General features: G+C 38.6%; 6 protein-coding genes across 8 annotated transcripts; 4 read left to right on the top strand and 2 right to left on the bottom strand.

The window, feature by feature from the left end:
• The first annotated feature begins 8,035 nt into the window (after nt 1-8,035).
• Nucleotides 8,036-12,338, top strand: LOC113282967 (oleoyl-acyl carrier protein thioesterase 1, chloroplastic-like). Its single transcript, XM_026532075.1, has 7 exons — nt 8,036-8,567; nt 8,864-8,997; nt 9,077-9,190; nt 9,771-9,866; nt 11,025-11,112; nt 11,221-11,289; nt 11,816-12,338. Exons 1-7 carry the CDS (start codon nt 8,220-8,222, stop codon nt 12,083-12,085), a joined length of 1,119 nt encoding a protein of 372 aa, XP_026387860.1. The 5' UTR covers nt 8,036-8,219; the 3' UTR covers nt 12,086-12,338.
• Nucleotides 12,339-12,370: 32 nt separating this feature from the next.
• On the bottom strand, nt 12,371-13,489 carry LOC113282968 (NADPH-dependent aldehyde reductase-like protein, chloroplastic). Its single transcript, XM_026532076.1, has one exon. The coding sequence runs from the start codon at nt 13,409-13,411 to the stop codon at nt 12,602-12,604; it is 810 nt and encodes a 269-aa protein (XP_026387861.1). The 5' UTR covers nt 13,412-13,489; the 3' UTR covers nt 12,371-12,601.
• Nucleotides 13,490-39,766: 26,277 nt separating this feature from the next.
• LOC113282969 (E3 ubiquitin-protein ligase RNF4-like) lies at nt 39,767-44,276 on the bottom strand. Of its 2 annotated transcripts, none has more exons than XM_026532077.1 (6): nt 44,115-44,276; nt 43,520-43,772; nt 43,336-43,417; nt 42,224-42,348; nt 40,672-40,945; nt 39,767-40,127 (listed from the first exon to the last, which is right to left on the bottom strand). In XM_026532077.1, the coding sequence occupies exons 2-5, from the start codon at nt 43,769-43,771 to the stop codon at nt 40,691-40,693; spliced, it is 714 nt and encodes a 237-aa protein (XP_026387862.1). In that variant the 5' UTR covers nt 43,772; nt 44,115-44,276; the 3' UTR covers nt 39,767-40,127; nt 40,672-40,690. The 2 variants fall into 2 exon arrangements, with proteins under 2 accessions (XP_026387862.1, XP_026387863.1); XM_026532078.1 differs by having other exon boundaries at nt 39,767-40,134.
• Nucleotides 44,277-55,303: 11,027 nt separating this feature from the next.
• Nucleotides 55,304-66,349, top strand: LOC113282970 (beta-galactosidase 9-like). Of its 2 annotated transcripts, XM_026532079.1 has the most exons (19): nt 55,304-55,601; nt 56,399-56,494; nt 56,611-56,723; nt 57,185-57,251; nt 57,572-57,664; nt 57,875-58,018; nt 58,178-58,266; nt 59,097-59,202; nt 59,666-59,753; nt 59,835-59,959; nt 60,252-60,455; nt 60,792-61,024; nt 62,050-62,162; nt 62,915-63,012; nt 63,096-63,206; nt 63,513-63,623; nt 64,674-64,882; nt 65,233-65,572; nt 65,806-66,349. In XM_026532079.1, exons 1-19 carry the CDS (start codon nt 55,395-55,397, stop codon nt 65,944-65,946), a joined length of 2,688 nt encoding a protein of 895 aa, XP_026387864.1. In that variant the 5' UTR covers nt 55,304-55,394; the 3' UTR covers nt 65,947-66,349. The 2 variants fall into 2 exon arrangements, with proteins under 2 accessions (XP_026387864.1, XP_026387865.1); XM_026532080.1 differs by lacking the exons at nt 55,304-55,601; nt 57,185-57,251 and having other exon boundaries at nt 65,806-66,213.
• A 706-nt stretch (nt 66,350-67,055) lies between these two features.
• On the top strand, nt 67,056-67,638 carry LOC113277903 (S-norcoclaurine synthase 2-like). The gene is made up of 2 exons (XM_026526874.1): nt 67,056-67,239; nt 67,335-67,638. The coding sequence occupies exons 1-2, from the start codon at nt 67,056-67,058 to the stop codon at nt 67,622-67,624; spliced, it is 474 nt and encodes a 157-aa protein (XP_026382659.1). The 3' UTR covers nt 67,625-67,638.
• Nucleotides 67,639-75,735: 8,097 nt separating this feature from the next.
• On the top strand, nt 75,736-79,995 carry LOC113282971 (violaxanthin de-epoxidase, chloroplastic-like). Its single transcript, XM_026532081.1, has 6 exons — nt 75,736-75,896; nt 76,279-76,590; nt 76,691-76,860; nt 77,957-78,053; nt 78,159-78,550; nt 79,098-79,995. Exons 2-6 carry the CDS (start codon nt 76,309-76,311, stop codon nt 79,609-79,611), a joined length of 1,455 nt encoding a protein of 484 aa, XP_026387866.1. The 5' UTR covers nt 75,736-75,896; nt 76,279-76,308; the 3' UTR covers nt 79,612-79,995.
• The last annotated feature ends 64,184 nt before the right edge of the window (nt 79,996-144,179 follow it).

A 144,179-nucleotide genomic window follows, 5' to 3' on the forward strand; every position in this document is an offset into this window, starting at 1 on the left:
GAGAATCTTCTCTTCTGATATAAGATTCACTCAAACTAGTTCAGAGTTTCGATAGGGAACTTTAGACTGTTGTTAGTTCTAAAGACGATCTTTTAATAATTCATTGTTAACAGACTCAGTTCTATGTGTGATTGATCATAAGAGATTCAAGTGATTGTGTGCAGGTTTTTATTGAAGATTTAAGAAGATTTGAAGAAAAAGAAGATATTGAAGATCTGACTTGGGTTTTACAATCTTTGGTGTGCACAATACTTGTTTCGGTAAAAGAGGATCCAATTAATAATCGGTTTATCCTTGTGGTAGATTGGATTGATTAATTGAGTAGATCGGCATCAACACGGTTCTTCGGATTAAAGGTGTTGTTGGCTTAATCTTAATCGATTACTTTTGAGTGATTGAACATAAGATAGATCTAGACCTGGCGAAGGAGTTTATGTTGAGATAAACGGAAGAGCCTTTGTCCGACTCATATCACTTGGTTGAATAGAGTTGATACCAAACAAATTTCTTGTTCCTTTACTGTTTGGAATACGAACCAAAGGGATTGATCCAAGTACGTGACTTATTTATAAGTTGGAGGTGTGGGAATACAGACGGAACTAGATGAACTATAGGGTTAGTTACTTGCTCTCAACTATAAGAAGTTAGTGTAAATTTGTGTAGTGGTTTAATCCTGATAGTATTCAATTCTGGACTAGGTCCCGAGTTTTTTCTGCATTTGTAGTTTTCCTTGTCAACAAAATCTTGTTGTGTTATTTAATTTAATTTTCCGCATTATAATTGTTTTATTATAATTAAAGTAAATTACACAAACGTTAATTCATATTTACTTGATAAGAAATACTATTGTGTTTGGTTAAGTCTGAACCTTTGTATCAAGTAAACATACTTCGTTGTTGTATTGTCTCGATCTCGTATCCATAGACGATCACACGAAGTGTGAACCGATTAGTTGTATTGTCTCGACTCAGTCCATAGACAATCACTTTCGGAGAAATGACTTATAGGTAGGAAAAGTTTTAGCTTGAGGTATATTTGGGTACCCTCGCCTTTTCAATTGGTATCAGAGCAGGCAAACGCGAAAACATCTAACAATCTGTGTTTGGTGTGATCCAACCTATAAGAATGAATCCAAAGTCTGATTCAGTTAACATAATATCATGATTAGATGACTCAAAATTGTTTGAAGGGATGTCAAACACTGAAAATATTGAGTTGCTTCGTTCCAAGGAACTTTGGACATTTGACGAATGTCGCTTACATCTTGATCTCACTGAAGATGCTTCTAGAAAGATTAACAGAAAACTTTATGAATTTGCAGAAATGGAAAAACAACTCTCTGACTTAAAGAATGAGATTAAGATATATGAACAAAAGGAAGATGAGTCATTATCTAAAACACTCAAGATCCTTGAAGACTCTAGTAGAGTTCAAAATGAAGTTGATAAGTTCCTCAAAGAACTAGAATACTCAAAGAAAAACAATAATTCTAAAGGAAATCAACTCATTCATGAGTATTTAATGAATTATACTTCTGTAGAATCCGATAGCCTCCAAGAAGACTCTCTCTATAACAATTCAGAAGAATTCTCTCTTGAAGATTGTAATGACTCTGATACAGGTTGTGAGTCTATTGAAATCAGTCATGATACGTCCAATGAAACCTCATTAACTAAAAGTTTCATCACAACACCGAGTGTGTTAAATTTTTCAAAAACCAGTCAATTTAAGATTGGTCAAGAAACCGATTGTTGGCTATTCCCTATCAACTTCCGGTCTTTGAGTATTAGTGTTTTGATCCGGATCCACATCCGAATACAAGATAGAGGTGGTGATAAAAACAAAGAAAGATGGAACTATCTCTTTCTCCTCCTTCATCGATTTATAGAAACTCCAACAGTTCACGAAGGTTCGAAATTTCGCTCCTTATATTTTTTGCATGTTCGACTCAAGGGGAGAAACTTGTATCATTCGATTCTAGTCATCAAAAGAAACAAAGGGTTGTTATTATTTCACTCCAATTAGTCGCAAGCAAGGAGATTCACCTTTCAACAAGCTCTACCGATTGTAAGTGGTTCTTAACTTCTCTTGTTATTTCAATGGATAATCGTGCTAGGGGAAATATAAACTTTGTTAGAGGAGAAGGGTCAAATAGGAATTCGATGATTGACTCTACTATGGACATAAATTATGGCAAAATGCCTAGTCTTACCTATGATGTTAGTTCTCAAAATTACTTTATAAATAATGAATGTCTTATAAAATTCGGTTCAATGAAAGAGCTCATCATGGAAATGTTATTTGTGAATGTTTCGGATACAAAATATATGAACTTTGTGAAGGATCGTGAATGGGGTATAATTCATGAAAGCTCTTTCAAGGCAACTCCGGACCTAGTGAAGCTATTTTATGCCAACATGCATTAAATGAATTTTGAAGGATGTACTTTTCGTACTATGATCGGTACAAAGTCGTTTTGATGTCAACAAACAAGTAATTTCAGAACTGATACTCTATCCCTTCATGAATACCTTCTTTCCATGTTCAGATGAAAGATACAGGGTCGACAACAACACCATATCATCAAAAATTGGCGGTGCATGGTCAAGTAACTCTCTTCTTATCAACAATGTTGAATTTCATCTCAAAGTCTCTGGGAAACTGGCTTGTGCTAATCTGTATCCTAACAATATGCATAAGACAAAATGGAATAGAGATGTGGCTGAACTTGTTTACCATCTTGTCCGAGGAATCAATTTTTTTGACTTCTGTGGGTTAATGATCATACAAATGATCACAATCCGAAGAGGTAAAAGAGGAACTCCTGGTTTTGCTTGTTTGATTACAAGAATATGCAGTTATTTTGGAAAGACTCCAAAGAAATTAGGTGAAGGAATTCTCAACAGTATGAGAGGAAAAGTCTTCAATGCACCTCCACCTATAAGAGTTGAAGGGGATCCACATTCTCTCAGGAGAAAACTAGAGAGAAAGAAAAACTGCATCATTGACATAATTGATCGTGCAATAGAAATACATACAGATCTTACCTATGCTCTGAATGCTATCTCAGACAGTTACAAAGACACCTCTTCTGAGGAAGAAGAAGAAAACACTGATTTGGACATCTCTGACTAATATCCAAAACTGGATATGTAATATTATGTACATTATTGAGAATCATGTGTAAGACTCGTTTCTTTTTCTTGCATGTTTAGGTTTTTGTAGAACTTATGAATGTTTATGGGATGTTTGATTTCGGTTTTACTACCTTAATATTCGATTTCATATATTGTGAACCCTTATGGTTTAGGTGACTTTTTGATTTAGCGGGATTAAGTTCTAGCCCTAGTAGGTAGGCTTTATCAAAGGATCATGAGGGGTTCTAATAGAAACAGTATGTGAAAAAGTCACAATATGTTGAATCGGTTTTGGTTCAGCATAAAAGCATATGTGTTTCGACGGTTTTCAACTTTTGCTTGCAATTGTTAAAACCGGTTTTCAACCTTTCTCTTGTAAAGGTTGAGATGTGTTGTTATTCTTTTGTTTATGCATAAGGATGACAACGTGGTGATATTTCGATATCAATTCTCACTGGACGAAGATGCTATCATATTGGAGAAGTGGATGCGAAATTTGAGGTAACAATCTTGTTAGTTAATTGTTTTCCTATTTAAGAAAAGACTGAGTTTATATTATATATATTTATTGCTTTTGCTTAACCAAATTTAGGTTCAATTGATATTTATTCCATGATGTGTGTGTGGATGCGTGATTCAATTAGTTCCGGATAAGAAAAACTATTGTTATATTGATTTTGTATGGTATCAATTGTTTAGGCTTACAAAAATACGGTGCAATTGCGGTGCTTTTAATGTCTATGTTGTTTCAATTCCTTCCGATTGAGGTGAATAATTATGCAAGTTGATTTATTTTGGTTTGTATGAATTATTTATGGCTTTACGAAATAGTATGTGTACGGGATGAGTTGTTTAGTCCAATTCGATTACGGATAAGAAACTAAGTTAATTCTGATCTTAGTTTGTCTTATCAAAGTAAGGTTTCGGTTATTCAAGTCTAATCGAATGCCTAAACAAGGAAATGCTAGTTAACTAACCTAGTGTTTGGCTTGTTTAAAATTGAAAGATCTAAGTTTATGGATAATTATAACTTTATGAGAAAAATGAAGTTTATCATTATTTTGGTCTTATCGAATTAAGCGGTTGTTTTTTGAACAATCGGTTTAGCAAAGGGACTAATGTGATTAGTTGTTTTTGGTTTGCTAAACTAAATGGGAAAAATTGTTTCGGACAATTGTTTCCTTGGTAACATATCAAAATAAGACTACTTGTAGTTTCGGTTTTGATATCGGTTATCAGAACATGATGTGTGGGATGCTCGTGCCTAACTCTACAGGTTTGCAAGTTTATTCTGAGATTTGTAAGATTCTTTTCTTGTTGTCCTTTATTTTTTTTCGTTTCTTTGTCATTTTTGTGACAAAAGGGGGAAATATATGGAATAAATAGGTGATGCTGGTATTGATTTAATATTAATTGGCATCGCTAGGGAAAAGAACATTGGTACTTGAATGTTTTATTTAACGAAAGAGTAAAAGCATGGACTAAGGAGGAGTAACATGTCATATTGGTTGGTATAACAAAGACGTGCGGATTGAATATCTACCTATCTTCCTTAGGGGGAGTATTTGCTTTGTTATTATAATATCAACAACGGCATTTTCAATGATTGAATGTAAGCAGTTTTACTGTGTTGTTGAATCGGGAATCAAGCGGAGTGTAATGAATTCTTGTAATTTTTTTATCCATATGATGTAAGAGTTTTGTCACTAAAATTGATAGAGGTCGAGATTGTTAGAGCATTGCTCGGTTGAACCCACCAAGCGTTGGTATGTCAAGTTTGGTTGTCATATTTTAGTGAATCAAAACTCATGTTAAGAGTAGCTTGATTATGTACTAGAGTTAAACTTCGTACATGTTAGCTTGAAAGTATTAGGATATGAGACATTACAAGTATTGCGAAGTCTTGAAGATGTGAAGAAGCAAGGAGCTACAACGACAACAATCATCCTTCCACTTGAGGTTAGTGATATTTGACTTGAATTGTTTCATTCCCTAACGTATCTTTCAAGTCGTGCATATTGAAAACATAACTGCGAAGCATATATCAACTCTAGATAGACATAGTATTAAGTAATACAATACGAGGTTTATTGCTTAACCATTAAACTTTGTAGATTAGACATCGCCATAATCATTTGAATGTTATTGTGATTATGTATGGGTATGAGGTGAGGATTTCATCCTAGGGAACAATGTTTACATGTGTTCTAAGGAAGTAAGTTCATAAACTTGTTTGTGAACCGAAAAGGAAATTGCCAGGAGTTATTGGTTTTGTTATTCATTGCATATCTTATGAACAACCAATATGTGTGATAGAGAATAACCGCTCACAACTTGTTGTGTTCTTGGTAGAACTATTCACAAAGTCCTGACTTATGTATTGGTATGACTTTTATTAGTAAAACCAATCTTAAGTAATCACCTGTGGTATGATCGGATTATGTCTGACCTTGGGGAAAGGGAACCGATCCTAGTAAGGAAAACGGAACTGATCCTCGTAAGGGAAAGGGAACCGATCCTAGTAATGGGTGCAGTACATCAAGGGGAACCGATCCTTGTATGGGGTGCAACAAGGTTTATAGCAGAAAGGGGAACCGATCCTATGGACATGTGCAACACATATAAGTTAGATACCACATATATGTGGGGAACCGATCCTAGTACCTAGTCAATCTAATCTTTGGGAAGCTAGTGTGACTATGCGTAGTACTCACATGGAGGTAAAAACGAAACTTGTTTTGGTAGAACCGTTAAACTCATGATTGTGATTGAATGTTGGTTTGATCAATCACATAGTTCTTGAAAGTCAGATGAACCAATTCCAAACTTGTTTGGAAGTGTGGAAAATCGGTTTCAAGGTTGTAAGTCCGAAAGAGAACTTACAAAGTAAAGATGTCGACAAACTTTGAACACGTGCTGTGAATGTTTATTTCTATAATTGTTCAAAGATATTCCTTAACAGCCAAGGTAAGAGAATCCCAGGATCGAAACATAAGTAAGTTAAGAATCTTTTAATTAAGGTTATTAATTTTATTTTATAAGGAAATTACATAATTAGTAATATGCATTTACTAATTAGATTTTCCGAGAGTTTTCGATCGTTATTTTTGGACAGAGCATTTCCAGGAATTATGGAAGCCGAATCTGTGCTTTAATGAATATCTTGAGAATATTTTCGGTTTTGAAAATTCCTTGGTGTCCAAACTTCCTTGTCTATAAATACACGAAGTTTTCCTTTCTAGCAAACCAATCCTTCGTAACAATATATTTACTCTTTTTTTGTTGTTACTGGTGTAGCCGCCTATCAGAGAGAAGAGTAATCTAATTAGGTGAAATTCTTACGGACGCTCAGTTTATAAGTCTTCTTTGGGATTGAGAAGCTCTAGCGCGACCCGTTGGTGGGAAACTAGATAATTACGGTTTATTTTTGTTGTCGATTGATTTGATTGACTAACGGTAGTTGAAATCTGATTGCACCTAGTTTGTTTATTATTGAGAATCTTCTCTTATGATATAAGATTCACTCAAACTAGTTCAGAGTTTCGACCGGGATCTTTAGACTGTTGTTAGTTCTAAAGACGATCTTGTGATAATCTATTGTTAACAGACTCCGTTCTATGTGTGATTGATCACAAGAGATTCAAGTGATTGTGTGCAGGTTTTTATTGAAGATTTAAGAAGATTCGAAGACAAAGAAGATATTGAAGATATGACTTGGGTTTTACAATCTTTGGTGTGTACAATACTTGTTTCGGTAAAAGAGGATCCAATTACTAATCGGTTTATCCTTGTGGTAGATTGGATTGATTAAATGAGTAAATAGACATCAAGACGGTTCTTCGGATTAAAGGTGTTGTTGGCTTAATCTTAATCGATTACCTTCGGGTGATTGAACATAAGATAGATCTAGACCTGACGAAGGAGTTTATGTTGAGATAAACAGAAGAGCCTTTGTCCGACTCATATAACTTGGTTGAATAGAGTTGATACCTAACAGATTTCTTGTTCCTTTACTGTTTGGAATACGAACCAAAGGGATTGATCCAAGTACGCGACTTATTTATAAGTTGGAGGCGTGGGAATACAGACGGAACTAGGTGAACTATAGGGTTAGTTACTTGGTCTCAATTATACGAAGTTAGTGTAATTTTGTGTAGCGGCTTAATCCTTAGAGTATTCAATTCTGGACTAGGTCCCGTGGTTGTTCTGCATTTGCAGTTTTCCGCGTCAACAAAATCTTGCGGTGTCATTTACTTTTATTTTCCGCATTATAATTGTTTTAATATAATTAAAGTAAATAACACAAACGTTAATTCCTATTTACTTGACAAGCAATCCTATTGTGTTTGGTTAAGTCCGAACCTTTGTATCAAGTAAACATACTTCTTTGTTGTATTGTCTCGATCTCGTATCCATAGACGATCACGCGAAGTGTGAACCGATTAGTTGTATTGTCTCGACTCAGTCCATAGACAATCACTTTCGAAAAAAGGACTTATAAGTAGAAAAAGTTTTAGCTTGAGATATATTTGGGTACCCTCACCTTTTCACTTTCCTATCTAATATTGACTCGAAGATTTTTATCTTTGATCTATACATGAAAAAAGGTGCATCTAAATATGGGTTCAAAATCAGGGTTCAGAAATACATCTAAATAAGGGTATTTAACGTTTACATGCTTTTAATTTGTAGGAGCTTTGACATCATTGGTTGAGGTCCCATTCTTTAAGGTCCAACCTCTCCAACCTTGTGCGGCAACTTGAAGTCAAGGGAACATGGAAAAATAAAAATGTTTACAAAATGCAAAAAATAAATAAAAAATTGCAGAACTAAAGACAAGACAGTCACAGCAGGCAACATCAAACAGACTGTCAATTTGTAAGTGTTAAAATCAGTTCGGAACCAACCAGTGACATTTTCCCACTTCCCTCTTCTCCCTTCACCTCGTTCCCATCGCCACAACCTCCCCAAATATATCTCCACTATATAAAATACTATTATTTCTCCAGAGAGAAAAACAAACAAAAATAGATTCAATTTTGATTTTTGTGGTGAAGAAAACAGAGAAAGAAAGAAAAAAAAATGATGTTGAAAGGATGCAATGCAGATCTATTACAAACCCTAGCTCATTCTAGATTCTCACCTAAAACTAAAACCCTTTTCAGAGGAATTTCTGTTGTTTCATGTTCTTCTTCATCTAAAACATCAACAACAACAACTACAGCTTCTGATCTTGTTATTAACGATACTAAGAATTCTTCTTCTGCTGCTGTTTCTGGTTCTAATTCAGCATTTAGTTTAGCGGATAGGCTACGTTTAGGTAGTTTGCTTGAAGATGGTTTATCTTATAAAGAGAATTTCATTGTTAGATGTTATGAAGTTGGGATTAATAAAACTGCTACTGTTGAAACCATGGCTAATCTGTTACAGGTATTTATTGATTCTTATCTTCTTTTATTTAAAGTTTTGGTTTTTAATGCCTAATTTTGAAATCTATGGCTTAATTTATTCTGGGTCATTTTTCGTTTTTTTTTCTTCAAATTCTTTGTTTCTATGATTTCAATCCTGAATTACTTCAATGGGTTGCTTAAAGGATTGAGATTTCTGATTTTAAGCTGGTTGAATTTGGGTTGAATGCAGCAAGAGGGTCTTTTTTTTCTTCTTCTTGCGAGATTTGTTCTTGTGAAATGTTGTTTGATTGTGTGTGGGTGATGTATTCGATGCAGGAAGTTGCATGCAATCATGCACAGAGTGTTGGGTTTTCAACAGATGGATTTGCAACAACTCCTACCATGAGGAAAATGAATCTCATATGGGTCACTTCCCGCATGCACATTGAGATTTACAAATACCCAGCTTGGTGGGTTCTTTTTATCTTTTGCAATGTTGGTTTTGAGATGCCTGAGTTACTGAATCTGTTTTTTAATGTGTATGTATAGGGGTGATGTGGTTGAGATCGAAACATGGTGTCAAAGTGAAGGGAGAATTGGGACAAGGCGTGACTGGATTCTTAAAGATTTTGCTACTGGTGTAGTTATTGGGAGAGCTACCAGGTTGTTAATCATACACAATCTCTTCTTTTTAGTTTTTTTCCTCTCTTAGCTCAAATGGTATTGGATCTTGCTACTAGTCCAATTCTACGGTGTCTGTGAAGCACATTCTTTCTCAATATGATCAGAGTCAATTTTATTCGCAATTAGTTTATTTGCTAGAGTAGAGTACTTTTCTTATGGAATCCGAAATCAATCCAAATTGAATGTATGAAAAGCAACACTCTTCTTAATGGTAACTAGTGACTGAACATAACTACATTATGAGCTAGGTGGCGTAGCATGTGTCCTTGGCCAAGTGTTCATGCTAATTGAGTGGTTTTTAGTTGAAAGCCTATGAGAATGCGTCAAATTGGTTCCTTTGCTGCCCTGGAAATCTCTTATGATGTGCTTGTTTGTTTGGTATTCATCCCAATGTATGCATGCCATATTAAAGTTGAACAATACCGGTGTAGATGCTGTAAATGTGCCACAGGTTCTCCTCATTGTGGAGTTGCATACATTGTCTTGTCTTTGTTATCTTTTCCTAATTTAAAGAAACTACTTATTCTAAAACTTCATGTCTACCGATATTTGCCTGCAGCAAGTGGGTGATGATGAATCAGAACACAAGAAGACTTCAAAAAGTCAATGACGATGTGCGGGATGAATATTTGGTTTTCTGCCCACGGACACCTCGGTACATTTCCTTCTTTTGGATGTCCTGTTTATTGTCCTTAATTGTGCATGGATGATTTCTCATTCAAGCTCTTCCAAAATCACGAATTAGCTTCCCTTAAGTTCCCTAAATAAAGATTCCTCTCTTTTAGATACACAGTAGAACCTCTCTATAGTAATACTCACGATTTAATAATATAAAGCTTTGGTCCCAACTTGGCTTGGTCTTTGAGGTACAACCTCTCTATAGTAGTAGCCACTTTATATTAATGATTTTGGGTTTGCCCAAGAGTATTAATATGGGAAGTGATACACCTACCGTGGGATTATCCCGAGGATAATCCGGACTGAAACAAATTTCTGCACCAGGAGAAAACAGGGGGGGGGTGTTAAAGGGTGGAGCCCACACCCTTTTTTGTTTCAGTCGGGATTATTCTCGGGATAATCCAGGGGTAAATGTATCATTTTCCTATTAATGTAGAGAGGTTTGACTGTACTAGATTTTTCAAGTACTGACTCTAGCCAGGTTCAGTTACTTTCAGTGTATCCCCGTAAGGCCGTAACTCATTTTTAGTTGGTGCTAGTCAAACTGGTATAGCTCAAGTCCAAAGTCTTGAATAAAAGTTTCTCAATTGCTACTTATCAACAGGTGATCTCCCTTTATCACCATCAATTTATTATAATTGTGGCCTTTCACCAATTGAGTGGTAAACCAACAGTCAAAATTTATAGCTAACTGTTTTACAAATCATGGCCCTTGGCCTTATGTTCTCACTCTCTTAAGTGGTTCAAACTTTCAGATGTTTCATTCTGAATTTAGTCTTCAACGTATCATATAAACAGTGTATCATATGTTCAGTGAATTTCGGTATTTCAGATAATTTAATCAATTCAATTAAAACGCGATTCAAGCCCTGATATGTTTAACCTCTGTAATTTGGACGCTCACCACACACTACCTGAGAGTTTTGACTCAATAGCATTAATTTATAGCATTTTAAGCTTAACAAGAGGCTATTTAAGCACTTCTAAAGATGATACTACAGCTGCCTGAACTAAAGCAGCTAAACTATTGACTATGCTCCCCAAACTTGCAAGTTCCTTCCGTTGGTCCGACCTGTAATATTTCATTGTTTGGTAATATGAAGAAGTAATTTCAACTATTGTTTATGTTCTTTAGATTATCGTTTCCTGAGGAAAATAACAGTAGTTTGAAGAAAATTCCCAAGCTTGAAGATCCTGCACAATATTCCAAACTAGGGCTTGTGGTAAGTTCTCTAAGCTTGCTTGGTCTATATAGTGGACTCCACAACTTTATTTGATATGCTCCAGTTTTGTGTAAACGGCCTGCTTAAATACTATATTTTCTCTTGCAGCCAAGAAGAGCTGATCTGGACATGAACCAGCATGTCAACAATGTGACTTACATTGGTTGGGTTCTTGAGGTCAGTTAAATGCCTCTCTAACTCATGCTCTTGCTTAAAACCTCTGTTTCAGAACCCACATGTTAAACTTTTGTTTAGTCTTCTGCTTGTGACCTATACTAGGATTGTTGTTTTACCTTGCTTAACTAGAAGTTGAATTGAAGGGTGATTATGCCAGCTCCAAAAATTTGCAAGTTTGGTACAGTATCCTTTAGTATTTTACAGGCCTTGCTCTGATTACTATGATATCAGATGTAACTAGATCCGAGGTCTAAAGACCAGAACAAGGTTCCTGAACCCCTGATACTTCACCAATTTCTTATAAAATAAGTTTTGTTTCCAGCTAAGTTGAGTACCAGAATCAGAACTGACTTATAAAATAACATCCAACTCCCTTGGTAATTGGGTAACTGAGCAAGAGCCAATCTATCGACACCCATACACAATAGCATTAAGCTTTGAGTTGCTCTCCTTTAAAAGACATGTTTGATTGATGCTCTATCTTTATATGATTACTGTTTCATAGATTTGTGTTGTTATTGAACAGAGCATCCCCCAAGAGATCATTGACACTCACGAGTTGCAAAAGATCACATTAGATTATCGACGAGAGTGCCAGCACGACAACACTGTTGATTCTCTTACTAGCCCAGAGATGACAGAGGATGTACATAAGCTTCCAGAGACAAATGGATCTGTCACAGGGGGAAGGCACGAAATGGATACTTGTCAATTTTTACACTTCTTAAGACTATCAGGCGAAGGACTTGAATTAAACCGAGGAAGAACCGAATGGAGAAAGAAACTCGCAAGATGAAAAGGCGTCATTCAGTTTATTCTTTTTCGTTGTTTCAGTTTGTAAGCTTTTTTCTTTTCTTTTCTGGTTAATTAGCTAAGCCAAGTATCATTAGAGATTTAAAGAACCTTATGCTTTTCGAGTGCTTAGAGTGTATGATGTTGAAGTACCCAGTTTGAACTTCGTGAAACAAGACGGATATTTGTTCATCATGAGCTTGTAATTTTATGTTCGATGTTATTTGAATCGATGATGAATGCCAGTTTTGAACCAACTTTATGGACTCCTGTGATAATTTCTGATAGGTGAGTTGCAATAAAATTTCATTGAATCGCAATTGGACGTAAACACAAGATTTATTGTTGCACATTTTTGGCTCTGTCGGCACAATTGATGCCTTTCAGACACAGGATTTTATTGTGGCAGCTTCTGATGCCACTGTAAATACTTTAAACCATTGCATATAGTAGCCAAATAGCGAGGAGAAATCAAACAAAAGAAAACATAGAATGTAGAAAAAATTTCTTCCCGACTGATCTAAACATATCCGCCATTAACACGGATAACCTGTCCATTAACCCACTCACTAGCATCCCCAGCCAAAAACCCAACAACAGGAGCAACATCTTTAGTTTCACCGAGTCGACTCAACGGACATTCTGCAATCACATTCTTAATTTGCTCTTCTCCTTTCCCTGCATAAAACATGTCAGTTGCAATAGGTCCAGGCGCAACACAATTAGCTGTAATTCCAGTCCCTTTCAATTCTTTCGCAAGAATTCTCATCATGGTCTCCACCGCCGCCTTCGACGCAGCATAAGCACCGAACCCAGGTTTCAATCCGCCAACCATAGACGATGAAATCAATATAATCCGTCCACCACCACCGCGTACCAACCGGTTAGCAGCTTCTCTGGCGCATAAGAACGCTCCTTTTGCGTTTATGTTGAATATGTGATCAAAATCTTCGATCTTGGTGTTGGAGATTGTAGGGTATTTCGGATCTAATACTCCGGCAGAGTTAACTAAGATATGTGGTTGCGAGTTGAAAACCTTCTCGGCGTGATCGAATAACGATTTGACTTGGTCTGGATCTGAAACATTGGCTTTGATTGATATGGCTTTTGGCTGTGAGGATGATGATGAAGAGTTGTTGAGTTCAGTGGCAAGGAGATCAGTTTGGGTTGAGTTACTGGAGTAACTGAGGACTAATTTTGCACCGAGAGAGGCAAGGTGACGGGCGATTGCACCACCGATTCCACCTGATGCACCTGTGACTATCGCCACCCGGTTTTCCAGTAGGAGGGAGGAAGAAGAAGGGGTTGCGTTCGCATTATCCAGCGCCATGACGAAAGATAAAACCTAAGATAAAGTGGAAAAGTAAAGTAAAGCTTCGTTCCTGTATTTTTGTTCGGTTGTTTTTGTACTAGATATTTGGATTTACGGGATAAGGGCAGTTCCAACTTTGAGTTCACCGTGGACCCAACGAACTAGAAATGCCGATGAGCGGACCTTAGATTGTAGAAATTGACGTTTAATCCAATTTTTGTTGGGCTTTAAACAATCTAGTCCTGTCATCTAAAGCCTAATATTGAGAGGTCCAAATTTACATAATTTGAAATGAGTTAATCCTTATACGAACGATTTAGTCCAAAACACTTTTACTTCCATGCCAAAATGACCTCGTATAAAATTCGCATACTGATTTGTTCAAGAACCATTTTTTCATTTTGAATTATTCGGCACTGCTCTGCATCGACGATGATAATTTATGTTTTAATTGTTAACTTTGGTTTGCTCGATTACACCTTTCAAATTGCAAGGATTTTGTCTCCATCTCTTTTTCTTCTCGGTGTAGTTTGTATCTGAAACCATCGAAATATAAGCATTGATCAGTGGTATATGTACAGATCGGACATGAAGAAGGAGGTTCAAATCTTCTATATATGAGAATCGATGTCCATTCAATTAGTTTTCAGGTTAGTGTTTGAACTTTGATTACTTTTTATCCATTTATCTCTTGTTCCAGTTTGTTTTCTATTTGATTTTGTTGGTTTCGATATTTGTTTTTTTGATCAATCAAAAATCTCTTCAATCTTTTATCGCGATTTTCAATTTCAATTGAGAAAAAAGTTGATTGTTTTTATATCTTGATGATTCATCTATTTTCTGAATTATTTCGATTTGATTTTTTTATTTTAGGTTTTTGGTTATGATTTTAATTTTTTTTATATTATTTAAAACTGCTGACATCATCAAGAGTCACTTTGGACTAAACTGTAAATATTTGGACTAAATTGTAAATCAAGAAGGTTATTTGTGTACTTTCCATAAAAATGGACTAATTTGTACCTAGTTGAATGGGTTAGGACTAACTAGTATATTTGGATGGGATTTTGGACTAAACCGTATTTTTTCCTAGATTTTGAGGGTCTGCCCACTATGGCAAAAGAAGAGACGCGTGGTTCATCTGTAAGTGCCAACGACATAAGTTGTGTCGGGCGGTTGAAGTAAAGACATTGATGACTTATTTCGTGTCAGACAGTGTAATATTAATCGTCCAACGCTTACATAAAACGGCTCTATAAAAATTCTCTATAAGTAATAATTTATCACCTCATATCAAATTACACCTTTTAAGACCCCAAATATCTTCTAACTTTTTTTTTTTTGAAAGATGTCTCTATTCTTATTATTTCGTCGCGTGCGGTATGCTGGAGAATAAGATTTGTCCAGTTGAAGAAACTATGTGTTATAAACCCAGCTTACTGCAACCCAAACACCGAATGTGAATTTCTGCTAGAGCATCTACTTAAACGACCTGCAATTTTCTTTTTAATACTAAAACAACTTGCAATGGCATCCATAACCCGCATCGTCATGCTATATGTGACTTACAATTTCGTTTTGAGACGATTAACAAAAAAAATAATTGAATCTGTAGCTTTAACCATTCAAATTAACTAATTAAGAGAGAGGGATAAAACTGATGCTAAGTTGGTACGAAGATATGTAAAGGAATGACAAAGATGGAAAATGATAGTCTTCTGTTTAAAATGTTACTTCGAAATATTCAAGGTGTTAGAACAAATTCAACCACTCTCAATGAAGAAGTCAATTGAGTAGTAAATTAATGTTAATTAGTATATAATGGTTATTTAAATTGAATGGTTGTTTTTAATCAGAAGTAAACGTAATGCTTAACTTAACCATCTATAATTTGATATCAACATAAAAATTAATTTTCATTAATTAAAACTAGAAGGCGATGATTAAATACAACCCATACTAAAATTAAATGTAACCTTTTATAAATATTAAAAACCTTATTCATGTGGGTAAACAAAATGATAGGCTTTGAAAAGGTCCTAAAAATTATCCCCGGCCAAAAACTTGGTGGGCCCGGAGATATGTATAAAATTAAGCGCAATAAAAACGGGGGCCTACAGTAATACCGCAAGTGCACGGTCGTCGGTTGTAGCTCGTGCAAGTACGGGTCGATCCACAGAGATTGGGAGTGTTTTGTTGTTTCTAGCTAATTGGGTTCCTAAATTGCTATTGGGCTATGAAGCCTTTTGGCTTAAATTGGGCTTTGAGTACTAATGGGTTTGATAACAATAAAATGAACTGAGCTTGGGCTCAGTTAGTCTTTGAAGTGTAAATGGGCTTTGGCCTTAAACTTAAGCTTTTGATTAAGCCTGAATTGGATTGGGCCTTAATAATGAACTTGGGCTTTGGTATTAAACTTAGGCTTGGGCTCAGTTGTACAAACAATAGACAGTGGGCTTAGAACTGAGAACTAGGCCTTGAACTGGACTGATGGGCTTTTGCTTGGCAGCAGGCTTGGCAGCAACAACAGCAGCAGCAGCACAAGTGCTGCACAGCAGCAGCAGCAGCTTGGCAGAGGCAACACAGAGAGGGCACCAGCAGCAGCACAAGGCAAAGATGGAAACAGCAGCAGTACTGCAGGGCAGAGGCAAGTGGTAGCAGGAAAAGGCAACAGGAGAGTTGCAGGGCAGATGGGTTGCAGCAGCAGCTGCACAAGCAGTGCACAGCAGCACAAGGCCAAGAAGACAGCAACACAAGCAAGGAAGAAAAGCAATGCAGCAGTGCAAGGCAAGTGAGAAAGAAAGGATGGCAGTGAACAAAACAGTGATGACAATAAAGAAAACAAGCAGAGAACAATGCAAGAACTAAACAAAGCAAATACTAGACAACAAAGAAAGATAACAAAACAAACCAAGGCCTAAGGCCAAGGGCAGGGATGTGGAGAAGCTAACAGAGCAAAGCTAAGGCACTCTTCTAGAGTGGGAAGAGAACTAGCTTGCTCATTGTCACTAGTGAGCACTAGTTTCTCCCTACTACTCAATCAACACAATGCACCTAAGCATACAAAAGGAATGGCAAGATAATCAGCTTGCTATGAGCACTGATTTCTTCCATTACTCAATCAGTTCAATGCTTCAAAGGTAACTAGCCTAGCATTCCATCAACTAACAGCAAATTAAACATGGCACTAACAGTGACAAAACAATGAGGATTAACAGATACAACACATATTAACAGGACAAATGTAACAGGAATTAATTGGAAATTAAAACATGAAATTAAAACAAGCATATTAACAGGAGAATAACAATTTTAACAGGAGCACATTTAACAGGAGACAAACAATTTTAACATATGCAGTGAAATTGAACAGAACACATTAAAGAGAGAAACATTAACATTAACAGGACATGAAAGTCCTGGATGCCGGCTAATCCAAGCATAAGTTTTTACAACATCCCAAAGTTCCTATTTATACCCACAGACACAATTAGGGTTCTACCAAAAAAATTCCCAAATTAAAAACAGTAGACTAGGGTTTGATTTCTTTACCTAATTTGATGTAGCAACATCAAATTGAACTCGACCCATTCTTCTATTTGTCCTCCTCTACCTCTCCATGCCTTCAATTTCACTCTAACTTCACCTAATTCTCTACCATGTCTATCAATGCTTTTTCTCTATTTTCAAAACCCTAGACTAGGGGAAAACAGTGAAAAGAAGTGAGAGGCATGTTAGAGTGATAGGGGTTTCAATGTTGAGCAGGTGGGGAGTTGGTGGTAGCGGACATGGAGGTACGCGGTGGTGGCAGTGGAGTTGGTTCTGCAAACAGGGTGTGGTGGTGAAGGTGATGGTGAGGGTCGACTGTTTTGGGAAGAAGGGGGGTGTTTGGTTAGCTGGTATAGGGTTCGGGTGCTAGGGTGTTAGGCGGCTTCATCAAATTGGATGAACAGCGAGGATGAGCCGTGGGATGTGGAGCTGGTAGGTAGATCGGACGGTGATGCGGAGGCAAGCGAGGAGCGACCGTCGGATGAAGGGATACAACGAAACGAACGGTTCTAGATTAGGTTAGGTGCTGTAGTGTAAGGCGGGGATATCAAACTTTGATGAACAGCAAGGGAGCATCCGTTGGATTCAACTACCATCTAATCTGAAGGCTTGGAATTTCAGCGCTGTGGTGCTTGGCAGAGACTTCAGATTTTGATGCTCTATGAAGGAGCGACCATCGGATGCTTCTGAGAACTGATCTGATGGCTGAGAATGGAGGCGTTTTTGTGTGTAGAAAATGAGGTTGTGCGCACCATTCTTCGCGGCTTCCTTGCGTGATTTCTCCCGGCTTTTCACTACTTTTCTGCTCTTTTTGCTCCGCAAGTCATCCGAACTTTATTTATTACCTAAAAATGCAAAATTAGTTAATAAAAATATTTATTCTTGAAAACAAAGAAAATGCAGAATATGGGATAAAATGTAGAATTAATGCACAAAAGATGAGTTAAATGCCAACAAAAAGGGATAAATATATACAATATTTGGCACTCATCACAAAACATATTTTGATTCATCTTCTCTCCCTCATCCCCGCAGTCCCATCAATTTTCCTCGCAGTCGCACCATCAATTTTGACGGAGACACAAACTTCCATTGATCACTAAGCCCATCGACTTACCAGACTACAATAATTGCAGTGAGAAGTTTGGCCTGAAAAATAACATGGGATCATTAGGATTAATATGCAACCATATGTATTCTAGAAGACATGTATATTAATCATTGATCAATCACTTATCCCAAAATCATTAATCAGTCAATCGTTAATCTGATTCGATCTCTAAGGCGCATTTGCAAGAGTGAAGAAAAAAGAAAACGATCAACAATTCTTCACTTCTTCAAAATTAACAATCTTGTTGATCAAGGATAAATTAAATTCCACATTAATTTTTCTTTGACCCCCTACAAACTAACAAGTAACAGATGCTTATCCACCTACTCTTACCGAGAACTAATATGAAGAAATCACGAGTGCAAACATTGTTGGGGAATTAAGTTTATGATTTACTATTTAAGACAACTAGAGAGAATCAATTTTGAGGTTCTCAATATCTAGGGCAAGAAGAAAATGAAAATTAGGAAAATGATAAATGTGAGTTTTGTTTATCCATATTAATATGGTTAATAATTTTACTAAAGGGTTGTATTTAACTTTAATAAGGGTTTTATTTAATCACTGCTAATTAGAATAACATTAACTAGCAGAAATAAAAGGGACAAGTCTTTTAATTGTGTTGATCATTTTTTTTTTTAACGTTTTGATTTCAGGCCTCAAGACCTGGAATACTTCCACTAGCCAACAAATTTAAGAATGTTCCTACATATCCATACAGTTGAAAAACATAAGTGGTTGGTTGTAAATCAGATGGTAGAAACGTAGAATAAGTTAGTTGTGGTGCAGTAAGACAATAAGCTTCATTCTGGTTTCAGGTCAGAGATGATGCATAAATCATCTCGGATTTGGTTGAATTACTTAACATTGTGTCGCAACAACAGTTTGTACTTTAGTATACGTCACTCGTGTGTCTTTTAAATTCTCGTGCCATGACACATTGTGACTAGAAATACTACCAGAATCTTCATGGCCATCAAGATTTAAAATTGAACTCAATCCAAATAGGAGGATATCCACATGCCATTTCCGAACTTCGTCCAAGTGGAAAGCAATCATTTGTTGATTTATCCACCTCAAATTATTACACTTTATCCTCAATTGATCTTCGGTGGTATTTACATCGTAATAAGGATAATTATGTTTCACAACTGTTGGAACTATTGCGATCGTGGTTGGCTCCTCTTGTGAAGTTATACTTGGAAACCCCCAATTTACTAGTATTTTATGAAGATGATCCATCTGTAGAATCTGTCATTATTGGTTCTTTTGGAGATGGATAAGTTAGACCGATTGACCTATCACGGCCCATGTGATCTAACGCCGGCATATCAAACCCATAGTTATGCATGTTGTTAACACCATTTACTTGCTTTGTGATTTTCTAGTATCATTTGAGATACTTTGTTTCAATTATATTCGTTTGTACATTTTCACATATCGTTCACATGGTCTTTGTTGCAACCTATCAACATTTTATGTAGAGACATGAGTCTGTCTCGAAGGGGTTAATGGCCCCTGCAAAAAATACTTTGTAAATGGAAAAGAAAATTTTCCCCAAAATACCGAATACCGCAGTTCGACACTGAACTGAATATAACAACTCTACTTAGTGAATAATCCAGTATAGTTTTCACCTCATGATCTGCAAACTCATCAAAACCATTAGAGGGATGAACCAAATTTGCTGAGAATTTGAACAAAAAAGGAAGCATTTCACCATCACAATATTTCTTATCCCAGTTGCTCTTGAAGTATATGTTTATAATTTGAACTATTTGGGTGTTTTCAATAAGAGTTGGCTTACCGATATAGAAGTGGGTATACCTCCAATACAAATGGATTACAAAAAAGTTGAAAGAAAGTGGAATGCATTGTTCAGAATTGAAGCTTTTCAGACAATCCAAGGAGAAATAGATATTTGAGAAATAGAGATGTTGGCAAAACTTGTTCATCCGCCTGCAAAACAAATTCAACCGTCAGCGACTCTTGGTATGCCATTCATCCAGACCTGCGCCCCACGTCGCTTCTACCATAAAGGATTAAGTTATCCCATATTGGTCGAACGTGTTTGTTCATCCACGTGGCCAGGATTTTTTTTTTTTTTTTTCAAATTCCCATTGCAACTGTCGTAATATCATTTACTTTCTTTAGTAATATGTAAAAAAGAAAAAGACATTTCTTATATAAGTTACTTTCTCTCCTAATAATGATAATAAAAAAAAGTTAGTCGTTTGTCAAAATGATAAAAAGCTATGATGCCTGATGATGATGTCATAATCATGATTTAGGATGTTGAAAGGGGTTAAATGGAAAGTAAATACTTGCTTAGATTTACCGCCTGTTCTAGATTGCTTTGGATTTTTAGTTGTCCTATAAGGTCTTGGGTCTTCTAGCATTATTGCTTCATTGCTCCTCCGTGTGTTGAGAGCCTAACTCCAAACCTCCAACTTCATACACCTTCCCGTTTGCGAAAAGTGTAGATGTCTGCATCAGAATGAGTTTTCAAGGGATTTTTCTTTGGAACCCACTTGGTCTTCCATTTTGGTGCATTGCTAGAGATGCACTTAGCACTTGAATAACCAAAACTTTTACAATGAGAGCATGTCATAGGATTCCATATATATTTTTCTTTCACTTCAAACCTCTTAGTGTCAATTTGATAAGGAAGAAAAACAGGAAAAAAACAATTTGCATCCAATGCCACACACACTCTAGCATACAATATCCTGGATTCCAAAGCAGTTGTGGATCAATCATTATAGGGTTACCCACTAGGTTGTCTAATCTTTCTAACTATGTCTAAGCAGTTGTGGAACGGAACTATGGTTCTTTTCCACGCATGTTGGTAGATTTCATTGTGAAGTATTACAATGCCTCTTTTTTTAGTAGATTTCAGTTAGAAGGACCGGAATGGTCACCCAATACATGTTGTTACTGATGTTTCTTAATAAAAATCTTCCCATTAATATATGAATGTTATAAACGTCAGCTTATCATGTAGATGCCCACTTTAGTGGGACCCTATAACTTGGTATGACGTGCCAGGAAAGTGGCATGCAATGATTGTGCGTTATAGTGTTGTAGGCCAAGTTAGTGTGCAGCCAGGATGGCACGACACTGCGTAGATTTTCAAGTGCTAAAAATGGCATAACCCTGCAGCGCCAGTGAAGCTGTGACTATTAATTAATTTTTCCATAGTCTACGTAATATGAACAGCTCAGAGAATACGATACTGAGAAGTATGGATACCTCAGTTGAACTGATACTGTTGAGTAAATAAAAGGTATGTTCGAAATAAGATCTACTCAGAAGATCTTATACTAAGTAAGTAAAGATACTTCGCAAGAGAAGATGCTAAGAAATCAAAGGTATCTCTGTAATACAGAGGCGAGTAAGAAAATAAGCTAAATAAAGAGATATCTCGGATGGACAGATAACTCAGAAAACAGAGATAGTCAGAATACAGAGATAACTCAGAAAACAGAGGTAACTCAGTAAGTAAATCTCTAAAAGAGAAGATAATGTAAGTGCATCTAAGTTATCAACACACAAGAGATTACGTGGTTCGGTTAATCTTAACCTACGTCCACGGGTAAATATGATATGTTTATTGATCTTGTTACATTTGGGTGGAAGAACTCCATTGAAGAAAGTATGAAGCTCTAGAAAATAAGAGAGAAAGTAGAGAGAGAAAGTGAATCTATTCCCTAATCCTAGCTAAGTCCTCCTTTCTCTTGAGATGAGGGTGGGTATTTATAGATCCACATGCATCATGGATATATTTGATGTCTCATGTTCCATCGAGATCTGATGGTCCTTGATCAACCTAGTACCTTCATTGGCCTCCCACAATCTCCAATCGACAATGCCACCTTAGCTTCCTTCACGTGCCATCGTGAACTGTGAAACCTCCGTAGAAGTTGTACCTTCGTTGGTCGCGTATCTTCGCCAGTCAGAGGATGCCACGTACTCTGAGACCACGTGGTTGATGACTGCGCCTTCGTACTAAAAACTGTGCAGACTGCTCGGCTATCTCTGACAGACAGACAAACCCATGTGCCTATACACCTATTGCTTAATAACTAAGCAATCTTGGTAGTGATTTGGTGTACTCCGTTGTAGCGTACTTTGATACTCCAACCTTTAATATTGCGCCACACGTTGATAGATATAACTCCATAACTTAGCATCCTAAGGAGAGATGTAGTTTGTGTTGTCGTAACATAATAAGTTACTTCACCTTTAAGCTAAATAAAGGTTTTTTGGTACTCACAGTTTTCCCCTTTTCTTTAGGGTTGTTCGAAGAATGACCCTTAAAAAAAATATTGATCCACCTTCGTTTATTTCGCTGAAGATTTTCATCGGAGTACCAAATAAGTTTGCTGAGATACCTTCGAAGCAGCTTGCTGGCTTATCCTTGAAGTAAATTTTCCGAGGTACCATTGAAGTAAATTCGTTGAGGTACGGTTGAAGTATTGAAGTAAATTGATGAGGTAACCTCGAAGTATAGAAGTATCGAAGTAATTTGTTGTGGTACCCTCAAGGTATAGAAGTATCGAAGTAATTTTCTGAGGTACCCTCGAAGTATCGAAATATATTTCCGACGAAGTACCATAGAAGTATCGAAGTATATTACTGAGGTACATTCGAAGTATAGAAGTACCGAAGTATATTACTAAGGTACCTTCAAAGTATTGAAGTAGTGAATTAATTTGCTTAGGTACCCTCGAAGTATAGAAGTATCGAAGTAATTTAATGAGCTAACCTCGAAGTATAGAAGTATCGAAGTAATTTACTGAGGAAACCTTGAAGTATTGAAGTATTTTGCCGATGTAGAGAAGTATCGAAGTAGTTTACTGAGGTACCTTCGAAATTTAGAAGTATCGAAGTAATTTACTGAGATACCCTTGAAATATAGAAGTATAATATTCTAATGCTAATATTATCACACAAATATGTGTATGCTTGTGTATATGTATGCATGTATGTATATATGCATGTATATACGTATGTATGCATGTACGTACATATGCATGGATGTATGTATTTGTTTACGAGGGTCACACCTTCGTAAATGACAGTCTAGACTGGGATAGTGGTTTTAACCCTTTTTTAAAGAGGAGCCTTCGCTCGCTGCTTAGGTATTTTTTCTACCTTTTGGACCATTCGTCGCCTGAGCAAGATATAATGAGGCTAGAAGCTACCCCCTCATAGCATGCAGCTAAGTTTTAGCTGAGTTAGAGATTATTGCTTAGGCGTATATTATTTACCTTTTAGTTTTTCTTTCGGCTAAGGTGACTCTAAGATGTCTCTTTACTTGCCTGGTATGGAGTTGTCTCCTGGTGTACCTTCGTTGTTGTAGCTTCGCTCCTTTGCAATGGAAGTATACCTTTTGGAACCTTTATCTTTGGTTAAGATTTTCATCGTACTGTTTGTACCTGCGTAAATATAATATGTACATATACCGCTCCGTATTTTTTACCTTTTGGTAATGTGTGTTATATCATTTTGCTTGCTTTGTTGCACGATATTTAGGACATAGTGTGTCCAGCTTGTTGCACAATCAAGCCATCGCTCGGTGCTAAGGTGTGATTAACCTTGGTAGAACATTAAACGTCCTACCAAGATATCCTTTGGCCAGAAGGTACCGTGGTGGCGAGGGTCCCTACGTGAGCAATAATTTTCCTGTAATCCAATGCGTTCAGCGCGAAGGATGCTTTACTTCGACAAGGTATCTCTATTTGTGGGATATATTGTTTATTATTTGCCTCTTAGTGGGATTCATTTGCCTCGAGGATCCGAGATTGACATATGCGCAGTTATGCCGTGCCTTGCCTCATCGTCAATTCTGACGGTGGGTGTCATTTATAACCTTTTGTTTTTGTCGTCAATTCTGACAGTAGGTGTCAGTTCTAACCCTTTGTTTTTCCATGTTTGTTTCATTTCATACGCATTAAAATCTATATTCCAAATCCAAGCTTTATATTGATTGCTACGTATATAAGCATACCTTACAATGTATTTGTTGTTTTTAACTGATGTTGTAGAGGCGCCATGATTGATGTATGTTTCCCCCTTTTGCTTTTTGAAAGCTGGTTCTTGCAGCATTTGAAAGGAAAAGTATTTGCATTTATGGATCCTTCGTCCATGTAATTTAAGGCTTCCTCCTTGTCTTTGTCAGCTAAATGTTTGTCTTGGGTTCCACAGGGTACTTTGCTTGTAGTGAGATGCCCCTTGTAGGCTTCGTTATGGTTGCAGTGAGTTGCAATTGTAGGGTTCCATAGAAATACAAATTCCTTTGACATCCTGTGTACTCGAAGGGTACCCTCTAGGATTGAATTATTGCTTCTTCTTAGTATTGAAAAATTTCTTCTTGCAACGAACTTCCCCTTGCATTAGTATTTGGCACTTCGTATGTTCTTCAGGTTGGAGAGTTGGGGTATACATATGTATACAGACTTCATTCTTCGTTGCATTTGAGTTGTGCACTTGTGGGTATACAATGTATACAAGTTTCGTGCATTTCTAGACTGAGAGCATCGCAATAGTGGTGGTTGATAGGTTATGTCTGCTTATGCGTCGTCGTGTGACTCCTCGTAGCTGAGCATGGTTTGTAGCCTCCTTGAGTATGCATACACCTATGCACACGGGTTTTCTTGACTTATACATTCGTAGCTTTGGATTGAATAACCCATTCTTCGCAATGGTGAGTCTGCATTTAACAGGCTTCGCTCACATGCATACTTGGTAGTGGTGAATCTTCCTTTAACGGACTTCATTCACATGTATGGTTTCAGGTGGTGAGTATGCCTTTAACGGGATTCGCTACCCTGCATACCTTCGGATTCAGATTTAAGTTGTAACATACAACCATTGCTGATGTCTTTGGCTCCAATTAGTATGACCTCCACCTTCGTCTATAGGTCTGGGGAGGATTGACCTTCGTTGATGATGTTGATGCTACACACTTAAAGTAGATCACAAAGCTGTTGCTTGATGAACTCCGTCTGATTGAGTATACAAAGCTATAACATTTGAGCAGGTGATGTCTTTCGATGACATTCCTTTTCCCTCAGAAATTCGCAAAGCGATAAGCTTAAGAATTCTAGAGGAGCAAAGCTCTGTCCTTCCATGCGAGTTGTATTTTGAACCTTTGTCCTTACGCTTCATCTTCGTCCCTAATTGCTCATACTCAGATACGTCCGATCCAAGGACAGTCTTCGTAATTGTCTTTGATTGTTGAGAATGTCTATAGATACATTCGAGCCAAAGATAAGCTCCATCTTTGCCTCCGCCTGCTCGTACTTAGATACGTACGAGCTAAGGGAAGCCTTCGTAATAGTCTTTGACTGCTGAGAACGTGTATGGACACGTTCGATCCAAAGATAACCTTCGTATTTTCTATTGGATTTGCATACTTAGATACGTACGAGCCAAGGACACTCTTCGTAATTGTCTTTGGATGTTAAGAATGTGTATGAATACACACGAGCCAAAGATAAGCTCCATCTTTTCCCCTGTATACTCGTACTTAGATATGTAGGAGCCAAGGGAAGCCTTCGTAATTGTCTTTGGCTGTTGAGAATCTATATAAATACATTCAAGCCAAAGATAAGCTTCATCTTTTCCTTTGGATGTTTGTAGTTAGATACATACGATCCAAGGACAATCTTCATAATTGTCTTTGGTTGTTGAGAATGTATTTAAATACATTCAAACCAAAGATAAGCTTTATTTTCGCTCCAAGGATTCGTAATTTTAACCTTCGTATTTCCGTTTCCTGAGAGTAAAGATAAAAAGAGGTAGGGTACGTTCCTAGTAGCGCCCCATTACGGAAATAAAAAAAATTAAAAGTTTAGTATATAACTTAACAGAGATATGTTTGGTGAGTTCGTATTTAATAGAACAGTCCAATGTTAGGGACTTAGTTCCTAAATAAACCTCGGATTCAAAAACAGCAGAGAGTACTGCAAGCTGAGTAAAAGAAGGTGTATGCGAAAGAAAACGACCCTCATCTCATAAATAACCTTAGGGATTTTACTCCAAAACGTTTTACTGAGATTCCTCCAGAAACGGAGGTATCCAGATCCATAGAAGGTTTGCTCAGATATGAAAAAATGACAGAGAATACCGCAAGCTGAGTAAAAGAAGGCGTATGTGAAGGAAAACGACCCTAAGCTCATAAATAACCTTACGGATTTTACTACAAAACTTTTACTAAGGTTCCGTCGAAGACAAAGCTACTCAGATCCAGAAAGGGTTTGCTCATGAGAAAGCAAATAATAATAAAATAATATCTTTTTAAGCTTCGAAAAATGTTTTTAATGGTGTTTCATAAGCACTTTTTGTAGATCCGTAAGATTTCAAGCATCTTTCAAGGTTTGATACTTGAAAAACTTGTCAAAGAATGAGAAATCCTAACTAGAGAGTAAGATTATCTTAGAGCAATAAGCATGCAGGGTCAAGATGGCTGAGCATTGGATCAAGGCAAAATTCAGTAAAGCACAACAGTGTGAAATACGACCCAAGTGACAGTTAGGATTTGGTTACAAGATTCACAAGCATGCCAATGACGCGAGACAAAGTATAACGGCTATAAAGGGAGTTTATAAACGTGAGAGAAGGTTCCTAACTACTAGAGAACAAGTGTTGGACGTTGGTGCAAGTTTAGAGAGAAACTGGTCAGTTAGCAAAGTTATAAGCGGTTATGGAACTGCTTGAAGGGACAGATGACTTTCTGATGCCTGTGCAACGGTTGTGCACGGTTTTGGACAAGTAAATCTGTTGTATAAATAGTCATAAGGCATGGGAAATTCGGAAGGATTACACAAGAGAGTGTGAGACTCAAAATAGGAGAGTTTTTGTAAGGCTATGGCTTAGTTCAAGGTGAACAAGTCTGTGTAAGTCCCTAAGTGAGAAAGCTTTGTATTTCTTCCCTTTGATGCAATAAAAAGAGTTGATTGTTTCATGTTCTAAGTGTTCTTGGTTGACTGATTGTGGTTGGAAATGTATGGTATTGTTTGAGTGCATTATGGGGTGCATTTGAGAAGTTCAGAAAAGTGAAAGAAGGTTAGACTTCCGCTGAAGAACTATTGAGTTGGCTCTTTGCACTGGTGCAAACTTATAAAGCTGAGGTGCAGGTGGGTGAAGCTTGATTCAAAGAACCATTGTGCTGCCGGGTTACACTCTCGTAAAAAATTGTAAGAAACATTTGATAGTGTGACACTTGGGCACCAAATATATAACTCTATAAATAAAGTTCTAAATGTTTGTATTCTATACATAAATTAATAAAAATCTGTCTCTCCCTCTACTTTGTGCCTCATTTTCTCTTTCTTAATTTCACAAGAAATTATCAGCTAGCTCTGATCACGGAGTGATTCTTCACGATCAATTAACTTAGTTTTTCATATTTTTTTCATTCTCCTCGAATAAATAAATTCTATTTTTTTTTTCAATTAGATTTATTTTGTTTTATTTATATCTAGTCTAATGGGTTCAATCAGGAACGTAAACCATCGTTTATTAGTTTGGTATACGCATTCGTTTCTTTATTATGAATCTCTGCTTTTGACTAGACGATTGTAGTCAAAATCATAAATATATAACTCACGATCCCACTGGTTTCTTTTGTTGATTTTTTTTGTTGATGGATAAGTCAAAATCATAGATATATAACTCAATATCTTTTGTTGATGTACGAGTACTTGTGTATTTTTTTTGGTCTACATTTTCCGATAAAGAAAAGAAAAGAAAAGCTGATATTGGATGAGCACCTATGTACTTGTCAAACGGTTCATGCATAGGAAGTGATCGTGATTAACATATTATGTTATGATATTATTATGTTTCACTGATGAATTTTTTCTTTTCTATGCAGTTAATCACGGATTGGACTACAACCAATCGTCTAGCAAATACTAAAATCCTCGTTGTATCGTCATACAATAAAGTTGATTGTTTTCTTTTTCTCCCCGTCGTATATTTTTTTACTAATTATATGATGATGTCTTTTATATTTTTTTAAGATGGATTTCATATATTTTTGCCATGCCGATTACGAGAATATCATTACAGTTACTCAACTTATTTTTGAAGTCTTTTCTCTGTGCTATTGAAATCTATTGACTAATCCTAAGAAGGCATGGTCTATTTTTAAATGATATAGGTGTTGATGGTGGTTTTTGGTTTAGGCTTAAAATCGTAAAACCTTGTATCTGATGTGACGTCATTCTGCAAGGAAACAGAGCCACGTGTGCTAACCTCTCCACTAGCAAATTTATTTAGTCGCTCAATATACTTAAATGAAATTTATCCAGACCGGCGAACCCTAGATGTTCTGTAAATTTCGGCGCCTCACGCATATTCACTTAATATAAGTTCCTCTGAATGCCTTCTATGCTATGTTCCCCGGCTGAACTCTTAATGTTGATATGGCATGACGATTTGTGTTCACTCACAGCAGAGTAGCACGAATCTCCAAGTATCAAGAATAAGATCTTTGCATAAGGTATTCAATCAGAAAAGCATGATGCTCTCTTGTAACGAACTTAAAAGAACTCTAAGTTGACAGATATAATTCAGTCAATCGTCCTGACTAACTTGTAGAACTTAGAGCTTTGCGCCTAGCGCAATACACCAGACCTTGCTTGTCAAAATTAATTAAATCCGCCGCAGCACACTGGAAGTGCGGCCAAGCCCTAGCTTGTCGGCCTCACTTCCCATTAACCAATCAGGTCGCCCTAAAGGCGCCACACTCTCACCATAAGTGTGGTCGCGCCTTATGTTTGGACGATCCCCCTTTTGTGGCCAATCAGGTTGCTATAAACTTGCCACCATACATTAAAGGCCAAACGCACCCTACCGCGGCAACTTCGCAACAGGCTACCTCGCAAACATGCCACTTCGTGGAATTCTTACCAATAAACTATAGCCACCACATGACAATTCCTACTCCTGTGGTCGTTTCCACACTATGGCCTTGCCATGGTTCCTTTGGCTTAGCCATGGCGCCATTTGCACAGCCGCACGCCACGTTCACTAATTAGGGTATTCGACAAACCCTAATTTGAGCAAATTGCTACCTAAGCCAAATAACGTTCCCAGAGCAACGGGATTGGTGTAGCAACAGGGCCAACGTTTCCACGCCACATGTGGGTCCGACTCCACGACGCCTTGGCCACGCCAAGCCCTAATTCTTCCACGAATAATTCTTTCAACGGCGCCAAGACTTGGCCACGCCCAAGTCCTTCCAACGGCGCCAAGACTTGGCCACGCCAAATCCTTCCAACGGCGCCAAGACTTGGCCACACCAAATCCTTCCACGACGCCAAACACTAACTTTGGATGCGGAGCCAATTTTTAGCTTTGGCCATGCCACAACATCACTGGCATACCACTATGCCGCGGCTACTAGCATGACGCCATGCCATGGCTACGCCGCTGGCATGCCATTAGCATGTGGCTGACGCCACTTCACTATACAACAAGATGTGGCCATAATCAACGGCCATCCTTCTTTATGAGATGCAATCTCAGTCATCCAAGTTCGTCACCGAACTGATGAGCTCGCGACAAGTTTTAGGAGACTAGCCAAGACGAGCCTAGCATTACATGCTATTTATCTGCGGAAAACCTCTCAATTTTAACTTGCCACACGTAGCAAAGTGCTACATGTTTTCCATGAAAACACTCGACACATCAAAATATGTCACAAACTGGGGGATGCTCATCAGGGTATTGGTCTGGCGGTTTACAGTGTGCGGCGTGCAATGCGCTCGTTACAAGAAAGAGTCATGAAGTAGGATAATTAGTGGTGGTGAAAAGTAACAGTGTAAACAATTCATTTCCTTCATCATGGAAGAGTAATGACCAACGGTTACACGAATTCACTTTCTTCATCATGGAAACATAACGTCTGGCAGTTACACATTACTCTTTTCTTCCACCACTCAATCGTTTCCAATTCCTACGAGACCAGGGTACGTTTCACTATGACTTGTATAAATAGGCCTCATCTATTTCCACCAAAGCAGATGTTTTTGGTCGGCAACACACAATATCTAGAAATCACCTGGTAGCTTTCCATCCGGCTCACCAGTTCTACTTTCTGATACAAGTCACGAAACACCCACACTTCCAGAATCAAGTATTCTGGTCTCAACACTTTCTTTGCTTCCCTTTCTAAGACCAACCCTTCTCCTTCAATTTGTGACTGAAGCAAGCTTGGAACGGCCATTTCTTGGTTTAGGCCATGATTGTATAGATTGATCTCTCGAATCAAAAGTACTCCCGTGTAGTATATTGTTTAGGGTTTAGATTTGTTTCTCACCCACACACCTGAAATTATCGAAATCAGCAGAAACGGTTTTCACCCCCAAACAATTGGCGACCACAGTGGGAGATTAAACTCTCGGTTACAATATCAATTTCTCAACTCTCGATCTTATCCTTCAACCCCGATATCAAGATGGTAGAACTCAGGTCCGGATCAACGACAAACCCTGAGAACACTGGCGCCGAAATTATTCTCGGTGATAACGTTCCTTCCAGTGGTGCTAATATGCCACTTGTCAACAACAACAACATGGAGAATGTTCCATCAGGCGTTACACCTTCGGTTACCAAAGCCAGAGCCTCTGCCGTGGAAAATGCTCCTTCAGGTGTTACACCTCCAATCACCAGAGCCATAGCCGCTGCCGCCGCTCCCAATATTTCGTCAAGTGTGACACCTCCAACCGTCACCAGAGCCGCAGCTACTCCGTCATCAGGACAAGAAAATGGAGGACCCATATGGAGACGATCCTATATTACTATTGTTGATTTGATGGAAAAACAGGAAGTTCTCGCTAAAGCCCAAATGGATCCTCGACTCAGAAGGAGGTACTTGTTTTTCTCAAGACACTAACAGAGCGGCTACCACAAGAATCACGCCAGCCAGAGCCCATGAGGAACACCTCCAATACCCCTGGCGCCAGCACCTCAACATGGCGCACCTTTGTAGATGAAGAGACTCGCCATGAACTCCAGCGCAGAGAAGTCAACCGTCCAATTTTGTCACACGAGAAGATTTGGAGCAACTTCTCCGAAATCGATACAAAAGCGATTCCATGGACATACATCAGCATCAACCCCCGTATCCTCCGGAAGTACAAAGAATTCCTCTTCCAAGAGGGTACTCTTCCCCTAAATTCTCTTTGTATGATGGCACCGGTAATGCGCGTGAACATGTCTCTCGATTCCTGGAGTCCCTGGGGGAGCACGAATACAATCACGTTCTCCGTTTGAGGGAATTTTCGAAATCACTTACTGGAAGAGCATACACGTAGGATAACAACATTACGCCGGGAAGCATCCTCAACTGGTCTGACATGGTTGCGGATTTTTACAAGAAGTACTTCTTTGTGTCTGAGCAAATTACCTTCTCATATCTAGGAAGGATGTTCCAATGAAACAACGAAGATCCGAATGATTTTGTCAAAAGATTCAGAATTCAAGCACTGGATTTGATGACCCAAACGTGACCAAACAACAATTGGTGGATTATTGCATCAATGTCATGATTCCCATCTACCGGGCCTTAGTAGAGAATCTGCGATTTCATACATTCTCTGAACTTCACGAAGCTGCAAAACGATCGTCCACAACAACACCATCGTTGTTGGAAAGAACCAGTCCAACTAGAGGCGAGGACGCACGCGAAACTCGAGGGAACAGATGCCTCATCAATAAGCAATACAATACCAGTCCCTCCTCTGTGAGCGTGGTAGACGAAGGAGGAAAAAGGAAGGCTCCAGCGACAGAACATCAATCCAAGCGCCCAACGCCGGCATGACAGGCAGCTCCGCCTCGGAAGACTACCGCTAAAGCTCTCATGCGACGTCAAGAAGCTGAAGAAAACGTCTGGGATTTCCCGTTCCCAATTGAGGAAGTGATTGAACTCTTGTAAGCATGGATCCAAGACGACGCCATCAGACTACCTCCTACCAGACGCCCACCAATCGAAGCGGAAATGGCAAACCCCAAATATTGCCGCTACCACAGATTTGTCCACCACCCGACCAGTGAATGCAACAAGCTAAAGCATATCTTCAAAGAAAAGATAGAAGCGGGGGAACTTCAATTGCGCAATGAAAGAGTTCACAGAGATCCAATCCGAATCAGAAATTGCATGGTCTCTTGGGACTCTGTACACGAGACTGTGCAATCCATGATGCAGTGTGTGTGCGAAATTATCTATCTCTCCAAGACACAACGTCAAGATATCTTCATAGCCTTTAATTGTGTTGTATCAGGCAAGCGACTCTTTCCTACCGAAGAAACCACGTCAGAACCCCAAACTCTCTCGGGAAGTGGTGATGGAAAATGCAACTGGGGACTGCTGACCACGGTTCATATGAGGGACGCCGAGCTCGACAACACATTAATTGACGTGGCCTCTGACTTCAACATCATTACCATCAAAACCCTGAGAGCTGCGGGAATTTCGAAACATGAGGCTACCCGTTCCCCAACCGTGGTCAAAAACTTGGAAGGTGAGGCGATGGACGCGTATGGCTACATCACCCTTGAAATCAAGGTGGGAGACACTCTAACACATGGAAAATTCCACATTGTCAAAGAACTTTCAAATTACGACATGATTCTGGGGCGCGCATGGGTACACGGCAACAAAGCAACGTTAGGAGTATCCCCTCTGCTGATATCGATACCCGAAAGGATTTCCAACAAGCTGTCCAACTTTGAAGATTACATGTTGCCGTATCAACAACTTACCAATGTAACTCAATTACCTGTAGAAAGCCCGTCGATGTTCATCCGCAGACTCTGAACACAAGTAAGTCTGGTTAAACAACCCTTTCTGCACCCAGTCACATCTCCTCTCGGCCAGGCGTGGGGACTCTCTCCGATTATCAACCCGGGCGCCATTAGGAGACGTGAATGGGACGTTAGGCCTTTCAAGTGCTTTGCCAAAGATCTGGAAGCTGTCATAACCAAAGATGACGAGTTCAAAAACCAAGTGGTTGCACAACGCCCAAACCCGTTTCAAATTGGAGATATGGTAGTCAAGACAACCTCGTTTCAAGTTGGAAATATAACAGTGAAGATATCTGCTCGACTCCGTCCACCCAAAGAAAAGGAAGACGAGCCATATCTGGTGGCAGATGTTATCTTGGGTGATTACTGCAAACTCATCAACACTGAAAAATTGGAAGGTATGACTATTCACTCGCAATGGCTCAAACCCTTCAATACCTAAAAAAGTTGTGCTACCTTCACCTCCAGCGTCCTCCTTTCGACATTTCCTTATGCATTTTCCCTTTTTCATGCAATGTTTGTAACTTCTACAAAATGATTGCACTGCTTGCATTCATAAGTAGAGTTTTCAATTTCAATTAAAAAGAGCATCTTTCCTTAAAAAGTCTTTCCAAGCCACCTTAAAGTAAAAATACCAAGCAAACCCAAACTCTCACAGAATCATTGCCTGTCGATTGAAAACCAGAGAAACCGAACCACTACAAAAAAAAGGGGATATATCTATTCAAAATACCGAAAAAGGGAATATGCAAGGAAGGTTGGTCGAACCCTTAACTATTATCGTTATTTTATCCTGTCTCGAGTTACTATGGGTGATGTAGGCGTTCAGAGGCATTGGCGGCGCAGCAGGCCGGCCAGTACCAGCGACAAATTCCATCCACACTATTTGTGTATGGCGTCCGTCCATCTACCGGATGACTAGGAGGGGCGAGCAACTTATTTTCGCATAAAGGGTTTTTGGATCTTTTCAGTACGAAGGTTTTATTGATTCATTCAGAGATGTGAAACCATAAAACTGAATAACGGAATGTTACTTGGCGAAGCCCTAACTCCGCCATGAAAACAAGAAAGTGAAAGTATACTTTTGGAATACCAAAAGATGCTACACGCCGAGAAGAAATATCAAAAGTGGAAAAAATTGGGCGTTAATGGCAGACGCATGGATCAATAGCGCCTTCATCAGAGCTTTTTCAATCACTTTCCCCAACACACTTTCTGGCAGCAAACGTTCCATCCAAATGCCGCCTCGGCAGCAGCAACTCCGGCGTTCCATCCAAAAGACGCCTCAGCAGCAGCGACCACAACATCCCATCCAGAAGCCACCTCAGCATCAGCTTCCACTTCCTGTCCGACGTTTGTTTCAACAGCAGTCCCAGCGTATGTTTCCGTAGCTTCTCCAATGTATCCAACATACGTTGCATCCGTCTCCTCGTCCACCTTGACGGCATCCTCAGAGGTTGCGTCAACGTCCCTGACAAAAGTTTCGGCGTCCACTCCGGAAGATGCTTCAGCCTCGTGAATCGTGTCGACATCTTCCTCATGAGCTTTTCCAGCAGCTTCTTGAGGACGTCCCGATTCTTCCGCATCAAAGTCAAGGATTACGATACCATCGTGGACAAGGTAATTAAACTGGTTATCATCTATAAGTTTCGTGGACTCAGTCTTCCGCCGCTTCAACCGAGAGGCGAATCGTTCAGCCTTAGCACTTGGTTGTAGAGAAGCTTTATTGCTCTGAGATCTCCCGACGAGCTGGGATGCTTCATCGTGCCTCCACTTTTCCTCCATATCTACTGAAGCAAAGAGAGTCTGAACACACATCCACACTCTGCGTAAATGGGCGAGAGACATGCCACGCATAATCTCGTCATCCTTACGGAACAGAGAATCAATTCTGTCTAATACCCCCTCATGAGAAGAAAACTGGTTTTCGTCGAGCTCAGAATTTCTTTCCGAAGAGGTACGATCATCACTGGAAGATCTCATTATATGCTACACAATTTTTTTTTACCATGTTTGCATCGATAATCTACATGATGAGAAAGACAAAATGGGACTAGGAGAAGAAACACGAGACAATACCTGTGAAGAAGGTGGATGCGATTTTATGATGATCTGTATGAGCGAAGGATTCAAGATCACCTCTTATATTCAACAGAAAATCTTTTACCAGCCATGATTTAAGGCTTCACACGCCTGATACCAGCTGGATTAAATATTTGTTTATACGGAATAATTAGGGCTTTGGTATCCAAGTCATTCTGCGACTTAGCCAGCGTCATATTTCCACTCCAAGCCAGTAGCGCCAACGACCCCACGTCCTAGCCGACACCAACATATCGCATTCTTCCAGCGCTAGCTTCTCTGCTCGATAGCCGATGCACCAACAACGCCATCCGCTACTCCAAGCTAGCCGCACCCATCCGCTACTCCAAGTCAGCCGCACCAAGTCTGTGCCAGAAGTCCGCGTCCAAGCTAATAGCGTTGTTCTAAAACTAGTCGCCCCATCTCCGCACATCCAAGATCAAAGCAGCGCAATTTTCGCCATTCAAAGCGGCGCCATGTTGGCCATTCAAGGCAGCGCAATCTTCGCGTCTTAGGCCAATGCTCCATGGCTCCATCTCTAACGCTCCATGGCCCCTCTTAGCCACGTCATCGGCCCTTCCGAGCCAGCCACGCCATTGGCCTTTCCAAGCTAGTAATGCTATCGGCCCTTCCAAGCTAGCCGCGCTACTCGCCATTCCGCATAATCATCTTAGCTCGGCCAAGATTGAAGCACCATCTTCTCCGTTCAAAGCAACACAATCTCCACCGTTCAAAGTTGCGCCGTCCGCCATTCCCAAGCCGGAAGCGCCATCTTCACCACCCCATGGCCCAAATTGGCACCAACGTTCCGGGAAGTAAAACTCTACGCCAACACCCCCTGGTCAAGCCAGAAATGCGCCAAGTCGTCAATACAAGGATCACGGATTCCTCATGCTTTCTGCTAAAGGTTAGTTGAATTTCCCTGGAAAACTCTTCATGTCTCGCCCTCTTCTATTTTTCTCTTGTCCGTCACCATCTCATGCTTACCCCGCAACAACGACATTGTTACGTGCTAAGCAGGGGACTTAATGTTGATGGTGATTTTTAGCTTAGGGTTAAAATCGTAAAACCTTGCATCTGATGTGACGTCACTCTGCAAGGAAACAGAGCCACGTGTGCTAACCTCTCCATTGGAAAATTTATTGAGTCGCTCAATATACTTACATGAAATTTATCCAGACTGGCGAATCCCAGATATTCTGTAAATTTCGGCGCCTCGCGCATGTTCACTTAATATAAGTTCCTCTGAATGCCTTCTATGCTATGTTCCCCGGCTGAATCTTAATGTTTATATGGCATGACGATTTGTGTTCACTCGCAATAGAGTAGCACGAATCTCCAAGTATCAAGAATAAGATCTTTGCATAAGGTATTCAATCAGAAAAGCATGCTGCTCTCTTGTAACGAACTTAAAAGAACTCTGTGTAGACACATAGAATTCAGTCAATCGTCCTGACTAACTTGCAGAAGTTAGAGTTTCGCGCCTCGCGCAATACACCAGACTAGAGCTGTCAAACGGGCGGGCTTGCCCGTTGCGGGTTCCACGGGTTCGGGTTAATACGGGTTGAAACCTGCGGGTTGAAATTTTACACGGGATATCATTTCTTCAACCCGTGCCCGTAACGGGTTTAACTTGCGGGTTCACGGGTTAGCCCGCCCGTTTGCCAGCCATTTTCATCCTAGCTGCCAGTTTCACCATTACTGCAACATCTCTATTCACTTTCTCATACTCCACCATCATTCATCACTGCTAGTCGAGCTCTCTTCTCTGATTTCTTGTTTCATTCGAACTCTCTCTATCATCATCTACCATAGCTTGATTCATAAAATCACCGAGAACATCAACTGTCAGCAATCATCCGAGACTCAATAACACACTTCCATGCATGGCAGCGAGCATGTATTCTTAGTTGAACTCGGGCTGAAGTTATCCTTGCATCATCATCCTGTCGAGATATACTGGCAACAACCCAAACTCGATACAAATTCATTCTCATCTCCATCCACATCTCATCATCTCTGCCAACCGTCACAGCTATGTACGATCATCAACAGCATCACAGAGACGTCCATCCTTCAGTTCAATGGAAGCAACAACCAACTTCCGTCATACACTACAGCCATTAGTTCCTTCTCGTGACTACTGCCAACACTACTCTCATCTTCATTGATGTTGATCGACGGCAGTAACTCCAATCCAGTCTTCCAACTCCGACAGAAACCCAATGTTCTTCCCAAACTCCCATACAAAACCGAGCATACCAATAAATATCAGTAGCTTCTCCTTCCATAGAGAACAAGAAGAGAGCTATTGTTACTCGAGCTGAAGACAACAATGGCGTAAGATAGAGTCAGTGCATCGATGGGTTATGGAGTTGTGCTGCTGCCATCATCAAAAGGTGATGGAGTTTGCTTTGAAGAAGATGCTCGTGATAGTGAATTAGTGATGATGGAGTAGTTGTTTCTCGAGTATGGACTGCTGTGAATGACTCGAGATGGATCATTGAGCTGATCAGAAGAATCATGGCAGGAAGGAGTTCGAGTAAAAGAAGAACAAGGTATGTTATTAGTGTTATATGACTTATTAATAAGGTAGACGGGTTTACGGGTTGTACCCGCGGGTTCACGGGACGGGACGGGTTAACTCGTTTACTCACAAGCCGATATTTCTCCAACCCGAACCCGACTTGTTTTGAAACAAGCCGAGCCGGGTTCGGGTTTTCACGGGTCGGGCACGAGCTAACCCGCGGGTTTTGGCTTGTTTGCCAGCTCTACACCAGACCTTGCTTGTCAAAATTAATTAAATCTGCCGCAGTGCACTGGAAGTGCGGCCACGCCTTAGCTTGACAGCCCCACTTCCCATTGACCATCAGGTCGCCCTAAAGGCGCCACACTCTCACCATAAGTGTGGTCGCGCCTTATGTTTGGTCGGCCCCCTTTTGTGGCCAATCAGGTTGCTCTAAACTTGCCACCATACATTAAAGGCCAAACGCACCCTATCGCGGAAACTTCGCAACATGCCAACTTCGCAACATGCTACCTCGCAAACATGCCACTTCGTGGAATTAGCTAGCAAGCCAGTCGGTTATATTGAGAAAGGATGTCGCCTTATCAATACTAGTCAAGGAGACTCATCAATATTTGGTGCCTCTCAACAGGTACCGCCTTCTTTGAATCTGCATAAAACCAAAAGTTTTAACTAAAACCCAAGGAGACTCATCAATATTTGGTAACCTACCAATACATCTGTTAATGACAGTTCCAAATAATGTAAAGGCTAATGAAGCGTCTAGAATTAGATTTTGAAAATAGGGTATTACGGAGTAATAATGGTTTTGAATAGGGTAGGCATGGCACTGAAAAGGCTGATTAGCCAAGCGACATGACATTTAACCAAGATCCATAAATGACTATTAATGGTATTACTAGACTCTCTATAAGAGGAGTTAATTTATTTTTTTTGCAAAAAAAGAAAGAGATTAAACTAGTAGAGGAAAAAATTAGAGGGAGATAAGTAAAAAATGGCAAATCCTGGCGATAATCTTCCCATAAACCCTCCCACTTATGCATCTTACAATTTAGCCAAAAGTATTACAGTAACTTGAAGTGATCAAGAGATAGAGAGGTTGAAGAATGATTTGCAGTATGAGATGGATCGTCGAGTTCGTGAGTTGGCCAGACAGAAAGATAAGGAAGATCATGCCATAGAATATGCTGCTTGGCGAGAGAAGAGACATGCAAGAGATAGGAAGTTTGAAGAGAGATCTGAGAGAAAAGGATGGAAGAGATGTGGGAGTGCCACAGAAAGTGATTCATATCAGTTTGATGAGGGTTTTGAGTATCATGTTGAGGTGGTTGATAGAAGTGAAGAAGATTCTGATGATGTAGAGGGGAAGAGAAGAATGATGGCATATCATGAGGATAGGCCTTATAGACGATATCATCATGAGAGGGAAATCCAGAGATCTTTGTCATGGCCATGCAAGAGAGAGAATCAACTGATGAAAGTGAAGATAGTGATGGCAGTGCTTCATCTGATGAAGGTAGTGTTTCTCCTACATCTTCAGGGAGTGATTAGCGAGCAATACGAGGAAGAAGAAAATTGGAGTTACGATGGGGAGGACTATTAAGAGTCGCCCTTGGGGTATCAAGAACAACCAAAATTTTAGGCTTTCGAAAAAGTTTGAAGATAGTTAATAAGTTTTTTGCAAATAGGCGTTTTTGGTGCTTGCTTCTATTCTTTATTATCTTGTTGTTGTTGATAGGGTTGTTATGATGATTCTTCATACCGCGGACGGTGTCTTTATGATGTGTGTTAGAGTCTAGTTGTTGAAAAGTGGTGATAATTATGGACTGTTTATATCTAATACTGTCTTTAGGTTTTTTTTTTTGGTGAGCGCTATGAAATTCAGTGATACCTGTGAACTGTTGTTCCCGTTGATAGTGAGTCTTATCTTTTGGTTTGTTTGAAAGGAAAAAATGTTAGGATTATGCCAGGTACTTTCTTGATAACTATGAATGCAAATGTTGGCATGTTTTCTTCTTTTAATCTCTTTAGTGATGGATATTGTAGAGTAAATGCATAAACTAATGATGAACTTGGTGAAGAAAATTAGTAATCCAATGATTGATTGTTAGAAAACAGTAGTAACACAAAGACCTTCCTGCGTCATGATGAAGCAGAGCCTCAAGAGAGAGGTTAGTGGTTGCTTGTTTCGATTTAGAACTCTATTATTTGTGTCTCCTTCTCTCTTTCTTAATTTCACAAGAATGAATAATTTGTGTAAAGCTGACTAACAAATTTATAGGGCTTCGACAAAATCTCAACTTACCAAATTATATGTCATCAATTGTTATGATGTTGCATTAATATTAATAGAATTGACATTACAACTACTCTTACATGTACCAACATAGAAAAAAAATCAAAGAAAGAAGAGAAAAACTGACCCTTTACCATCCTAGGAGAGTTAGGATTTTAGTCAACTAAAGGTTACAACTTACAACAAAGAAAGCACTGCACTGACTAAAAGATCAACTGTCTATATTAGGATACAATCATCTAATACATAAATATGCCACACTACAGATTACCTTATCCTCGCCCTGTTTCAGGAATGCTGTTCCATCCACAATCAGATACATCGCCGCCCATCAAACGGTTGAAGCCACCTAAAAACTGAATAACATCAGAACGGTAATAGAGAGTTCACAAAAATTCCAGAAGGGAACATCTGACGATGAAGCAAATCCAGTTAGCCTACATGGGAAACTTTCACTCTAAGGTTTTGTCTAATCACCGTACCTAGTCTTGCACATTCTTCACAAATCACACCTGAGGTCTATGTGGAGGTATATGTAGGTCTATGGTGTAACATGCAGAGAAAGGTATGTGGTTCTAAAATACTAACCCCATCAATAAGATTGAAATTTAAATAGTAAAATGGAACTTAAAATTTCGACTACCAATAGGGTTAAATATTTAAACTGTTCGAATCTATTTAGGATGGCATAACAAAATGAGAACATTCTCAGTCACAGACAAAAAATGTCCCTCAGATTTTTTTCACATGGGTTCCAAGGGAAGCTATACAGGAATGTAACGACAACATGGGGTTACACAAATAAGGGTGAAACTGAGGTTTCCCATGCGAAAGTATATACCATGGCTAAAAAACCTCCTTTTGTCTTCCGAATAAGAAAGAAAGTGACTCACATAGCATGCATGATTAGACTCAGCTCATTTCGGTGGCAGGAAGGTAGACCCTGATAGTATCTTTCATTGTGAGCTTTTTTCTGCATGTTGGACACTTATTCTGAGCTGATAAGGCGGACTTGATGCACTGTTTGCAGAAAATGTGGCCACACTTCGTTGATGTCGCCTCCACAAGTGAACTCATGCAAACTGGACAGCTAAATGCAGCCTCCTTTGGCGGTGGTTTTGGTGGCGCAGCCTGGGGTGTTATCGCAGGCTTCACAGCACACTTTTTCTGCAAGATGAGATGTTTTGAGTCAGTTCTTTTTTCTTTTTCTTTTCTACATTAATGTGCACTCAACCATGTACATCATTCTATGCTATATAGATATATATATACAGGTAAAAAGGGAAATGAAACTACTAGATTTGTTTCCGACAACATGGCATGCCACAATCTAAACTGAAATCCAGTGTGCCAGGTTAGCCCGATACTTTGTGGTTTCCCTCGATGATCTACCCCCACCAAAAGCAACCAACTACCAGCAGAAAAGGGCCCAACACAAAGGAATTTCAAGCTATATTTTAAAGAGACGTGGTATCGAATACAAATTTTGCATCCAGGTAAGAGGAAATGGAGGAAGACAAAAAATTTAAGAAACTGATCCTAAGAAAAGGAATGTAATATGAAAGAACCAGTGCAACACCGAGAACTACTGCATGTTTAGACTGAAACATTTCGAGCAAAACAGGTGAAAAGCACATCAATCAATCAACACCTGTTATACAAAAACTACTCTTGGTTTAGTATGTAATATTGGCGACCATCCATAGCTTGCAAATGATATGATGCTGCCCAGAATCGCACAGCCTATTTAAAGTCAGTTAACCAAAAAAGTCCAGGAAACTGAACACAAAGCATCTCCTCATCATTAGCAAATTTACGAAGGGGAAAAAAAACAAGATGACAAATTAAATATATCCGAAGTAAAGTATTATACTATGATGATCTCATGTAGTATATGTATATATTTGGCATTTTAATATGCCAAGAACCCTAACAACCTTTAAACCATGCCGATAATGTGACATTTTTTTTTAATAAATTTCTAATGAGGTTACACTCATACAAAGGAAACAAATAAGTGGCCAGAAATTTATAGCAATCATATGTACTCCATGAATGTATGGTTAACATTGGGAAAGAACACTGAACCACTATTCTAATAATAAATGTCATCTTGAAAAAGGTCAGTTAATAATGAAGAAACCAATGAATGAAAATCCAGGGAAATCAAATTTAAGGATCCATATGATTAAATTAATGAAAGCACTCTTGCAATGACCAACCAATTAAAAAACTGCACAGCAACAGGTTAACAACAATGTACAAAGCATAACTCGAGTCATCTAGACTAGCATTGGACTCGTAAAACGGACACATGACGAGATGTTAACCCATCGGGAGTCAATGAAAGACAAAGAGTGAAAGCATGACCAATTCACAGGCAACTAAAGGAGGGAAAAAATAATTGAATATACTTCATATGAAGATAAGAAAATACTGCATTACCTTGGAATTGCTTCTGCCATCCAGGTTTATGTAATGATCACAATTAATAACTGCATTGCTTGCTGCTGGTCTTTTGCGCATGTTGTAGCTGCTATTCAGAGTCGACCCAGTTTCGTCTACACGACCTAAATAGTAAGAAAAACAAAAACAAAAGAAAAACTATCACACAAGTACACAGTGATCAACATAAAAGCAATATAAATGATCAGCAAAGAAAAATGGGAACCCTAATTAAGTCGCATAAGTAACAGGATAATACTTAACTGTCCAAGGTCCACCCTGCATCTTCCCCCCTATGCTTCATCCAATTAATATCTATGACTACTCCAACATGAAAGCATAATATGATACGGTTAATTTCTATCTAGGGTTTCTGTCTATTGTTATTCTTGCACACAACTAGTTTCTGATGAATGACTCTTTACATCTATGTGGAATGTCTTAACGCATTGTCAATATGTTCCCTGTTCCATAAACATTTGAACCTATCACCAGTACACACCACACAAGGAGATGCCTCTGCTCTAACTGCTATCTGATGGCATACTTTATTTCTCCACTTGATGCTGTATGGATAGTCATGACAGAGGTAGCTAGGTAGGCTTTTTTTACTCGTTAATGTGCAAATTCAGTTGCATATGATTCTACTTGTGCAATCTCTAAAATAAAATGACCAAATTTATCAACCAAATCATTCGCCTAGGTAATTATAAAGAAAGAAATGGAGACACATGTTCTTAAAAAGAACATAGCTGAGACACATGCTTTACGAAGATCCTTAGTAGATAATGAAATTTGATTATCTCTTATGCAAGTCATGCCTTCTTGAGTATCTTTTATTCTTAAACAGGCAGTCATATTAAACGTGAAGTGTTTGGTTGGTCTAAAGGCGAAACAATTTTTTACATCTGTGACAAGTAGAAAGGCTGGAATGCTGGAGAATCATCAACGTGAAAATGCAGATTTGGGATACTAAGCCTTTCCTAATATGAACATTACAAAGGCAAGCACAAACAAACATCAAGGCCCTGTTGTCAAATCAACAATCAAGAAGTGATAGCCTAATATTCAATATGAGCTACTTATACAACACAGTGACAAACAATGCTTACTTTCACGGGGTGGGGGTGGAGGTGCTGGTCTCTCGGCAGTAATTAAAATTTCCAGGTTCCTAAATGCCTTGTTTCTTTTCGCCTGACAACAAACAAACCATACTAAACAATTAGTCAAAATCAAAAAACCTCAAAACCAAAAAATAAAAGTAAAGTAAAAGCCCAAAGTTCAAACACATCACACTTCAGCAAAGCTCCTTGGAGATGAAATGACAACTTCATCATCAATAGCTTCAAGATCAATTGTCAACGGTGGTTGTGGTTGCAGCAGAATCCGTTCTCTTCCCCCTCCTTGTTGGCTACACTCAACCAAAGCAGCAGCTGCCCTAATTTCAGCAGGAGGTGTATCATTAAGGTCAATTTGTAAGGCATTTTTCCTTCTCCTAGTCTCCTTAGCATGACCTCTCAGTGTCCTCCTCGGATCGCGAGTATCCATACTGTAATAAAAATTCAACCTTTAAAACAAAGACATACAAATTGCAGAAATTAAACAAAACCCTAGAAATGAAAACCTAAATAGCACTTGAAAATTCCCTAAATTTCGAGAAAACCCTAGAAATAAAAGTACCAAAAATCACTTAATATTACCAACAAATGAAAAAACCCTAGAAAATTCAGAACTAATCGTACTTGAAAATTCCCAATTCCAGAAACCCAAGAAATAAAACTACCAAATTCACTTTAAAATTACCAAAATTGAAAAGAAACCCTAGAAATGAAATAAAATGAAAAAAAAGAATAACCAACTTGATGATCGAAGAAGAAGATAGAGATCAAACCTTGAGAATGAGAAAGTTGACTAATTTTCGTGCAAATCTCTAAGTGACAGTGATTCAGTATAAGAGAGAATGAGATGTTTTTCAAATTATTACAGAGAACTCATTTCCCTTGTCTCTGCGTCTGAACATAAATGGAGAGTCGGTGTGAATCATTTAATGTGGGGAAGTCGAGATTTAACACCGAAATGTTGTTTGCGCGTGGTAATTTTGGCTCGTAACGTTATTTAAGAGAGGGAGGTTTTTGAAAAAGACGGAATTCTTTTTTTAACCGCAAAAGAATGCCCGGGAGCCGTAGGAATAATGGTAGCACCATTGGCCAACACAAGATCAACAATGGCGGAAACATGGTGTAGATGGTGTTCAAAAAAGGTCAAAACCGTAAAATCATGATACATGTTTCTGACACGGTTTTTAGGCATGTGACGATTCATATTTTACGAAGCCATGATGATTATGCATTTCGGAAGGCCTCCACTAGCTGAGCGTTTGATACCTCGCGTTTCATCATGCCCTCTATGTAGAATAACATAATTGGGCGGTTCTCCGTAAGATTGAGAGCAATAACGCCTTCAGGACGTCGGTGACACTCACTGTTCCCTGACTACATGAGAGAGACCCCCCTCTACATAGAAGAACGATTGGGCGGTTCTCCGTAAGATTGAGAGCAATAACGCCTTCAGGACGTCGGTGACACTCATTGTTCCCTGACTATGTAGAGAGACCGTGTATAGACCCATGCGGTTCTCCGTAAGACTGGGAGCAATAACGTCTTCGGGACTTCGGCAAACGTCTGTTGTTTCCTGACTATGCACCTCAGAATGGGTATGCCGCTTTAACTGGCTAATATCCCTTCTGCAATAGATTAATTCTACCGTGACATTCACCACTAGATTCCTAGAAAATAATCTATCTTATCTTATTGCTCCAATTCCATGGTCAAACTCACGACTGGTTCTATGGAATGGTAATAGATAAATGTATTGCTCCGATTTCATGATCGAATCCACGGCTTGATCTCATAAAATGGTAATAGATGTTACTCCTATTTCATGGTCGAATCCACGGCTGATCTCATGAAATGGTAATATCACCACCTATCTTATTACCGCGATTCTGGGGTTGGATCCACGATCCCATGGAATGGTAATACCTATTTTATTATTATTCCGAATTCATGGTCGAATTCACGACTGAAGCTATGAATTGACAATAATAAACTACTCACTTTTATTGCTCAATTTCATGAATCATTCTCCACTGAATTTCATAAATTAGTAATAAATACTTAGTAATCGGGCATCTGGACTACCAATGAGTAAGCCCCATAAAATGGTGCAAGTGTACTCGACAATGATGCACAAACGAGCACCCAAATGCGCGAACGCGCATCCAAAATATGGACAAATGAGGAATCCCGCACAAAACAAGAGAGAGAAAATAATAATATTAAAATAATGGAGAAGCGCCCATGGGCCGGGCCCACCGGCCAGCCGGCCGTGCCCTAATCGTGGCCGGTCCCATGCTTCCTCCATTATTTTTCCTTATTTTTGTTGTTTTCATAAACTCATGAAGACTTCTCCATTCCAACAACTTTCCTTGTTTGAGCAAAACTCGTGGTTTCTCCATATTTTTATGGTTTCCTCAATTTTGTGTAGTTTCACAAAAAAATAATAATAAAAAATAGGGAAGGGTATTGCGGGACCGGGCAACTTAGCCGGTCGGCCATTCCCTAGCCGTGGCCGGTCCCCCTCCTTGCAATCCCTAATCTTTCATAAATTGTTATTTTTCTCATCTTGTGAAACTCCCCAGTTTTAGCAAAAATCATGGTTTCTCCATATTTTCTCAAATATTGTGAAAATCATGAAAAAGCCAAGAGTCAACATGGTCACATGACCAACTAGGCTACTCACGAAAAATATATTAAAATATTATTATTTTAATATTTACAAAATATTGATCAAACGAGCATACTTGCTCATTCGAGCAAAAACGAGGATTTCAGTCAAAGATCAAACTCTTCTGCAAACCTGAAATATTGCTCAAACGCACATCAGAAAATGCTGAAGCTCTCATAACTGAGACACGGGCATTATGGAGACACGAGCATGCTCCCTTGACCGACCAAGGGCGGCCCCAAGGCTTGCAATAAGACGGTCCCACACATTTTCACACTTTTGACCTAATTTGCGCAATCGCTCATATTGAGTCCAAACTCTTCACAATTAACTCAGAGTTTGTGCAAACACCCATCAGCGGTCCCACGACCACTAATGGCCGGTATCATGCCACCTTGGTCGGTCCCTCACTTTTCTATAATTAGGTTTTATCACCTAATGCTCAATCGAGCACTATTTCAGTAAATGATGAAACCACATTTAATCGTCATTCCTTCACCAACCGGTCGACTCAGAACCCAGATGTACGCTCACTCGAGCAATTGCGCATCACATGGACGTCCATAATCTCATGTGGTCGGTCCCTCCTTCGCTCATGACCTATTTTCAGCAATTCGTTAATTAATGAGCAATCAATCAAAAATTAGGGTTTTGAGCAAACGCTCAACAAATCATCATTCTGGGCAGTTCAAACACTAAATAAAGTCATATTGATCCAGCAAACAACACGCGGATTAATTACATAATATTTGGTAATCTACCAATATTTTGATTAATATTTTATTGGGTCACGACACCAATAAATAATCCGTCGAATTGAGCAATCACTCAATTGCTCGAATATTGACCCAACTATCAATATTCAGTAATTCGTCGAATTGAGCAATACTTGCTCAATTGCCCAACTATCAATATTCAGTGATTTATTTATCAGTAATCCGTCGAATTGAGCAATCACTCAATTGCTCGAATGTTGATCCAACTAACAATATTCAGTAATTCGTCTAATTGAGCAATACTTGCTCAATGGCCCAGCCATCAATATTCAGTAATTCACAATACTTGCTCAATTGCTCAAATATTGATCCAACCATCAACACCCAGTAATTCGTCGAGCAATACTTGCTCAGTTACTCGAATGTTCCATTGAGAAATTCGTCATTCATGCTCAATTCAACAAAACCTAGACGCATTGTCTAAATCATTCAGTGTGACTAATTAAATGCACGTATGTCATGCAGATTCCACGATTTGTGAGACATCAATCACGTCACAAATGGGGGATATCACTTAGGATTTTGGTCAGGCGGCCTACAACACGTGGATTCATCCACAACGAGAAATGTGAGTAAATCGTGTCAACGGTTGAAGGAGTTAGCAAAGTAGTGGGTGATTAATCAACCAAGTCTCTGCACGACCTGGAACTGGTTTCACCACGATCTCCCACTTTCCCACTCTTTCACTCAAGAAACCGTCACGCTTACAGGGATCAGGGTGTTCATCATTCTTGCAATATAAATAAGTCCAAAATCGAGGACAACATGCAACATTATCATCATCGATATTCGTCTACAAAAAACTCGATTAAAAACTTATTCACATAACTCAACTTCAGCAGTTCACCAAAAATTGCAGAAACCTTCAACACATCCACAATCCTTGTTCACCACTGATCCACACAATTCTCAGCTTCCCTCCTACAGATCAACTCATCTCCCTCTTTGCGACCGAATTGACTATGAAACGGCCATTTACTTGGTTTAGGCAGGAGTCCTACAGATTGATCTCTCGAATCTAAGCACTCCCTTTGCAGTGCATATGTGTGAGGTTGAGAAGTTTGGCCGGTTCGAGGAATCCCCATCGCACGACGATTCCCTCATTCCCTAAAAAACCAACGAACCGTTTTCCCCCATCCACAGATTCGCAAAGATGGTTGGTCTCAAAACTAATTCAACTACTTCAAACTCGATCCCAAATCTTTCAAATGGTGATATTCCGCCTTCCAACACTACATACAGCAGCGTGGCCGGTGAAAGAACCATGACTCTAGCCAAATTGGCACGGGTCCAAGAGATTCACACCAGGAACATGGATCTGATGAAAGACACGATGAACCACATACTCGATTTCCTCATCAAGCTGACATCGGAGTTAAGCGGTACCTCCGCTCCAGAGATTCTAGCACTGGGGACTGATTCGTCATCCAGCGATCCTCAAACCAACAGTTTCATCACTAACGAGAAACCGGTGGATCAAGAAGTTACGCATCTGATAGACGCATTTATGTGTCTAATTTGTCCCAATTGTTTATATTGTTAGTGCTCGATTTTGTACTTATTTGGTTATTTTATGTCTTTGTAGGTGTTTTTGGAGAAATAAGCTTTTGCGGCGAAATTGGCTAAAAAGTGGTTTTTGCGCTCGTGGGAGAAAATTACTATACGGACTCTCACTTTGGATAAGGGGTAACCTAATTACTAAGGGGCACCCCATTTCAGGGCATGTACTAAAGGGACACCGGAACTGGATAGGGGGAGGTCATCTTCAAAGTTTCAAAACTGGATTTTGGCGGAAAAAAAGGCAGCAGCGTCAACAGTTTTGGATCAAGGATTTGAGCGACCTAGGAGGCGATTCAATGGGCAAATTTGGTACCCACGGACTCTACAAGACATAAGGGACCTGTTAGAAGCGATTAGACCCATCTAATTGGGCTGGATAAGTCAGAAAATCCACACAAAGTCAAGACAGTGCACACGGTTTCTGTTTAGGGTTTGAGATTAGTTTGAGAGATTTATGGGATATCTTGCGTGGGATATACATAAAAACAGTTGGGTAAAAGTCCTAGAAGATATTTGAGAGGAGAGAATAGCTAGAAACAACCTGTAACGCAACAAGAAGAAGATTATTCTTCAAACAACCCGTAAAGAATAATGGAGATTTCCAAGGGGTTTGATCGAGTTTCAAGGGGATTTAAAGCCTATAAATAGTTGGTTTTATGTCAGAGAAGGGGGATCAAGAGTTAGGGTCGATTGGGAGGCCAGCAGAGAGGCGCAGGAGGAGTTGCAGGAATTGTACCTGCTGCTGCTGCTGCCATTAACAAAGCTCGAAGAACACGAAGAACACACCTGCAAAGACAGTCGTTTATCAACAGTGACAACGACTAGCATCCGAGGGTCTTAAAACAACAGCGTCAACAGCAGCAGTGAGGTACCGTTATTTACAGCAGTGGTATTTTATCGTTCTTCTCTGGACGCTTAAAGAGGGTCGTAGTTTCACTGTATTATATTTTTCACTCTTTTAATCATATTTTGAGCATCAAGTATGTATTTTGAGAACATGATTATTATGAGTAGCTAAACCCCAATACTGGGATGATGGAGGAAGCTGTTTTTCAGCCATGTGGTTATTTAAATAATTCTTAATTCACTTTTTGCACCGATTTTAATTGATTTATGATTTCAATTAATTACTTGTGATTTTGTTTGATGGAACATGCTTAGTCCTAGGGATTCTTGATGTGCCATGCTTATCATATACAAGTAATATTTTATGGAATCTAATTTGGCAAAGATAGAGTTAATACTTGTTTTATTTTGAGCTATAATCGCCTAGGATTATTTTCTAAGCCACTTGAATATGAAACACATTGGAATCCTGAGTCCTGGTTCCTCTTGATCTTGTGACATATTGTGTATATATTTTTGTTTTAAAAATCTTTTCAAGTCCGAGTAACGAACTCTTATTTACCGCAATCGAAGTACTACAACAACATCTAATTGAAAATCTGTGTGAAATCCTCCATTTCTCTAGAGACCAACGAACCAACACGTTTGTCGCACTCAACTAAATATCATATGACGTGAAGATAGCTCCACCATCAGTCGAGCAGGGGTCCATGGTTTCTGAACATCCGATCAACAACATCACTTTCACTGAGGAAGACCGCATTGCAGAAGAAGGGCACAACGAGCCCTGTTTGTAACTTCCTCTATCAAAGATTCTGAATTCAGAAGAGTTCTCGTCGATACAGGCGCTTCTACAAATCTCACAACTATGAAGACTCTAAAGGAAGCCAAAATTCTACAAAGCAAGGTCATCTATCATCCTATACTGATGACGAGTTTTAAATGAAGCCAGAGTCACACATATGGATATGTTTATGTGGATCTTAAGGTAGGACCGATTCAATCTACTGTCAAATTCCACGTGATTGAGAAAGATCCAGATTATCACATAATACTCGGAAGACCATGGCTCCATGACTACAAGGTCGTTCCCTCGACGTACCACCAATGTGTGAAAGCTTTGCTCAACAACAAAATCGTCCGCATTGAAGCTTTGGTATCTCCTTATGCTCCAGTTTATGATGTTGAGTTCCTGGCACCCCCAAGCATTCCTAGGCCTCCAGCTACTTACAAAGAGATGTACGACTGGGGACTGCTTACCACAATCAATCTTCAAGGAAATGAATTTGAGAGGATTTTGATCGATGCTGTCACTTCTATCAACACTATTCCACTGAAATCTCTCAAAGTCACAGGCATCACTCGACAAGCAGCTACTCATGATCCTATCTCAACCATAGACCATGAAGGAACGCTCAAAGATGCTTATGGGTACATCACTCTCAAGGTGAAAATAATTCCAACCTGGGAAAAAAACCAAGTTTCACATATTCAGGAAGATCCAAGATATGACATGTTCTCCAGACGACCGTGGATCCACGCTGAAAAGATGGCTACTGATAAAGCGCCTTTAGTTGTACATCTCTCCAATAAAGAAAGTTCTGATACAGAAGATTTGGCGAACATCCATCATCAGAGCACTTGGAGGAACTTCAAACTTTGACGAAGTTGAAGCAAGAACCTGCAAAAGAAGCATAAACATTCATCAAGAGGTTACGCACTCAGGCAAGTCTCATTCCATGTCTATGTCATTTGCTTCCTCACATGCTATCCTAGCATGGGGACTCAATTCTGATAGCAACTCTGCAAGACGTTATGAATGGTAAATTCACCGCATTAGTATTTTACCAAGTGGTTGAATCTGACACCGCTTCGGATCGAGCATCTCACCGAGACATTCACTACTGAGAGATGACGGAAGCATGACAAGAACACTTTAGGCATTTCTCCACTTTTAGGAATGTCCATGAGTATCAGAAATCTCTGATGTCTGCACAAGCGTTGAATCCCACTATCGAAGCGGAATGCTGAATCAACAGAATATACACGGGCCGAGACGATCAAGCCTAAGACATTCGACGCTTCAACGCTCAAGCATATAAGAAGCCTTCGAATTGTACTCCCAATCAAAGAGTACACCCTCAATAATAGCGCCTCTAGCTTCAGCACAATATCTCGACGGTGACACACTGGTTCAACACCGACACGATCAAAGTGCAGCTGAATTACAATCGATAAGTCTTCACTATCCAATGATAAGTCTTCTGAAGTATATGCAACATCATTCGTCAATGGATGGTACAAACTCCTTCAACTCTGCTAAGTGAATGAGGGATGCACTGGGGACTTGATTTTATTGGAAATATCAATTCAATATATTTCAATAAATGTTATCCACATAACAAGTCATTGCAACCTGATGTGATTCCATGAAACGTCATCAAAAGAAACCTATCTATATCACAAGCCCCTACACGACTGAGGAACTTCATCTCTTCACCAATCACATCCAGAATGAATACTGTCGCTGTTATCTGCCACGACAACATCGATTCCCTGACGAAGCCACTTCACAGCTCAGTGGATGGAGGAGCAAAGACTATCCTTTTCGGTCTCTGAAGCAACTCCAAACCATAGCATCGACAAGGATATGTGGAGGAACCCCATTCATGGTCTCAGCATCAACAAGAATTTCTGGAGAAAATTCAATTGTGATCTCAAGCATCAGTCTCAGACGCAACATCCGACTTCATCAACTATTCATTCTCTGAAGCGTTACTCTATGGATCATACTTCTTCAAGCCCTAATGATTCATATCAAGATGTGTAAACATGAAAACATGCTAACATAAACGTCTTCCCAAAGATTGCACGGCAGACGAACACAAACCAAAATCTTCTACAAGATGTTCTCATCGCCTCTACAAGTGAGATACGACATGCTCAAGGCCATGGGTTTACAAAAACGTACCAATGGGTGAGGAATGGGACAATACTTCCCCAACAAAATATGTTCGTCTATGTCTCTTCTACAACATACCAAAAGGGTGCATCAATCGGGCATACGAGCTGAAAGATATGGCCTTTACCGTCAGGCCTACGACATCTGAAAAATTTGTACGGGATTACAAATTACAAATGTGCACGCTTCGTTGGCTGACCTCTGCAACTCCAAATTGAGTGATTCTTTGCTCATGTGATAACTCAGTCTCTTAGATTCAAAAGTTAGGGTCAAGCATCGAATTCTGACGTCGTATGAGGTTCCTCCAGATTCCAGAGCATACAACATGCAAGCAGGAATTCTTAGACGGGATTCATAACCTCCACAGTCGATCGATGTCCACCAGGTCCTTCCGCTAAATCCTTCATCAAGGTACATCAAACTTCAACCACCTAGGTCTCACATTTTTAAAACAAGTTGTTACTGATAATAAGAAATGTGAGTAAGTCGTGTCAACTAATACAATGAGTTAAGATAAACTCCCCAATTTTATGAAAACAACAAAAATAAGGAAAAATAATGGAGGAAGCATGGGACCGGCCACAGCTAGGGCACGTCCGGCTGGCCTATGGGACCTTCCCATGGGTGCTTCTCCATTATTTTAATATTATTATTTTCTCTCTCCTGTTTTGTGCGGGATTCCTCATTTGTCCATATTTTAGATGCTCGTTCGTGCATCATTGTCGAGTACACTTGCACAATTTTATGGGGCTTAATCAGTGATAGTCCAGATGCCCAATTACTGAGTATCTATTACTAATTTATGAAATTTAGTGGAGAATGATTCATGAAATTGAGCAATAAAAGTGAGTAGTTTATTATTATCAATTCATAGGATCAGTCGTGGATTCGACCATGAATTCAGAATAATAATAAAATAGGTATTACCATTCCATGGGATCCTGGATTCGACCCCAGAATCGGAGTAATAAGATAGGTGGTGATATTACCATTTCATGAGATCACCCGTGGATTCGACCATGAAATAGGAGTGATATCTATTACCATTTCATGAGATCAAGCCGTGGATTCGATCATGAAATTGGAGCAATACATTTATCTATTACCATTCCATAGAACCAGTCGTGAGTTTGACCATGGAATATGAGCAATAAGATAAGATAGATTATTTTCTAGGAATCCAGTGGTGAATGTCACGGTAGAATTAATCTATTGCAGAATGGATATTAGCCAGTTAAAGCGTCATACCCATTCTGAGGTGCATAGTCAGGAAACAGTGGATGTTTGCTGAAGTCCCGAAGACGTTATTGCTCTCAATCTTACGGAGAACCGCCTGGGTCTATAGACGGTCTCTCTACATAGTCAGGGAACAGTGAGTGTCACCGACGTCCTGAAGGCGTTATTGCTCTCAATCTTACGGAGAACCTCCCAATCGTTCTTCTATGTAGAGTGGGGTCGCTCCCATGTAGTCAGGGAACAGTGAGTGTCACCGACGTCCTGAAGGCGTTATTGCTCTCAATCTTACGGAGAACCGCTCAATTATATTATTCTACATAAAGGGCATGATGAAATGCGAGGTATCGAACGCTCAGATAGTGGAGGCCTTCCGAAATGCATAATCATCATGGATTCGTAAAATATGAATCGTCACATGCCTGAAAGCCGTGTCAGAAACATGTATCATGATTTTACGGTTTTGACCATTGTTGAAAACCCACCATCTACATTAAGTCCCCTGCTTAGTGGGGGACAGTCATGTTAAATCCTAGCCATTGATAGTAGGGGTTATACCCTTTCTCTATTGTATTCTCCATCCCGGAATCTTCTCACTTTTGCGAAGTAAACCAATTTCAGCTCTTCCATACAACCACCATTTAAAAATCAATCCGAATCAATTCAGTTGAACAACAACCTCATACAAACCCAATTTCGGTCCATGTTTAGAAATCCATACATCTGCCGATTTTGGTTTCGGAACAAATGTTCAAATCCATTAGAGATAACAGCACCTGACAACCCCAATTCCATTTTTAAGCAAACCCATTGCAGGTACTAGGCAATAAACACCACTGCCTTACTGATTACAGCCATTAGCTCACCGAAATTCATTCCTCAGCCGGTCCATCTTAATTCAATTCACGATTAGACGATACCAATTTCTTAGATTAAAATTAACCCCACCACTGCCACGAGCTATGCCAACAAACTAATTCTTCTTCGAGACCAACACTCGTTACCAGAACAAATCTCTCATGACCTGTTGTTGCCGTAAGATACTTAGTGCTCGGAAGAAATTTGATTCGATTATTATCCTGGTCAGACTTCAAAAATGATAAGAAGGAAAAGAATCTAATGTACTCCCTGTACACATACTCCACCAGTCCAAGCGTTTCTCAAACGGGTGAAACCGTCAAAGAGTGGTAATCCTCTTCTTCTTTTTTTGTTACATATGATATAGGTAAAGAACCGGTCCCGTCCCTTACCGAGTTAAACAGGTACACGTCCCGTCCCATTCCATACTGCACAGGTATAAGTACCGGTCATAGGAAGGTACAAGTACTAAGCTAGGCAAAAACCCGTACCGTCCCGTCCCATGCGCAGCCATACCACTATAATTACCATTTTCTTCTCTTAATTTATCATTTTTTCCTCAAAATAAAATAAAATTAGTAAATACCGTGTTTTAAACTTCTATTCAAATGCTCTATATTCCAATAGACGTAGTCAGGAATTAACTTTTAACTTTTGAAAACAAAAAAAGTGAAAAGTTAGTTTGGATACACAGTTTCAGAATGATTTCTAGAAGAAAAAATATTAGCTTTTAGTGAAGTAAAATATTTTTGTTTCCGACTTCTAATTCCCGTTTTTGAATTATGTTTTTAGAAAAATACTTCAATTTGTGGTATCCGAACACGCTACTCGGAAGTTGTTTTTACGAGAGAATGATCACGCCAAAATCGATGAGTAAAAAAACAAAAAACTAATTTTTACCCCACGATATGATTTTTAACTCTTGTACTGTACCTAAAAATACACGAGGTGTTTACTTGTATCTATTCACACGCGGCATTATCCGAATATGTGGGTTTTGATGCCTAACTATTATATTATCCACCTACTAAAAGGGCCCCTCAATTGAGACATCAGCCCACCTCCCTAACTGAGCTTCCTTCCTGGTAATAATCTCAACTCCTGGTTTCATTTTTTCCGATGGTAAACTAAAAGCTCCGGGCTCTGAAAAATGGTTGGAATTCGATTAAGGTGGTTTGAGTATTCAATAGTGTGTATTCTCGTGTTGAATCGTGTTCTTCAACTCACAGCAGCAGTATCTGCAGAGTTATTCTTTAAACCTTTCAATGTAAGTTATGATCACAGAGCTTTGATTATCGATGGAAAACGACGAATGCTTATCTCTGCTGGAATTCATTACCCTCGTGCCACTCCTCAGGTCTATTTCTTTAACTTCATCCAGCAAATTTATTACTTGATTCAACAGAAATGAGTTTATTTATTTCAATTTTAAGATTAATTCTAATCATTTTTTTAGTAGAATTTCAAGAGAATCAGTGATTGTTTTTACTAAATTAGGGTGCATAACAAGATTAGGAAACTAGTGGAAAGCATTAATTAGTTCTTGGACTGGTAATTTCCCAAACATTTGTGTTTTGATGAAAGGGATTTCTATGTCCTCAACATGTAAATAAGTTCAAAGTAAGAACCCAACAAAATTTATTATGACCCCATAAAAAATTAGGAGAATTGATGGTAGCATAGTTGGTTAGTTATGGCTCATCAGATTTAAATGACATTAACAATCACATGATCAATCTCTTTTACTATTTTAGTATTCGGTTCATACCACTCTCTCTATTTCTCTAATGAGTGTATTGTTTGAGGGCATTTGTATTATATCTTTGATGGAATTTGTCGCTGTCAAAATGCTTAAGTGAGCGTACGTGAAGGAATGCACGTTCAGGTTCTTGATGGTTTCCATAAAATGTCTCTTTATAAGCGTCACTGCTTATTGATTGTTGTTCTAAACTTCAAGCAAATCAATCATTCTTTGGATGCCAACCTTCTCATAAAAGGAAACCCTTTGTGGATTATATATAAATGTGTAAATTAAGCATCACTTTAGTGCATGTCTTTCGTTTTCGTAACTACTTACAGAATGTATCGTATGCATTATTGTTTCATTCAGTTGCTTTGGTAATGTCTCGTACTGATTTGTGTAGGATGATGTAGATGTGGCCTGATATAATTGATAAAGCCAAGGAAGGTGGGGCAGATGTTGTCCAAAGTTACACATTTTGGGATTTGCATGAGCCAGTTAAAGGTCAGGTATAACATTTTTTTGTCTCACATGTGGTTTTATGAGGGTAAATGTGAATGTCCTTGACAATATCATTTACTTTTTATTTTAAGATACTGATTCTTACTCTGTTGCTTTTGTCAAGTATAATTTCGAGGGAAGAAATGATATAGTCAAGTTTGTAAAGTTAGTTGGATCAAGAGGACTTTATTTCCATCTCCGTATAGGCCCTTATGTGTGTGCAGAATGGAATTTCGGGTATCTCGCCCCTCTCTCTCTATCTTTGGTTTTCAGTTACACTTTGACTTTTGCAAAATGTTAGTTTTTTCTTTTAATGATACGATCATAGCATAATGACGTTGGTATGTGGTATCCGTTTGACCTATATGAGGTGAATGTCGTGATTTGGGAAAATAGAGTGTTGAAGGTACCCCAAAAGGCTCTGATGGAGATTGATAGGGTGATTTAAATGATAGAACGTTAATGCCTTCTTGTTTAGGACTTAAAAGTTCTTTATATTCATAGAAAGCAGATAATTCTTTCCATTCTATTCCGCTCTCTGTTCACTCGCAAACCATGTTCTCGTCTTCCATTCCACACTCGCCTTTGTTTATATTTGTGCAAGTTGTTAAGTATTAAGTTCAATTGAAGATTCGAACAATTATTATTACAGCACAGTTCTCCAAGGTCTTTCTCTTACTTTGCTGATAATCTTGCAGGGGTTTCCCAGTGTGGCTCCGTGATGTACCCGGTATTGAATTCCGAACTGACAATGAACCATTCAAGGTATTTCATGCTTAGTAGCAAGTGGTGCCTACTTGCACATCTACGTTACATGCGATTAATTGGAACTATTCGCTGGATTACCAGTTTAACACTTCTCACTCTTACTATTTCCGTTGCATACACATTAAGGGTGTAATAATGTTTTTCTTTTAGAAGTATTTCCCTACAGGAAAGCTATTTTTTCACAAGTTATTAGGTTTCACCTGTTGTCCTTCAAGATGCTGTGTACTGAGTGCATGATGCTAAGTGACCCCAATTATGATTATTGCTTTCACTGTTGGTTCCGATTGGGGAATATTCCTTACTTCACTTCTTTCCAGGAAGAGATGCAGAGATACGTTAAAAAGATGGTGGATCTGATGAAACAAGAGATGCTTTTTTCTTGGCAAGGTGGTCCCATCATATTGTTGCAGGTTTTAACAGAACTTCTGTTATTTAAACATGAATTATATTGTTTTGCTTCATTCAATTTTGATGGTATGTTATCTTTATGTCACCTTCAGTAGTTATATTAGTAGTTTAATGGATAATTTGATGATTTTTTTTGAACATCGCATGTCTATCTAGTTTAGCTTATACTTTTACTTGATTTTACATGAGAATAATGTGAAACAGTTTAACAGGTCGAAAATGAGTATGGGAACTTTGAAAGCCAATATGGTCAGAAGGGGAAGGATTATGTCAAATGGGCTGCCAGAATGGCTTTGGGACTTGGTGCTGGCGTACCGTGGGTTATGTGTAGACAGACTGATGCTCCGGAAAATATTGTAAATCCTTATCTTGCAAAGCTGAAACGTGTGTTTGGCTTTGATGATGCCATCTGTTTTCTTATGCTTTTATGCTAGAGCGGGTTGTTTTTGTCGAAATACGTGTTTTTTTTTTTCCTTCAGTGTCGGGATAGTTATTTGTATTTTTTTCATCGGCAGATAGACACCTGCAATGGATTTTACTGTGATGGTTTCCGGCCAAATTCTTATAAGAAACCAGCATTTTGGACAGAGGATTGGAATGGATGGTATGCTGGTTGATTCCGTATTTGGTTAACTTTACTCTTGCTTTTAGCTTTTTTTTCCTTTTCACTTTGTTCTTAATTCATTGGAAGGGAAGATGTTTGAGGCATCTATTAGTTAAAGTAATCACTACAGTGCTGTTTCCAGGTGTAGTAGTGCAGTGAGTTTGTAGCCTCCTTTTAGAGATGATTTCAGCAAGTTTTACTTTAAGTATCAAAATCACTGTATTACCAATAACTTCAAGAATGGTATAAATACCATGTGCCTGGCATGTATCTTCTAGTTTCCGTCTGAATAGCAATTTTGGATGATTAGCTCCTTCTAGTTTGCCTGGATTTGAGACAACTAAAAGTCTTAATAAATAATTCTCGATATAGCTGGTTCTGTTGAATACACTTTTTCTTGAAACAGATGTGGTCCTGCCTAACTATGAAGTTTTTGTCCGAAATACACATCCTTAAGTAAAATAATGTATAGAGTCTGAGAGGCTTTAATCTTGAATGCAACGAACAAAAGCTGCCTCCACTTCGTATTTCTTGTTATAGATGTGAGTCAAATGAATTATCATCTATATTTCTTATAAGGTAGATCCCTTAGTTGAACTATTCGATGAGCACTTAATCACTCATCCTTCTAAGTGGAACATGATCTGCTTACTTATGTTTATTGTCATTCTCCACATAATCTTTAGTGGTAAGATCATGTCCCTAATGATGCCGTAAACTTCTCTTTCCGTTTTTTTTTTAACTTTCTTTTTTTCTGGCGATTTTTCGCTCATGTATATTGCCACAAGTTTCACCAAATTACCTTTATCTCTAACTTTCATCATGTTCAGGTATACAACTTGGGGTGAAACAATACCTCATAGGCCAGTTGAAGACAATGCATTTGCTGTCGCTCGGTTTTTCCAACGGGGAGGAAGCTTTCACAACTATTATATGGTATACCTGTATTATCTCTACTATTTCAATAAGGCTTCAATCATCTAATTAATGAGCTGAATAAGCTATATTGTCCAAACGTAAAATTAGAAACATAAAAAAGCGTTATATGAGTATCCTAATTTTGTTTGCCACTGTCAATTATTTTTATTAAAAATGACCATACCTAGTTCCTTATTTACGGCATAGCACATAATTGCTTTTATGTAATATTTTGCAATATATCATTTTGGCTTGTGAGTATCTCAAAATTACGACCAAATTAAACCTTTTCCTTGCAATATGTTAATTGAATTTGCATACAGCAAAAGGATTATGGTTTTATCCTCTATAAAGATAAATTAGATAACAAACTATTTTAAGCAACCAATAAGTTTTTTGAAGTAACTAGAAAATGAGTTTTTAATAGTAGCATGAACAGATGCACATTTACCTACTAATTCACTCCTTTTGATGACTGCAGTACTTTGGTGGAACAAACTTTGGCCGGACAAGCGGTGGTCCGTTTATCATAACTAGTTATGATTATGATGCTCCAATTGATGAATATGGTAAATGAATCTTTTCTGCTTAAAATAACAAAGTGAAGATTCGGTTACTGGTTTGCTTATGTGATGTATTTCTCCTTTTAGGCCTTCTGAGTCAACCAAAATGGGGCCATTTGAAGGATCTTCATGCAGCTATAAAGCTTTGTGAACCTGCTCTAGTAGCCGTAGATACCTCACCTAAGTACTTAAAATTAGGGCCAAAGCAGGAGGTTTGCTTCTACTTTTAGACGTTTCTTGAATTTTAATCCTTTATGTACATGTGCACAATATTACCCCCTTCGGATACTGACTAGCCAATATAAAGATGACGTTTCATTTTCTTCTTCTGATTTGTTTTTATATCTTCAGAATCAAACCAGATTCTTAATGCTGCCAAATTGTTTCAGAATGTTCTGTAATATATTTGGAAACTTCACAAAATTGATTTCATTTCTTAAGTTTTTAGCTTATTATATATAGTTCTTCTTTTGGTTCAGCATTTGTTGTTTTGACCTTTTTCAGGCACATATTTATAGTAAAGTAGTTCGAACTGAGCATCTGAATTCCAGACAGTCAGGAAATGAGATCATTTGTGCAGCATTTCTCGCAAATATTGATGATCATAATGACGCTACCGTTACATTCCGCGGTAGAGTATATACTTTACCAGCATGGTCGGTGAGCATATTACCAGATTGTAAGAACGTGGCTTTCAACACAGCCAACGTAGGTCCTTTCCTTCTTGGTCTAGCTTGTTTTCTACTGCACATTTATGAGCTACCATTGAAATTTAAGGTGTTGTTGGTGTCTCTATAATTTTTCTCTATTAGTTTAGCTTTAATGTGGCAGGGTCTGGTAAACAGGCAGAACGAGAAAACTCTTAATGGGATAACCTGGGATGTAAATGATTGATTGTTATGGGATATCTTGCTGTCTGAGATTCTGATACCGTTTCTTTTTTGTTTTCGGCATCGCTAGCATGCATGTATTCAGTTCTGAGCTATGCACCATCTTCTATGGATGTTATACATGAGCTTTACTTTCTCTCACATTTATTACCAGGTTGGAGCTCAGATCTCCATGAAAACCCCAGACTCTGGTTTACCATATTTTTCAAATACGACAGGAACTGCACACCTGTCACTTCACAAAGAAGTTTCATATCTTTCGAAGTCCTGGATGACCTTGAATGAACCAATTGGTGCATGGGGTGTGAACAATTTCACCGTACAAGGTATACTGGAGCACTTAAATGTGACAAAGGACACCTCTGATTATCTTTGGTATATCACCAGGTATTTACTATTTAGATTTTAAATCTGGCTTCCTTTCATCGTAGAACCTGAATATACCAAAAAACACTCCGCATCTATGTTAATAAGTAAGAGTATCTTTACGAACTGTATGAACGCTGCTCCCTTTGTTACTTGAATGTCTTGAAGCTAGTTAACCAAAGCGTGTCTAGTGTAAGTAACCTCTGATAAAAGTTTATTCAACTGAAATTCTTGAACTAGCAAGGAAAGGTGATCGTAACTTAATCTATTCCACCTGCCTTGTGAAGAACTGAATTACTCGCTTAAAGTGTTTATTATTTGTTGCTATTTAGAACATGACTCTTAAGCTGATGAACTCGAGATTTTTCCTGTCCCGAGATTACATATCTGGCCAGGTGTCTTATAGTGTGGCTTCTTCACATTATACATCGATATGTTTCTAAAATAGATAGCTCCAGAATACCAATGAAGGTTGTAATTCTATAGATAGCTCCAGAATACCAATGAAGGTTGTAATTCTATAGTTTTATCTTAGTGAAAGAATTGATAGTATACTGCCGACCCAAATTTAGCCAATTATATACGTAGCAGAATACCAAACATCCCTTGTTGCTTCTGCTGCCGCTATAAGATGGGTTAAAAGTCCCCTGCTACATTCTCTAGGAGTTCCAATTATACCTCTCCAATGTTGGTTTTGTAAAATCCAGGGTGTGAAATGTTTATTGGAACGATATGTAATATGTAAGTGTAGAAAAAGGCCCCCTAGGTATAGTTGGGGAGAAGGTTATATAAGAAGAATCATATTATCGACTCCCATTTAACTTGTCACTTGATCTGCCACATGTAAGTTAATCTTGCCTGTCTCGCTATGTAAATAAATGCGCTTAAGTATCTATGTCCACCATGTTTTCAGTAATTTCTTATTCACGAGTTCTTGGGTTAACCGGATGTATTGTTATCATCTTAATCTTATTCGTGAGCTTATTATATATCTGTGCTACTTTGCTTAAGTAGTTACTAATCTAGGTTCTGCATTTTGTGTTTAGAGTACATATTTCGGAGGAGGATATGGCATATCTGGAGGCAAATCCTATGCCAGTTCTTTTTATTGATAAGATGCGTGACGTGGCTCGCATTTTTGTAAATGGCCAACTTGCTGGTATGTGACTAATTTTGACGGTCCTGAATCATTATTTTGTAGTTATGTTTATTCATGTGGTGGATGTGGATGGGGATGAAAGCCGAGAACCGAGAACCGAAACCCATTTTCCAGTAGCAAGTAACGGGTTTGGGTAGGAGACAATGTTAGCTCCCAAATATAGGACATAGTTTTTACGCCGGCCTGACCAAGCCTTGCACAACCCGTAGGCAAAAAAGAGTTGGTCTACATTTCTGTGCTGGATTCAGAAAAGCATGAAATGTCAAAGTCCACTTGCTTAATCATGTGATCAAAGTTTCGGTGAGCCTTAAAAGGCGTCCTGGCCGGTCTTGTTACTTTTAGTTTAAGTTCTTGACATATCCGAGTATGCGTTAGTCCTTTTGTGCAGTTCCATTGAAGCTCGTGTCATGATATGATGATAATCTAATAGCTGATTAGTTGAGGAGATAGCATAATTTTTTGATGTAAATAAGATTTTATCCTAGTGTATCAGTATGTGATCCCCAAACGCTTAAGTAATATGTGCAACCACGCATGTACGTACCTAATTGTTTCTTGATTTCTTCTTTTTATCACTTATCAGGTAGCTTGTTTGTGGAAATAGCTAATTAAAACTTTACAATTGGGAACTTGCTGCTGATTTAACTTATATACTTATAAGCATCCGTTAACATCAGTGCATGCATCTCTTTCTCACACCTGATGCTAAAATGTGCCCTTTTTGTGTGCTAACATTAATGGGAAATGTGAAGGCAGTAAAGTTGGAAAATGGGTTGGGGTGGCACAGCCAGTGCATTTGGTGAAAGGATCCAATGAGATAGCAATATTATCCGAAACGGTGGGCTTGCAGGTAATATATATTGAACATCAGCTTTGAAATAGAGAGTAGTGTATCGGTAGTTCTTTTGAACATCCTCACATTTTGCGCTGCAGAATTATGCTGCTTTTATGGAGAAGGATGGGGCAGGATTTAAAGGAAAAATTAAGCTAACTGGTTTGAAGAGTGGAGAAATTGACCTCTCAAAGTTATTATGGACTTATCAGGTATCTAATAATATATGCGGTCATCGTTTAATAAAGAAAACTCAACTGATCATTGATATAAGGTTTTTGGTTTAGTTGCCAATACAAACCCTTACTCTACGAGTCTACAGTTCTATAATTTTTTCTTATTTTTCTTTCGCATAGATAAAATTGGTAAGGTGATAGCTTGATATCTCGAGATTCTTAGCCTCAACTGTAACAAAACTGAATTTAAATAGGGATCCACATTACTCCCCTTTTTTCGCTAGGGTGCATGCATATATTTGTAAATACTGAGTTTTTCCTTTTCCTTTTCTGGTTATATAGGTTGGTTTGAAAGGAGAGTTCATGAAGTTTTATGATCCGGACAGACTTGAAATGGCGGATTGGCTTGATTTGTCTCCCAATGCAGCTCCATCAGTGTTTACCTGGTACAAGGTGAGTCATATATGTTTTTAGGAAGGTTCTCATGATCAACGTTCACGTTCAAAAACCTGTACTGAATAAAATGAGTTGTTCTCTTTGCTAGTTAATCTAGTAGGTGATAGTGTAAATTTAGGATATCTGAGGACTGAGGTTACCATTGTACTTCTTGGTGCATAAAGTTCCCTAGATTTATGAAGGGTTATTGATCGGGAATTGGTTTTCTATGCTATTTTTAATTTGCTGATAGAGAGTAGAGGACTGTTCTGGAAGGCTTCCATTCAAATCCAATTGGCCATGGATTGTTAAATAGTAATGCTGCTGACTCTCATATCATGAAAAGGTAGGTGTTGCATTAAAGCTTGCTATAGCGAACTCATAAGACTCAAGTGCTTCACCTTACCATACAGGTAAGGAGGGTGAAGGTTACACCTATAACTTGTTTAGGACAATGTCTATTCATGGTACTAATCCACTCACTGGGTAGAAGTGTATAAATAGAAGCTAGAACTTTTAAAGTGGCTTTACTTCAAGCTCTCGATATTGTTTTGAGTATCTTGAGTGTGAATCTAGAGTTTTCTCTTTGGTTTGGACTTTCATTCCCTTTTCTAGAGTCAACAAGATCCTACAATGTTGCATGATGATGTCTGTTGCGGTACCTTATCCGTCTCCTAGAGTCTGACTTCCAGAGTTCAGGTTACTAATAAGTTAGTTTAGGTTCCTTTTACTTGAATAGTTGAATTCTACTATAATATTTTCAAGATCCTTCTCTAGCAAAACAAATGATTGTCCGACAGAAGATATTTTGTAGAGTGTAACTATTTCAGTGAAACCAAATATAATGGACATTGATCGCTCAAAATCTACTTTTAGAATCCATATTTATAATAATTCAAATGTCATCTACGGATGCCAAAATTTCCGAACACCGTCTTGTTTATCTTTGTTTACTCTGAACATGTTTAAGCTTACACAAAATCATGGCAAGGACTCTCAATCACTTACCACAGTAGAACTCTATTCTAACTTTCCTCTCCTTTTGTCTGTATTTTTTTTGATGAGCAGACATACTTCGATACCCCCAGTGGAACCGAACCGCTAGCAGTCAATCTAGGATGCATGGGAAAGGGGCAGGCATGGGTTAATGGCCATAACATTGGGAGATACTGGTCTTTAGTGGCCCCAGAAAGGGGATGTCAGGAAACGTGCGACTATCGTGGGGCCTATGATCATGACAGATGTGCAACAAACTGTGGAAAACCTACTCAAAGCTGGTATAGTATGAGAATATCCTATACTGTGTAAAATTTATACTTATATTAGATCTTAGATGCACAAATACTGTTTCAGTGTTTTATGGGTTTTCTGCCGCTAACTAGATATAGCGTAGATCAATTTTTTAGAATAGTACTTTCAGTCCTTCAAAGAGAGGTACATTCACTATTTGCACACATTTTAAGAAAGCAACAGAGAGTTATTTTTTGTAATTAATACCCTCAACCGGAGCCCTTTGAGGTCATTAAGCACCATGTGCATATGCATGTGGATTCTGTAGTACTTGGATACAAAACTGGCGACTAAGGTCATTAAGCACCATTTTGAATACTAATTGTATGACTTCCAGGTACCATATCCCAAGGTCTTGGCTAAAGACATCCGGAAATTTGCTTGTTTTGTTTGAGGAAACGGGAGGAAATCCTCTTGAAATATCAATCAAGTTGCATCGTACAACAACACTTTGCGGCCAAGTGTCAGAGTCTCACCATCCACCTCTTAGTACTTGGTCACATCCTCAAGGAAAAAGATCAATCCATCACGAGGCACCAGAAATGCATTTGAAGTGTGATAATAACCACATCATCTCTGATATAACATTTGCTAGTTATGGGACTCCACATGGTAGCTGCCAAAAGTTCTCTCAAGGGCATTGCCATGCACATAACTCCTTTGCCGTGGTTTCTGAGGTAGGCGTTAATTTACTATGTTTCTAGTAAAGATGCATACCTACATTTCATTTCTGCCTTTATATGCTCTTAATTGTTCAGATCCAATGATTATTTCAGTTCATAGCCTGTGAAAACCTACTTGAATAGTAACAAGCGATTTCAAACGACTAATTGAGTTAAATTTCAGATATCCTACTTGGTCCGCGTGTCCCATGCATTCTGTATTTATATATGAAACTCATGTTTTACAGGCATGCCAAGGAAAAAATAGCTGCACCATCAGTGTTTCAAATTCTGCATTTGGGTCTGACCCTTGTAGAGGTGTCACTAAAGCCTTAGCTGTTGAAGCAAGATGTGTTGCATCCTCAAATGCCGGGTTCTCTGACTTATGATGCAGCCAAAGTAAGTACCTCTAGCAACAGATGACAAAGCAACATGAAGAACATAATGTAACAATTGTGGATGTCCCATTCATGCTCGACTCCGATACCATAAGAAACTTTTGGGGTCGAAGGTCTGGACGTGTCAAATTATTGCTGCTTGTAATACAAATATATTTTAATAAATATGTATAGATTCGTCCCTCCGTTGAATAAAGTTTGATGTATACTGGTTGAAATGATCTAGCATTCTCATCTATCTGTATTGCGTACAAAAAGATAAAAAAAAAAGCCCTTAGACCTTAAGGGAGCCCTAAACACTTGACCGGGCCCTATTTTACGCCTGATATTATGTTCACCATTTAGTGCTTGTATACTTGGAGTATCTAAGATGTAATAAAATAATTTTTCTAGTTAATTTTTATTTACAGTATTTTGTTGCGTAATTCCAAGGGTAAAAAATTTCTTTTACTAAGTTAACCCTGTGATAAATTAGGCCAAGACTAGAACCAGGTGAATATTTTGGTCCAAGTTCCCCACATGCCTCGGAGGGTCGTGTCTATTGACAACTATTTTATTTGCTTCTTAGAAGAAATGCTTCTGAACATTTTGTTCATCTAATTATGTCAGATTGGAATATAGGCCAAAAAAGAGCAACTGCTAGCGTCGTGTAAAAATTGTTTGACTAACTCATCATTTCATTTTCCTTTTGATCTGGTTGAATTACCAGAAAATGTTTAACTTGCGATTGCATTATTGGTGTTTGGATTACCCATACTGCAACAACTAACCTTAACGAAATACAAAAATTAAATCCCATGTTATCCATGACTAAACTGTATGTATCACAACTGCACTGATAACAAGCAATCGTAATTGACTAATGATCAATCACTGATTGGGCTAACGATTGAGATGTTTGTCCAGGGGCTTGCGAAAGAAATATTCAAAGGTGTACTTTGAACTTGTTCTATATAAATACCAAGTTCATCAAAAGCACCTGGTTCAGTAGTACAAGATTTTTTTTCATTCAGTTTATATCAGCTTTTGCAAAAATGAAGTACTGTAAGGTTCTTTTAATGTTTTGTAGCTTCTTATTTGTGATGGGTAAGGGAAATTCAATGAGGTATGAACTTACAAATGAGATGGAGGTTGCTGCGTCCGCTGAAGATATATGGGCAGTCTACAGCTCCCCAAATCTTCCTAAGCTCATTGTCGAGTTACTTCCAGATGTATTCGAAAGGATCGATTATGTCAAAGGAACTGGTGGTGTTGGTACCATTATTCAAGTCATATATTCTCCTGGTACGTACATATATGCTCCGGTATATGTTTCTAGTAATTTGTTGGATAATTTTCGGTTAAAACTTTTTCAACATGCTAGATGCACTTTATTCCAGGCATTGTCCCGAGGATGTTGAAGGAGAAATTTGTAACTATCGATGACCATAGGCGTTTGAAAGAAGTACATCAGATTGAAGGAGGACATATAGCCATGGGTGTAAAATTTCACATGATCAGTTTCAAAATCATAAAGAAAGGATCTGATTCATGCATTATCAGATCAAAAATTGAATACATAGTTCCTGATGATTTTGCTGCTAAAATTGCCCCGCTCATCAATGTTGAAGGACTTGTTGGTATGGCTCGTGCGATCACAAAATATGTTCTTGATAATAAGAGAAATTAATAAAGTATCTGATGATATTTATGTTGGGATTTTAAACGTTGATTAAGTACTACTCGTGAAAAAATAAGAAATGTGAGTTGCAAGGCCTTTAATAAGAAACCTATTATAGGGGTTCCAAATATTGGGTTTTGAGGTTCACAAAATGACAAAAGAGTTATGAAATAGTAATCAACAAAAGCCTATGTCCAACTTTTTTTTAATGACTAAAATATCCTCCATGAATTATAAAATTAAATTTATTATCTTCTTATTCTCTTTTCATTCATAAATCATGATGAAGATAATTATCATATACAAAAAACTAAATCTATTATCTTCTCCTTCTCTTTTCATTCATAAATCATGATGAAGACGATGATCATATACAAAAAACTAAATCTATTATCTTCTCCTTCTCTTTTCATTCATAAATCATGATGAAGATGATGATCATGAAAAAAACCCTATTCTTTTTCTTTCTCTCTTCCTTTTCTCCATCGCGGTGAAGATGACGATCACAAAAAGAAAAAACTAAGAAAATCCATCACTTATTTTTTCTTTTGAAAACCCCCAAAAAACAGTTTCAGAACTATCTACGATTTGGAAGTATGAATTTTCCAACCGTAGATGACTTACGGTAGGGAAACCAAACCGTGGGGTAGGGTAGGGAAACCAAACCGTAGGCACTGTCTACGGTTGGGAAAATTCATACTTCCAAACCGTAGACAGTTCTGAAACTGTTTTTTCAAAAACCTAATTCGATCGATTCGGCCTATCCATGCATTAAAACCAATGAAATAAGATGGGTATTTTTATTTTTACCTTACTAAAATCATTGCATGTGGATTAAGTGGTGTTAATCGATAATGAATTATTTTGAGAATTGACGATTAATCGAAGAAATAGGCGATGGAGGTGATGGCGAAGAAGATAATGAAAGAGTTAAAAGGAGAGGAATGAAAACAAATTAGTTTTAGGTTTCAATATTTAATAGGTTAAGGGTATTTTAGTAGTTTTCTTATGAAAGTCCTCTTATCTTCATTGTAAGATATTTGAATCCTTAGGAGCCCTCAAAATTCTTTTCTTGGAACCCCTATAATAGGTTTCTTTAATAATTAAATATAAAATTTATTAAGGAATTTGAGTCAAGAAATCCGTTATACGAAGACTATTTGAATGTATCCCCTAAATCTTTCTCCCACTTACTCCTCCAATAAGAGGTATTATCTCCCACCATTGATTTAACAAGTGCCCCCAGCTTATGGAGAAAATAGGGGACCATTATTATGTGAATGTGAGTGTGGGGGAAGTTGGGGGAGGGATTTTGGGGTATCTAGCATTTTCAATTTAAATGAGAAGGTCTTTAAAATAACATATCCGCTATACAAAGATTATTTAAATGCAAAAATGCTACGTATCTTCTGAATCTCCCCCACCCCCAAAAATGGAATCATCACCAATTATTAAGTGCCCCCACTCTATAGAGAAAGTAGGGGGCCATTATGACGTAAATGTGAGTGTGGGGAAAAGTTCGGGGAGGGATTTTAGGGGTATCTAGCATTATTGTTCGATCTCTAACCCGGAAACAAAAGCTTCTCCTAAGACACCTGCAACAACAAAAACACTAAAGACACCAACAACACAGAGATTCAAAAGACCGAGTTCGATGAAGCTTCATACCGATCCAGTCCGATTCAGCCCTAGGATAGTAGATTTTGGTTATTTGTATTGCATATACAATTGTATGTTTAGAATAGAGGTTTATTATTGGTCAGATTTATGGATCCTGTTACTCCATTATCAACTGTGTTACTATAGCTTTGAAGAAAACCTTGAGAAATGGTTGGATCTTTTGATCCTAACATCTCTACTATATGTAGATTTGTATAATGATTTGGATGTGATATTTTTAATCCAAATCAGGCCATTTAAACTAGTCTTGTTACTTATGAATCGAAACGGAATTGTTAGATGCTATCTTGAAAACAATTTATGTATCATTGTAAAGTGTGTTAGTTGTCTGCTTAATGAATCTAGGTATGTTTTTGATCTACTGGCCAGTCCTGTAAACGAGTTGACTCAGTGTGTCAGTATTATTATTAATGTACGAGGCTCTGCCTCTTTTCCTAAAAAAAGAAAGAACTTAAATGAGAAAGTCTTTGAAATGAGATAAGACAAAAAAGAATCCCCACAAAATAAGTTGGATAGAAGCTTCTCGCAGAAAAACTTAGATCGTGTAAAATTACCACCACCAACCAATGACCATTTGATAATTATGGAAATACACTTTCATATTCACCACTATCAAATTCTTACACAATATCTAAACTAAACGAAACAATTTATGATTAGAATTTGATTAGCACAACCAGTGACCATTTGATAACGATTTGAAAACCCATTCTAAACCAACAATATACCTTTAAGCAGTGACGAAGCCAAGACGTCTTTTTGGTGGGGTCAAATAAAAGTCTACTTTTTTAATCCTATGTCAGGGAAGATATCAATTGTGCCATCGTATGAACCCTCATAAGAGAACAAAATTTCTAAAAACCCAAGCTAGCTAGGACTAAGATGGAAAACAAGTCGGGTTTAGGAACCCTACTTGTCCCTATGTGTCTCCATCGCCGTCTGAAAGGAATAACTTTATTCTCGAAAATGAAGTCAATTATGCCCATCTTTTGTTCTTTCTTTTATAAAGGATCATCCTAGTTACTGACATTTTCGCCGAAGGCACCCTAGTTTAGGCCATTCTCTTTCTAATTAATAAGTTTAGTTATATGCATTTTAATTTTGATCACAAGTGTACTATCCGCCCTATGACTTTTTTTTTTATGGAAATGAATAAACAATATCGTTTGACACTTATTAGTTATAGCATTTCTCTATTTAAATAATGCACTGTGATACTTGGAACGTTTACAGTTCTTTGGTTGAATGGCAATCGTTATACTTCGACCAATATCTTCTTCTTCATCTACTCCAACCTACCCACATGGATTTGAACCTTCAAATATAGAGTTTTTGAATGAGGCTTGATCTCATACATATATTAAACTTGCACTTCAGAAAGCATACATGCTGAATGTAGAAGACTTGATATCTCAATTATAGAAATTTGTAAACCCGATTTCAAAACTAGAAGAACAAACAAGAAAAAAGGTTTTGAAGTTGTTAAATGAATCTCCAAATCCTTACTTGGAATGTAATAGGCTTATGATATCCTAATACAAGATGATACAACTCATGAAGGCTCCTATTATCATCTTACATGAGACTAAGATGATGACATGTTCTTCTTATGACATTATACGAATTTGTGGGAATTCAGATTATGATTGGACATTTCAATAGTCTATGGGTAATTCTGGAGGAATGTTGATTCTTTGGAATAAGGATTTCTTGGACGTCATTGATTCTTTGGTTGGTGACTATACACTTTCAATTTCTTGTATCAACAAAAGTGATGGTTTTGAATGGGTACTCACTAATGTGTATGGTCCTAACAAAACCTCATGAAATTAAGAGCTAATTTTTCGGATGAGTTAAATAACGTTTGCAGATACTGGCATTTCCCCCGGTGCCTAGGTGGAGAATTTCAATGTTATCACTAAATGCTTCGAGAAGAAAGCTTGCTCAAATCTCACTAAAAGCATGAAGAACTTTGTTGATATCTTCTCCAACCATGACCTTATTCAGCTACCTCTAAAAAGAGATAGATATACTCGGTCTAATGGTTAATCTAACCCTGTTATGAGCAGGCTTGATAGATTCCTCATTTCACCTTCTTTTGGGACCAAATTTCCTTATGTTTCACATATAGCCAAATCCAGGCCTACTTTAGATAATAACCCCATCCTTTAGGACATCTTTGACCCTTTATGGTAACCTAGCCCTTTTAGGTTTGAATTGTTGAAAGAGTGATGGTCATCTCTCTGTTTTACAAATAGTCACAGTACAATTCTATGATGCAAGATGAATGCTCTTAAAATTTTTTCTCAAAGAACGAAACAGAGAGGTTTTTGGTAATACTTCTACTAGATTGAATAACATTTCATCTGAGATTCAATCTCTTTATATTTTGTCTAAGGATACATTGTTAACCGAAGCATAACAAAAAGAAAAACAGGTATTCAAAACTGAGTTTGACAAAGTTACACATATGTAGGAAATCTCTTGGAGGATTAAATCCAATTTTAAATGGCTAAGAGAAGGTGATAGCAACACTTCATTCTTTATTAACCAAGCAACTGCTAGAATATAATCAGACAACTATATATGTTAATGGTACTCTTATTTTTGACAAAGCTGAACTTGAAGAACACATTGTAAGTTTTTAAGAAAATCTTTTTAAAGAAGAAGAAATCATAAGACATGTCCTAGAAGTACTAAATTTGATAGTATTAACTCCATTGGATCTCATATTCTTGATGCTAATATTTTTGAAGCCGAGGTGTTGCAGGCCATAAATGATATAGCACAAGACAAGACACCTGGGTCTGATGGATTTCCTAAAATGTTCTTTAAGAGATGTTGGAGTTTTATAAAGTTTGACATAATGAGTACCTTCTCTAAATTTTGTGATGAAGGTTGTATCGATGTGAAATATAACACCACATTCATCACTTTAGTTCCCAAAAAAGATAAGACTCCATTAAAGATTACAGACCTATATGTTTACTTACAGGTGTTTATAAAATACTTGTAAAAGTGTTAACATCCAGTTTGAAGTTAGTTATGTCAAAACTTATCTTTCCAGTACAACTATTGCTAATGAATTGGTAGATTCAAGATTAAAATCTGACAAGCCTGATGTTATTTGTAAGATTGAGCTTGAAAAATCTTTTGACAAGATATATAAACTGGAGTTATTTGGAGTTTATTCTGCAGAAAATAGGCTTTAGTAGTAAGTGGTCCAGGTGGATGAGATTTTTGTTATTCTACAACTTCTTTCTCGGTCCTTATAAATGGTTCGACACTTGATTATTTCAATAGTTCTAGGGGTATCAGACATGGTTGTCTCATTTCTCCTTTGCTTTTCGACATTGCAATTGAAATATTTTTTAGATATGTTTTCAGAGATGCAAATTCTCATCTCCTTAATGAGTTTTATGTTGGAAAATTAGGCATAAATAGGAGGATTTAAAAAAAATACTGACATAAATTGTTTACTCTGCTCTAAAAAGAATTGTTGCACTTCCGACTTCAACACTCGATTACGATTCTTTTAGACAGATATTTCGTCCCTCCCAATAAATTGGCGATTACAAACGAGTATATGAAATATTGCCGCCAGGATACAATGAATACATATGGATTCAATGTTCGTACCCCTTGATCCAACCAAGAATACACATTAACAAGGTACTGATGATGCTTATAAGAGAGAGAATACAAAACTTATGTTCTTCATACTTGAATAAAAATAAATCATCAGTATTTATAGGGGACTCAAGCTTATTGGAGATGCCTCTTCATTTCTAATGGACATCAATAGTGTCTATTGGGAATGACCATCACACCCTTTGGAGATGCTTATTCATCTCCAACAAACATCCATTACGTCTATTCGGCATATGACGCTCCCGGATCGTAGTGGAAAAACCAAAAACGAAAATCATTTTATGTTCTATAAAATTGAAAATATCCAATATTTTCAATGGATGAGAATGGTCTAGTTGTGAATTAGCTAAATTATGCTGATGATACAATATTCTTTGTAGACAACAAGAAAGAGGTCATCAACTTGTTTTCCATCCTTAAATGTTTTGAGTACATTGCAGGTCTTAAATTTAATACTTCAAAAACAAGACTTATTTCTATAAGCAATAATATTCTGGACATCAATACATATGATGCAAAGTTAGGTTGTGGAATTGACACTTTACCTTTCATGTATCTTGGTATGCCTCTTAGATGAAAAATCTCTTCAAAGGCAATTTAGGACCTAATTCCGTAAAAATTTGATGCTAGGTTTTCTTTGTGGAATCAATTTTCTCTTTCAAAAGGAGGTAAAGTGGCTTTGCTGAAGTTCATTCTTACTTCTATATTTCTCACTTTTCAGAGCTCATAGTTCCAAAGAAAAGATGAAGAACTTCTTATGGGAATATAATAATGGCAGTAATAGTTGATCACATTTGATTAATTAAATTCAAGTTTGTGCCACCAAAGAAATGAGAGGTCTTGATATTCTTAATTTTAAATTTATGAATCGAGTTGTACTTGCCAAATGGTGTTGGAGGTTTGGTGTTGAGAAGACTCATCTATGGTACAAGCTAATTGCATAAAAGTACGGTTGCAGCTATTCTAATTGGGTACCTGGAAAAACCAGTTCACCACATGGTGTTTTTTGCTGGAAAACTATTGCTTCAAACTCAACTCTTGGTTTACATTTCAACACTTTGATTTCTTTTCGGCATGATATTTGGATTGGAAACAACTGTCTGACAGAATCTTTTAGTTTATTGTACAAGTTAGATAACCTAAAACCAATCAGTATTGATGAGCATATTGCAGACGGCGGCTCTTGGAAATTTGAATTCAAAAGGTTTTTTTTTTATCAAATACTGAAACAAACACGTTGGTTACTCTATTCTTAATCGTTGGTTCTCCTACTCCAATAAGAGACCATTCTCAAGAGAGTATAAGATGTATAATATATTCCTCCGGTGTTTTTTCTTTCAAATATCTATATTCTTCTCTGATTGCAAATGTTGGTACAAGGGATTTCGCACACAAGTTCATCTTGAAGAAAGGAGTTCCTCCAAAAATCAATTTTCTCATCTGGTGTGTAGTCCATGGTTGTCTTAATTCTCAAGACATACTCTAACACAAAGGAATAAACATCTACAACTCTTGTATTATTTGTGATAACCATGCAGAGTCGCGATATCATATTATTCTTCACTGTAAGGTAGCTTAAATATTATGGTCTGACATAACACCTAAGAATTAGGCTTGGGTCTTCCTAGAAACGATAGTTGCTTTCACAAATTCTTAGTCTAATAATCATCTACCAAACTCTGGCAAAGTGGCTTGGAATCTTATCCCAGATGTCGTCATTTGGGTCTTCTGGAGAGAACAAAATTGTCTCATATTTGAAAAGAAGTATAGTTTCAAGACAGATTTGGACTTAGATCTCTATGGAAGCTCTTTGGTGCTAACTTGGCAGGTGTTTTAGAAAAGATGATTCATATCAACTTCACAAAGTCTCTGTATAATCGAGATTCTGTATTTTTTTTATTTTTCTTTTATTTAGTCCACTTTTAGTAGACTCTTGTATATCCTTTCTTCTTCAAAAATATACTCTCTTCCAATAAAAGAAAAATGGTAATCGTTATATTTTAACTGTTGCGGATGAATATTCCCATGAATTTGGGTTTTCTTGATGAAATTTAAATCTGAGACATTAAAATATTCGTTTTGCTTCTTTAATCAACTTGTTACCCAGTATAAGCATCGTTATCATATTCAAAAAATCTGTTTTATTTTTTGATTCTTTTATTAGTTCTTAGACTTTCAAAAATTTCGATCCGGTGGTAATATATTCACTTCAACCCATTAATAAAGCATCTTCAGTTCTGCTTCCATACTCATTTGTATTTATTACAAAATACAAAAATTCGGATACAAAGATTCGGATCATGACAACGTCTAATTCTAGTTCTAGATGTTATTTTTCCATTATGATGTGATTCAACTATTGGGTCGAAGACAATAATAAAATAATGATAGAAAGAAATTAAAATTATTGGTAATGATATTCAATTTCCTTTTTTCTATCTCCTATTCACCTCCTTATAATCTAAATTTTATATTTGGGGATTGTTGAACCCCACCTGTACTTTAATGTGAATCTAAATCCAGATGTGTCGTTAAGATTGTAGGGGGTGAATAGGGAGGTGGAAAAGAGGAAGTTGAATAGTATTTTCCAAAAACTATGTTTGGCCAGGTACGTATGATTATCCTCAGCTCACCAGGCTGGACTAATTTTGACTGAAACTTTGACTTGACAAACAGTCTCTTTGTGGTCATTTTGGCTTTGCTGAACACCGTGGGGTTGATGAGAGAAATAGTGAGTCATGGGATGGGGTTACTTCTAACCCATTACGTTTCAGTCTCTTGTCTCCACACGATAATCTAATATCTTATCGAGTTTCAATGGCTTCCCTTCCCCGTACTCCCAACCATTTCTCTTCTTCTTCTATTACATTTACACATGCAAAATATGTCTCCTTCGACTCCTCCGCTTCTTCTTCTTATTCTTATCTCCTCCTAGATTCTTCCCTCCCAGGTTTGATTTCAAACACCATATTTGTCTTAACTATTTTACAATTCAGTTTTAGATGTTTACTTAACTGGGATTGAAATGATAAACATTTGATTTTAGAGATTGATCTCAACAATTCCCCTCATTTCTATAGCATGCAGTCTCAACACTATCCCCCATTTCTTTATTTTTGGTAATTTTGCTCTTATCAGTAATTCCGATATTTTGTTTGGGATAACTCATATGTATTCCCTGTGATTGCCTACATTATTTGATTTTTTGGAGTCACACAATCAGTTACTATTGGTATATCTTTGGATGCACATGATTTTGATTCATACTAATGGTGTATATTTAGTGTATGCTTCCCTAAACGCCTCCTAACACAGCTTCAAATTGATTCCAGGTAACAAGTTTTGCACCCACCCATACTAATATGGCATCTGCTGCATATTCAATCTACTTATCCTATGACAAGAAAGTTCTTGATCGTATTGAGTCCTTACCTAAAACCGATGGAAGGTTTCTACAAAAGGGGACCTGGAACCAGCACAGGTTATTTAAGATGAAATATAGGCCTAATAGATTAGTTTCTAGAGTCCCGAAGCAAGCAAGATTGTTCAAAACCTATTTCCAGTGCAAGACTAGAGATTTGCATCTCTCCTTGGATGGAGAAGAAGATACTGCTTCGGCTTCTATTGGTAAACAATGTTCTGAGGTACACAATAAATTGTATTTCTATTGGTATATCGAGCTAAAGATGTTATAGGTTTAACAAAATTTAGGAGCACTCACTTCTTTTTTTGTTGAAAATGTAGGTGAACGGAGTTGATATTCGGGGTTCAGTGCTGTTACATCTTACCAAGCATTTGAAGCAAACACAGGTCACGGTAGCAGTTGGTGTACTTGCATGCATATTCTTACTTGTTCCAAATGCTGATGCTGTTGACGCACTAAAGACATGTGGTTGTTTACTGAAAGAGTGCAGGTAATTCGTCCGAACTTATCATAGAAGGAATTGAGTACCATGCGTCAATAGTAATCTAACTTTAGTATTTTACCCTCACAGCATGTTCGTTTCAAGGGAATGCACCCAATTCTTTGAACCGAACGGCGCAAATGAACTCTTTGTAACTAAGAATTTTAATTCCTAGGAATCCAGTTCTCTCCGAAATAGTAGATTTCCATTGCATTGATCCAATAGTGCAATTGGATTCCGGGGTAAAAACAAAAATAATTGAATACCTCAACCGAACATGAATTTTTAGGATTTAAATCGAATTCCTTGGAATCCAATTCCAAGAATTTGATTATCCCATAATTGAATGCTTAGAGCAACTGCAGTGGTGCGAGTATAACCAAAGATCAAAGACCAAAAAAAACGACTAAATTTGAGTTTAGTCTGGTGTGTGACGCTACGGGTGGAAGACTAAATTTGATCGAGCGTAACACTGTGCATCCGCCCGTTGTTTTATAAAAAAAAAAAAAAAAAAAAATTGGGGCGGACGATTAAATCTCCGCCCGTCCCACTAAAAAATCAAAGTCATCTTATGGGGCGGAGGTGTAAACGTCCGCCCCATACAAAATTGAAAAACAAAAAAATGGCGCGGAGATTAAAAACACGCCTGATGTGGGGCGTAAACTAAATGTACGCCTGGTGTGGGGCGTAGCCTTCAGGTCCCGCGCGATCAAATTTGGGTTTAGTCTTGGTCCCAGACCAAATATAGTCTGAAATATAGTCGATGGTCAGGATTTAATCGATAGTCCGTCCCACTACGTCTCGTTAATAAACCAAATATTTGGGTTTAGTCGCCCACTGTGGATGCTCTTAGGTGACCGAACGAGCTGTCAATTTCTTAAACAGCAAGTTTGAGGCATGTTTCTGAGATTAGTTGGAACAGTATCACTAGCATTATATTTTTTTTCGCCTGCATCCATGAGGGTAATTTCCACAAACCAACCAGAGTTTTCACGTGATTGAAATATAGAGTTTATTTGCATAGAGTGTTATGTGCAATTCCATGTCTAAGAAGAAACATTGCTTCATCTTTTCTGGAAGGTCATCTTTACTCTGTTTGTTTCAGGGTGGAACTAGCCAAGTGTATAGCAAACCCATCTTGTGCAGCCAATGTTGCATGTCTGCAGACATGTAATAATCGGCCCGATGAGACCGAATGCCAGGTTATTTGAGTTTATTTTCTGAAGTCATTCAAGTGACTACTTAATGTTCAAGTATTTAGGAGACTAATTTGTGGTTTGACTGTCTAAGCCCTTGTATTATTGCAGATCAAATGTGGTGATTTGTTTGAGAACAGAGTTGTAGATGAGTTCAATGAATGTGCTGTCTCTCGTAAGAAATGTGTTCCACAAAAGTCAGATGTTGGTGAATTCCCAGTACCAGATCCTTCAGCACTTGTCAAAAAATTTAACATTGAAGATTTCACTGGGAAATGGTACATCACCAGTGGGTTGAATCCCACTTTTGATGCTTTTGATTGCCAATTACACGATTTCCACATGGAGGCCAACAAACTTGTAGGCAATTTATCATGGAGGATACGAACTCCTGATGGTGGCTTCTTTACTCGAACAGCTGTACAAAAATTTGTGCAAGATCCTGCACAGCCTGGGATACTTTACAATCATGACAACGAGTTCCTACACTACCAAGATGACTGGTTTGTTTATTTTGCTCTTAAAAACCTCCCGTTTCTTTTTTCTTTTCATGCCTGATACATACGGATAGATTAGATATAGAGTTCATATCCGTAGTCTTAGATCATTTTATCGTTCTCTGCACATGTTTAAAATTATATGCGGAGACCGCATGGAAATGATTCTTCTAAGTCATCCTCCTTAGAGAAGGACATTGTTTTACTAGTTTTAAGGTTTAACCCTTCGCAAATGATTTCTCACCTTACTAAGTGTAGGTAATCTTCCTCGAATGCTATACATCATAATCTTAACCATGCATTTTGTTGTTGTTGAAGCAGCATTCGTATCCCAAACTTTTGGAACAACTTCGCTCCTACAAGGATGGGTTGATTTTAAAATTTTTAAAAATAGTCCAAAGTCATTTTCTTGTGGATTCTATGAGCTAATGTAAGAGTCAGAAAACAAGATATACTGTCTTACCACCTATTACATTTCAGCAACTCTCTTACAATTCCGCCGGACGCTTAGGATGCATTAACCTTATTGACCTCATTGGGTTGCTTTCTGCAGGTACATTTTGTCATCCAAGATAGAGAATAATGCAGATGACTACGTATTTGTATACTATCGTGGTAGGAATGATGCATGGGATGGATATGGAGGTGCATTCTTGTACACGAGAAGCTCGGTTTTACCTGATAGCATAGTCCCCGAAATAGAAAGAGCAACAAAAAGTGTAGGGCGGGATTTTAGCACATTCATTAAAACAGATAACACTTGTGGGCCTGAACCTCCTCTAGTCGAAAGAATAGAAAAGACTGTAGAAGAAGGAGAAAGGACTATTGTAAGAGAGGTAGAGGAGATTGAAGGAGAGATTGTAAATGAAGTAGAGAAGGTTGAAAGAACCGAAAGGACACTATTGGAGAGACTATTTGAAGGGTTCAAAGAACTCAAACAAGACGAAGAGAACCTCCTGAGAGGACTTAGTGAAGAAGAGATGGCAATTTTAAATGATTTGAAGATGGAGGCAAATGAGGTTGAGAAACTCTTTGGACAGGCACTACCTCTGAGGAAGTTAAGGTAAATAGCTATTACAATCAAAATATGCTTATTCGATCTCAGTCAGAAAGAGTTTTCAAAGCTTCCGAGGCTGAAAATAACGTAGCAGTTCCGACAAAAACTATGAGAAAGTGCAGTGAAATTTTGCATTCTGTATGGAATAATACATATCTGTGCAAGAATATTGGAGCCTTCCATCTGTAGAACCTCGGTGCTCCTGTTTTTACCATACTAGCTACTCAATATATGGATTATACGGTGAATACTTAATTACCAATAGTTCCTCCAGGCCTATATTCTGACCTGAAAAGATTTGCGTAAAATGTCAAATGGAAATTAATTTGCGAAATTATTTCTTATGGTATAAATTCCATTTGTTCTGAGTTTTGTATTTTCTTTTTTTATGATCTCTGTTGTTCCAAAAGTGTACAAGCATATCACATACTTTGCAAAGATTTTACATTTGCATTCTGGTGTTTATTTTGTTTCCCTATAATCTAGTTTGTGGAGATGATTTGACTTGGGTTGAGTTGACTTGACTTGGTAACTAAAATTTGGATAATTTTAGCGGTTTTAATGGCAATCAACAAACTCATTGTTTTGTTGAGCCACATGGATGAACAAACTGCATTCTCCACTATGGGTAACAAGGTAAAATGAGCAAATATGATGTTTTATGGTCCCACTAGTGATTTTATTAATATGAATTGGGTCCCACTAATGATTTTATTTATATAAACTAATAAGAGTTGGGTCCCACGGATAAGTGTTGGGTCCCACGGATTATTTATATAATAATAAAAATAAACCCTAAATATAATAACTGGGTTTGGGAGAGAAAAAAGCACTGGCCGATCTTCCTTCCAACTCCAGCGATCTTCCCTCCAACTCCAGCGATCTTCCCTACAACTCCGCGTCTGTTGCACGATCACCCGACCTATCATTAAGCGCGCGCTACATCATCCAACTCAATGAACAAACCAACAAATTTATTGGTTTGAACATCCATTTTTCATGTTTATTGAGTCCATATTGGGGGCAAAATGAACAAACTTGATAGTTTGTTCGTTCCATGAGAACTGCTCTTACCTTTTACTATTGTTCCTCCTAACGTATAAATGAGCCATAATACAATACTCGACAGTCAACCCTTCTACTTCCTTCTCATTAGTACTGACCTAATATCACAACAATTACCAAAACGTCCCAATATCGATGATTTCAAAAGTATCTACATTGGTTTTTAAACTATCCGGTGGTGGGGAAGTCCAATGATGATCATGCTCTATATAATGACTATGACGAAATGTATGAACAATATCAGCCAGATAACAAAAAAGTGGATGTAAGAGGGCTTTAGGATTGATTGTTTCTTTTTTGAAAATGAACTTTATATCTGTACTTCCAAATATACCAAATGGTTGCAATAATTCTATTTAAAAAAGGAGTATCCGAATTAAAATTAGTGATGGAATCAATTGTCCAACAAGTAATCCAGTCCTGAAGATGAGTAAGATGATTTTGCAATAATTCTATGTAAAGAAGGAGTATCCAAATTAAAATTAGTGATGAAATCAATTGTCCAACAAGTAATTTAGTCCTGAAGATGAGTATGATGATACGATAATCTGGCTTTCCATATAATTGTAGCAAAAGGAAAAGTGAGGAATAAATGGTTCATATCTTATATCTCGTGAGTATTGCAGAGCGTACAAGTAATATTATTGATAATTGTATGATGTAAATTTTCCTTAACAGGTAGAGCATTATGTATAACTTCCACGTAAAAATCTGCAACTTAAAAGATATTTTTAACTTCCAAATTTCAACCAAAAAGAAAGAAGGTGTCGATAGAGAGCTAATGCTGCATAGGTGATGATAAATTGAAGATGTTGTGAGATGACCGGTTATAGTGAATGGCCATTTTGAAATATCTTTAGAATGCATATTTAAAGTGAAAACGCGGAGGTATAACAACCACACCCAATGTTTCGTTCGGTAATCTGTATGAACTATACTCTAATATGATTCCGAGAGTACCAACTTAAAAGTGAGACTCAATCAAGAAAGATATCAAAGAGCTTTATACCTTTATCAATAAAATCATTAAATCAACTAGATAGAAATCCATGAGACTGATTGATATCAGAATAACTCGGATGGTACCAAAGACCAATATCCGGGTGTCAATCAAGTTTTATCCAACAAGCAAGGTCGGATTTATCAAATGTGATTGAACTACGCACAACCTGTGATATTTCAATTATATAAACAAATATAACGCGAAAAAGAAATAACATAGACACCAGAAATTTTGTTAACGAGGAAACCGTAAATGCAGAAAAACCTCGGGACCTAATCCATATTTGAACACTACTGTATTAATCCGCTACAGTCTCTAGCCTGCTACAAGTTAACTTCGGACTGGAATGTAGTTGATCCCTAACCAAGTCTCACACCGATTAAGGTACAATCGCATTCCTTATGCCTCTTGAATCCCAGCAGGACTCTGCCCATGTAATTTCCTTAGCTGATCTCACCCACAACTAAGAGTTGCTGCGACCCAAAGTCGAAGACTTATAAACAAATCTGTCTCTCACAAATATGTTTATTTTTGTTTTGTTTCCGTTTTAAAATAAATCAAGATGAATAGGAAACTCAACTAAAAATCCGGTATTATACTCCCGAAGAGCAGCCTAGAAATATTAGTCACCTCACAATAACCCAACTGATCGATAAAAAAAATTTATTGCAGAATCACAAGAGTCTAAGACGAAGAACTGTTGCGATTACTTTTTATATCTTACCTATTGGAGATAAATCTCGAGTAAATTTTAGAGAAGATAAAACTCAATATGATAGAAAAAGTAAGATCAGAATATGCAACTACAGAAAAAATATTTGGATCTGGTTTCACGAATCCCAAATCAAGTCTTCAAGTCGTTAACCTAATAATGGTTTTGGAAAACCCTAGGTTAATGGACAATCGACTCTAGTTTGTAACTAGGACACATGAAAGTGTCAGGATTAGGTTTCCTAGAGGCTAGAGCTCTCCCTTATATAGTCTTTCAAATCAGGGTTGCTTACAATCAAAGTTAAGATAGCTTATTAACTAAGCAAATGATATTCACCGTTAGATAAACTCCTGATTTAAGATTCAAGGTAAGTCTGCATAGAAATTAAGCAATCAATCTCGACCGTTAGATGGTGTTAGCTTGATACACACAAATTAAATATACCTATATTTAGATATGGATGAACCGTACCCAAACGTGTATACCTTGTCGGCTCAATAATAGTTAACCGAAGTTAGCCACATAAGCACTTATAGTTTAGCCACATTCATCTAATACTTCTACATCAAATATGATGATCAACCAATCATGATAGATAATCAAATAAATATAAATGTGCTTTAACAAAGTTGTTCAAATGTTCATCATTTCATAGAAATATATATGAACCATTTGAAACGAAATCGGTTTGGTTTTTAATTGTAAAAAGTACTTATACAAGAACCAATATTCATGAACATAATGCCACGGTTTGAAAAACAAGTTCGCATACCTTATTTCATTAAATTTCCAGGGACTTTAGTTCGCAAACGAACATGAGTTCATGAGTATGAAAAACATACTTACCGGTTTTAAAACCTAACCACTGAGTTCGCAAACTGAGTATGCAAACTACAGTTCCGGACTTTGTCTTAGTCATGCCGTTCGTAAACAGAGTACGCGAACCACAATTCACGACTTAGCTTTGTCTAGCCATTCACAAACAGAGTACGCGAACATCTCCGGACTTTGACAGTTAAACCCGTTTGTAAACATAGTTCGCATACCATGTACATATACTGTGATATATCCAGACATGGTAGTAGTTCTAAAACTCTCATTTAATCATTGAAACATCCTTAGAAGACAACAATGGTAATCTTACACATACCACTAGCTTCAAGTAATTTTCAAGTGATTAATCGATCAATACGAAACTTTCCAAGTTGATATCAAATGATTGTCTCACACAAATCATGTATGTTCAAGGTAATTTTCACATGATCATCTCAACCTAATATTTGGTTTCCAACAAATAAATTGTCTACAACTAAACTCGTCAAGTAGTTGATGAAGTTTAAACTAAAGTTAAAAGCTTTCAATACGTTTTCGAGAAATATATAAACGAGATAAATTCGGCTCGAAATTTCAAATGTGTATAATGTAAAAGTCTATATATCTACACGACTTAGTCTCTTTTGAAGATAGAATATAACAGACTTCTGAGTGATAGATAAGTTTTAGTCTCCATATACCTTTTGTTGATGAAGTTCCTCCAAGATATTCGGTAGACCTTCTTCTTCAATTGGTGAATGCCGTGAAGTCTAAAGCTCAACTACTCACTTCTATCCTAATTGGAGACATAGCTATAAGTAGACTAGAAATCAAGTATATAGTTTTGATCAATTAAAGTTGACAAACAAGCTTGAGATAGCAACGGTTGCGAGTTCGACCGAGCAGTACTCTAACAATCTTCCCCTTTTTCAATTTTAGTGACAAAACTATCAATGCATATGGATTACAAAATAAATAAACTTTGTAGCTTCTGATCCATCATGCTTGATTTCCTTGGCTCTTCAACTTCCTTGAATTCTTCGTTACTTCAAGTTCTCTATCGATTATGAATGTGTTCAACTCAGCATCTTTGTTGTTGAAGATCCATAGAAATAACAATACGAAATCGAAATTTCTCAATCATTGTTATTTAGTGCCGTAGTATTATTATATAGAATCAAAGTCCAATTGCATCACAACTTTGAAGTAATACTACGGTGATATGTATCGCTCTCCCTTAATCAATACTTCCATCTTAGAATGAAAACCACCCCCCTTATATAATGATTCGTAAACCATATGTATGTAGTGTGAACTACAAAATAATTCTCCCCCTTTTTGTCAATAAAAATTGGCAAAGGTACGAAAACTATGGGATCAAAATGAAATTCTCAAAAGATAATTCATGAATACAGAGAAACATATCAACTTTGTTTCGATGATTTCATATAGTCGAAACTTAGTGTATTCATCAAGGAGTTTATTAATAAACAAGTTAACCCCTACAAAATTCCACAACCGCTCTCCCCATAAAGATATGGCAATTAAGCACAAGTTCATTTAATAATTCTCCCCCATTTGATGTCATTCCCAAGAGCGACCTTACTTTTACGAGAAAAGAAGGATTTCTTTGGACGTTAAAAAATCACATAGATTTGTATCCAGTAAACTCGAATAAATTACTCAACATACGAAAACTTACGGAGTACATACAGTACTTTCACATAATAGTGGATCAGGGAAAGATCAATACTGCAGAATTTTCTCAAAAAGTTCGTTGTATCTTTTATCAATGTTTGCATGAAGACATAATAGACTTAAATTTTGAGCATATATGAGATCGCACAGTTTACGAACGTAAACACAATATATCTCATAAGATATTTGAAATATATAAAACCAATAAGATTAAATACTGCAAGATCATCTTCCAAATATGTAATGACCCATCCCTCCACCGATTGTCCCACTTAGCCACTGTGGTTATTCGGCAGTGTGAGGTTTTCAACGGGAGTCTTTGCGGTAATCCAACACCAACTTCCAAAATGGTCACCCATCCCTGGATTACTCCCGCACGAGCACGCTTAACTGCAGATTTTTCTGCCAACTGTGGAGCCAATTGTGCTGAAAAGGCCTCGGTGATAGGATATGACAAATCATTATTTATATTCCATTCAGCCAACCACAGCCGAATATCGGGGTATTATAATACCACCACCTTAAATTGGAGCCGTCCTCGGCTCCAGAATATATATACAAGACCAGATCTCCAATGTTCTCTGCCCCTCATGAGACAAGCACCTGGAACAACCCCATCCAGCGACCTTCCCATCCTCGGCAGGTGACCCGTCGTATACTATTTGTAATGACTTGTCCCTCGACCGATGCTGTCCTCACTTAGCCAATGCGGTTATCCGGCAGTGTGGGGTTTTTAACGGGCGTCGCTGCGGTTATCCGGCAATAACTTCCCGGAAGGTCACCCGTCCCTGGATTAATCTCTCCCGAGCACGCTTAACTGTAGAGTTTTCTGCCAACTCTGGAGCCAATTGTGCTAAAAATGCCTCGGTGTTAAGAAAAGACAAACCATTACTTATATTTCATTCGGCCAACCACTACCGAATATCACTACCCTAAATTGGAGCCCTCCTCGGCTCCGGAATATATTCAAACAACCAAGATTTCCGACGTTTCCTGCCCCTCATGAGACCAGTACTTGACACTCAATCCATTCAACGTACTCTCTCACCCTCGGAAGGTGACCCGTCGTTAACTCTGATACCATTTGTAATGACCCTTCCCTCCATCTATATTGTCCCCACTTAGCCATTACGGTTCTCCGGAAGTATCGGATTTTAACGGGCATCTCTGCGGTAATCCAGCAACAACTTCCCGGATGGTCACCCATCCCTGGATTACTCCTATCCGAGCACGCTTAATTGCAGAGTTTTCTTCCAACTCTGGAGCCAATTGTGCTGAAAAGGCCTCGGTAATAGGAAAGGAGAAATCATTAATTATATTCCATTCGGCCAACCACTGCCGAATATCGGGGTATTACAAAATAACTTAGAATTTAAATAAGTAAATCTAAAAACATTGCAAGATGAAAATCACTGGAAATAGTTATGTGTAATCACAATATTTGCTATACCAAACCCTAGTTATCCTTCTTAAACACAAGAATAAATTCTCATAAGAAGTTTCCTAGACATAAAGATTCAGACTTCTTTGATTACTTCATACCTCTCCATGAATCCATCATAAAAGGTATTATTGATGTCCTTGATTCTCTTGACCGCGGAGACTCCATGTTTATGAGTTAGAACATTCAGCTTTCGATCAACAGTGTGAGAAAGTTGCCTGGCCTTGATGCATTCAGAGATAAGTTTCTTCTGGTTCTGTATTAAGACTTTTTGTTTTGCAAGGATTTTGATCTGACCATAAATTAGATGATTTATTTGCAGTTGTAGATTTGCAAATTCGACCTTTGAATCATTCTGATAATGAATCAAATCCTTGACATACTCAGCAATCCAAGAGTCGTACTCTTTCCTTGCAATTATCTTTTTAAAAACAAGTTTTTGAACGAGCTGCATCCTTTGATGTCTTCTTTGAAAAAGCGGGGGTCTAACAACACCACCCAATATTTCGCTTAGCAATCTGTATGAACAAACTTGAATATACTTTTAAGAGAATAAACATGACTCAATAAATTAAAAGTATATCAACGAGTTTATATCTCTCTTCTTGATTTGATTTACTCAAGCAGGAACTACGAGTTCTAACCAAATGCAAGGAATAACTTGGATGATACCAAAGACCAATATCCAAGGATCAATCAATGACAATCAACAACCAAAAGTTGGATTACTCTAATTGATGATCTAACACACAACTTGTATTATTTCAATTATAAAGATAAAGCAATATAATACGGAAATTGAAATAACACAGACACCAGAAATTTTGTTAACGAGGAAACCGCAAATGCATAAAAACCCTGGCACCTAGTCCAGATTGAATACACACTGTATTAAGCCGCTACAGACACTAGCCTACTCCAAGATAACTTCGGAATGGACTGTAGTTGAAGTCTCCCACTGATCCAAGGTACAGTTGTACTACCTACGCCTCTGATCCCAGCAGGTGTTGATGGTGGTTTTTAGCTTAGGGTTAAAATCGTAAAACCTTACATCTGACATGACGTCACTACAACCACTAGCGCATTTATTGAATCATTCAACATACCTACGATAATAATTACTAGGGTACCTTTTTTTTATATACATGTGTCATTTTCCACGGCAGAACCCTTAGTATTGACCGACATCATCTTCGTACATACCAAACCCTAATTCTCATGCTACCACTCCAAGGCATGCCAACCATGCCAGCCGCACCACTGTGCGAATGGCAAACAATTCCAGCCACATCTCCACGCCAAGGCATGCCAACCATGCCAGCGGCACCACTGTGCCAATGGCAAACCATTCCAGCCACATCTCCGGGCCAAGGCATCCCAACCATGCCAGCCGCACCACTGTGCCAATGGCAAACCATGCCAGCCACATCTCCGCGCCAAGGCATGCCAACCATGCCAGCCGCACCACTGTGCCAATGGCAAACCATGCCAGCCACATCTCCGTGCCAAGACATACCAACCATGCCAGCCGCACCACTGTGCCAATGGAAAACCATGCCAGCCACATCTCCGCGCCAAGACATGCCAACCATGCCAGCCGCACCACTGTGCCAACGGCAAACCATGTTAGCCACATCTCCATGCCAAGGAATGCCAGCCATGTCAGCCGCACCACTGTGCCAATGAAAAACCATGCCAGCGACATCTCTGCGTCAAGGCATGCCAACAATGCCAGTCGCACCACTGTGCGTATGGAAAACCATGCCAGCCACGTCTACCGCGCCAAGGATGTCAACCATGCTAGCCGAACCATGCGCCAATGGCATGCCAAACCCTTGGCCCCACCATGACAAGACAACCGCACCTTGCCTTGGCCCTAACCATGCTAGCCTCACCATGCGCCAATGGCATGCCAAACCCTTGGCCCCACCATGCCAAGCCAACCATGCTAGCCGCACCATGCGCCAATGGCATGCCAAACTCTTGGCCCCACCATGCCAAGCCAACCGCACCTTTCCTTGCCCCCAACCATGCTAGCCGCACCATGCACCAATGGCATGCCATACCCTTGGCCCTACCATGCCAAGCCAATCGCGCCTTGCCTTGGCTCCAACCATGCTAGTCGTACCATGCGCCAATGGAATGCCAAACCCTTGGCCCCACCATGCCAAGCCAACCGCACTTTTCCTTGGCCCCACCATGCCAAGCCGCACCAAACCTTTGGCCCCACTATGCCAAGCCATCCTTGCCATTGGCCTTGGACCCACCATGCTTCCCTTCCCTATGCGGCTACCAAAACAAAGGCGTGCGACGATCAACGACCACCCTTCCATCCTAGATGCAAATCCTAGCCGTCCAAGGTCGCCAAACAATGCATGGTAACCTTTGGCCCAAAACCCTAGTTTTGGCCACGCCAAGGCATGCCATGCCACATGTGTCAATGGCATGCCAACCACCTTGCCGCGTCATACTATGCCGGCCTTCCCCATGCGGATACGAAAACGAAGGCGTGCAACGATCAAAGGCCACCCTTCCATCCTGGATGCACATCCTATCCGTCCAAGGTCACCAAACAACGCATGGTAATCTTTGGCCTAAAACCCTAGTTTTGGCCACGCCAAGGCATGCCATGCCACATGTGCCAATGGTATGTCAACCACCTTGCCGCGCCACACCATGCCGGCCTTCCCTATGCGGCTACTAAAACGAAGGCGTGCGACGATCAACGACCACCCTTCCATCCTAGATGCAAATCCTATCCGTCCAAGGTCGCCAAACAATGCATGGTAACCTTTGGCCTAAAACCCTAGTTTTGGCCACGCCAACCCGCCCCAAGGCATGCCATACCACATGTGCCAATGGCATGCCAACCACCTTGCCGCGCCATACCATGCCGGCCTTCCCCATGCGGCTACCAAAACGAAGGCGTGCGACGATCAACAACCACCCTTCCATCCAAGATGCAAATCCTAGCCGTCCAAGGTCGCCAAAAAACGCATGGTAACCTTTGGCCCGAAACCCTAGCTTTGGCCACGCCAAACCGCGCCAAGGCATGCCATGCCACATGTGCCAATGGCATGCCAACCACCTTGTCGCGCCATACCATGCCGTCCTTCCCTATGCGGATACCAAAACGAAGGCCTGCAACAATCAACGACCACTTTTTCATCTAAGATGCAGATCTTAGCCGTCCAAGGTTACCAGCTAACGCATGACAACTTTTGGCCCTAGTTTAGTCGCGCCTAAACAAAGCCAAAACCCTAACTTTTGGCCGCCCCTAAACTGGGACATATTAAAGCCATACTGATCATACTTTCATGCCACTGGATACCAAACGAAAGGTTGCAATAATCAACGGCTACCTTCCTCTTAAGATGCAAAATCTCGACCGTTGAAGGTTACCACCGAGCCGACAAGTCTCCCATGATCAACTTGCCAGACAACAACAACATGCTACATGTTTTCCACGAAAACACTCGAGACATCAACACATGTCAAAAACTGGGGGATGCTCATTGGGTATTGGTTTAGCGGTTTACAGCGTGCGACGTACACTACGCTCGTTATTAGAAAGTTTCATAAGGATGAGGCGGTTAGTAAATACAGGGAGTAATGGTGAAACACTTTCTTTTATCGAAAATCAATTCCAAGCGAACCGGTTACCACCTCCTCCTATTTACTCACCCGTTTTCCATTTATTAATGAGACTAGAGTACGTTTCACTTCGACTTGTATAAATAGGCATTACCTATTTCCACCGAACAACAAGTTCTGGTCAGGAGCATACAACAATCAGAAAACGTTTGCTAGATTTCCCATCTGTTAGCTTTCCACTTTCTGATACAAGTCACAAAACAACTCCTCTTCCAGAATCAACTATTCTGGTTTCAATACTCTATTCGCTTCCCTCCCCAAAACCAACCCTTCTCCTCCACTTTGTGACCGAAGCAAGTCTGGAACGACCATTTCTTGGTTTAGGCCGCACTTGTACAGATTGATCTCTCGAATCTAAAGTACTCCCTTGCAGTACCTTGTTTAGGGTTTAGATTTGTTTCTCACCCACATCACACGAAATTACCGAAACCAGCAGAAACTGTTTTCACCCTCAAACAATTGGCGACCACAGTGGGATATTGGTCTTTCGGTTACAATGTCAATTTTCAATCCCCGATCTCATACTTCGACCCAGACGTCAAGACGGTAGAGGCAAACGATCCGCTCAGGGATCGACGACTCAGCTACCAGAAGGCCCGATACGATCCACTCAGGGATCGACGACTCAGTTACCAGACGACCCGATTACCAGTCATGACACGGCAAGGGGCGACTGGGGACTTTCCAGAGGTTAAAATCAAACGATCCGCCCAGGGATTGACGACTCGATTCTCAAGTGACTCAGGGATGACTGGGGACTTTCCACAATTGCGGTGCTTCTCACAAAAATCCGACTTGCACCTGACTCATTTTTCGTTAGCAGATCCAAAAAACCGAGTAAGTCTTGCCTAGACAAAATACATGGTTTACTATTTCAAGTTTTCACCGGAATGATAAAACCGATAGCCATGTTATGTTTCATCCCATGTCATCTACCGACACGCAACGTTCATGGTTCCATATCTTCCCTGGGATGTTGGTGTCACTTACAATCATAACCAAAAACAGCATCATCCTAAAACAGTTCATCCCGAATAATAATCCAAAACCCTCATAGGTAACACTTGTCTATCAACCCAAAAATCCAGAAAATCAAAACCATAAAGCCAGGTATTTTATTTTCCTTTCAAAAAAAAACGAAACAGAAGAATTTCAGAAGACAAGAGTGCATTCAAGGGAAGCTGATGTGATTTCAAATTGAGTTGTAGTAAAAAATTCGTTGAGACTTGTGAAAGCAAATATTTTAGATTTAATGAAATTTAAAAACAAACAAAACTTAATTCAAGATCATTAGGAATAACCAAGACACTGATTCCACTACCACACATGAATAAATTATGAAAAATAATCCAAAACTCTAATTATTTTTTAAGTCCCTTATTTCTTATTTCTTAATTCATAATTAATCAAACATATTCTCAAATATTAATTGTATTCCCAAAGCATAGACTATCAATTGATTAAACAAAGTATAATCTATCAAATTGAATCACAAGTAATTAAGAAAATTATGTAAACATTTAAAAACTCTGCAAGAGCAGTGATTGAGTGAATTATAATTGAAAATTAGAGAAAATGAAATAGTTACCCATTATTCATGCGTGAATAGCTTCCTCATTGCCTTGGTTGTGGGAGAATTAGCTCATCATCATGTTGGAAACACACTCAAAATTCATTTTTATTGCTCAAAGGGTGTTTACAAAGATGAAATGGAGAAAAACTATTAAAAACCGGGTTTGCAACAGTTATAAGTGTTACAAACTGAAAAGAACGATAGAACATATTACTGTTGCTGATTCTCGACCCTCGCCTGTGTGTCGTTTCCACTGTTGAGAAACGACTGCTGTTGCGCGCCTAATGTTCTTGGTGTTCTTCACAGCAGCAGAAATGGTGATTCTTCTGCAACTCGACTTTCACAGCTCTGTAATCTCCCCCAAACTCTCCGTCCCTTCCTTGCATATCCCTTCACTATTTATACATCTCTGCAGTAAGAACATCACCGTAATAACTCCATTCTAATCCTCATTAACGCTGCCAACCACAGGAATATTTTCTTTCCTTTTTCTTCTCCTGCGCGTACCTGTTGTAGTCATCCTCTGTTTAAACACTCTTCCACACATCCCAACATGCGTCAAACACGCTCAGGACATGAAATCTTCCCAAACATACCCAGAAATCCCGAGAATAATATAAGCTTCCCTGTTTCTTCTTATCGTAAGAAAATCCTTCTTTTTTTTCGATCCAGAGGAAATTACCAGTCCTGTTTTTGGTTAACATGCCCAAATCAAGCTAAAACTTCGATTGAATCTCACCAGAAGCTCTCCAAACCAAATCCATAAGATCCCGTATAATATTTTTTTTCCGTGAACCTCTGTTTACCTAAACTCAATGATTTAGCCAATTCTGGACCAATAAAACACCCACATCATCTTTATTTATCCATAACATGCCTATCCCTTGAAAATCAACGGTTGAATCTCTATAAATCCCGTCCAAAACTTCAACCCTAATTCTGCTAGTGAAGACACGTTTTCCCGCCAATTCTTGAATTTGAAAGGTAGAAGAAAGTGCCCCTTATTCACGACAGGGGTGCGAATAGCAGGTGGTACTCCGGGGGTGCAAATAGCAGGTAGTGTGACCCTTAGTAATTGGGTGCTGAGGATGAATTTGGGCTATGCATAAACCTGGGTGCCCCGTAGCAAAATCTGGGGTCCGTATAGCAAATGTCCTCCGGGGTCCAAATAGCACTTTTTGAGCAACTTTTTCCACACAAGTGTATTTCTCTAAAAACACCTACACAAACATAACAACACCATAATAAGTACGAAATCGAGTACCAACAATACAGAACATTAAGGACAAATTAAACACAAAAATGTGTCTATCATAAGCCATTCAACGATGTTTTGATCTTCTCGAATAAGGTGTCCTTCGTCATTTGGAGGATCGCCTTTTTCAGCTCCAACTCTTTGGACAGCCTTTCGACCTCTGCTTCTTGTTGTTTGACTACGTCCGCATAAGGACCTTCGGTCACCTTGGCCTGCAACTTTTGGATCTCAGAGAAACCCTAACGCCCAGTTCCTCGTGGAATCAGTCACCTACCCGTACGTACCTACTTTGAATAATAACGATTTCTAGTCACTATTCATGAGGTATCAGACGCTACTACAGTGATATTCGAAGAGAAGAACAATATTTCTACAGATTCATGGAAGGCATACCTATGGCTAGGATTTTCCCCAAAACAAGAAAACAAATTGAAAGAGAACCGCTCGAGTACATAGCTGGAATATGCCTGCCCACTTTATTGCTACCGCGCTAACGCTAACACCAGGACGTGAGAAAAAGATACGAGATAAAAAGGAGAGCCAACCCCTTTCATACGCATAACACTTTTGGAATTTGAATAAGGAAATGATTTCCTATTTGATCTACGTATGGAAAGAGGCAACTGGGCCCGCAAGAACAAGTCCACGCCACGCCAAGACAGCGCTGTGCCAAGCCAACACCGTTCCAAGCCAACAGTCTGCGCCATGCCCAGCCAACAGTCTGCACCATACCAAATCCAAGCCAGCGCCCATTCCAAGCCGATCCAGCGCTAACATCTTGCATCTTTCCAGCGCCAACATCTTGCATCCTTCTAGCGCTAACATCTTGCATCTTTCCAGCTCCAGCATCTTGCATCCTTCCAGCGTCGCCTTTTGAATGCCCAGTAGAAGGGGATCAACAATCTAATTTCATCACACGTAAAGATCAGGAACGAATTCTCCAATATCGAAGCAAAGAAAATCAGCAACCCCCCTGAGTTCACAAAGACTATCTTCCTGTCAGGAGCTGCATGATTTCCGGGGACTTCGCCCACAAAATCGTGCAGTCTATGATGAAACACTTATGTGAGATTCTGTAGGCGCAGCGTCAAGACATATTCACATCCCTCAACCGCACTGCATCAGGGAAGAAATTCCAACTAGAGAAGCCGTTACCAAACCCCAACCTCTTCTGGAAAGCACGATTGATAGATGGAACTGGGGAATCCTAACCATTGTTCTCTTGAAGGGTGTACAGTTTGACATCACACTGATTAACATAGCTGCTCCGCTTCAACGTTCGCTCCAACAGCCGCTCCGCTTCAACGCTCTCTCAAGCAGCCGCTCCACTTCAGCGTTCTCTTCATAACATACTCCAGAATCTGAAGCTGAAGCTTCAGCGTTTGGCTCCTTAAGTTTCAACATCCTTTCCAAGAGTCGAAGCTGCTTCAACGCCGTTTCTTCCTGCAAAGGGTCGTACTACCACGCTCCCCATGTCAAGGATCATGATCACATCCAGCCAACCTTTGTAGTCATGACCTCCTTTTGATCCATCTTGCCAAAACTCGTGATCATGGACAGTTCGCTCGCTTACACGTCCAACCAATCCTTTTAATTCCATTGGTACCCATACAATTCTAGCAAACCTACTTTGTTACCATGACAATGTAGTCTCTTCTGATTACATCTGCTACCAAGAACTGTTGTCGCTCATTTGTTGATACCATCCAGAGCTTCACCACAGTAGTAATCACTACAAAAGTAACCTGTACTCCTTCATATTTTAAGTTCCACGTGGAAGAAGTAACAAAATCACCAGTACGAACGCACGATGGTGATGTCTTTATCATGGTCAACCCACTGACCATACAAGATGGAAACATGTAAACCATACTTGGGGACTGAGGATATACACGGAATCCCTTCACTGTCAAAGCTCAGAAGACACGTTCAAAAAAAAGGTCATAGCCACAACAAGGTCATCTACTCTTCAAGGGTGCAGCGCAACAAAATCATCACCTATCTGTCCATAGGACGCCTTCAACACTTTACAAGGCCGCGGAGGATCCCAAGCCTGCTCACAGGAAAACAATTTCAGAAACCGAAGAAAAATGCGACCGGGGACTGCACATTGCAGTCCATCCCGACGACCATCAAAGACTCATGAGATAACCCCAGAGACGCGGCTGAAACATTTTCTTGAAGAAACATAGGGAGCCATGATAAACAACACAACTCTCTCATTCCTACCACTTCACTATCCAGGATATTTCATAATGTGATATTATGATCACCCCAACATCACATCCAGAAGAGTACGATAAGCTTATATCAAATCTCGTGGACGTGGATTCAAGGTGATGCAATGAAAGTAGGCTACACATGGGGACTACCAACATGGGACGCTTTCACTCCCCTCAACCAGGTTATTTTTGATTTCAACATCATCACTGTCGAAGTTTTACGAGCCGCAGGAATTTCTCAACATGAAGCCGTACATGTGCACCGATGACTCCAAATGCACGCCACAAAGATACATTCACATATTCAGACAAGCCATCGGATCAAACAGAAGCATAAATGGGGACTGCTCACCACATCCCATTCCACACGATAGTCCAAGATTAGGAAGATGGTTCAAAGGATTCCACTTGGAACCAAGTCCTTGAAGACTTGATAGTAGCACATCGCCAACAAAATGTCTCCCAACTCATCTATTTCATCCAGTGTCTCCGGAAGATTTCGACCAATACAAGCATCCACAACATATTGTCATTGCGATCAGAGGTCCATGCACTGAACAACCTAAAATCAAGGATGGACCGAAAAGGAAACCACATCCATCCGTCCCAAGAATGCAATGGAGTTTGATAAATTTTGGAATCCACTGGAGAGACACTGCAGATGAAAGCACGGATCCGGACGAGCAACAGAAAACAGAAGAAGGTCAATATCTCTTTTCATGCGGATGGAGTTTCTAGAGTTTGAACAAAATAAAGATTCCTTCTTGCTCCATGAAACAGATGACTGGGCGCGACTATGCCACCTCGGGCCCGCAACATCCCTCCTGAGTTCTTCCTGAATTTTACTGTCGAGCTGTTTTCACCTCCCGAACGAGCTCAAATCCTAAATATTCTCGCGCGGGGAGATAGGAAATTCTTTTTCGTTCAGAATGGAGGGTCGGACCGTCAAAATCCGAGTTTGTACGAGAATTTTACAGCGATTCTAGTAAGGGGCGCTAATTAGGGTTGTAGCATGCTAAAAACTGAAGCAAGTTTTTACTTTATCGAAGCCAGTCGTCACCTTCCCAGGGAACTGAAGCAAGTTGTTACCTTCCCGAAGCCTGTCGTCACCTTCTCAGGGAACTGAAGCAAGTTGTTATCTTCCCGAAGCCAGTCGTCACCTTCCCAGGGAACTGAAGCAAGTTGTTATTGTTGTAGTGTTGAAAGTGGTAGTAAACGTTCGTTGCTCGGACTTGTAAAGATTTAAAAAAAAAAATATATACAAAAATTATTAACACTGGTGCGAGATACTGGGGCTTAGGATTCGACCAAATTCATTTCTTAAATGGTTCAGATATTAATTCTAGGAAATTATAATTCAAAACAAAATGAATATTAACTCTATTCTTTGCCAAAGTAGATTTTATAAAATACTACTTGTATTTCTTAAGCATGGCATATAAAAAATCCCTAGGACTAAGCATAAACCATCAAATGAAATCACAAATAATTAATTAAAATCTTAATTCAATTAAAATTGGTGCAAAAAGTAAATAAAGAATTAAATAAAATTACCACATGGATGAATTAAGGCTTCCTCCGTCGCCCCAGTGTTGGGGTTTAGATCCTCATATTAATCATAATCTCAAAATACATGTATAAAGCTCAAAAGTTGATTAAAGGGAGTAAAACAATTGAACAGAAAAATTGCAAAAGAAATAACTGTTGCAAAGGCGTTGTTCAACTGTTACAAGAAGAACGATACAAATGTTATGCTGTTGCAATACCCAAACTACGACCCACACTACGACCCACTGCTCTGCGTCGTAAACACTGTTGGAGAAAGACTGTCTATGCAAGTCCGTTCTTCGTGTTCTTGGCCTTCATCAGTGGCAGCAGCAGCAGAAACTCAACTCGTGATTTCTGCTTCCTGCGCTCTCCTATTTTCTCCCCACTCTCGACCCCTCTTCCCAATGACTGATACTTGTATTTATAGTGTTTTGGAGCAAGAAATCCGACCATTGATTGCGTATATTTTCTCTTTAATTCGATTATTTTTTGCTGCCCAAAAATGAGAATACTTACCATTTATAAAATTTCCACACGTTAACTCGCTCCCAAAACACTCCAAATTAGTTTCTTCATGCCTCAGAAGCTTTCCCGCACCTCCACATCACTCCATGCACATCAGAAACACACTTGAGCTCGTGTTTAGTGTGTGTTGCTCTGTTTGAGTTTGGTGAATCGAACCGAGAATTCCATCCTGAATTGATCGATTATGACACCCATACTGTGTTCCTTAAGCTATATCACATCTTCCTACCAAGTTTGAGCCATTGAATCGAACCACAACACCTTCATTTTGTCGATTGAAATTCTGCCAGTTGATGAACCAATTTTCCCGCCAATTTTAGTTTTTCAAATCGTGAAGAAGGTGTCCCCTTAGCAAACAGTGGTGTCCCCTTAGTAATTAGGTTACCCTTTATCCAAAAGCGAGAGTCCGAATAACACTTGTCCTCCGGGTGCCAAAATCAACTTTTCGAGCCGAATTTTCCAAAAATGTTTATTTCCTAAAAATACATAAAAACACAATATTAGTACAAAAATAGAGTTCCAACAATACGGACATTGAGGACAAATTAGACACAAAAATGTGTCTATCAAATACCCCCAAACTTATTATTTGTTAGTCCTCGAGCAAAACTAAAAAATAAAACCGAGTTAATCTCGGGTGGGTTTAACAGAGGTGTACCCACAAAAACCATGAATTCTAATTGGTCACAAGTATCCAAAGAGCTATGAGGACATACATATTCTCAACCTATCTCCAAGTAACTAGAATGCCAGAGAAATTAAAGGTGTCAGCTCTAAAGATGACTGAAGAAAAGGGGAGACACATCCGCACGACTGCTAGATAAAGAGATATCCGCTATACAGCTAGATAAACATTGTAAGATGCGTCCGCTGCTTTACATCTGGATAAGATTAGGAGAGAGATAAAGATGAGAGGGACATCTGCTACACAGCTGGACTAATTACGTGTGATGAGTTAAACCAGTGCTAGAAAGATCTTGTGCCAGATTGAAAGCAGACTAACAAAGCAACCAAAATGCATCTTTCTTCGACTCTCTCACAATGCTCAGTAGAAATAACGTCTTCTTCGGTATTCAACTGTTGATGATAAACTCTCGAACCTCATAGAACCTTGAAAATTAACTCTTCACTTCGATTTCTTGCTTGAATTATAAATTTCTTCTTCCCTATGGCCTTATTGAACAAATAGAACGTAATGATGTTTTTTTTTTTTTAATTTCATTTTTCATTTTTTTCATTTTTTTTTTTTTACAAAAGACAAAAATTTACATGGCCATGAGAGAAGGACTTTAGAACTTGGATCTTCACAACTTGTGATGTCTTGATATCATGAACTTTAACAACTTATATCATTTGCTCTTGTACTTCTTGTAACTAAGTCTTCAACTTTGATTTTTGAATTATTCTTTTCTATTGTTGCTTCTAAACCTTAAACGTCTTCAACTTTTTCATAAATTTTGATGTCACTCCGCTTGTTGATGATGATAAGTTTCTACTGAGAGAGAGTCGTAATCCAGTAACTAAGACTACATTGTGAGGTTGCTTTGTCTTTCTGGCATTTCCTTCTGACCTACTTGCCTTTCCATCATGGATGGTTAGGTCCATCACGGTTACCCTCTAAAAGGAACACGTTCTCTCCTGAATTTCAAGGATCTCAATGTCTTTTTCTCTAATGTCTCAATGGGTTGTTATCTCCAGCATTCCAATTTCTATCTTTTCGGTGAGAAACAGTATGTAAACTTAGCTAACCGGGTACTATGTGACGCTAGAAGTTTCAAAGATGCGACTAAAATGTTTCTCCCATACCCCCAAACTTAAATCTAACATTGTCCTCAATGTTCTAAAGATGAAACTAAAAGCATGAACAAGGAGAAATTGTTACCATTTGAAGCAAAAAGAGTTAAGGAAGGATATTACCGTGTTGCATGAGATTGGGTTACCTCCCAAGAAGTGCTAAGTTTAAAGTCTTCAGCCAGACGTAGGAAAGGGTTAGTCAACTCGAACCGTATAACAGTAGCCGGAATAACTGTGGGTCTTTAAAACCAAAAAGAGCTGACAAAAGGAAATTGCAGTGAACCAACGAAATGAACAACACTAGCATGCCCTTACCTAGTTTCCTGATAACTATTGCTAATTGTGGTTCAGGTTCAGGTTCTATGAAAGGGTCTAAATAGAATATTTTCATTAGCTGCGTTTCTTCATAAGTTGGATCCAAATTATTAGGTCCTAGAGTCTGGAAAAACTCAAATATGATCTTAGAAGCGCACAATAATAACCTAAATAACTGAGGATCCTCTAAGTCAATAAGATTTGACTTACATAATTGACCAAAATGAGAGTACTGGTCATTCTTAAGCAAATTTGTCGATTCTAATTTCCTAAAGCATTTAGGTTTAGTCTCACAACTTAATATTCGACACATTTGGAATATAAATGTTCCCACAGTTGGAAGAAAACTATTTGGTGGGAAAACAAAGTCAATATGGGGATCATAGCCTGGGCAAACCACATCAACCAGAGGATGGGTTTCTAACGACTGAACTCCTTCATGGACATTATTAGGCTCGGGAAAATGAGTATGAAGGTAATCTTGTAAAATGGTCGAGGCACAGATATCAAGTCCTAAGTGTGGGGACTTTCTGAGAGTTAAAGGTAAGGCACTAGGGAAGTGATAATCACCCCCAAACTTAGAGTTTTCATTGTCTCTAGATAGACCTCTAATTATTTCTTGAATTTCCGTATCTTCAGAGTCCTTAAAATATTCAAGAGATTCTTCTAAGTTATTATCAGGTAGTGCATCTTTACTCATCTCTACGGGTCTATCTTCTTCTTCCAAGACTATTGTTTCTAAGTCGCTAGACTCTAAAAAAGTATTTTCGAAATGAACCCGTTCCTCTAAACCACTATCGGCTTCGTAATCAAAAGGAAAAACTACATCGTCTAAAACGGTGGTATCCCTAATCAAATCCTCGTCCTTTTGAATAGGTGAATAATCATAAAAATAATTTGGATTTGAACTAGAAATAATATAATCACTATACAACTCAATTGGATTACTAGACTCTTGATCACTATGCCTACATATTTCAGATTCTTCATTACTGCTATCCTCATCATCATAGTACGAAGATGATTGAACCTTATCTAAATAAGTAGTGTCTTTTATTCTAACCTCGTCCTCTAAATTAGGCAAATATTCACTATTTACATCAAGGGTAAAATTGGAAACACTATTTTGGAAATTTAGATCTTTTAGAGAAGATCTATTCTGGGTCTCTAACAAAAGCTTTTGGGCCGACTCACATGAATTCCTGACGTAATCTAGGAAATCAGGTAAAGAAAGTTCACTCATTGCATTATTTTCGTCCATAACTAAGTTATTCATTTCGGCGAACTTACGTGATGTCTCAGCTAACTTACGTGTCGACTCAAGTAAAGAGGAATTAGCAGAATTTTTCTCGTATGACTGATGGTTGTGAGGATACTGATTGGGCTAACCATGGTATGAACCATAACCTTGAAAAGTTTGGCGTTCCCAACCACTATTCCCACCATGGTAATAAAACTGATCATGTCCATATTCAAATTCAGGTCGATATTCATTGTATTGGCTTCTATCATACCAGCTCGACATTCTTAATTGTAAGGGAATTCTACACAATCAAAAACAAGGCTGACTCGACCAAATCAAACCTATAAAATCTAGCAAACAACAAGCATGATGGCTCCACTTAGATTGTTTCTAGACTTGCTTCTATCTCTCGAAGGGGAATTCGTTATAATTTAAGCAAACCCCTCTGGAATCAATCCGAGTCAAAGTAAGTTGAATTGAGAAGAGGGAAGCTCAGTGGATCTTTGATACCCAAGGCCTCACCGCTATCACAAGGCGGCGCAGTCACGCATTCAACTCACATAAACCATTATGAACTTCAAGGTGTGCTTAAGAAAGTAACCAATATCCTTCGAATTTTTTTCCTAATAAGCGCGTTACCCTATCGGTCTCGTTCTAGTCAAGTTTTAAGCTTGGGTTCGCGTTAGGTTTCGTTTTCCTAAGGCGGGCAAGAAGGGAGCGGTGATGAAATCCGAACCCTTATCTTGTATTGGCCAGGCCTTGCCCTTTACTAGGAATTTAAAAACAGTCCAAATTCGTCCTCAATCAATGAATCACCTTAAGGAATACAGTAAACCCGCTGACAGGAGATTCGCGAGTGTTTCGATGGACTTACCTCCCGTACCAGACGGGGGATGAACTGTTGAAGTCGACTCGGGCCACGACTCCTATGTCATGTACGAACCCGAGGGGCCGAGACGATATAGTAATCGTCGTCCTTCCCTGCACACAGTTTATATAATTTTTTTTTTGTTTAATAATACCCTTCCGTAGGGTTAAAAAAGAAATAAAGTCCAATTGTTTAAAGTCCAAAATAAATAAAAAAAATTACAGTTTTCCTCACACACTCTAAAAAAAATTAAAAATTAAATCCTAAAATTGTCCTTTTTTCTTCTCTTTTCGCTTTTCGCTTTAATCTTTTTCCTCTCCAAGTCCTTAGTGCTCCACTTCGAACATGTAAATCAAAGAAAAAAAGACAAAGTAAAAAGGAACAAATAAAAAAAAAAAAACCTAAAAAAGATAAAAAAAAATCTATATACAAGTCCGCGTCGGCGGCGCCATTTTGTTGTAGTGTTGAAAGTGGTAGTAAAAGTTCGTTGCTCGGACTTGTAAAGATTTAAAAATAAAAATATATACAAAAAATATTAACACTGGTGCGAGAAACTGGGGCTTAGGATTCGGCCAAATTCATTTCTTAAATGGTTCAGATATTAATTCTAGGAAATTATAATTCAAAACAAAATGAATATTAACTCTATTCTTTGCCAAAGTAGATTTTATAAAATATTACTTGTATTTCTTAAGCATGGCATATCAAAAATCCCTAGGACTAAGCATAAACCATCAAATGAAATCACAAATAATTAATTAAAATCTTAATTCAATTAAAATTGGTGCAAAAAGTAAATAAAGAATTAAATAAAATTACCACATGGATGAATTAAGGCTTCCTCCGTCGCCCCAGTGTTGGGGTTTAGCTCCTCATATTAATCATAATCTCAAAATACATGTATAAAGCTCAAAAGTTGATTAAAGGGAGTAAAACAATTGAACATAAAAATTGCAACAGAAATAACTGTTGCAAAGGCGCTGTTCAACTGTTATAAGAAGAACGATACAAATGTTATGTTGTTGCAATACCCAAACTACGACCCACACTACGACCCACTGCTCTGCGTCGTAAACACTGTTGGAGAAATACTGTCTATGCAAGTCCGTTCTTCGTGTTCTTGGCCTTCATCAGTGGCAGCAGCAGCAGAAACTCAACTCGTGATTTCTGCTTCCTGCGCTCTCCTATCTTCTCCCCACTCTCGACCCCTCTTCCCAATGACCGATACTTGTATTTATAGTGTTTTGGAGCAAGAAATCCGACCATTGATTGCGTATATTTTCTCTTTAATTCGATTATTCTTTGCTGCCCAAAAATGAGAATACTTACCATTTATAGAATTTCCACACGTTAACTCGCTCCCAAAACGCTCCAAATTAGTTTCTTCATGCCTCAGAAGCTTTCCCGCACCTCCACACCACTCCATGCACAGCAGAAACACACTTGAGCTCGTGTTCAGTGTGTGTTGCTCTGTTTGAGTTTGGTGAATCGAACCGAGAATTCCAGCCTAAATTGATCGATTATGACACCCATATTGTGTTCCTTAAGCTATATCACATCTTCCTACCAAGTTTGAGCCATTGAATCGAACCACAACACCTTCATTTTGTCGATTGTAATTCTGCCAGTTGATGAACCAATTTTCCCGCCAATTTTATTTTTTCAAATCGTGAAGAAGGTGTCCCCTTAGCAAACAGTGGTGTCCCCTTAGTAATTAGGTTACCCCTTATCCAAAAGCGAGAGTCCGAATAACACTTGTCCTCCGGGTGCCAAAATCAACTTTTCGAGCCGAATTTTCCAAAAATGTTTATTTCCTAAAAATACATAAAAACACAATGTTAGTACAAAAATAGAGTTCCAACAATACGGACATTGAGGACAAATTAGACACAAAAATGTGTCTATCAGTTATCTTCCCAAAGCAGGTCATCATCTTCCCACGGAACTAAAGCAAGCTGCCATCATTCCACGGGCCCACAATTCTTCCTGAATTTTACTATCGAGCTGTTTTCACCTCTCGAACGAGCTCAAAACCTAAATATTCCGGCAAGGAGAGATAGGAAATTCTTTTCTGTTCAGAATGGAGGGGCGGACCGTCAAAATCCGAGTTCGTACGAGAATTCTACATCGATTCTAGTAAAGGGCGCTAAGTAGGGTTTCGGCATGCCAAACCCTAATTCAGACAAAGTTGTTATCATCCCATGAAACTGAAGCCGGTCGTCATCCTTCCACGAATCTGAAGCCAGTCGTCATCCTTCAAAGGAACTCAAGCTACCTCCACTCCAAGTCGAGCAACGCAAGCAACTCCATTTCAAGCCGACCAACGCCTACGACTCCCATTCCAAGCCGACCAACGCCTACGGCTCCTATTCCAAGCCAACCAACGACTGTAGATCCCATTCCAAGCCGACCAATGCCTGCGGCTCCCATTCCAAGTCGACCAACGCCAGCGGCTCCGCTCAAGCCGCACCAACACCGACAACTCGCTAATCCAGCACCTCCGCGTGACCAAGCCAAGCCGACAGTATGCATCTCAACCAGCAACCGCCTCTACCATTTCAAGGTCTAGCCAGCAACACCACGAGTAGAATTTACGCAAAGACGCCAACACAAGAATCACGAATTCTCCTTACCTCTCGAAAAAGGTTATTCGTGTCTTCATGACCATCTTTTCATGACTTGCCATTTCGATTTTGTCCTGGACTGTCACCATCTTATGCTTACCTCGCAACAATGCTCATGTTCCAAGCTAAGAAAGGGAATTAATGTTGATGGTGGTTTTTAGCTTAGGGTTAAAATCGTAAAACCTTACATCTGACATGACGTCACTACAACCACTAGCGCATTTATTGAATCATTTAACATACCTACGATAATAATTACTAGGGTACCTTTTTTTTATATACATGTGTCATTTTCCACGGAAGAACCCTTAGTATTGACCGACATCATCTTCGTACATACCAAACCCTAATTCTCATGCTACCGCGCCAAGACATGCCAACCATGCTATCCGCACCACTGTGCTAATGGCAAACCACCCCAGCCACATCTCCGCGCCAAGGCATGCCAACCATGCCAGCCGCACCACTGTGCCAATGGAAAACCATGCCATCCACATCTCCGCGCCAAGGCATGCCAACCATGCCAGCCGCACCACTGTGCCAATGGCAAACCATGCCAGCCACATCTCCGCGCCAAGGCATGCCAACCATGCCAGCAGCACCATTGTGCCAATGGCAAACCATGCCAGCCACGTCTACCGCGCCAAGGCATGCCAACCATGCTAGCCGCACCATGCGCCAATGACATTCCAAACCCATGGCCCCACCATGCCAAGCCATCCGCACCTTTCCTTGGCCCCAACCATGCTAGACGCACCATGCGCCAATGGCATTCCAAACCCTTGGCCCCACCATGCCAAGCCAACCGTGCGTTGCCTTGGCCCCAACCATGCTAGCCGCACCATGCGCCAATGGCATGCCAAACCCTTGGTCCCACCATGCCAAGCTTACCTCACCTTGCCTTGGCCCCAACCATGCTATCCGCACCATGCGCCAATGGCATGCCAAACCCTTGGCACCACCATGCCAAGCCAGCCGCGCCTTGCCTTGGCCCCAACCATGCTAGCCGCACAATGCGCCAATGGCATGCCAAACCCTTGACCCCACCATGCCAAGTCAACCGCACCTTGCCTTGGCCCCACCATGCCAAGCCGTCCGTACCAAACCCTTGGCCCCATTATGCCAAGCTATTCGCTCCATTAGCCTAGTACCCACCATGCCGGCCTTCCCTATGCGGCTACCAAAACAAAGACGTGCGACGATCAACGACCACCCTTCCATCATAGATGCAAATCCTATCCATCCAAGGTCCCCAAACCATGCCGGCTTTCCCCATTTAGCTAACAAAACGAAGGCGTGCGATGATCAACGACCACCCTTCCATCCTGGATGCACATCCTAGCCGTCTAAGGTCGCCAAACAACGCATGGTAACCTTTGGCCCAAAAACCTAGTTTTGGCCATGCCAAACCGCGCAAAGGCATGCCTTGTCACATGTGCCAATGGCATGGCAACCACCTTTCCGCGCCACACCATGCCGGCCTTCCCTATGCGGCTACCAAAACGAAGGCCTGCAACAATCAACGACCAGTTTTTCATTTAAGATGCAGATCTTAGCCGTCCAAGGTTACCAGCTAATGCATGGCAACCTTTGGCCCTAGTTTGGTCGCTCCTAAACAAAGGCAAAACCCTAACTTTTGGCCGCGCATAAACTGGGACATATTAAAGCCATAATGATCATACTTTCATGCCACTGGCTACCAAACGAAAGGTTGGAATAATCAACGACTACCTTCCTCTTAAGATGCAAAATCTCGACCGTTGAAGGTCACCACCGAGACGGCAAGTCTCCCAAGCTCAACTTGCCAGACAACAAAAACATGGTACATGTTTTCCACGAAAACACTCGAGACATCAACACATGTCACAAACTGGGGGATGCTCATTGGGTATTGGTTTGGCGGTTTACAGCGTGCGGCGTACACTATGCTCGTTATTAGAAAGTGTCATAAGGATGAGGCGGTTAGTAAATACAGGGAGTAATGGTGAAACGTTTTCTTTTATGGAACATCAATTCCAAACGTTAGCGGTTACCACCTCCTCCCATTTACTCACCCTTTTTCCATTTCTTAATGAGACCAGAGTACATTTCACTTCGACTTGTATAAATAGGTATTACCTATTCCCACCGAACAACAAGTTCTAGTCAGGAGCATACAACAATCAGAAAACGTTTTCTAGCTATCCCATATGTTATCTTCCCACTTTCTGATACAAGTCACAAAAAAACTACTCTTCCAGAATCAACTATTCTGGTCTCAACACTCTCTTCGCTTCCCTCCCCAAAACCAACCCTTCTCCTCCACTTTGTGACCGAAGCAAGTCTGGAACGACCATTTCTTGGTTTAATCCGTACTTGTACATATTGATCTCTCGAATCTAAAGTACTCCCTTGTAGTACATTGTTTAGGGTTTAGATTTGTTTCAACCCACATCACACGAAATTACCGAAACCAACAGAAACTGTTTTCACCCTCAAACAGCAGGATACTGCGCACCTGATTCCCTTAGATGATGTCACCCATAACTAAGAATTGCTACGACCCAAAATCGCAGGCTTTGGCAATACACAAATTTGTCTCACACAAAAAAGTCTATCAAAGAATCAATCTATCTCCCACAGATAAACCCTAAAGGTTTTGTTCCATATTTTGATAATAATCAAGGTGAACATGAACCAATTGATAATCCGGTCTTATATTTCCGAAGAACATCCTAGAGTTATCAATCACCTCACAACAATCTTAATCGTATGGTAGCGAAACAAGAAGTTGCGGAATCACAAACAATGAGACGAAGATGTTTGTGATTACTTTTTATATCTTGCCTATCAGAGATATCAATCTCAAGCCAATCAATTTGATTGTACTCGTACGCTAGAAGATGCAAGATCAGATCACACAACTATGATAAAAGTAGTATCGGTCTGGCTTCACAATCCTAATGAAGTCTTTAAGTCGTTAACCTGGTTTTAGAAGAAGAAAACCAAAGGTTAAAGGATAAACGACTCTAGCATGCAAACTAGTAGCACATGTAAGGTGTGGGGATTAGTTTTGCACAATACTAGATGTCTCCTTTATATAGTCTTTCAAATCAGGGTTTGCAATTAAGTTACATTGGTAACAAAGCAATCAATATCCACCGTTAGATGAAAACCTGATTTAGATTCAAGATAATATTTCTCAACCGTTAGATCGAAAACTTAACTTGTTACACACACTTGACAATGCACGTTTCTAGGTTTGTTAACCATACCCAAACGTATGCACTTGTTGGTTCAACAATAGTTAACCAAATGGTTAGCCATATGAGTATTTCATATCAACCATGTTCTTCTTCACCATAACTAGTTCAAATGACTTCAAGATGAACTATTTAGAAGGGTGTTCAATTGCAAGGAAATCTCATGTACTGCATAAGACACAATTGAAGAAAAGATGATTTGATTCACTTGAATCGGTTGATGAACTTTTATAGCCACGGTTCTCAAACTGCATTCCTTAGTCTTTTTAAGTTTAAGTTCAGAAATCATCTTCAGATATATAACCTCTCAAGTTCGCAGACTAGATTCACGGACTTAAGTTACCAGGAAAAGTTTACAAACTCCAACAGAAATTCTAGGGTATGAGAACTTCGCTGGTTCGCAGACTGGGTTCCCGGACTGAGTTCGCGGACTTAGTTTCACGCAAATAGTTTGTCAACTCCAGCAGAAATTCCCGGGTTTGAGAACTTCGGCAGTTCGCGGACTTTGCTCATGTCATTCTTCCGGTTCTCTGGATCAACAAAGTTCGCAAACTTTGGTTCAAGGAATAGGACTTATACATAAATGTGTTTCCACAACAATGCTTATGTCCACCATTGGTTATGTAATATAAAATCTCATTTCAATCATTGAAACATTCTTAGAGGACGTTATATAGTTGTTACACCATTTCTCGTCAAAGCAATTTTCAAGATGATTGAAACATATCATGACTTTCGTCACATGGTAAAGATAAACTTGGTTAAGGCGAAAAGCTTACCAACTCATATTTCGAGATATATATAGGCGAGGTATACTCGTCTCAGAATACCAAATGTGTATAATAAAAGTCTATATATATAGCATACGACTTCTTGTCTCAAAGAGTAGGAGATAGAGTAGATAGACTTTTGAGTGATAGATAAGTTCAAGTCTTCACATACCTTTTTGTTGAGAAATTCCAACGGTTCCCTGAGTAGTTCTTCTACTTGTATAATGAATCGCCATGAAGTCCTTGAGCTCAACTACACTTTCTATCCTAGTCCGAGACTTACCTATAATAGACTAGAAATCAAGACTTATAGTTTTGATCACTAACATTGACAAACATGATTGAGATAGCAACGCATGCGAGTTCGACCGAGCAATGCTCTAACAATCTCCCCCTTTGTCAATTTTAGTGACAAAACTATCAATACATGTGGAATACAAAAAAGATAAAGAAACTTTAGTAGCTCCTATTCCACATATCTAATCTTCAACATTCCTCGAAATCTTCGTCACTTCCAAGTACTTCAATGATCCCAAAGGTTGTAAGTTTAGCATCACCAGTGTTGAAGATCCGTAGCTGTAACAATGAGAAAACATAGTTCTCAATCATTGTTATACAGTGTCATAGTATTATTACACATCTTCAAAGTTCAATTGTATCACAACTTCAACAATAATACTATGGTGATATGTATCACTCCCCCTTAGTCAATACTCCATCTCACATGGAAACCACTCCCCCTTACACAATGATCCGAAAACCATATGTATTTGTAGTATGAACTACAAATTAATTCTCCCCCCTTTTGTCCATAAAATTTGCAAAGGTACAAGAACGGGATCATAATGAAATTTCCGAGAGAGACATTTCATGACAAAAGGAAAAAATACATACCAACTAATTTAGATGCAATCATAAATCCGAAGCTAAATGCATTCATCAAGGAGTTTAAAGATACAAGATAACCCTTCTAAAATTCCACAACCGCACACCCCTCAAGATATGACCGTTAAGCACAAGTTCAAAAGAACTCTCCCCCATTAGATGTCATTCCCGAAAGAACAACAAGAGCGACCTTAATTTCAAAAGAAAACAAGGATTTTTATTGGACACCAAAAACCATAAGAATGATTTTCTATATCCAAAAACTCAATCAAATTAATCACAAGTAAACCCATGATTAATTTAATCGGAATACACAATCAAATTAAACACAAGAGGTGATCAATTCAATTGATTGTGCTCAACATAAGAGAACTTATGGAGACATGAAAAAACTCAACTAGATTAATTACAAGAGAACCCATAATTAATCTAATTGGAATACACAACCAAACTAATCACAAACGTAATCAATTTAACTGTCATTTTTTTTGCTCGACATAAGAAAACTTACGGAGCAATAACTAAATAACCAAACAGGATGATTAATTTAGTTGAATATGCTCGACATAACATATCTCACAGAACACCAACCAATCTAATAAATCAACTTGGTTGTATAGTGCTCAACATAAGATACATTACAGATCCTCACAGTAATACATAAAAATATGGATCAGGGATGATCAATACTGCGGAATACACAAGGATTCATTTTATCTTCAATCACTATTTGCATAACGACAATTAATAGACATAATCCTGAAAACAAAAGATTTTAACCTATCTTTCATCAAAGATTGACAATATAGGTTTAACTTTTGTATTTGTCAAAAGTCCATTCATTCTTTTACCAGTATGTGAATACCGAACACGAACGACTTTACTTTTGACAAAGTATGGGAAAAACATAGTTCACGGACGTAAACACCAATATCCCATAACAAATTGCAATATATCAAATCATAAAGATTAATACTGCAAAAACAGCATCCTCTAAATATTTTTAGAATTTAAACCAATAAACCTAAAAAAGAACAAGAAGATGAAAAATAATAGCTATGTGTAGTCACAATCATTGCTATTTAAAGCACTAGTTATTCTTCCAACTAAATAAAAAAGAAGACTTACTAGGCAACAAATAAAAAAATCTAAAGGAAAACAGACTCCAGTGCCATTCCGAAAACAAACTAAGATCATATAGAAGGTTCTGGATCCTCACGAGTCTTAAGGTTTTCAAGCATGTGAACGACAGCATCCTCTGCACCTTTGGAGAGAAAATCCTTGTTGGTAAGTTCCTTAACATGGGTCTTCATGAGAACAAGGTCAGAGTTAACCTTTTTCAACTCAGTTCTTACCACATCAAGACACTTCATTACCATCAAGTTGTTGTTTTGCATCCTCAAAGTTCTTTAGGAAGTCAAGAACTACATCTGACGAAATCTCTTCAACCTCCTCTATATCCGAATAGGAAACATGAGATTGAGGAAAAGATCCTTCAACTTCAACAAAGGTTGTCTTCTCTTTATCGAATTCAAAATATACCGCATTATCAACAAAGTCTTCAGGTAAATCCCAAGAGTAGGAAGAAGAAGCCATTGATAATAAGAATCCTAGAGTGAGAAATTCAATTCAATAGGATGGGTATATAACTTAGATTAAAGAGACTTAGGGTTCACAAGCTTGTCCCATGAGATACCACAAAACCATTTGTGTACCCGTAAGAGGATGGTTCACAAAGCCCGCATGAGAAAGTCCATACCTTTTAGAATTCAAAACCACGTTTGAAAGCAAAGCCAAAAACAAGAAAAAAAAAGAAAAACAAAGAAATACTCATGTAAAAGTGTTTGACTAATTATCCATCTAAGAACGATAAGAGATTATCTAAATAATCAGTGACACTTTACAAGAAGTATACCTAAACAATTCTCACTTAGTTAGGATTTCACAAGTGAGATTTCAACCTTGTGATTATTTAACACAAGTACAAGCCATTGGCTCATTGAATGAACATTGCTCTTAAGTATCCTTTTCCTTACGAACTGTTGGAGGAAAACCATTAAGATGTGAATGGAAATCACAAAATTCATCCTTACAGAAATATGACTCAGAGAGTTGATTCTTACCTGAAGGAAATCGGCTTTTTCCTGATATCTTATTCACATTGAATGTATCATTAACTCCCCTTTTTAATATAAGAAGATTCTGATATTCTCTTAGATTGTTAAGACATTCATTCTGAGTCAGAGTATTCAAGGAACTCATAGAACTGACTTTCCTGGAGTTTCTCATTTGCCTGACTGGTCCTCTTGAAACATGACAAGGACACACTTTCTGAACGTTATAAAGTACTTTCTTAACATTCTGCGAAGATTTCCTCTCTTCGTGTGATGTGCACCATTTTCGACAAGAGGGTATAGGCACGTCTTTTACACAAGAAGAGGACATTGATTTTTCTTCTGGATCTTCCTCAGGCACAGTAGTAATTGATGACGAAGGTCTAGAGAACTTCCTGAAAAATCCTTGAATTGAGAGCTTGATCAAGCGATGTTTAATTTCCAAGATATCCCTTTCAAGATTTTCCTTAAGAAGAGATAAAGGCAAAGCTTCAGAGTTTTTGGAATCATAGTCTCTTATTTCTCCAAGAAGAATTTTGACATGTTGTTTCAACCGATCAGCTTGAACTTTAACATAATTTATCACAAGTTCACACTCTTTGGTTGTTTCTCGTTCAATTAGAGAGAAGGACTCTTTTGAAGGAAAATCGGAAAAACACATGTCGGAACCTGTCTGTCTAGTTTGAACACAGGGTTCGTCTATATTTGAGATAGAAAAGACATAAATTTTATTTCTGGCGACACGTTTATCAGAGATAATACTCTTGTCCATAGAGTCAGATCGCTACAAACACAGACTTGTAAGGTCTTGAACGTGTTTTCCTGCTCTGATACCAATTGAAAAAACGTGGGTCTAACAACACCACCCAATATTTCTCTTAGCAATCTGTATGAACAAACTCGAATATACTTTTAAGAGAATCAACAAGATTCAATCAATTAAAAGTATATCAACGAGTTTATATCTCTCTTCTTGATTTGATTTACTCAAGAAAGAACTGCGAGTTCTAATCAAATGCAAAGAATAACTTGGATGGTATCAAAGACCAATATCCAAGGATCAATCAATGAAAATCAACAACCAAAAGTTGGATTACTCTAATTTATGATCTAACGCACAACCTGTATTATTTCAATTATAAAGATAAAACAATATAATGCGGAAATTGAAATAACACAGACACCAGAAATTTTGTTAACGAGGAAACCGCAAATGCAGAAAAACCCCGGGACCTAGTCCGGATTGAACACACACTGAATTAAGCCGCTACAGATACTAGCCTACTCCAAGCTAACTTCGAACTGGACTGTAGTTGAACCCCAATCAGTCTCCCACTGATCCAAGGTACAATTGTACTACCTACGCCTCTGATCCCAGCAGGATACTGCGCTTCTGATTCCCTTAGATAATCTCATCCACAACTAAGAGTTGCTACGATCCAAAATCACAGGCTTTGACAATAAACAAATCTGTCTCACACAGACAAGTCTATCAAAGGATCAATCTGTCTCCCCAGATAAACCCTAAAGGTTTTGTTCCGTCTTTTGGTAATAATCAAGGTGAACAAGAACCAATTGATAATCCGGTCTTATATTCCCGAAGAACAACCTAGATTTATCAATCACTTCACAATAATCTTAATCTTATGGTAGCGAAACAAGATGTTGCGGAACCACAAACAATGAGACAAAGATGTTTGTGATTACTTTTTATATCTTGCCTATCGGAAATATCAATTTCAAGCCAATCAATCTGATTGTACTCGTACGATATAAGATGCAAGATCAGATCACACAACTACGATAAAAGTAGTATCGGTCTGGCTTCACAATCCCAATGAAGTCTTTAAGTCGTTAACCTGGTTTTAGAAGAAGAAAACCAAAGGTTAAAGGAGAAACGACTCTAGCACGCAAGCTAGTATCACACGTAAGGTGTGGGGATTAGTTTTGCACAATATTAGATGTCTCCTTTATATAGTCTTTCAAATCAGGTTTTGCAATTAAGTTACCTTGGTAACAAAGCAATCAATATCCACCGTTAGATGAAAACCTGATTTAGATTCAAGCTAATATTTCTCAACCGTTGGATCGAAAACTTAGCTTGTTACACACACTTGACAATGCACGTTTCTAGGTTTGTTAACCATACCCAAAAGTATGCACTTGTTGGTTCAACAATAGTTAACCAAATGGTTAGCCATATGAGAATTTCATATCAACCATGTTCTTCTTCACCATAACTAGTTCAAATGACTTCAAGATGAACTAGTTAGAGTGTTGTTCAATTGAAAGGAAATCTCATGTACTACACAAGACACAATTGAAGCAAAGATGATTTGATTCACTTCAATCGGTTCATGAACTTTGATAGCCACGGTTTGCAAACTGCATTCCTTAGTCTACTTAAGTTTAAGTTCAGAAATCATCTTCAGATATATATAACCTTCTCAAGTTCGCACACTAGGTTCGAGGACTTAAGTTACCGAGAAGAGTTTACAAACTCCAGCAGAAATTCTCGGGTATGAGAACTTCGCCGGTTCGCGGACTGAGTTCGTAGTTTCACGCAAGTAGTTTGTCAAATCCAGCAGAAATTCTCGGATTTGAGAACTTCGGAAGTTCGCGGACTGAGTTCGCGGACTTGGCTCACGCCATTCTTTCGGTTATCTTGATCAACAAAGTTCGCAAAATTTGGTTCAAGGAATATTACTTATACATAAATGTGTTTCCACAAACAATGCTTATGTCCACCATTGGTTATGTAATCTAAACTGTCATTTCAATCGTTGAAACATTATTAGAGGACATTATACAGTTGTTACACCATTTCTCGTCAAAGCAATTTTCAAGATGATTGAAACATATCATGACTTTCGTCACTAGGTAAAGATAAACTTGATCGAAGCGAAAAGCTTACCAACACATATTTCGAGATATAGATAGGCGAGGTATACTCGGCTCGAAATACCAAATGTGTATAATCCAAGTTTATATATATATAGCATACGACTTCTTGTCTCAAAGAGTAGGAGATAAAGTAGATAGACTTTTGAGTGATAGATAAGTTCAAGTCTTCACATACCTTTTTGTCGAGAAGTTCCACCGATTCCTTGTGTAGTTCTTCTACTAGTATGATGAATCACCATGAAGTCCTTGAGCTCAACTACACTTTCTATCCTAGTCCAAGACTTAGCTATAATAGACTAGAAATCAAGACTTATAGTTTTGATCACTAACATTGACAAACATGCTTGAGATAGCAACGCATGCGAGTTTGAACGAGAAATGCTCTGACATTCTTCCATATCAAGATCGACCACTTCATAAGATCTTGAAGAGTTCTCCATATATTTTTTTTTGAGATAGGTATAGAGATGAACCAATATATAATATATATTCGTGAACAAGAGAAATAAGAAAATCCCTTGTTGTGGAAACTTATATAACCTCTTAGGAACCAGAGTACACGGTTGTTCGTGGACCATTTAATGGACCGAACATAATCCAAAAAGGAAAGAGTGCATCTGATTTCCAATTATCTCAAGATCTTCATAGCACGATAATTAGAAGTTTCAAAAGTAGGACATCTAATTAGAGCACATGAACAGCCAACAAGATACATCAGTTACTAGGAGTTAAGATATGACTCAACATTCACATGATGAAATATTTTTTGTTTTTGTTTCATATAATATACTGATCAGATGAAACACACAATCAGAAGTAATCACATGACCAACTTAAGTATCCCACAAAAGTGATCCCTGCAACTCTCAAGTTAGTTCCAGGGATGAATTTACCTAGATTTAGGTAACAGAGTGAGACATGATCTCACTACAATCATTGAGGGAAGAATTGTGAATACCTTCTAAGAGTTTGTGCCTTGTCTTCCTTACCTTCCTTCGGTTACACCTTATTTCAGGAGATTTAGACACTGACTTTTTTGAACGTCCATTGAAAGGATTTTTCAGCGGATTAAGTCTTGGAACTCTTGAGACACGCTTTAGAAAAGAAGAGTCATGAAAGTTTCATTTTCTAGACTTAGGACTGCCAAACATATTCTCATTATCAATGGGAACATGGACATCGGTGGTGTAAGAAATCACACCATTATGAGAGTCACCGTTCCTATAGAGTTTTTGAGAGGAGTGACCTGGGAAACCCTTTGATGGGACTTATGGTTTTGTGCAAGAATGTAATCCATTGTGGTTGTCGTTAGACTATTTACCTTGTCGACTGTAAAAAGAAGCAAATTTTGAAGATCAGAAAATTGTTTCTTTCGAGCAAAACAATGTAGAACACTATGGTTCTTTTTCCCACAGAATGAACAGACTCGTGGACAATAAACCGGTGGAGAACCCCATTTTCGATTCATAGTCCTTTCGGATATCAGCAAGCCACGTAAGTGTTTCTTACCAGATATTTCCTTAGGAGTAATTTTCTCCATGCTAGGTAATACGAAATGAGTATTAGAATTAGACACTGGAGAAGACTAACTCACTAAAACAAAGTTTTCCTTTTTTAAGGAATTACATTGTTCCCGGGCTAGTGAAATGGATGAAACTAGTTTCTATTTTTAACACGGAAACTATTCAATTTTGATGAATGAGTCTTGATTAAACGTTCTTCTCTTATCAAGCCTTCTTTAACAGTACCTTCAAGGAGACTAATCTTTTAACGCTGTAAATTAGTTTCTTGAACAAGGTTTTCGATATTGTTTGAAAAAGACTTAATAATACAATAGAGTTTCCGTTCTCTATCAAGAGACTTTTCAAGTTCATCAGTGAACTGAGCATATTTTTCTTCAAGAGATCTAATTTTAGAAGCTCGAAAATCAATAATCTAAGCAGATTTTATTTATAAGCTTCTGGTGAGTTCCAACTCAGATTCTGACATAGAGCCATCTGTCACTTTAGAGGGGATGTTATCAGAACCTAACAGCATAAGATTTTTACCTCGGGATTCAAAAGAATCTGTTAAGGAGTTATACTTTGAGTTAAGACCAAGACATTTGGCATAATAAAAAACTTTTGAAGACATGATGATGTACGTTTGTTTGAGATAAAATTCAGTCCACAGAATCAGATTGCTACAAACATAGACTTATGAGGTCTTAGCGTGTTGCCTGTTATGATACCAATTGAAAACGCGGGGGTATAACAACCACACCCAATATTTCGTTCGACAATCTGTATGGACTAAAATCCAATATGATTCTGAGAGCACCAACTTAAAAGTGAGACTCAATCAAGAAATATATCAAAGAGCTTTATCCCTTTATCAATACAATCATTAAATCAACCAGATAGAAATCCATGAGACTGATTGATATGAGAATAACTCGGATGGTACCAAAGACCAATATCCGAGTGTCAATCAAGTTTTATCTAACAAGCAAAGTCGGATTCAAATGTGATTGAACTATGCACAACCTGTGATATCTCAATTATATAAACAAATATAATGCGAAAAAGAAATAACACAGACACCAGAAAGTTTTTCAACGAGGAAGCCGTAAATGCAAAAAAACCTCGGGACCTAATCCAGATTTGAACACCACTTTATTAATCCGCTACAGTCTCTAGCCTACTATAAGTTAACTTCGAACTGGAATGTAGTTGAGCCCTAATAAAGTCTCACACCGATTAAGGTAAAGTCGCATTCCTTACGCCTCTTGAATCCCAGCAGGACTCTTCCCATGTGATTCCCTTAGCTGATCTCACCCACAACTAAGACTTTCTACGACCCAAAGTCGAAGACTTATAAACAAATCTGTCTCCCACGGATATGTCTATTCTGATTTTGTTTCCGTCTTAAGATAAATCAATGTGAACAGGAAACTCAACTAATAATCTGGTCTTATCCTCCTGAAGAGCAGCCTAGAGATATTAGTCATCTCACAATAACCCAACTGATTAATACTCCCTCCATTTCGGGAAAAATGTTACTTTCATCTTTTAATTTATCCTAAAATTAGGCCAAATTCAAAAAGTGAAAGTAACACTTTTCCAAAAAACAGAGGTAGTAGAAAAACTTATTCCGGAGTCACAATAGTCTGAGACGAAGAACTGTTGTGATTACTTTCTATATCTTACCTATCGGAGATAAATGTCGAGTAAATCTTAGAGAAGATAAAACTCAATAATATAGAAAAAGTAAGATCATAACACGCAACTATAGAGAAAATAGTTGGATCTGGCTTCACGAATCCCTAATGAAGTCTTCAAGTCGTTAACCTAATAACGGTTTTGGAAAACCGCATGTTAATAGAGAATCGACTCTAATTTGCAACTAGGACACATGAAAGTGTCGGGATTAGGTTTCCCAGATGCTAGAGTTCTCCCTTATATAGTCTTTCAAATCAGGGTTGCTTACAATCAAAGTTAAGATAGCTTAGTAATAAAGAAAATGATATTCACCGTTAGATGAACTCCTGATTTAAGATTCAAACTAAGTCTGCTTAGAAATTAATTAATCAATCTTCATCTTTAGATGGTGTTATCTTGATACACACAAATGAAATATACCTATATTTAGATATGGATGAACCGTACCCAAACGTGTATACCTTGTTGGCTCAATAATAGTTAACCGAAGTTAGCCACATAAGCATTTATAGTTTAAGCACATTCATATAGAACTTCTAGATCAAAAATAATGATCAATCAATCATGACAGATAATCAAATAAATCTAAATGTGCTTTAACAAAGTTGTTCAAATGTTCATTGTTAATACCCAAATTTCGTTTTAGGTCCTACCCGTCCTATCTATTGCACATGACCTCACAATACCAATAATAATAAGAGAGAGAGTTGCCTTTCCATTATACCTTGTCCTTCCTTATATAGGCTTTTCTAAAAACCCCTCTTTTTATGACATCATGCCACATGTCCTAAACCTTCTTAATTACCACCAATGCCATTCCTTAACATAACCTCTTCCTTCTTTGTTAATTCCTCCTTTGTCCTCCACCCTTTATGGGTATCTTTTATGTGGGCTTGGGTTTAGTCCCTAAGCTCCTACATCTTGACCCAAGTTTTATCCCTAATCTTTGGGGCATCCCCATCCCGCTAAGGGGTGTTATTTTTCATGTATCAACATTAGTCCCCTGACTATTGGATTAATCATTGGATGATCTAATAGTCAAAAGAGCTTTTGGGTCGTCTCTTTGTGTCCACAACGAGCTTTGTTATCTTGTCGGACCCTTGATCGTGGGCGACGTTTCGAATCCTCATCGTGCAAAACCCTTCTTCCTTTTAGTTTCTGACTGTTGTCATTCTTACTCATAACTGCCACGTTCGGCCTTGAGACCTTCTTATATATATGACTGTCAGCTTTTTCCTTTTTCAACATTATTCTTTCTTCCCATGCTCTAAGAACGCCCTAAGGTTAAGGGAATTCCGCGGAGGTAGACGCGCTTTCCCTCTAGAAGATTTTTTAGTCTCTCGTCTCTTAAATCCTTCTGTGCTGCCTTACCCTGTTGCTTCTGGATGGCTTTTGCAACCTGAATCGGAGAGCATGGATTCCTTTAGATTCAAAACTATTCCTAGGATGGCCATTCATCGTGGAAATTGCAGCCTTCCCTCTATTGATATTTTTTCCAAGTCCAAGACTCATTCAGTATGGCCACATTGGGAAGCTCGTATTCGTTCTAACCCTGATCATGTTGTTGCGCTTCAGAAGACCGGCATTGAGGAGGAAGAGGGAACTCTAGCATTGGCTCGTCGGGATCGTGATGAGCATGAGGGAACTCTTGCATTGGCTCGCGGGGCGAAGGCCAAGGGGAAGATCATTCGATATATCCATAAACTATTGAGTGACGTCGATTGGGGACTGTCTCGAGCCAATATCCAATGTGGTGAGAGTAGGTTCATGGCGATGTCCGTGGATACGGACATTGATCATTGTCGCGCGTTGAAAGACAGTTGAACAACGCGATGTTTTTTTTCTTCAGTTTTCCTTGTTTATTGTTATTTTAACGCACTTTCCTTTTGAGTCCTTTTATTTATTGATTCTCATGTTTCCCCCCTCCGTTGTTTGTATTGGATTTTTCTTATCTAGTTAATTGCTTGCTTTTGACCTTATGAATACTGTTCTGCTGGCTATGAGCTTTAATTCTCGAGTCCCTGGTGTTTACATCCGGTGTATATTGGGGTTGCCACCTTCCTCTTAATATGGGTCGACACGTGTTTAGTCATGCAGAAAAAAAAGGGTGGTGGTGGTGATTAATTGCATGGTAATCCACGCCAGCCTCTCTTATATATGTGTCTTCGTATGTAGTTCTTGTTTCTTGGTTTAAGCCATCATATCCATTTCTACCTTTTCTGATCAACAAATCGCCAGCATGGCCAATTCTCTTCATGGGTATGTTCTAGACTTGGCACCCATTCCTATGTTAGTCTTGGAAACGTTTAAGCGGGACGAGCTGAAACGACTTCTGCTCGTAAAAACCGATATTGAAGAGCTTCGGTCCCAGAGGAAGGTGAATAGGGATGCTAAATGCGTGAGTTTCAAGGCATAGTATGAGGTGTACCAACCTGCTCAGCAATAAGAATTGTCCGGTCGGGTGTCGTTGGAGATCCAGCGGGCGTTGGATGAGGCTATTACTGCTCGTGATGCGGCCAATTAATTTTTCGCGGATTCCCAGATGCTGGTAGCTACTACGGATCGCGCCATCTCAGATTGCCATCTTTGGATCTATCATCAGGGGGGATTACCACTTCTTGGACATACCCTAACCTTAGCAGTTGCATCCACGCTTGTATCTTACTCTTATCTCGAGGTCGAGTTGGCTCGTTTATTGATTATGAAAGAGGAAGCGGGTCTACTGTGGACGCTCAGGTTGATTCATCAGGATAAGGTGCGCAAGGAATACGACGATCATGAGGATACTCTTTCAGTCGCCCGTGGGGCCGGGGCCAATAGTAATGTTATTCAGGACACCCTTAAATTGGTGGATGAAGCTGATCAGGATCTCCGTTTGGCTACTGCGCAATGCGACGATGAACGCTTGATGGTGGAGGCTTTGGACGTGGACATTGCTCATTGTCGGACGTTGATAGCTGGTTAGGTTGTGTGTCCCTTTGTGGGATGTCTTTAGTTATCTAGTTCTTTTGTGTGTGTGTGTGTGTGTTTTTTTTGAATTGGTGCAAGTGATCTTCACTTTTTAATTTGAAAATATTGTTTCCCGTTTGTATAGAAAGGGGTTTCTGGGTGGAGTGGACGTTTGCTGAACGCTCTTACTCTTTCCCCCTCTCCCTTCTATTTTTTTTATGAGGATGGTGAGGTGGACGTTTTCTAAACGCACCTATTTCCCCTCCTTTTCATGCAGAGATTCCTTTATTTCAAGGATACTGGGTGGGGTGGGCATTGGTTAAACGCGCCTACTCCCCCTCCCCTTTTTGTCCTTTTGTTTCAAGGATACTGGGTGGGGCGGGCGTTGGTTAAGCGCGCTTACTCCCTCCCCCTCTCTTTTTGTCCTTTTGTTTCAAGGGTTTTGGGCGGGGCGGGCGTTGGTTAAACGCGCCCACTCCCCCACTTTTTGTCCTTTATTTCAAGGGTTTTGGGTGGGGCGAGCGATGGTTAAAACGCGCCTAACCCCCCCCCCCCCCCCCCCTCCCCTTTTTTTGTCCTTTTGTTTCAAGAGTTTTGGGTGGGGCGCGCGTTGGTTATAACGCGCCTGCTCCCCCTCTTTTTGTTCTTTTGTTTCAAGGATACTGGGTGGGGTGGGCGTTGATTAAACGCGCCTACTCCCTCCCTATTTTTCTTGCCTAGAAATTTATCGGTTAACCAGGCACCTTCGGCTTCCCTGAGACTCTTTTGAAGACTTACAGTCAATTGGGCGCCTTTGGCTGTCCCGCGACTTTGTATAGTATGTTAGTCGATCAGGCGCCTTTGGCTGCTCTGAGACCTTTTCTGTAGAATTTGTCAGTCGACCAGGCGTCTTTGGCTACCCTAAGACCTTTTGTAGAATTTTTCAGTCGATCAAGCACCCTTGGCTTCCCTGATACCTTTTGTAGAATTTGTCAGTCGATCAGGCGCCCTTGGCTGCCCTGAGACCTTTTATAGAATTTGTCAGTCGATCAGACGCCTTTGGATGCCCTGAGACCTTTTGTAGAATTTTTCATTCGATCAGGCGCCCTTGGATGCCCTGGGACCTTTTGTAAAGTTTGTCAGTCGATCAGGCTCCCTTGGATTCCCTGAGACCTTTTGTAGAATTTGTCAGTCAATCAGGCGCATTTGGCTGTCCTGAGATCTTTTGTAAAGTTTGTCAGTCAATCAGGCGCCCTTGGCTGTCCTGAGACCTTTTGTAGAATTTGTCAGTCAATCAGGCGCCTTTGGGTTTCCTGAGACCTTTTGTAAAGTTTGTCAGTCAATCAGGCGCCCTTGACTTCCCTGAGACCTTTTGTAAAATTTCAGTCAATTGAAAGCATGTTTTTTTTTGCAACTTACTTTATTTATCGAGGAGGGCGTTTACATGGCATGACTCATGCGTAAAATTTCTTCAACCATTTTCCATTGATGGGCGTCTTAACTTTAGTTTCGTTCATGCGTCGAAGCTTGTAGTATCCGCTTTCTGCCGCCTTTCTTATTGTAAAAGGGCCTTCCCAATTTTCCGCGAATTTTCCAGCACTGGCATTCCTTTGTACGTGCGGGGCGATTTTCAAGACTAGCTCACCAACCTTGAATGTTCTCTTTTTTACGCTTTGGGTGTAGTAGTTGGATGCGAGATTTCTGTAAGCTTCCGCGAACCTTTCTGCTCGCGTTCTTCTTTCCTCTATTATATCTAAATGGGAAAAGCGGCTCACTTCATCTGGCGTGGTATGGCTAGCCATTGCTACTCTCGCGGATGGGATTGCTATCTCTGCAGGTAGAATTGTGTCTTCTCCATAGACCAGTGAATAAAGGGATGCGCCGGTGGAACTTCGTTTAGATATTCTGTATGCCCAAAGTGCCAACGATAGTTGTTCGTGCCATTTCCTATGGTGGTCATGCACTAGGCTACTGAGGATGCAGATGAGCGTTTTGTTCATTTCCCCCGCCTGCCCATTTCCTTTGGGGTAATAAGGGGTAGACGTGTGAAGTCTTACATTGTATTGGCGGAGTAGATCGATCACATCCTTGTTCACAAATGATTTTGCGTTATCTGCCCTGATTATCATAGCTGCACCGAATCTGCAAATGATGTGCTCTCTGATGAACGCGGCTATTGTAGTTCCAGCGTAGTCTTTGAGGCGTATAGCTTCAACTAGGGCTGCACATAGGCGGGTATGGGCGGGTATAAGCTAAAACCAACCTCGCACCTACAGACTGCGGGTTTTTTTTTCATAACCAACCCCGCACCCACAAACAGCGGGCGGGTTTTGTTACCCGCCTGCTACGGGTTGGGCGGGTATGGGTTTAAACGGGTTTAAACCCGCTTTATATTCAAGTATTTAGAGTAACTTCTATTCTCCTTGATTAAGTGAGAAAAAAAAAACCAAAACCCCCAAAATATTCATATCTAGGAAGTTCACAGATGAAGATTAAGTGTTGAATCTGTTGATTTTTCGATTGTTGTCGATTTCTGGTGAATATTCGAAGTTGTTGTTGTCGATTTCTGGTGAAGATTTCTGGTAATTGTCGTTCGTAGGTGAAGAAGAAGAACTGAGGAGGAAGAAGAGGAGAGGCCGAACAGAGAGAAGAGTGTAGAAAGTGAATGAGGGTTATCAGTTATCCTATCTACTAGTATTAGGGTTTCATAATGGACGACTAGGATTAGTTTTATCTAATGGTATATAATCTGCGGGTTTTTTGGGCGGGTATGGGCGGGTATTAGCTTAAACCAACCTCGCACCCACAGACAACGGGTTTTTTTTCTTCATAACCAACCCCGCACCCACAACGGACTGGTATGGATTAAAAACCCACGGATTTAACGGGTACGGGTGGGTTTGGGTATCGTGGGTGGGTCTTGTGCAGCCCTAGCTTCAACCCATTCTTTTTGAACGATGGGGTCATTCCTCGGATGCAAATTTCTACTAGCGCTTCCTCTTTAACATCTTCATGGAAATCGAGAGTGAGAAGGCGGAACTGGGCGATGTATTTTCGTATCTCTTCACCTAGCCGCTGATTTCACTTGCTCAAGTCTATGGTTGTTACCTTCCTTTTTTCCGAATAGAACTTCCTGAGGAAAAGTGTCGACATGGTGGACCATGAATGTACACTTCCTGGCTTGAGGTTGTATTACCAGGTGAATGTCGTACCAGTCAATGACTTCGGAAACTCACTCAGACATAGCTTTCCATCTACCGCGCGATCTCCTCGAGGGAGGGCTGAGTGGGTGATGCTTCCTCGCTCTCATGCTATTTATATCCTTCACGCAGAGCACTTGATTTATTTTCTTGCGTAATCGGGTCTGTCACTATACCAACTCTCTCTCCTTCTGGGTTAAGCATGGGTGTGCTTGGATTTCCGGCTGCGCCTGAGTTAGCGCCTTCTGTATGGGTCATTGTGAACTAGGCACGAGCCTCCGGGTGTGGTCGTCAAATGTTAATACCCAAATTTCGGTTTAGGTACTACCCGTCCTAGCTATTGCACATGACCTCACAATACCAATAATAGTAAGAGAGAGAGTTTCCTTTCCATTGTACCTTATCCTTCCTTATATAGGCTTTTCTAAAAACTCCTCTTTTAATGACATCATGCCACATGTCCTAAACCTTCTTAATTACCACTAATGACATTCCTTAACATAACCTCTTCCTTCTTTGTTAATTCCTCCTTTGTCTTTTCACCCTTTATGAGTATTTTTTATGTGGGATTGGGTTTAGTCCCCAAGCTCATGCGTCTTGACCCAAGTTTTATCCCTACTCTTTGGGGCATCCCCATTCCGCTAAGGGGTGTTATTTTTCATGTATCAACATTCATCATTTCATAGAAATATATATGAACCATTTGAAACGAAATCGGTTTGGTTTTTAATTGTAAAAAGTACTTATACAAGAACCAATATTCATGAAGATAATGCCACGGTTTGTAAAACAAGTTCGCATACCTTATTCCATTAAAGTTCCAGGGACTTTAGTGTGCAAACGAACCTGAGTTCATGAGTATGAAAAACATACCTACCGATTTTAGAACCTAACCACTGTGTTCGCAAACTCAGTACGCGAACTACAGTTTCGGACTTTGGATTAGACATGTTGTTCACAAACAGAGTACGCAAACCACAGTTCCGGACTTAATCTTGTCTAGACGTTCGCAAATAGAGTACGTGAACTATAGCTCCGGACTTTGACAGTTAAACCCGTTCGCAAACAAGAGTTCCAGGCCTGAAATAGAACATCACAGTTCGCATACCATATACATATACTGTGATATATCCATATATGGTAGTAGTTCTAAAACTCTCATTTAATCATTGAAACATCCTTAGAAGACAACAATGGTAATCTTACACATACCAACAGCTTCAAGTAATTTTCAAGTGATTAATCGATCAATATGAAACTTCCCAAGTTGACATCAAATGATTGTCTCACACAAGTTGACATCAAATGATTGTGTCACACAAATTATGTAAGATGTTCAAGGTAATTTTTACATGATCATCTCGACTTGATATTTAGTTTCCAACAAATAAATTGTCTATGAATAAACTCGTCAAGTAGATGATGAAGTTTAAGCTAGAGCTAAAATCTTCCAACACGTATTTCGAGAAATATATAAACGAGATAAACTCGGAACGAAATTTCAAATGTGTATAATGTAAAAGGCTATATATCTATACGACTTAGTCTCTTTAGCAGATAGAATAGAATAGACTTCTGAGTGATAGATAAAGTTTAGTCTCCACATACCTTTTGTTGATGAAGTTCCTCCAAGATCTTCAGTAGATCTTCTTCTTCAATTGGTGAACGCCGTGAAGTCTAAAGCTCAACTATACACTTCTATCCTAATCAGAGACATAGATATAAGTAGACTAGAAATCAAGTATATAGTTTTGATCAACTAAACTTGACAAACAAGCTTGAGAGAGCAACGCTTGCTTGGTCGACCGAGCAGTGATCTAACATAAAGGGATAGTTAAAATAAAGTGCACCTGTAGAGGAGAAAACATCAGATGTAGAAGATGAACATTGCATTGTGATGTATCTTAACTGATAAGTTGAGGCGCCTATTGAATATCATTAGTACTGAGAGCATGCCAATAATATTGTAATGACCTGTCCCTCCACCGATATTGTCCCCACTTAGCCACTGCGGTTATCCTGCAGTGTTGGGTTTTCAACGGGCATCACTGCGGTAATCCGGCAGAAACTTCCCGAGAGGTCACCCATCCCTGGATTACTCCTGTACGAGCACACTTAACTTCAGAGTTCTCTGCCAACGCTGGAACCAATTGCGCTGAAAAGGCCTCGGTATAATGTAGATGTTCCTTGCCTCTTGTGAGACCAGTATCTATCTCAACGGCCTAGCATACTCTCCCATCCAAACACAAGAGAACCATCCCTAGTTGTATCCCAACTAACATCGATATTGTTCCCACTTACCCATTGTGGTTATCCAACAATGTGGGATTTTTAGCGGCACTACTGTGGTCATCAGGCAACAGCTTCCCGAGAGGTCACCCATCCCGTGACTACTCTCGGCCGAGCACGCTCAACTGAGAAGTTTTTTTCACAACTCAGTCAAGTGAACACATCAGGCCTCGGTGTTAGGAAAGGACAATCCATTACTTATATTCCATCTGGCCAACCACTGCCGAATATCGAGGTATGACAAATATAAATCTAAATATCAATTGGAATCCGACATTGTGCTTATATATATATATTGATGGTTGTACTATTATCAACCTATCTTAGTCATGTTCCCTTTGTTTACATGTTTCAAAAAAAATAATCACCAACCTGCCATTTATTGAATTGTTGTACAATCTGAGCACCATGCACAATACTTTGCCAAATCCAACTAGAGTTTTTGTTATAAGGTAGAGGTTCATATTTTAGATCATGATAATGAAAGTATTTTTTTATTAAAAAGTTTATCATAAGGATCATAAGGGTTATGAATTATGTTCCAAGCTAATTTCGCTAACATGGATGAATTGTAATGATGTAACTAATTTAACCCTAAACCTCCTAGTCTTTTGAGAAGCTGCATCTTTTTCCAGGGAATAAAATGTCTTTTCTTATTATAGTTCATCTGAAGATGATCAATTTATTGGATTTGTTGTGTCGTCCAACTTCAAAAGTTGCATATAGTACATGTTCATTGTGCTAAGGATAGAGTTCAGTTGGGTTGTCTTACCAGCTTGGTTGATGATTTTACTGCTTCATCCTTGAAGCCTTGTCAATATATGATCATAATCACTAGGAGTTTTTGGATGTAAAGTTTCGGGTATCAGAACTTGAAAAGTATGATTTATAGATAGAAGCAATGTTTTGAAAATCGGCCCGGGCCTCGAACCAGAAAACTTACTGGGTTAAGGGTCATTGGTTCAACCAGTGGTTTAACCCGGGTTCACTGGGTCAATTGGTATAAAATAAAAAAACTTCAAAGATGTTGTTTAGTCTCGTGTTTGCTGGAAAAGAAGGTTGATCTGGTGTGTGAGAACAACTAGTAATTGATTTTATGCACCCCACGTATTTGCAAGGGTTTTATGGGCATTTCATCCTAACATTATTTACATCTAAGAAAACCTAGATATCATACTTCTTAACTTTCGAGTTCTAAACGGTAAGCACCCGTTTTAGTCCACGTTCATAGTTCTCTCTCAATATTTCTATGATTCTATGTATTTCCTCTTTGATCTTTTATATCTCAACATAAGTTCCACCAAATACCAAATGATAACGGTTTAAATCAATCCATCACTTACATTTTCTCCTATTCTAGAAACACTAATTTAATTGAAGATGGAATCACCATTTCGGGCATCAAACAAGAACCCCAAAGTTTCAGCCTCACTACAACATTTTTTCTTTTTCCTCTATTAAATTGAGATTTTCATATCTTAGATTCAGATTTTTGATTAATCAGAAATTAGCTTTTGTGGATGGAATAAAAACCCGGGTGAACCGGCTAAAAACCCAGCTGGGTCAGCCGGGTCACTGGTTGAATCGTCCGGTTCGCCCGGTTCACTGGATTTTTTGGCATGTTTGTGGGTCACTGATGAATCAGACCGTTCTTCTTGTTGGTTCACCAGTCTAACCGGCCGGTCCAGTCCGGTTCTTAAAACACTGGCTAGAAGCATAAATTTATGAGTAAAAAAATGTTGAACCATAGAAACAACATCATTACTTATAGTAGACCAACATTATTGATATAAAGCAGCTTCAAATCCATTTGATCCCGCTGAAGCCCAACATTGGCGGAACCAGGTATTAAAGTTATGAGGGGCTAAAAAAAATCATGAACATGTGGACTGCAGTGGACTAAATGCAAATTATTATGTGGATTAAATAGAAAAAATGGGATTAAAATTGGGTATTTTGATTGTTTTGCTGATTTTAGATAGAGCTAAAGCCAAGGTTAGTCAACCCTTGGCTCTGCCCTTGAAGCCCAAGGTCTGATCTGGAAAACCGTATCTCTTATTTCTTGTTCAGAAGGAATCTGAAGAAGAGCATTATTATCATCTTCTGTTATATGTTTTCGAAAGTAAGACAAAATAGAAATATCTTGATCTGGATTAGAAGATGTCGAAATTCTAGAAAAATGTTTGAGAAGAGTATGCTCTATTTCATTCTTCGAATCTTGCCAAAGACTAAAAGAATCTTGAATTGAAGTTATATTTCTTTTCTTGTTGGAATGAAAATATGATGTATATCTGTCAGCATCTTGAGAATGAGTTCTAGGTTTTTGCATACAAAAATCCTTTGGAATCGATAACCAATGTTCAAGGGATTTGGTTAAATGGGAAACAATAGGATGAGGAGTTGGGAAGTTTAAGTTGTTATAATATTCAAGTTGCTGGTGAAATGATGGAATTTGATTTTCAATGTTACCAATTGAGTTTTTCCTCCAAAGTTGTAGGTGATGTCAAGTGTGTTTAAGTTTAAAAGAAAATTGATAAGATGGAGAGCCTAAATTTTTTGAGACCAATTGTTGTTGATGATACCAGTACAAGAAGTTTGGGATAACCAACATCTATACAACTTAAAAGGGGTATATTTAGGTCCTGAATTTTGAGAAATGTGAAGCAACATGTGGTACATGTTGAAGAAAAACCGTTGAGTAGTTGTTTATCCATAAAGTATTGACTAAAGCTCTATTTAGTCTAACATATCAATGATTAGACAAAGTTGTAGAAGATCCAGAGAAACCTAAATCAATCAAACTTAATTGTTTAATAATTGATCTAATTAATCTAGAGTGATGATGATGAACAATATGAGATTTAAGTATTTCAGAATCATTCTTGGTAAAGTTAAGATCACCTATCAAGACTCATGATATATTAACATGATGTTACATATCTAATAAATATTTTCATTGATCTTGATTTTCCATAGGATCATGAGCATCATACATACAACTTAAATGAATGTCAGGATTGTGATAATGAGTGTGCAAGATGGCATGAATTTTATGCCTAGTAGTGTGCATGATTTCAAGGTTAACACCAAGTTTCCAAGCAATATAACTACCACCAGACAAACCAATAGGAGAAGCATACCAGAAATATGGATATTTGTTGAAGGAAATAATACATTACATAATACTGAGTTATTTTTTCGACAAAAATAAAATGTTACGGTTATATTTATTAATGCAAAAGTGTAAATAACCACTAGTGGATGGATTATTAAAACCCTGACAATTCCAAGAGAGTATTTTCATGATAACAGAAATGGTATAGCAAACTAAACCAAGACCAAAAGTGAGAAGTAATATTCATTGACCAACATCAGTGAGGTTCCGATTAAGAAATCTACTTCTTGCAGCAATGTCCCAAACAGTTGGCTCAAATTTAACATTGGATTGTGCTTCCCAATATCGATTACCGGCTTACCGCCAATGTGTTCATTAAAATACTCATCAACTTGAATATTATGATCAACAGGTTGGTGGCTTGCCGAGGCTTGTACAACAGACACAAAATTTACCACCACCACCACCAGGAGGAAATACATATAGTTCGGAGAAAGGAAAGAATACATATGTAATCGAAGTAGGTGCGAAGGCTAAGAACCTATACTGTAATTCGATTATACATTCATTTAAAAATATAGAAGACTTTCATGACAATATCTTAAGTCGTGTGCATGCAAGAGATAATGATGGAAGAGAAATATTCAACCTTGTGAAGGTATCACCATTAAAGGATTGGCAAAAAAAGACCATTTCGTTCAGTGCGGAAGAAACACCAGGAGGAGGAGAACCACATGAATGTCTACTAGTGGCGAGGTTAGGGATTAATCCGAAAGCAAAAGTAGAGGATGATGAAGAAGATGAAGCGAATACTTGGGTTATAAATAGAATACTCATAGATCCTGGGAGTTCTGTTGATATCCTCTTTTATCGTACATACAAGACTATGGGTGGAAGAGATGACGAATTAATTCCTTCGACTTATAAAATTTATGTCTTCAATGGTACTGCGAATAAGCCAAAAGGAGAAGTGACAATGCGAATTCCTCCACAAAGTATTCCAACAGAAATTGTATTCGGTGTTGTTGATGTTAAGTCACCTTATAATGCTCTGATTGGGAGGCCATGGCTACATAGTATCTTGGGTGTGGCTTCGACATTCCATCAATGCATAAAGTTTTCTTTACCTCAAGGTCTTGGAATAATAAGAGGAGATACAAATGAAGGTAGAAACTGTCAGGAAATTGATATTGACAAGTGCGAAGAGCGAGAATGCAAACGAAGAAATTGGAAGAAGCATGCCAAAGATAGTCAAAGAGGTGAGAGACTAATGGTGGATGTAGTATCTAAAATTGGAAAAACAGATAAGTAGGATACTAAAGCAGAATCTTCTGCGAATAATAATACCAAATGAGCCAGAAAGATTACTTCTAAAGAAGAAGAACGAATGCAGAGGCAGAAGTTGTGTTCTCGCGAAAAAAGTGAATTGTGCGATGAATACTTCGGAATTTTTACTTCATGTACCTCTTTAATCACTCCTTATAGTACTTCTTATATGTTCCTTTACTTCATATACTTCTACACTCATAAAGCGCTATCAGTTGGCAAGTTCTGCTTGAATATATCTTTTATACTTATGCAAAGTTTTGTTACGATGGTTCAAAACCGATGCAAGACAAGACGAAGGTCCAAGGTCCGATAACGACGATCTTTGAAAACGAAGAGCCAGAGCCTTGCTACGATGTCCAAAGTACAGGGATGCAAAGCTGATGACGATGGTACAAAGGTGATCACGAAGATGAATTCCCAACGATGATGTTGAAGGTATATCCCAAAGATGCAGCTCATCCCGATGATAAATCCTCCTCTATGATGATGTAGTACCGACCATCTAGTCCAATGATACAAATCAACTAAAGATAACACTAACAGCAAGGAAAAACGATGATTGAATTCTGACCAATTCCGATGACGCAACTTACATCTTCGGTCCCACAACCCTGTGATGTATCTTCGGTCCAGTAGTTCAAACCAAAGTTCAAGAAACAGGGTTACACGAAGTCTCCAAGAGTCAAGTTGGCAGAACCAGAAATTCACAACTCATCAGAAGAATCATCTAATAAGATGCAAACCATAATATACACGGCTACAACAATAACCAAAGGAAATGCAAACCACAAAGTAGATTTCATGTTCCAAAAAATCTTGATAACAAGAGCTCTACTTTCCACCAACATTTGTTGCCATAGCCGCAGTGTAATTCATAGATGAGCATCTCCAATTCCACGGTTCAAGCTGGCAGAAGCTCAATCTACATCATGGAGTTCAAAGTAAATAAAGATTGCAGAAGCCGGACCAACAAGTTGCGTCACTTGGATGTTGTCCAAAGACATAGGCAGTATAGCTGTCAAAATAATATTTTGTTTCATTTTTGTGCAGGCCTGAGCCCATGAAAATTATATATGCTCTCCAGTCCGAAGTAATGCCAATAAAGATTTCAACATTATGTCGACATTCGAAGAATTGAGGGCCAACTCGATTCAAGAAAGAGAACAACAGCTCAAGTCAAGGCTACTTTAATAAATACAGAACAAAGCAAAGACCACGACGACCGCATAACCAACAAATAAGAGATTTAACAAACCTACTACACCAAGCATCGGGAGAAACGTTGTGATATGGATGGTCAATTGCTGCAGACACGGTAATTTGGTAGGAGTTGCTGCTGCGGAGAATTAAAGACCTGGACGGTGCGGGGCAAAATCCACCAATGGAGTCAAAGAGGAAGTAACTTCATCACGACTGCAAATTCTCCAATGAGAAACATACCAGCAAGTCAAGAACAAGGCAATAAATCTTGTACATTGTTTAGGGTTTAGACTCGTTTCTCACCCACACACCCGAAATAACCAAAATCAGCAGAAAATCTTTTCACCCTCAAGCAACAGCACAAGCCAGGATCCAAAAGTTAACAGCAGCGCTAGCTAGGTGATGACCATTTGAGCAACTAATTGATGCTGCTAAGTAGCTGTTGCAATCTAAAGTCCACAAACACCAACTATGGCTGAACGTCGAGCGAATCATCAACACATATTAAAGCAGGGGCAAAGCTGGATAGTTGCACCACCCAACGATGTTCAAAGTTACCGACGGTATTTCCCTTGCAATCGATGACGCTGCAAACAAGCTGATGGTTCCTACAACGACACTGCAGACGTACTGCTGCCTTAGATATATCGTCATCGCTACAGACGCTCAGGTCCCGATGCCACAGATCTGCTGTTACTCGATGCTGGTGCTACGACCACGATGTTAACCACTGACACTATCCGTTATTCTTTGCCACTGCCCGAGGAAGCCACTCCCCCATTCGAAAGCACCTATGGTAGACGTAATCAAGCCAACCGCTTACAAACTTAGCATACTACGGCTTTTCTTACAAGGGGAATCACTTTCACTTTCACAAGCTTCGTCAACCAGCTTCTGAAACCAAAAGGGGCATACATACAAGACAAAACTAAAGAGTGCAAATATTTATACTCCTATGATAATTTTAAATTTTATATACATTTTTATAATGCATGTACATACATTTCTATAACACTTCTAAGTACAGAAAATTGCATACATTTTTACAGAAAATTGCTTACACTTTTAAAATTCGTAGTACATGCATTTCTACAATACACTTTATGGTCTCATTTTGCATGAAGAGATGGGGAAAGAACCACCGCTCTTTTAGGATACTGATGCATACCATGGAGAACCGGGACAAGAACCACCGGTCTCACATCTTCATACTGGGGAAAGCACTTGCCTGCAATTTCTCAGGATTCCCCCATAAGCGTCTATAAGTGTATGATCTGGGGGAAGGCTTCCATAAAAAATAGATACCCAACATGACATGCCTTTGGCAGCTCAGCGGAACGGGTGTGCAAAACATTCAGTTTTACACCATGTCTTCGGGAGATTTTCAGACCCCACCGTTCGGTAATTTTTTGGCCCGAGATTAGCCAACGGGGTGACAGGTTCAAACGCTCATCTTGCCTATGCCCTAATGGATTTACAAAATGTCATACACTGATGACTTTATATTAATTGAGGTTACACAGGAAAGGAATAGCTTCCACTTGGGGCAACCTCAAATTACTCCAAGAAGATCCATTGATGTTGTTTAAGGAATACCTGCTACTGTACTACCGATGTTGCGGCCAAGCTGCTACCATTGAATGCCAGGTGTAGATGCTACTACCCGCTGGAGTTATCAACCATCTTCGTTGTTCACTTGATAATCCGACGTGAGGCTTACCTTCGCCATGACGCACATAAAGAGTAATCCCAAAACAACCAATGAAAGCATCCACGTCAATGCCGACAAGGACGGAGACTCAACTACAATCAACAGTCATCATCGTGGTTGCCATCAAGAGAAGGGAGACGTACCCGAAGATGCTGCTCAACTAGTACGGAGGAGCCCTTTCGACCAGATGCATTTACTACGTACCTGACAACCGCAATTGCTGTTGCTGCTGCCGATGTGGATAGTCCTACTATGGCGAACTCGATGCTGATGTTGCTGCGTGGTTAAGGCGATGCTCCTGTCCAGAAATTGGAGTGCATTCAATAACCGCAATTCAGAGCTCATGACGCATGCAGGCTACTGACACTACTGCATACCTACGGACAAACAAAAGACGATCATTTTCACGAAGTTTCAAATATCGACGATGCCGCCATTAAGTCTCAAACGGGCCCTTTCGTTTTATTTTCATGAAGCTTCTATTTCACACGCTGCCGATGATTCTATTCAAAGAAAACAACGATGATGCTTAGAACCTGATGTTGTGGTGTACAAGCTGCTGTTGCTGTGGTATATAAATTGTGCCGCTGATACAAACAGTCTTGGTATGGCGTATGCGATGCTGTTAGGAAAATGGGGCAACGTTAGACAATTACAATGAATAACTGCATCGGACATAAGTGTCGTTGCAAACGATAAAGAGATTTTCAACGAATTAGAAAAAATGAATTCAACTTTGCCCGCTGACGAACAAGTATCGATCGATGAAGGATAGGTGACTCGGAATGGATCATACTTCTTATTACTACTTATTAAGGATAAATAGTGAGATTTCCCTCTTATACTCCATACTTCTTATTCTTTATATACTTCATGCTTCTTGTGGAAGAGTACTTACTGCGGGATTTTTATTCTTATCTTACTTCTATTCGTTATCGATTATTGTTACTCGGTGCACTTCGAGATGCTGCCACTATGTGATGAGCGTAGCTATTACTGTCCTTTGGAGTTGTCAATGGCCGTTCCTACTTACTTCGTGATGATCCGACGTGAGACCCACCTTTAACATATAGAACATACAGAGCAATCTCCAGTACCCAATAAAATCAGATCTGCCGCTGATGTTTGCTGCTGATGTTGGAGTACTCAAAACTTGCTGTCAATGATGCTACATGGCTGAAGTGATGTTACTATGAAGAAAAGGCGATGCTAGTGTATACTGACGGGCCAAAGAAAAAAGATCGCATACCTAAAGTTCCCACTGCCTTCGACAATCCTCAAGCCAGTCCTTTCATTTCCTTATGTAGATTCTGTTTTACACACCAATCGATGACTCAATCCAGAGAAGACGACGCATAAAGCTGCGGCGTACAAGATGAAGCTGCGGCATGAAATTCGTTGATGTACGAGGTGTTGTTGATTGCTGCAAACAGTCCTGATATTTGACACGCAATAGCTGCTACAAGAATGGGGTATTGCTGCTGATGCGGCGGCCCAGCTTCCGCAATACACAAGACCTTCGACCGATGTTGCGTAGGAGAGGCCATACTAGTGAATGGATAGACTAAGGAAAGACGAGCATGTACCCGAAGGTTCAGTTTTCATTGATGATCTTCAAGCAAGCCCTTTGATTTAATTCTTATGAAGTTTATATTACCCATATCAATTGATGGATCAAGCCAAAGCATATGAGGCATGACGTTGCTGCATACAAGCTGGTGTTGTGAAGAAGAGTTGTTGACGATGTGATATACAAGTCGTGGCCGCTGCTGCAAATATTCCTGCCTTGTGACCTGCCCGATGCTGCAGATAAGAGTGCTACGAAGTCTATTAAGTACTAGAAATGTTGCATACATAGCTGCTGATGCTATGATGAACAAGCTGTTGATGCTACCACCAATGATCATGCCGTGACGTTACTTCTGTGAGAATGGGGCATCATTGCTGCAAAGTCCTGTTGTAGGAGCGTATTCAAAGCTGATTCTCATCCTGGTGCTGCGAAGCTGCCATTGAACTATGTTCGTTCTACTATTATTCTGGCGTACCTAAGGCTGCTGCGAAGTGTAAGACAACTCTCGAAGGTTCATTATTACTGTTGGGGCATGCCCGTTGCTGCACTTTCAATGTTGCGGTTAAGTTGCTGCTCATCTGGTGATGATCCGACGTAGGACTCAGCTTCAACATGGATCACCTACGGAGCAACCTCAAACACCCAATAGAAGCAGACCTAGTTGCTGCTCACCCACTGGCCTTCGTTGCTGCTCAACTGCATATAGAGTTTTCAACCTTCGTTGCTGCTCAGAGTTTTCAACCTTCGTTGCTGCTCACCTGCTGACGATGACCACGATCGTGCACACATCATGTTACGATGTACATAAAGATGATGTTGGTTGATGCTTAGAAGTACTTCCAACTTGAAGCAAGCACGGGGCAAGCAAGCCACGAAGAACATTTGAGCCATTAAGAAAAGGTAAGGTACATTTTGCTTTGCAGGGATGTTTCTGAATTTCGGTAAAGAATAGGGGCAAGTATTAATACTTTGTCGTAGTAGTGTATTCTTTACCGAAATTCGTCCACGAAGAGCGCAATAGCCTCTCGACATGGAGAGGTTGAAAGAAACAACAACCGGAGCAGTCGACGCAAGACGTAGCCAAGGCATCAGAGATTTTTTTTAAAGATCGTTCATCAACAATCCTCAAGAAAAGGGGAAAATTGTAGACACTATAATCTATATTTACACGTGGAGGATGATTAAGAGTGGAAGCTGGATACAAGACTACACCAGCGCGCACCATATCAATCCCAACACAACTTCAATCCTAAGCTAAGGACAGAAGTGTAATCTGCCAGAAGATATTTTTCCTATAAATAGGAAGCGATTAGGTTTTAGGAAAGGGGGCCGGACAGTTTCCTTTCTTCTCTACTTTTCTCACCGAGCTCCATCTCTAATGGAACTCCACCATCTTTCTAATGAAACACATGCTTAATAAAACTTAAACCATTATTACCCTGTGGATGTAGGCTATGCCGAACCACGTTAAAACATTTGTGTCGTTTAATTTCCTGTTATTCATAATTTCATCTGCATTGTTATTTATATTATGTTGTCCATTGCTTTATCATCTTTATCAATTGGTTGTGATATCAGATATATGGTATTCACAGGAGTTTCCAACTGTTACTGGTTACGGCTGTAAATTTGGGCATCTAAATGCAAAAAATAAGAATCAAAGAAAATCTTTAGTCTTCAAACACTAATTGTAAGTTAAGTTATTAGTTTAATCTAAGTTATTTAAGTTTACTAACACAAGTCAGCAGATGGCAGTTTATCCATTAGAGCATCTCCAATGCTAAGGGTGGAAGTCATCCTATGTGGGTGTCTTATTAATATTTTTTTTATTGGGGGTGATTCCTATGTGGCTAAAACAAATGAAAATTTGACATTTTACCTCAACTTTCATCTCCAATGCTAAAGTCTTCTTACACTAAAATCAATTTTGGAAAAGGGTTAAAATTATGGGGAAAAAACATCTTTGAAGTTATCACCCAATAACAATATTTTCTAATTAAAAGAAATTAGTTTTGGAATAAAATCTTGATGATGTGTCAATAGACCCAGGGTCATGAAGAAGGTGAAGATATGACTTTCTCCTTTACCCCTTCTTATGAGATGGCATCCTTGTCATGATTTTCATTAACCTTTACCTTAGCATTGGAGATTAATGTTTGGTTAAAAAAGTGTTAAATCATATGTGTCATGTCTTTTTAAGACCTTCACCCCTAGCATTGGAGATGCTCTTATAAAAAAATGTAGGGGAAGGGTTATTAACTTTACTACGCAGTAATCTTATTTTGTCTCCTTGTTAGTCTTCAAAATCTTCAAGCTCCAGCGAGTTTAATTTTGTACACATCCTCTAAAAAGTATGCATCAAAGTTGTGAAATTGTGAATCCCGGAGCGAATTTTTTTTTCATTTTTGAGAATCGAATAATATGTTAAAGATTCACGGTTGATTACTGAATCGTATATTTTCTTGCAAATAATATTGAAATATGTGGAGTACTCAATAGAAATGGTACATTTTTTTCCTAATTTTGATCCTTTTTCTTATATATACTAACATATTTCATTAAATATTAACAAAAATCAAGTTGGAACACTGGCTAGAGTCCTCAAGTTCACGATTTAAAAAACCTTTGTATGCACGAAATAAAATTTTGATCATATAAAATTTTGATCTAAAACACCAATGAGTTATGAGTTTTTTACGCCTCCTTACATGCTTTGGAAGTTCCTTTCATCAAGAGTTATTACTCCCGTGCTTGAGAGTGTGAGAAGATAGATTTGTAGTTGGTGTACATATTCCTTGGATTAGGTCCTCCTCATAAGAAAGTCCGTGAATTTCAAAGCAATAATGGTGCTCGTGAACCATCAAGACAAAACGATAATCCACAAACCCAACAAGAAATTGTAAATAAAGTTGACTTGGAAGTGTTACAAAGATGAACCTTGATTTCGGCCATCTCTCGGCTGGGAATATGAGTTGCCGAGACACACATATATGTGTTTGCGAGATATCTATCTGTCAGTCCGTTTTCATCGTTTCCTTATATATTTTTTTTCTAACCACAAGGAAAAGCGAGGAAGGGTGGTCGTTTTTCCCGAAATATGCGTCTTTACTGATTACATGTAGTTATCATCTTCTCTATAGAATTATTTACTTGATTTTAGCCTTTCAATTTCCTCTGCTATCCATCATTCTCTATAGATTACCCAAAATAAAAAAAATCATTATCTATAATGATAATCCATGCAAATAGACCGTTCTCGATCTCTTTTATTTTTCTCTAAAACTCCCCAAAAACAATTTTTGCTTGATTTCCCCAATTTATTCCTGATTGTTCTTGATTTGTTTTGGCATGATATGATATTTTAGATCTTCCAGGCATATCAGATAATCTTTATGTAAATTATAAATAAAATAGCCATTGATCTCTTAAGCGATAAAGGTTTAAGTTAATCAATCATCAATGGAATGTAGTTATTGTCATTTAACAAAAAAATCATCGTTAATGGCTTCTATTGGCCAATTAGTTGTTTTCTTATACGTATTTACAACGATCTTTAATATATTCTGCAAAAATTTGTTCAAATGTGGTCATACATACTTCATTCAAACATGGTGCATACCCGTTCATACAAAGTTAGTGGGGAATCAGAATTTTAATGGAGAATCAGAATTTGAAGACTCACAAATGATGGGAAATTTTATTCTTTTTAATGAAGAATCAGAGTTTGAAAACTCACAAATCAAAATGGTTAAATTTAAATTCAAAAACCATTTTTCGAAAAGCATCAATTTTCTCTTAAAATTATGTGCAATTAGTACGTATGATGTGTTTAGTGTTTGAATCGGATATATGAATTCTTTACACTATATTAATCAAAAGTTCGCTTTTTCTTTCGAGAAAACAAAACAAAAAAAAATCACGAAACTCAGATAATAATTAAGAACATGCGATTGAGGGATATAAAAAACAATTAGGGGATATAGATTACTTCCCCCAACCAGTAGTGTCTGTTAAGGGGTGATTTTTGGGTATGAAAATACTAAAATACCCTTTGGTTAATCAAAAAATATTATTAAAAGACCATAATACCCTTTCTACTAAAATTTAAAATCAAAAACCAAATTCATATATTCCCATTCTCTAAAAACAGTACCGGCACTCTTAGGGTTAGGTTTTGAGAAAAAAAAATTCTTCCATCTTCTTCTTCATCCGTTCTTCATCGACAATCAATCGTCGATTCAAAAATTTCTTCGTCGATTAACCTACCTGAATCATAACAATGCCTCCACGAAAGAAACCAAATGCCAAATCTAAATCAAACTTGATTGCTCAACATAAATTACAGGAAAGGATTCAACTCGGACAATCAACCTCTCGTAAACATGGCTTCTGTGAGAAGGTAAGTGATTTTGAACTACTTTATGAGTGTTTAAATCGATTTATAGCAATGGGTTTAGGTTGGAGTCGAAAACCCTAACTCAAAAAATTGAGTTTCAGTGAGTATCGGCATTGAAATTTATATGAATACCACGCCAGTACTCAATTGCGGCATTTAATCTAGATTGAAGGCAGTGTCGGTATTGGGTTACGACATTGATTTTACTATGAATGCAATGTCGTTTTCAAATTCAGAGTCTCCTGAAGCTGAATGTTCTATACCGACATTCAAATTAAGTTGAATACTATGCCAGTATTGGGTTACGACATTACTTTAAAATTGTTCACATATGCCGGTAGTGCAGTTTTGGTATCTAGGAACATTTTAGGAATTACCGGCATTGGTTTGAGTTAGCATTCTGTGCCCGTACATGGTAACGGCATGGAGTGAACTATTAAGTGTGTTCCGGTAGTGTTCATTTTGTATCCAGGAACAATCTAAAATACTACCGGCATTGTCGATATTTATTGTACATTGTCGGAACTGTGTTCTGGCATGAGGTATTTGCTTGATGACCATGTTGTTTCTGGTCCCAGCACTGTTTTGTTTTAGTGATTCCATGCCGGTATTAAGAATGAAATTGTGTTGTATTGTATTTATTTCGTGTGTCTTTTGATATAGGAAAAAAGCCAAGGAAGCTAACAACGGAAAAACTAAAGATGTTGTCATTAAGAGTAAAAGGAAGGACGGTCTTGATACTCCTCAATCTCTGCCTCCTCGAGGGAAGGACAAAGGTCGCAAAAAGCGTTTAGGGCTGATACAAGAGGGATAATTTGGGAGAGTGGTGGTGACCATAGTCGACTTGTAATTCGTGAACCTACTGCAACAGTTGAGGACGATAAGCATGATGAAGAGGAAAGTGAGGAGGAAGATGATGAGGTTCATCCAAGTCAATTAGCAAGCCAAAGTGAAGTTGGTGGGACAAGTCAACAACTGACACAAGGAAAGGCCAAAGGCATAGTCAAAGTAAAAGTTAAAGGTTCGCACCTTCCTCATAAGGATGACATGATACCTGACCTTGCTCGTGGTAGAATTTTGGGTGAAGCTCCGGAACCGAAAATACTATTTGGATACAAGGACTCGTGGGCTCGTACTATCTATCAAACCTATGTAAGTATTTTTTATCTTGTGCATATGTATTGTTGTGTATTTATGTAAAATCTCTTAATTGTATTGTCTCCTAATTGTAGGATCATAAGAAGGTTGTGCGTGTTTGCCGAAACCAAGCCGCGGATGGTTGGAATTTGTCTGAGGAATGTGAAGAGGTCCAAACAATAGTAAGGGATTCTGGTTTATATGCTTTGGTTGTAAATTATGTGAAGCTTGATTATGTGACTGTCAATTGCTTCGTCGAAAGGTATCATGGTGAAACTGATACCATGCACTTCCCTTTTGGGGAGATGACATTCATCCCTGAAGATTCTCAGAACATTCTAGGCTTGAATGTTATCGGAAAATCAATTGCAGAAGGATATAAGTCTCCGGATTTAGAATGGTTTAAGTTGCACGCTCTGACTAACAAGCTGTTTGGTTTGGACTACAAAACTTCTGTGGAGAGCTTCTATGTATCTAAGGATAGTAGGACAAAGACATTCAAGCTGACTCTGCTTAAGAGAAGTTTGAAAAAAAAAAAGGAAAGAAGTTTGGAGGATGGATGGGACCCTACGCAAATTCGTTATACAGCCGTTGCGTACCTGTTATTCATCTTGGGCACCTTGGTAATGACACATTTGATGACGGAGATGAGAAGGGCCTCTAAGGCTAAAACAAACCAATTTGTCGGGAATTTCACTCTACTGCAGGTAATTTTGTTTTTAAACTTATGTTCTTATGTATATTGTTCACATGTACCCTTATACCTTAGAAACAAAATTTACTGATTCTTATATGTATCATTCCATATTGGTATAGGTGTGGTCTTATGAACACTTCCCAACATTGTTCAAGGACTTCCCCTTCTTGAAGAATACACACATTGACGATCCCGAGGAGCGTAGATCCAAGAGATACGAGTTCAACAATATTCCGAAGCCCGGTAACAATCGACTGATCGATATGAGATTGGCTATGGACGCGATGAACACTTCCCTCTCAAAAAAAATTCCCCTCCTTCTACTCTCACCTCACTCACCCAAACACAAATGATAATACACACTAATCATTTATCAAAAATCTTAAGGTTTTACTAATTATTATTAATCACTAATGCTGATTAGTGAGGGATAGATTATGAATTACATAAAATACTTGATAAGGGGTGACCCTGATTTGATATTTGGATCATGTTTTTGTCCTTTTCCTATAACTCTCAATTGTTTTTTATCTCCCCAATCGCGCGTTCATAATTAATGACCAAAAAAATATAATCATGCTTCAAAAAATAAGAAGACAGTAACTAATGACCAACTTATGTTTGAATTATGCTGCAAAAAAAACAACAACTTACGTTTGAATTGAACAGTAAAAATAAGGAAGTGGTAAAATTTTATTTCTATACACGAGGTTTTTTCCACCCAGCAGTGGTCCAGCACCAATCCATTACACAAAATGAAAACTAAAACCCTAGCCCAATGGACCTCCTTCTGAAAACCTATTTGTTTCAATTTATCTCGCTTTTCCCTTTCCCCAAACCCACTCTCTTCTTTCGTCACCCCATCACCACCACCTCCTAAAAACATGGCTTCTCCCAAGCTCTTAGTCTGTGGTGGTGCTGTTGTCCTATCCAGTGCCTCATTTGTGGGATTCAAAGCATATGGAAATATTAAAAAAAACTATGATAGTTTGGAAAAGAGTTATGAAAGTCTCAAATAAAGTTATGCTACAGTAAAAGTAGGTTATCGACAAATAAAAGGAACTTATGACCGAAATGTGAAACCCACTGTTGATTTTCTTAGCGATGAGAACAATCAATTTTATCTGAAGTGGTCAATACTTAGTGTTGTAGAACTTATTGGAAAAGGTATTTAAGGAGGTGTTAAAAGGTGTTTAAGGAGGTGTTAATACTTAGAATCCAAAGATAGAAGCTCTTCAAAAGGAGTTCTTTAATAAACTCTTTAACTGAAGTTAGGGTTTATGGTTTTTATTGAAGGGTTTAAGGTTTTTTATGGAATTGGGGAGTATAAATCTTGGTATGTGAATCAATGTGTAAGTGAAGAACAAATAATAATAATAATTGGTCTTTTGTGATCGGTTTAGGGTTTTTCAAACCCTAATTTAGAAAATGTTAACATGTGGTTTTCTGATGTAAATGTCGATGAAGATGATCTAATATGATGATTTTTTTCCGATGTTAATCGATGTATGCCTTTTTTATTTCTTCTAGATATTATAAAAAATTGTTTACGAATAGGTTTCTGTTACTTTCCCAGGTTTTGTTTGAGAATTGCTAGTAGTAAATCGATGTTCAAATTGTCGTTTATATCTTTCTCACACAGTTTTGCAAATGGAACACTGGAAAAAACATGGTTCCCCTATTTTTTTAGCTTGGTTCACCCTTCTGAGAGGTTTGTGCATATTGAAATGTAGCAATTACAACTTATAGGATAGGTAATTTTTTTGTTTTTCTTCTGTGCCTTTCTACAATAAGAACTTCCATTAAAGATTTATGCTTTCTAAGATTCTTACTTTCCATACTCCTTTGGTTTTGGCTTTAAATCCATGATTAAGGTTATTACTAATTGATGATGTAAGGTTTTAAATGATCTAAACTTTGTTCCTTTATCGATATTTCACTATCCTTACTGATTATGTGTTTCAGTTACTACTTTGAGTTTAGTTTTATATGCATTCAATAAAGTTCTTAGTAAAATGCATCCCAAAATATCCAAACTCATACAAAAAAAAAAAAATTGAAAAAATATTCACATATTATACGACAATAATTTATATGGGATCATAATATTCATATGCAAAAAATGAATTCTTATCTTGACACATTGTATGTTTTTTAACACATGAAAATATTTCGTAAGTTACTATGATTAGTGCACTTATAGAAATAAATGTATTAATATAAAAAAACTTTGTAACATTCATTAAAAAAAGTCTAAAATAAAAGGAGGAAACAATGTTAATATGTTATCGTGTTTAATTTTGAGCATCATGCGTGAAACATAAAAAGGAAAAAAATGATACAGTATTACTAGCTAGACTCTTCTAATAGCTATTTAATGTTCTAATGGATATTTAATGTTTGCGAAATAAATTTTGAAGAGTGATCAAACGTGATCAAATGAAGAGTGATCAAACATGCATGTGACTTCTATTACATCATTCCTTATGACTCTATTCGTATTAACACGTACCAGACGAACATCATTAGTCGCAGTTTCAGAATATTGTGTATTGATGATCGTTAACGTAAAATGATCTTTATCGAATTTATTTTTATTCCCCTTAGTATTCACCATTATATTTTCTAGATGTTCTTGAGATGAGAGAAAAAATGAATATGGTGTGAGAGGGAAATGATATCAATCGATGTTTATAAGAAGGATTTGAAGAACTTCCAAAGTGTAACTGTGAAGAATTTCACTGATGGATTCTTGAGTTTGAAGAATTTTGGTGGAATCTTGGAGATACAATTCATGCATGTTAAGGGAGTTTAAAGGATATTGAACCTCATTTCGGGCATCTATTCTGAAGTGATGTAGGCTGCTAATACGAGCGGTTAACTTGGGTCGATATTGTTGATCAACTCTAGTTACTTGTCCCACTGGGTTTATATATTCGATCAAAGAATTCAAATTACAAAATCTTGAAATTAAATTCATGTACACACTTTAACGGAAAATATATTCACGTCACATATGCTCATTCGATTGATTAAGTAGTTACCAATGTCATACAAAGTAATCGTCACGACAAAACAAAATAACCGATTATAAAATAATTATCTTTTTGCAGATCTCCAATGCCTTCGAGTTTCCAGAAAAGACACTCTTAGTATTACATTGAAATTAAACAAAAGTGTCCTCACTGTTAGTTTTTCATCTTTTTTTTTGTTGAAAAGGTTAATATTGTCACATGTATAAATGTCCTTACATGAAAAGACTCTAAACCTTTATGTACTAGTTTGTCGCCCGTGCTACGCACGGGTCTTATGATTATAAAATATGGAAATAAATAATGTTAATTTCATTAAAAGTAAATAGTGTTACTAAATTTTTTAACTAATTTGTCTTTCTGAAAACCTAATGGAAGACCCCATGATACTATTAAAATTAAATCACCTTGATCAATGATCATTAGTACTCGATTGCACTCCTTCTCATCGATAATTGGTCTCCTCTGGCTGGCCCTTCTCTCTTGATGGTGTTCATCCCAAAACC

Source organism: Papaver somniferum, chromosome 5 (assembly GCF_003573695.1).
Source record: "Papaver somniferum cultivar HN1 chromosome 5, ASM357369v1, whole genome shotgun sequence".
In the NCBI taxonomy this organism is placed as follows: domain Eukaryota; kingdom Viridiplantae; phylum Streptophyta; class Magnoliopsida; order Ranunculales; family Papaveraceae; genus Papaver; species Papaver somniferum.

Coding starts and splice junctions, on each gene's coding strand:
- LOC113282971 (XM_026532081.1), top strand. CDS start 76,309: ATGGCATCTGCTGCATATTCAATCTACTTATCCTATGACAAGAAAGTT. Junction 78,054..78,158: donor CCGATGAGACCGAATGCCAG/GTTATTTGAGTT, acceptor GTATTATTGCAG/ATCAAATGTGGTGATTTGTT. Junction 78,551..79,097: donor CTACACTACCAAGATGACTG/GTTTGTTTATTT, acceptor TGCTTTCTGCAG/GTACATTTTGTCATCCAAGA.
- LOC113282969 (XM_026532077.1), bottom strand. CDS start 43,771: ATGGATACTCGCGATCCGAGGAGGACACTGAGAGGTCATGCTAAGGAG. Junction 43,418..43,519: donor CTCCAAGGAGCTTTGCTGAA/GTGTGATGTGTT, acceptor GTTTGTTGTCAG/GCGAAAAGAAACAAGGCATT. Junction 42,349..43,335: donor TCCACCCCCACCCCGTGAAA/GTAAGCATTGTT, acceptor CTTACTATTTAG/GTCGTGTAGACGAAACTGGG.
- LOC113282968 (XM_026532076.1), bottom strand. CDS start 13,411: ATGGCGCTGGATAATGCGAACGCAACCCCTTCTTCTTCCTCCCTCCTA.
- LOC113277903 (XM_026526874.1), top strand. CDS start 67,056: ATGAGGTATGAACTTACAAATGAGATGGAGGTTGCTGCGTCCGCTGAA. Junction 67,240..67,334: donor TCAAGTCATATATTCTCCTG/GTACGTACATAT, acceptor ACTTTATTCCAG/GCATTGTCCCGAGGATGTTG.
- LOC113282967 (XM_026532075.1), top strand. CDS start 8,220: ATGATGTTGAAAGGATGCAATGCAGATCTATTACAAACCCTAGCTCAT. Junction 9,191..9,770: donor GTTATTGGGAGAGCTACCAG/GTTGTTAATCAT, acceptor ATTTGCCTGCAG/CAAGTGGGTGATGATGAATC. Junction 11,113..11,220: donor ATTCCAAACTAGGGCTTGTG/GTAAGTTCTCTA, acceptor TTTCTCTTGCAG/CCAAGAAGAGCTGATCTGGA.
- LOC113282970 (XM_026532079.1), top strand. CDS start 55,395: ATGGTTGGAATTCGATTAAGGTGGTTTGAGTATTCAATAGTGTGTATT. Junction 56,495..56,610: donor ATGAGCCAGTTAAAGGTCAG/GTATAACATTTT, acceptor GCTTTTGTCAAG/TATAATTTCGAGGGAAGAAA. Junction 59,960..60,251: donor AATTAGGGCCAAAGCAGGAG/GTTTGCTTCTAC, acceptor GACCTTTTTCAG/GCACATATTTATAGTAAAGT.